This window comes from Lonchura striata, chromosome 7 (assembly GCF_046129695.1).
Source record: "Lonchura striata isolate bLonStr1 chromosome 7, bLonStr1.mat, whole genome shotgun sequence".
In the NCBI taxonomy this organism is placed as follows: Eukaryota; Metazoa; Chordata; class Aves; order Passeriformes; family Estrildidae; genus Lonchura; species Lonchura striata.
In genome coordinates this window covers 6,627,137-6,771,010 of record NC_134609.1, presented here as the reverse complement: position 1 = coordinate 6,771,010, position 143,874 = coordinate 6,627,137, and the positions used below count along the sequence as shown (strand labels likewise).

General features: G+C 41.7%; 5 protein-coding genes and 1 long non-coding RNA gene across 7 annotated transcripts in view; 4 read left to right on the top strand and 2 right to left on the bottom strand.

Moving 5' to 3' along the window:
- LOC144246566 (uncharacterized) overlaps positions 1-24,364 on the top strand; it is a 33,491-nt gene extending 9,127 nt beyond the window's left edge. Inside the window, exons 2-3 of the long non-coding RNA XR_013340224.1 lie at positions 22,276-22,531; positions 24,292-24,364. This is a non-coding gene — a long non-coding RNA (uncharacterized LOC144246566). The remainder of the gene's footprint in view (positions 1-22,275; positions 22,532-24,291) is intronic.
- A 1,201-nt stretch (positions 24,365-25,565) lies between these two features.
- GHITM (growth hormone inducible transmembrane protein) lies at positions 25,566-35,312 on the top strand. Its single transcript, XM_021536144.3, has 9 exons — positions 25,566-25,672; positions 27,027-27,186; positions 28,695-28,794; positions 29,035-29,146; positions 30,360-30,501; positions 31,509-31,617; positions 32,345-32,533; positions 33,096-33,267; positions 34,090-35,312. The coding sequence occupies exons 2-9, from the start codon at positions 27,058-27,060 to the stop codon at positions 34,175-34,177; spliced, it is 1,041 nt and encodes a 346-aa protein (XP_021391819.1). The 5' UTR covers positions 25,566-25,672; positions 27,027-27,057; the 3' UTR covers positions 34,178-35,312.
- A 27,173-nt stretch (positions 35,313-62,485) lies between these two features.
- Positions 62,486-105,019, top strand: CDHR1 (cadherin related family member 1). The gene is made up of 17 exons (XM_021536139.3): positions 62,486-62,748; positions 63,506-63,601; positions 71,491-71,636; positions 72,459-72,509; positions 73,337-73,426; positions 73,915-74,001; positions 75,708-75,824; positions 77,341-77,484; positions 79,768-79,846; positions 82,667-82,767; positions 84,395-84,598; positions 87,592-87,744; positions 91,783-91,947; positions 94,015-94,082; positions 96,517-96,745; positions 97,636-97,890; positions 104,392-105,019. Exons 1-17 carry the CDS (start codon positions 62,688-62,690, stop codon positions 104,941-104,943), a joined length of 2,598 nt encoding a protein of 865 aa, XP_021391814.2. The 5' UTR covers positions 62,486-62,687; the 3' UTR covers positions 104,944-105,019.
- Positions 105,020-109,121: 4,102 nt separating this feature from the next.
- LRIT2 (leucine rich repeat, Ig-like and transmembrane domains 2) lies at positions 109,122-112,314 on the bottom strand. The gene is given in 3 exon segments (XM_021536143.3): positions 109,122-109,927; positions 111,346-112,140; positions 112,143-112,314. Coding segments are annotated over 3 exon segments (1,773 nt in total).
- A 7,543-nt stretch (positions 112,315-119,857) lies between these two features.
- On the bottom strand, positions 119,858-129,674 carry LRIT1 (leucine rich repeat, Ig-like and transmembrane domains 1). The gene is made up of 4 exons (XM_021536147.3): positions 129,553-129,674; positions 126,628-127,094; positions 123,088-123,393; positions 119,858-120,843 (listed from the first exon to the last, which is right to left on the bottom strand). Exons 1-4 carry the CDS (start codon positions 129,672-129,674, stop codon positions 119,858-119,860), a joined length of 1,881 nt encoding a protein of 626 aa, XP_021391822.1.
- A 10,256-nt stretch (positions 129,675-139,930) lies between these two features.
- The window catches only part of RGR (retinal G protein coupled receptor), a 13,224-nt gene continuing 9,280 nt past the window's right edge, over positions 139,931-143,874 (top strand). The window contains exons 1-3 of one of the 2 annotated variants that reach the window (XM_021536148.3): positions 139,931-140,087; positions 142,916-143,072; positions 143,776-143,874. The exon at positions 143,776-143,874 is cut by the window's right edge and continues 23 nt beyond it. In XM_021536148.3, the coding sequence (XP_021391823.1) occupies positions 140,009-140,087; positions 142,916-143,072; positions 143,776-143,874 (335 nt within the window). In that variant the 5' untranslated portion in view covers positions 139,931-140,008. The remainder of the gene's footprint in view (positions 140,088-142,915; positions 143,073-143,775) is intronic. The other variant, XM_021536149.3, reaches the window with a different exon arrangement.

Below are 143,874 nucleotides of genomic sequence, written 5' to 3'. Positions count from 1 at the left end.
TTAGGATATTCAATTACTGAATCACATATACTAAAAAGTAGAACCATAGTGTGGCCGGGTTATTGGTCATGGGTATGAAACTGTAAAAACCTATTTTAGAAAGGGATTTTAGAAAGTGTTTGTGCCACAACATAAAATTAAGTTCCTCAGTATATTGATATTTGTGCCTATGTAATTCTATGAATAATTTTATAGAAAACTATGTGATAGGGTGAGTGCTATTTAGGAAATTGATACAAAGAGATACAATAACATTTTGTTAAAAGTAATACAATAATTGAAGCCTGTTCTTCCTACAATTCTCATGGCTTTGTTTCTGAAAGCCAACCAAAGTTAGAAGTTTCTGAGGCATGAAATGCTGGCAGTTAAAATGTATTTTTTTCTTCTATTATAGAGAAATACATGTGAAGGAGAAACTTCAGAAGGATGAGGGTGTTTTTTAGTAAATCTTACTTCAGAATGAACATTCTTCCTTATTTTGAGGTTTGGGAAGGGTTTTTTCCCAGTTAGATTGTTTTTTATTGTTTGTGACACTGACTGTGTGCTAACATGCACTGATGATATGCCAAATGGCATTCTTTTATTTATAAAGCATTGGTAAATTACTTCCATTTTAAGATAATTTTTTTCTTTGTTCTGTGGCAAAACAGCTTTAGTTTTCATAAGATAGAATTGCCAAAAATTTTCAGTATTTTTTTCATAAAGAGATATAAGCTGCATCACAGAGCTGCATCAGCTTTCCACTGAAAATTTAGAAAAAGTGGTGAAAAAAGTGCAATGTTTCAACTTCAGATTAAAACCCAGCATTTTTATCATTAGGAAGATAACAGTAAAAATGTATGACCACCATCAATTCCCAGAATCAGCAATCACTGTAGGTAGTTTTTTGATTTTCTGCTCCCTTACTCTATCAAATTGTTGCATTTGAATATTTAGCTCAGCTCCTTTGATCTTCTTCCTCTATTCAGCTCACGTTTCTGTCTGTACTTCCTCACATTGACACATAATGAGGAATTATTTATAGATAATCGAATCTCTCTCAGTTTTGTAGCCACTGTGAGCCTGCCATATTGCATACATTTGTCGATAAACTACAATGTGATTTATTTCAATGCACCTAAAGCCATCTTCACACATGCAATTAATTTACAAAAAGATGTTCTCCTGCACTGCAGAATTGTTTCTTTCAGGTATTGTTCTCATTTTGACAAGCTTGAATAACAAAACCAAAGCTAAAAAGTAGCTGTAGCAGCCCCTCCATTGTGACTATACCAGTGGTATAGTCAAATATTGTGAAATACCAGTGGTTCATGTTTTTAGAGTTGTGTTTTAGCTCCTCCACAGACATGCTCTTGTTGCATGCCGTCCTCAAAACTCTTTCATTTCTCCATTTTGTCACCATATTTTTGGATGGCATTTACAATATACTTGGTGCATTCTCAGTTGCAAGACTGTGTCTATGATCTGTGGGCAATATAATGGGAAAAGCTTATGCTTATGCACATTTGTGGGGCAAGATGGTATGGCTGGAAGAGGTACAAAGCACACGTGGAAGAATGAGACAAGTGTATGGGAAACCAAATGCAGCAAAAATTAATTTTGATCTCCTGCTTATTTTCCTAAGCACACTAGCATCTATCTATCTTTACAATAATGATGGCCCCACTGGCAGAGAATTCTCCTGTTACTATACTGCAGCACAGTGAGTTTCCTGCTTATCCCAGCTGTCACATTGCTGAAGTGTCCTGGGATATGAAGCTGTCAGCTTGCTGTGTGGAGCCAGACCCACGTCAAGCAGCTGCCACCCCATATTCATAACCTATCCTGAATCAGTCTGAAGGCTGCATGCCTAAAGGGACACTCAGAAAGTCCTTAAATACCCAGCTTTCTTATCTAAAAAGGAGTTCTTGTAACTTATAGGTATCACCCCAGTAGGTGTGTATTTAAGGGCCTTTTTCTTCCCTTCTTCTAGCATATCTCAAGTTTGCAGCAAAATCTGTATTTCACCAGGCATGCATATACCCAGTGCACATCCAATCTTTGACCGTCTGGGTGGATGCTGTTAGCATTATTTATACATTACCAGACATGGGCTGGAAGCAGCTAGATAAAAGCTGTATTTTATGAGTGCTCCCAGAAGCACAACCCTCAGTTGCATAATTACCTGTGGCATCTGCTGGGAGACGTGTGTTATGAAGCAGTGGGAGCTATTAATTTGCACACAACTACTACTCTGGTTTTCCCTCATTTGTCAACTGACCACAGCATGCTCAACAGCCTCTTCCTCGTCTAGAGGAGGACATTATCCCTGCTTTCTTCTGCAGCCAGGCACACAATAAGCAGCACCTGCTGGGAAGGCAGAGGAGGGGGTGGAGGTGTCCCACACCACGTGTCTGTGACTGCCTGAGGATAACAGGGGTAAGAGACACTGCACAGCAACACTTGGTATGTGCCTGTGTGAGCAAGAGAGAGGTAGAAACAGGTTGAATGTATGCTGCAGGCTTCCTCTTGGCCTCCTGCAGTACTAGGAAGAATTGTACCTCTTTAATCAAGCACATAACTCTAATTAATAATGAGGAAGGCCATCCTGCCGAATTAGGGTTTCCCTGCTGACCCTGCAGGATGTTACTTCTGAATCTCATCAAATCTGCATTCATTCACCCAACAAAACATCGTTCATGAATAACTTTCATTTTTGCCTGATGCTTCAGCTGTCTGCCTTTTCTTCCCAATACCATATTTTCTTGCCTATCTCCATAAATGTAATGCTAGACAACACCTATTTCTTTCACTCTTCTAAAGAAAGTATTAGTCCAAACTAATGCACTTAGTACATGCATTTGCATTTTTACAGTGGACAGGAGAACAAGATATGCATTTGAGAAGAAGAAATGCTTTCTGACAGTGAGGATAATGAAGTAGACTTATTTAGGTAGGTGGTCTCACCAGGACTAAAAGGCTTTAAGAATAGTTTAGACTATTTTTCACCAAAAGTGCTGTAAGGTGTAGTTGAGTCTGTCTGAGGGCAGGAACTTAAATGTGGTGATCATTCAAGATCCCTTGCATCATCATTATTCTTCAATTAATATAGCACAATATATTCTACAAGTTCAACTCATTGCCTGCCACTGTTTCCAGTTATGAGTTTTTGGCGTTGGGGGGACATAAATATAAAAGTAATTAATAAAGATGGTGACATTTTTAGTGACACTTTTAGGTACCTCCAGACATGAGATGAGGTACTAAGCTGTACCTTAGCTTGAAAACATAGTTGTGCATCTCTGAGAGCCCTTCAGCCACCATGGTATTCCATGTCGGAGCTTCCATGGCTCCTGGGAAGGAGCTGTTTCTGTGGGGCTTTGCAATGGCAGTGCTGAGAAGCAGACAGGGCACACAGCTCTCAGCCATCCCACTGCCCTGCAGGTAAAGAATTGAGGCCCCCAGTGTTCCTCCCATAGCCCTTAGATAATTAAGGATTTCAAGCATGCTAAGTTGTGTTAATTACCAACCAATCTTCCTGCTGCATGAGTCTCTCCAGGAGAGGCAGTGATTTCGGACTGCTTGCTGTAGATGCTGTATGCAAGCAGCACTTAGAGCAGATGAATGTTATATCACTGGAAAGTGTGATGTACTCCCCCTGTCAAATTTCAGCTTTGGTAATTAAATTCTTTCCACCTACATTCCCCTTCCCATTTCAATGGAGAGAGGTATACTTCAATTATTTTTCTAAATATTTATGTAGAATTAAGGGGGGGAAACTAAATGTTTCTTGCTGTCCATTCCTCATCTGGTTACAGCTGAGCAGTGAGAGTGTGAGCCATCTCTATCACTACATTTGAATGCTAAAGTGCTTTGAGAACTTTGGGACATAAAAAGCATTTCATACCAAATCTCATCCCCAGAAATGATTCAATAGCTTCTTAGAAAATAATATCTGCTCATGGACTAACATGGAGTCTCTAACATATGCTATAGGTCTGAAACAAGACAAGATGCAGGTGATAAAAGGTGAGCCTGGGCAATCAAGCCCAGCAACTGATCAAAACTTGCATAATGCCAGTGCCTCTCCAGGTCCACAATTTTGGTTTTTTGTTGTTTCTGGGTAATTTCTAATTGAATTGAAGGCTTTTCCTGAGCTTCTTCCAAGCTATTTCTAAAGTCAATGATCTTGTGAATGAACAGAACCTGCTTTCAGTACTTACTTTCCTATATATTTTGGTTTTGGTTTTTGTTTTTTTTTTCATGAGCCCAAGTATCTACAAAAGGAGAAACAGTCAAAGCCCCACATCCAAAGGAATTACAAGAGAAGAAATCCATAGTATTCTTGTATAGAATAAGACCTAGTATAAGCCTATTCTAGCACAGAATTGTGGTGTCTCATTTTTAAAGCTCTGTTTTTTTATAAAGAGCTAAAGCATGCAGTTAAGGAAAGTATATAAGCAGATTTGATTTGCTGCAGAGCAGTTAGCTGGGATGCCAGCAGCTTTGCCCTGCAGGCTGCATCAGCTGGCCCAGCAAGGGACACTGTGGTGACTGCAGGGACATGATGTTGACCCGTCCATGACTGCAGCCCCTCTGTGCCACTGGCTGTGGCTCTGTGCTTTGGTGTCTGCTTAAAACTCTGCTTAATGCCTCAATGTTTCCCCAGCTGGTAGGACTCAGTGTAAGTGCTGGAGAGTTTCTAGAGTTGAATCAATCGTTGCTATTGCTGCTTTCTGCCAAGACTTTAACCTTTTTTTGAAGCAGTTGTGCACAACGTTAATGAGTCTCTGCAAATAGAAGCCTGTATTAAATTGGCAGTGGAGTTTGTGCCCTGGAGTTTGTTCAGACACTAAACGCAGCTGAAGGGAAAGTCTGAGTATTATTCTAAAATGTTAAGTACCCAGAATTTCCTCTCTTCTTCAGCTGATGCACAGCAAGTCATCCCTTCTAAATGACCCTGTTAGCTTGAGTTAGAGGCATTTAGTGTTATGACTCAGCCATTACAAGCTGTATCTTTCTATTTCTCATCTTTCCTTCCACTCTGAGGCCAGCTGATGGATGCAGAGATGGGTGAAATGCCTAAAGCAGGTCTCAGCATGCTATGAGCCCCACAGAACTAGCCTTTATCTACCAGGATTGTGGGCTAAACTGTGCATGGGCCATGTGTGTGCTCTCTGAAGTGTGCACACACCTCTACACATAAACTTCTGCTCAGGATGTCAATCTCTATGGTATTTCTGAAAATTTGCTCAGGTTACTGAGCAAGATGCCTGAAATGATGCTTTGAGCAATCTTCATAAAAAAGGTTTGTTTAATAATCATGATATCTGAAGTCTTGAACAGCATTTCAAACCTTTCTTGCCATATCTGATTTTAGCTCTATTTGCTTCACAGAGAGAATATGCAAATCCCCACAACATGTCTCTACTATGAAATGAGAAATTACCAGAATTTTATTGCTGGTTTTCTTCTCTGCTACCTCCTGGACAAAAGCCACCCTCAAATTGTTTCTCTCATCTGGTTGGTATCAGCTAGGCTGACAAAGTAAAACCATCAAGATCAGAAATAATTACAAAAGCTTAAGGGAAATCTGAAATATGCACATTCTCTGGAAAATAGACAAAGCACATTTTCCAGATCACTGAAACAAGTGAGTATATTCCATATAGGTTTTGTTAAATTATATACTTAAGAAAAAGACACCCTCGTCAATTGGATGGAAGGAATCAAAAGGATTTAAGTCTGAAAGTGGGGCATGGTTTGTGGATTATTAAATGCAGAGAAATATAAAAGACTTTGCAGGATGGAAAAACAAAATGTGACAGGTCTGATCCTCTGTGGCACTCAGGCTTCTGAAGGCACTCATGGTTGATTGGGAAGTGCCACAACAGGGTAGTGGGAGGACCAAGCTCTGCTGGGCAAAGGGGACTGGGGTGAATGTTTCCTGGGGTAAGTGTTTCCAAGGGTAAAGCAGAGGGAGGAATGGATTTTCCAGCATCGAGGTGGGCATGGAAGGATCTATTTCTGCTTCCATGGACCTATAAAATTTCTGCAATATCACCTCCATGAACACTAGGGACTTTCTGGTGGGATGCTGCCAGCTTTTGGTTTCTCCCATCTTCCCCAGTAAGATGAAAGGGAGGGAACCTGATAATCCTGAGTAGAGGTGCTGGGAGAACAGAGATTCCATGGCTCTGTGCTGGCAGAGATTAGAGCTGTTGAAGATGGAGCCATCAACCTTGGGGCTTCTGGACTCTCTTTGGGGCTCATCTAGGAGATGGCTTTCCTCAGTGCTTGTAAGATTAGGCACACTTTGTAGGGAAGGTACCAGGCAGGGAGAGAGGACTGGAGAGCCAGAGAGGCCTTCATATGCCTGGTTCCTGACTGCTGAGGGGAGTGCCTGAATGAGTCAGAGGTGTGGGGGCAGCTCTGCCTTCTCCTGCTTGCCAGGCTGGGGCTGAGCTGACAGCAGCTCTGTCCTGAGAGGCTGCTGAGTGTCTGCACTGTACCCACATGGAGAGGGCAGCAGCCTGGCAGGGCCACACAAACAGGTGTGAGTGCTTGCTGAGTGTGTCCACATCACTGGCTGAGTGAAGAGCAAGTGTTATCTCTTCCAAGGACACAGGAGACTTTTGAGTTCATGGAAACACAGGATTATAAAGCCATCAGTGTAAAATAGTACAGTTTCATTTTCTGAAATGCAACCAGGTAGGTGGAGAGATCAAATTTTGGTCAATCCCTGTATTTTAAAAATAATCACTTGAGTGACATTCAAATAGGTCTAGACATCCAGTAAAATATTGATACAGTTTTTTCATTTCATGATGTTTCAAGATTTTCACATGAGGTTGGGTTGTTTTTTTATAGCGTATGTAGCCTGAAGGTTGGATTTGTTACCTAAAACTTATTCCAAGCGAAGAGGATTTGGCAGCGGAACTTACTTGTTTTTCAGAGATTTCTTTACTTTGCACTTCCTCTGAGGTTAAGCTGCCAAATAGCACAGCTTGGGCTCTTTTACTGGTTTAGGAAACACAGGGAAAAGTTTCCCCTGAAGACCATTAGAGGTTAGATCTCTTCCTCTAGATTTAATTTGCTGAATTCCACTCATACAGAAGGAAGGAGCTTTAGTACTCTTGGCAGACAACTCTATTGTCATTAACAGCTCAAAATAAGCAGTTATGTGGTAACACTGATAAATGACTGCCCTGGAGGGAGTGTGTACTTAAGAGGCATTACCTCAACCGAATTATAAGGTTGGTAAGTATGCCCCTCCTTCTGTGCCAGTGGAACAGGAGGGCACACTGCATCTCAACTTTGATGCATAGGATTTATGCTTCTTCACTATAGCATGTTAGAACAATCATACAGATATTTCCATGCTGCTTTCAAACTGTTGGAAGGGGTATACTAGGGAAGGGGAAAAGCATGCACATTAGTAATGTTTTTATCTTGTGTTTATTATTTTGTATATTTAGAGGTATGGGTTTTTAGAAGCTTAATAAAACTAGCTGTTGCCAAACAAATTGCAAGTAGACCTCCACGTTGATAAACCCAGCAGTTTAGTAAAACAGTCTCAAGGAAGGTGGGGTTATTGAATTTTATTGTGGCATGTTACATAGTTTTCTGCCTCTGAGGTCACTGGGTATGATGTATAAAATTGGGGTCTCTCAGGACATCAGGCACTCTTTCTTCCATTCTTATGCCTCATTTGTATAATGCAGGCTTTTCTAGCTTTGCTAAAGCATTAGTAATCCAGTTGAGTTCACTTAAAAGCTCAGACTTTCCCAGAAGAATATTCATCTTCTCAGATGCAGAAAATCCTGCATATCTTGTGTAATTATCTAGGAGTACTTTCAGACAGAGTAGGATGATGGTCCTTTTGGTTTGGACAAAACATGGGTGTGACATCCAAATTTTTTCAAATAATTCAAGGAGTTAACAGGGTTTCTTTTTGTATTTCCCCTAATAGAGTCTTGTTATCAGCAGAGATGAACATAATTCTTGTTCAGTGCTAGTCCCTGATTCTGAGAGGGCTTACACATATGATTAGATTTCAGTGGAGCAGCTTGTGTATAGATTTAAACAAGAATTTGTTGCAGGGCTGGAGCTATTGTGAATAAAATCCATATTACCCCTGGGATCATTTGATGAAAGGTGTTGTTATCTGTATCACTTAGATAAGATATGTTGCTTTTACATGAGTGCTGTGGTAGTAGTCAATCCATTTTCTAACATTTAGAATAAAAGATACGAACCCTGGATGACCTGAAAAGAGAATCAACATATCACAGGCACTGCATGTAGATTCCTCCCTGGCACAGCTGGCTGACAGGTATTTAATGGAGTTAAAGGTCATACATTTTTGTGTGTGTCAGGCTACAGTTTGCACACAGATCAGGTATCTTTGATTTTTGTATTCACATACACCACTTAAAAGTTCTTCCTGCTGACTGTTACAGAGCTCAGAATTAGCTGGCTAGCTAAATTCACATAACCTAATTTTTCTTTTGTGCTGTCCACTGCCACTGGCTATTACTAGATGTAGCAGAATTGTCAAAATGCTCAATAGCAGCCACTGATTTGTGGCCAGAGCAGGAACACTATGGATAGGCTTGAAAAATGTCATCTGAATAAAAAAGCATCTGCTGCTTTCCTTGGGAGGTAGTGCAAAAATATTGATTTATTTTTCTCTCCATGCATTACAGAGATGGAAGGGAGAGCTTCTTGCAGCTCTTTTCTTACTGGAGGATTCAAACTCATCAGCCTTCTGAGAGCCCAAGATTGAGGCTCTCATTTGCCAGTCTGTGATCCCCGTTATACTCTGTGGTATGAACATCACAATCAGTGAAGCTACCAAGATGGGCTTAAGGTTCTTGACATTCCTTGGAAAAGCAGCCCAGAGTTTCCTTTCTGGTAGTTTTATTAGGAATGTGCCATTTCTTCAGAAAAAGGCTGAAGTCCTGAGTTTATTCAAGATTGCATGGTTTGCATTTGGTTTCAGTAGAATCAGGATTTCACCCAAACTGGTATAGACGTGGTCTCCTCGTAAAGTGCCCACCACCTGAGTGATGTAAGGTGTGTGTTCTTACAGGAGCATGTGCCACATTTTGTACAGACTTGCCTGGTTTCCTCCTCATTCCTACTGAGATACTGCTGTTTGCCTTCATACCCAGCCATTCTATATAGAGCTAAAGAGAAGCTGTATTTAACATGCCTTACAAAGAGCACCACCAGCAGGTTCCACCCTTTTCAGTGATACAGAACTCAGCCAGAGGCTGGGGGTTGGATGTGTCTCAGGGCTAGTGTGTGCACACTCCCAGAGTCAAGGGATAAGAGTGGCTGTGGCTACAGTATAACCCATGTGTGCTGGTTCAATTTCTACTTTAGGAGCAGATAAAACTGGAAATGGCTATTTCTCCCCATGGCTGAAATGAGAACATAGCCAGAGAGTTCAGATACAGATACCTGCTTTGTAGAGACCTGTAATTTGCATACACAATCCTTACTCATGTGTGCTGGGCAGGAATAAAGCCCTAGTGGGATAAGCAGTGCAAAGTCTCATAACCCTAGACTCGAACAATTTTGTGGACAGAACACCTGTCTGTGAGGCACATCAGCACATAACTGTATTCAAAAGTCACCACTACACATGTTAATGACCCAGTTTTTCTTCATTTACCTTCTAGTACAACCGTGTATATAAAAACAGTAAACTCTAGCAACTTTATCTGTAGATTTAATATAGCATATATCAGTTTTGTGCTATGAACTTGGAGCACTTGCCATACATCTCAATGAAGACAAATAAAGTATCTTTTGTATCTAAGGTAGGAAAAAAGTATCTATCTCTAGTGCACTAGGCTCTGCCAGCTAAAGAATGTTGGGATATTTTGACTACAATATTAAGATTATAAAAAAGATTATAAAGTAAGAACTTCTTACTGCCACGTACTGCATGTTAATGGCCAGGAGTGAACTCTGCAGGCTGCAGAGTTCTGTCTTTGTACTGCACTGCCATTGATATTCTCATTAGAGGGAAAGTGATTCACCCAAAGCAGGATGTCGACAACTTTGCTCTTGCCCACACACCTTCTTTAAACTAAGGGGTTTTTTACTGTCAAGGTCCCTCAGGATCTCAGTCAAGGTCCCTCAGTTTATGAGAAACTTCATGCAAGTTTAAAACCTACTCGAGTCTTTTCTTGGTGCAAGTACTTAAGGCTGGTTTCTTCAATTATTTAATTTCCACTTTCTACTAGCAATGACTGGCTTCATTTTTTCTTCAGCTGTTTGGCTTTGTTGCACCTCTGAAACCCTGGTATTGCAGGGTTTTCGTTTGGGGTTTGTTGCTTGGGGATTTTTTTCTGAGGGTCACATCAAGGATAGCTCAGCATATTGAAAAGCAACATACTTAGCAGCTTATCTTCCCCCTCAGACACTGAATGAATAAAAAACAAATCTAGAAAGACATTTAATTCTGACACCTAATAGCATGCCAGGACCAGACACACACTACATACCTGATAAAGCAACAGCCACAATCAGGTGAAGGGCATGGTTTCAAAATGAAGGTTCTTGTAATGTTCTTGTTGTTGTAGAGCATCACAAAATATTAATAGGGACCAGTAAAGAAACAGTATCACTTCCATCAGGAAAATGAAAATCAAGTTCATTGCACAGTCACATGACTCCCGTCAAGAGCTTAATAGATTCCCTTTACTGATGGATCATGCTATATATAAGCAGATGGTCATGATTTTGGGTCCAAACTGTTGGATTTACATACAAAATGTATTTGGATAGCAGGAAGAAGGTTGAATAGCTTTAAATTAAACAATAAAAGCATACTGTATTAAAAAAAAAAAAAAAGAAAAAATATGGAAGCAAGAGTAACAATATTATCTATATGAAAAGCTTAAAGCCTGCAGTTCTGGCAATGTTTTAAAGCTGAGTGAGATAATACATAGTTAAGATTACTCAAATAGAGTAAATTGAAAAATCAGTGGAGTCTTGCTGATTTATAGCAATAGAGCTTTGCTCTTATGCTCTTATGATTTTATTTTCGAGTAAAGATTTCAAATACATTCATTCAAAAATATTTAATAAGCTCTATCCATAAGCCTGTTTTGGATGGTTCTGGTTACACAGCTTGCATCTGAAATTTTCTGTAAGTAATACTTGGTTTTAACCTACTTTTCAGTCAAGCTGATGGAAACCTGCCTGCCTTGATTTACACCCTCAGAAGGACTTGTGTCATAAGATAACTCCTACCTACTGTTGTAACATGATCCTGATCTTACAGCTCCTAAAAGCACACACAAATGGAAAAGCTCATGACAGTGTTGCCTACCTGATTGACTTCAGTCCTGAGCAGCAGTAGACACTGCTGTAGATACATACAGAGAGCTTTATGCCAATGAAAAACCATGTTATATTGATGCCTTTTGCTTCTCGGGATTAATGTGGTCCAGTGTGGATGTCTCCTGGATGCTTTTGCATCTAGATACTGATCCAGTTTTTGGTAGAAGCATTCAGAATGCAGTGTTTGAGAGCAGCATGGGCAATAGCACATGGAGTACTTGCCCTGGAGCTCATGGACCCGTTCAGTTGCCCTTGAATGACAAACTGATCCCCCAAGAGGGATGAATGGGAAGGCAGCCACACAACTGAGACAGAATAACCCTGCCCAGCATCCCTCTGCAGCTCATGGCTAAATACTACATGTTGTTGCAGAGAAAGGTTGCTTGTAGCATCTTATGTTCTCATACAGAGGATAAAACTATTTGCCTGCTGAAAATGTCCTCCCAAGCCTGAGCCTTGTGCCCTCATGAGAAGGGACAGTGCTCCCTACAGCTGCTGTTTTCATTTGGGTGGTTAAATTCCAAATGAATGTAAACTACTGGAGGGGAGCAGAGAAGCTGGAGTTTGTCCAGGTAAATATTGGCATGTAATAATTGCAAGTGAGCTTGTGTTTGCTTCTCTGGGAACGGTTCACGGAATTCATGTACAGGCTTTGCCTTAGCCACAGCTTAAATGTAGCTGTCTCAGGGGAAATATGGAGGTTATTTAATAGTGCCCAGCAATGACACAAAACAACTTAGGGCAGGAGGAGAAGGCACCATATTAAATTAAAACTGCACAAAGCAAAATTTAGGGAGACAGAATGTAATTATCCAGCTTGGACCCTAACCAAGGCACTGATGCTAACACCTTTATTATTAAAAAAAAAAAAAAAGCCACAAGAGCCAGGAAAATCAAAAACAGACAAGACCTTGCTTTCAGTCTCTTTTCTGAAAGATGGCACCTCAAGTAGCACAGTGCCCATTAGCACTGTGCCAGGGTATTGATTCAGTACCTACTAAGAAAGAAGAAGGCCACCCACTGAAGAACATGCATAATTAAAGCTAAAAAAATGAGCTGCTTTCTCTGTGAAATACAGTGCTCTCATAGCAGTGTTTCCCCAGGAATACACCATCAGGGAAAAAAAATAGTTTGCACTTCACCTCCAAGGAATTTTGCAAAGGTCAAGCACTAGAGCCAGCTAGATGCATTATTTAGTGACTTGACCATTTTATTACTGAATATTTAATTAGGTTTTGTTTTACAATCAACTATTTCTATTCATGTTAAAAGAAGTTATCACTAAATCCCATTTTTACTGTGGTAGACAGTGAGACAGAGGCAGCCAAAGGAAACAAATATAACCAGCTGTCCTTGATGTTCAGCAGCTTCTAGTTCCTTTGGTAACTCCCACCTTCCAGTGATTTTCTCAGTGTTATTCTAGGAGATTGCAACAGAAATCTGTATCCTTATTGCTTCCCAGCAGTGTTCTGCAGAAGTACTCCAAATTACACTGTGAGTTCCTGAAGATACATCACCAAGTACTTGCAAGGTTCCCTGGGCATATGGGAATAGAGAAAGGAGAAAATGAGTTGAAGGCAGATGTGGTGGGAGTTTTGTATAGTTTACAACTGGGAGGAGTTTACAACTTCTGTATAGTTTACAACTGTATAGGAATACAGTTTTGTATTCTCTGTGCAAATTAGAGACACACAGACTGGAAGTGACCCATACATTTACCAGAGTTATGATTTCAGCCATGGACTCAGATTCAGTCTGGATGTAGCAATTTGCCCTTTACAGACTGGGTGTCTTCCTGAAGGAAAATCCAGAGATTTCCCCTTGATCAGAAGTGCCACAGTTGATTGTGAAGTCATTTGGTCTGTGTTGAACAGAAGTCCTTTTCAGGCTGAAATTCAGTAAATCTGTATAAGATGGTTACTCAAATACATTTTTTACCTTTATTGGTCCATTGTGCTGTTTTGCTTAATGGGTAGACCTTGAGTTTTAGGAAAACAGACACAGAAGGTATAGATAGCCTTTGCAAAATCTGCACATTGCCATTTATTTCATGTTTTAAAATATGGGCCCTATCCTTGAATGTTTGTGTGGTTTGGTTTGGGTTTTTTTGCTACTAGGATATTTCAACTTTCCTAGGTGCATGTTAAATTATTTGTAAGATTGAAACTGCAGAGCAGAGCCTGCCTTTTATGAATAAATATTATTAAGCACATTATCTAGTTATACTAAGTCCTCACAGGCAGCAGCTTCTACTGTATACATTTTCTATATAATATGCCCTTCAGAGCCTGTGCATTTGCCAATATGATTTTATGGGTATCTGTAGTAAGCTGGAACATTTGAGATTAATAAATTACATAGCAGCATTATTATGTGCAGGTTGTGTTTGCTCCACAGTTACAGCTGAGAATTACTTTCCACTGTAAACCCAAAAAACACAGCTGCCTTTTATAATCAGAAAAGCTCTATCCACTTCAAGTAAAAAGTCATAGCACACAGGACAGGAGAATAAGAGGCTCTGTCCTTGGGCCTCATCTTAAATGCAGAAGTCTATACTGAGTTGAAAGAATTTCAGAAAATAATAAATACAGCCATATCTGAGGACAAAATTCTGAAATTGAAAGTGTTTTTTGCAAACATAGATTTGCATGGGTCCTGCATGAGCAGGTCCTTAATACCATTAAGAACTCGTTTGAAAAACTACTGCAGTTTTCAACATTTATGATTTATCATGGATGAAAGGTTTCTCTCCACAGGATGATTTCTCAACTTTTGGTAGCTCTTATGATCAGTGCTGAGCACTATTCAGATTCCTTACCTGTGGTGTCTGCATGAAAAGAAACATAAACTTTTAATCAATCTTCTTTATATACAGTCTTCCTTTGTTAATGAGCAGAAAAGGCTAGAATGCTTTTCTCTTAATCATATAGTAATTTCACTAATTCCAGCCTCCTTAGTGATCATACTACAAAGCACAAAAAATGTATTTTAAATTTCTTATGAGACAAAAAGAATACTGGTCTTCATTAAGACCCCAGGCTCTACCCATTCTGATGAAGGATCATTAAAATGTGAGTGAATATGTCTGTAACCTTCTTGGCCAGTAGCACACAATTACTGCAGGTGTATAAAAAGAAAAAATAATGATCTGATGCTGCAGCATCACTAGTGCCAAAGATATGGATGTACACAGTGAGTCAAGATCCATTTTACAAGTTGTCAGCGCTGTGTTTGGAGCTTGGATGTGCAGGGGTTTCTGACAGCCAGGGACAAAAAGCAAGCATTGGTTCATAGCTGTGAATTGGGATAACTTAGCTGGAGTTTCATCCACAGTGGAGACTCTCTTGAGTCCTCCACAATGCCTCTGCTGTGGAGCTGTTCTGCCACACCCAAAGACAGTGTGCAGGAAGCTCCCCAGCTATCAGTACTTTTCATCCCATGTTAGCACATGAAGGGTTGATAGTCTCAAAACTATGCTCTTCCTCATCTTAGCACCAAGCTATGCTCCAGCAGGTTCTAGCAAAGCCATCCACAGGGGACTGGGCTTTGAACCATAGCCAGCCACTCCTGCTGCTACATGGGATAGCCACAAAATGGCCCCTGAACTACAGGAGCAATGCTTTTATAAAAATCCTATGTAAGAAGATAGTAACAAAAATATACCCTACATTCATGTACTGGCATTGCTGTAAAGGCTTCTTCATGATTTTTTTAAATTAAGTTCCTTTGCAAAAGTACTTGATGCAAAAAGGTCATATTTTGTTGAAGAGGTACCATCTCGGAAAAGGAGATAGATGAGGGTAAAGCCACATTGACCCTTCTGAATGATTGGCTTGGCATCATGTTCAGTATTTAAAGTAGGGGGAAGAAGGAGGAATGGAGGGATATTTAGAATTATGATCTTCGTCTTCCCAAGCAGCTGCTGGGTGTGATGGAGCCCTGCTTCCCTGGGGATAGCTGATTACCTGCTTGCCCATGGGAAGTGTTACACTAATTCCATGGTTTTTCTTTCCTTGTTTGTGTGGCTTTTACTTTCCCTCTTAAATTGCTTATTTCTCAATCCATGGGTTTTCCAGCTTTTACCTATTCAATTGTTTCCCAATCCTGCTATTGCAAAGTGAGCAAGTGGCTGTTTGGGGCTTGGCTGCTGGCTGGGGTTAAACCAGGACAAGGTTTGTCTACCCTACCCAAAGAATAGCCCTGATTCAGCTAAAATTGCCACTCCCATAAAGAGGAAAATACTTTTTTCTGAGTCTTGGGATTTTGTTATTACTATTGATTTAATAATCACCTTTTTAGATACCGTGGCGACAAGAAAAAAAATTACAAAGGGGGTAGATAATAGGTAGTATCCAGTCCAGGATTTTATCTGATTTCTTTCAGTCTGTTGTAGAGTGATGCAGCAAGATAATAGTACTGACTTCAGTGCAACTCACTGTAATAGGGTGGAGAGTCAGAGTCAGTAACCTTCCCATGGTAGCTCTAGTGAACTCCAGTGTTCACTAAAAGAGAAGATCCATCCTTCTCTTCTTCCTGGTATTTTGTATCTTTTAGTTATGAGCAAAAGTGTAAAGGGCTTTGGTTGTCTTATTTTCCCAAAAGGAATGATTCTATAGAAGACATCCATTACTGCTTACTCTTTAACTAGATTTTATTCCCAAGTGCTGTGTAATCATTAAGTGAGGTTTAATTTAACAAGTGTGCTGCTCTTAGCACATTTTCACTTATGTAGTAGTAAATTAAGTATAACAGATTGTAACTGTTCTCTGTCATTTAGCAGTAAGTAAATCTTCCCATAAATATCTTTAAAACTAAACCAAGGTATTTTTATGGCACTTGCTCACCACTCGTTCTTATTTCTCATCACAGCTTAAACAATTTCCATTTCAAAGAAAAGATTATTTTTAATGCTAAGGTTCAAAATTTCAGTTCATTTGCTTTCTGGTTACTGGGAAGGAAACTGCACCACCTGAGGTATGTCTCACTTGGCCACCTCTGGCAGATGAGCAATGCTTTGATAACAAGGATGGAAACACTTCAGTGGCCTAAGTGAATTCGCTGGATCAATGAGGCATCCCTGCATTTCCACAGTGATTTCTTTCAGCATCTCACAGTTTCACACATTTATATCACAGATTTTGCTTTGGTAGTAATCAGCAGCAAAGTCTCTCAATGCTAAGGGCCAAATCCCAAAAACACAGTAACCAAACAAGAGCCTGATATTTAGAGAAGCACTCACCTTTTTATCTGCCTTCTGAGTTTGGATTGTTAAGTCAAGCCTCTATGCTCATGTCTAAAGGGGGAAAACTTCTGAAAGACTGTCCTTATGTGACACTTCTCTCTGTCCCTATACAGACAGGGAATGACCATGATTAATTAGAATAGCTACTAAAATAATTTCTTGAGAACAATGATGATATTTAACTTCAATATTGTTTTCTCCAGGGCTTTGCCCTGATCCATTAGGATTGTGCACTTCAAAGGGAAAAAAATGGATCTGGCACTTACATTTATACTAGGCTGACATTATTGGTTTGCTGCCAAAGAGGCATATCACAGAGGCACCAGCTGAGGGATCTCAGCCACTGAACCTTGGTGCTAGCCTTACAAGAAATCACTTCAATGGTGACATGGACTATCTCTGTCCTACTTGTCCTTAAAGTTACAGAAATGCCATCTCAAGTTAAGTAAAATCACAGCTTTCTCATATAGGTACATGACCCTTCAGAATCAAACTGATGCCATCAGCTTGTTTCACATTTCACAGCCTCAAGCAAAGTCTTAGAGGATGAAAATTTTGCTTATAAAAATTGTTCTCTATCCTTACTCTCTTATTACCCCCTGCATATCACAGACCTCTTCATAGGACATTATCCTTTCTCTGGAGTTTTCTATATTCTAGCTTCAGGTTTTTTGGTAGTTTGAATTTTTTTTAAGGGCAAAAACAAATATGACATTAAAAATAATTTTTATTCTTCTGACCTCAGGAAAATAATGGTATGCATTTTAAAATAGTTGAATTTTCATTTGAAGTCTGTTTAACCATTGTGGCCTCTGTCACTCAGAAATGTTCTTCCTGTTCTTCTTTGGCACCTCATTTTCTCTCAATTCATGGGGATTTTGGTCTCTAGCAGAAACCAGCAGAGAGCAAAATAGTTAAAAGAGGCTAGTGGAATTTGAGTTGCACAGGGGTGTTACATTAATTATTTTTCCAGTGAGTACATATGTTCTTCTAAATATACAGAGTGATGGCATTAGATGGGCAATAATCAGTGATTTCTCTCAGTAGTTTTAGCTGAATTGTGAAATAGAATTGTTCCCTGGAAGCTTATTTTCACTTGGCAAAAGGAAATACATTCATTAGTCATGCAACTGCAAAAGCAAAACAGAACAGGAATTCATCCAGCATTTTCAACACTACCATTTTTTAACATGTAGAAACTTTTATTTTCCTTTATATGCATCATCAAAACAAAGTCTTTCTTTTGGAACTTGGGAATTTTTTTGAGGGAGGATGTTTTGGAAGTGGCCCACTGTCACAAGAAAATTCAATAAATATTGCTGCATTTAGAACCTGGATTTCTGTCTGGGTGACTTGTATGTAGAACAGTTATGTGTCCACTCTTCTTAAGGATTTTATTTTGTCGATCCATGTTATTTAGATATTTATTATTTCAGTTCTTATGCTATTCTGAAAATGGAGAGAAATATTTATAGAGCATGGTATTTTTACAAATGTAAATATTTTTCATTTGTAAACAGTACTCCTTAGAGCCTGTAGAGAAAGGCATGTGTGAGCAAGTCTAACACAAGTTGTTTTACTCCTGCATCTCCATAACATAACCTTGTTCCCAGTTCATGTGAGGCCTCTGTTTGTCTTGTACCAGTGTATTAAACTTTGCCAGCAGAGATTTGATCTTTATTATGTTTATGTGGCTCTACTTAAAGTTATAAAAGGGCAACTTCTTTAGGACAAACTTCTCTCAGTAGTGGTGCTTGTCTTACAGTATTTTGAGAGCATGTGTTTCCCTCTCAGTCTTTCATTGACAGCCATATGTCAGGGAGTGCTGCAAGCAGACAGCCCAGAGTCACTACAGGTGTCCTGGTGATAAGAGACTGTTATGACTCTGATTGTAAGAATATTTGAAATTTTCATCAGATATGTAGTATTAAAAGCATGCTGCATAAATTATGAAAAGAAAAATGGAAAGTAGCAGAGTTGTTTAACACCTTAAATAAAAGGACAAAAAATAGATGGATCAAAGAAGCCTAAAAAGCAGGTCTGTTTGCTCTTTTTTCATCAGATGTTACTTGGATCCCAGGGGGTTTCATTATCCAGATGGAAAGTGCGGGGCTTGTTTATCAGAGAGCCAAGGCTTGCACTGAAATGACAGCCTGGTCTGCAATCCCCTGGGATGGTGTGGGCAGAGCCATGGGCACAGCTGAGCTCACTGACACCTCACCTTTGACTGGGATCCTTGGAAACCCTGGTAGCACAAGTTCAAGACTTCACACTGAGTTTCCTCAGCCCTTCACTGAGAACAGGGCCTTTGACTGCAAACCCCTTTTGCCAGCCTTTGATTTCCTGTCTGCACCATGTGGCTGCTATCAGTTTACAAATACAGAAAAATTAAAATTGGTTTATGAACTGTTATTATTGTAACTGAGTCCTGCTATTAGCTAGGTCTAAATGCTTTTATATATTCCACACCTCTGTTGCCCTTTGAGATTTTTAACTGTTGTTTTCTTGTACATTAATAATTTCCTTGTATAATTGTTCCCAAGAGAATGAGCTGAAAGAATTATGAATTAATTTGCATCTTTTAATGTACTAATAAACTTTGCAAGTAGAAAATTCACTCCATCCAGGTGGAAACCAATCACTTTAAATCAAAGCTTACTGAATTTCAAACAGGTTTTTTTTTTTGAGAAGTTGGAGAAGAACAGTGCTCTGCATGTTAAAAGTAATTAGAAAGCACAACAGCAATTTCAGACAAAGCCCCGGGTCATTTTTTTGCTGCAACATAGAGTTCACAGGCACTTAGGAAAATGAGTATTTGTTGTATTTAAACAAAATGAATAGCAATTTCTTGGAGGTTGAGAGGTCTCAGGCTGTAAATGTAGATTTCACACTTTCATTGAAAAATATTTTTAAACTGTTTTAGTGTTTTTTATTGTCTGATGTAAATAAATAATTCATGGTATAGCCTCTAAAACAGGGTTCAAGAAAAAGAAATGTTCTTTTATGTACAATTTATTCAAATAGAATTTTGAGTGAACAAAACATTCTATCTCGTATATTTATTTATAGACAAACAATGTCAGGTCCTTGTTCACCAAAGCACTCACCTTCATTTATCTCTGAGCACTTGAGGAACTAAAGCTCTTCTCCCAAGTAACTAAAGAAACAAGTTCTGAGCATCTACTCTGAGTTTAATACATGGGAGTGTTACTCACATAGTTACTGTCAAGCTTAAGCTATTTATTGAACTGGTGATTTGACATCCATGTTTATTTACCTTCATGTATTGTAGCCTTGGTAAATCTGGGAACAGAAATGCATTCTCTAGCCTCCATTCTCCAAGTGAGACACAAAATATATAATTATATGATATATAATTTATATATAATATATAAATAAATATATAATGGAGAAGACAGGTCTTGATATCCAGCTTCTGATTTTGGAAGTTTATTTTAGTAGTTGATAACGTTAAGCATAAACATTTGACAGGGCAAAAGCCATTTGTTTAAATGGTTATAAATTGTAGAGGCCAGAATGAATCCCAGCTGGTTTGGGACACAAGGGACAGTGCAGAAGGGGGAAGGGACTGAGGAAGGACAGAGCGAAAGCAAGGATAAATCACGGCAGGTTTGGCAGCGGGCAGAAGAGCTCTGGAACTGTGGCCAAGGGGAGGCCAAGGGAACGTCACAAGAGGTGAGAAAAGGCCAGGTGGGCACGTGCTGGGAAAGGAACAGGAGTTCGAGGAAATGGGGGTGCCAGGCCAAACAAGGGGTACTGCTAATAAGGCAGAGGGAGCTGTGCCTCTTCCCTGAGGCAGCAGATGCAGATTAGAGGCACAACTTCATCAGGATTACTGATACGGCAATAGAGAAACAAACCTACAAAAAAATGTTCAATACAACCTGGATGATGATTCCTCTCAGAAAATAGAAAAACAGCATAGTTTCTAAAACCATGGCCTAAATATGAATGATCAAGAAACTGAATGCAGGAATTTTTCAGCAGATATGGATGTTTAGACTGTTTATCCCCCTTAGGGCTTTGAAGAACATAAGCTTCTTTACCAGCATAGCCTGATACAACATTCCTTTCTTTAGCATGTCCAAGAAGGAAAACATTGTATTGACTGAAGAAACCTCCCAACAGAACCGTGTCTCCCACAATGCTCCCAGGCACGCAAGTTTCCACACGCTCTACCTGAAAGAGTTTTTCTGTTGTAAGTTTGAAGTTTGCAGAGTGCTTGCAAAGCAACCTTGTGTGTGCTCAGAGCACTGTTTGTCATGAAAAGTACTGACAAGAGCAGAACACCCTAGCAGTATGAAAATACAGATTTTAAACAGTTGCTATTTTTATTATTTGAGATGTATTGTTTGACTTTTCAATCTGATGCAGAGACTGCAAACAGATCATTTGTTTTCCATTCTTACATGATTTTTATACAAATGGATATATATATATATATTTTTTTTTTATGTCTGTAGTAATTAAAGGATATTTTTCCTGTGCTCAAAACAGCATTTTTACACACAAAAACATCCAGCTATCCTTTGAACAGCCCAGAAGACACTATTTGATGCCAGAAGGGTCTGCCATGATGGATAAATTTTATTTTAGCAACAGATAAAACATGTAAAATTCTTTATAGCAGGCAAACTTACTCCAATTCCAGACTGGAATTACTTTTGCTTAATGTAAATATATATGAAAGTCTTCAAAATATACAAGCTGCAGTACAAATTTCAGTGCAATGCTTCTTGAAATTAGCAAGGTGAAAATTTCACACCAGAAAGGAGGGAAGACACCTCAGAGCCAGCACAGTTCAGTACCACTGAAATGAGGCTGCTGTCTATTTGAGATGTTTTGAGATCTAGCCAAATAATCTAAGACCCTGACAATTATCACACCTGTAGAAAATAGGGACACTGCTTCATTCCTGGCACTAGATCTTGGTGTGCACAAATTCCTGCATGGAAGGATTTTTTCTTCCATGGTAAAGTAATACTCTATTTAATGACATTTTTTTCTTGCCAGGATTTAAGAAAGTCATCAGTACTGTCTCCCCAGACTTTCCTCCCCACTGCAGTGTTTTATGATATCTAAAGTAAGAACATGGTGCCTAATGAATATTCATTTGTCACATGAATACCAGCAACAGATTAAGTCCAAAAGTCCCCTGTAATCTGCTGGGAGAGATATGTGGAGTGCTGGAGTCAGCACAGCCAGAAAACCTTCTAAATATTTTTCTTCAGAGCTAATTTGAAAACTTCAATAGCAAAGTTTACCCTAAGGAGAAATGGTGCTAAGCACAGATTTATTTCTTCCCTGCTGATGAACACAGACATGTGAATGACTGAGATGTTTTTTTCTTGCAGGAGGGTGCCAGAGCTGCCAAGTTAAAAGTGTAAGCTTCAAAACTGGCATTGACCCTATTTATTAGCACAATAATGGGCTTGTTGTGGCTCCCGTGGCTTTCCAGCATTGCAGAGGGCTAAATGTAAGTGTGCTTTTGCTGTCAATGCAGGCAGCTGGCAAGGCAGGGTGTGTGGTTGAAAATACACCCCGTGGTGTCTCCTGGAAGATGCCAGCACTACTTGGGATCCTCACTTTCAGGGCAAGGCAACACAATCTCTTCAGCAACTATTTCCCTCTGAAACTTTATTTGTTGAAAACACATGATGTTTCTTTTACAGGACTTGTGGGGCAGAGACTGGACGAGTCCCTTTTGGAGTCAGCAGTCAGACCAGCTTTCCCCTTGGGCAAAGCTCCATTGGAGTTGGAGACCACCATCCCTTAAGCCCTGGCATCAGCCATTTATGGGAATGTCACTGCTGGGAAGTAGCAGGGCTGGGAAGCAGGGGAAGAAGGGCTGTTTCTCACCTGGTTCCTGCCTGGAAGAGAGGCAGGGTTTGGAGCCTGACATCAGGAAACTCAAGTCCCCTCATAATGGTATTTTCTGATTTTGCAGAATTTCTAATTAGAAGTTAACCCTCTAATATCAAACTCTATTTGACCTTCCCTAGAGAATAAGATTTCTAACACATGTAAAACATGTTGTTAAAAACATGGCCTATTGAAAAGAAAAACAAGTTTTCCTGTTTATACTTTTGATTACTGAGGAATTGTTCACCTATTTTCAAAAAACAGTATCTTCATGAGGTTTCTTTTTTATTACTGTTATTTTTGTTGCTTTGAAAATAACTTTTTTCACAACTGTTTACTGTTTTCCAAATACCTCTTATTGGTGCACATCAGTCCTAAAAAAAGCCAAAAATGCTTCAGATCCTTCAGGATTCATCAATACTTTATAGACTCATAGAATAGCTGAGTTTGGCAAAGACCTCTAGAGATGATCTAGGCCAACCCTCCTGCATAAGCAGCTTGCTTAGGACTATGTACAGTCAGCTTTTGAAAATCTCCATAGAAGGATTCCACAATGCTCTGAGCAACCCGTCCCACTGTTCAACCACCCTTACAGCAAAAAAAGAAAAAAATCTCTAAAAAAATTTTACTTAAAAAAAAAAGTCTTGTATTTCATTTTATGTCCATTGCCCATTGTCCTGTCACCAGAAATCACTGACAAGAGTATGGCTCCTTTGCTCCTTCCATCAGCTATTTACACACACCGATAAAGTGCCCTAAGCCTTTTCTTCTGGTGGAGCAGCCCCACCTTCCTCAGCCAGTCCTTGGCAGCCAATCGCCCCTGGGGACTCTCTCCGGTGTGCCTGCATCTTTCTGCCTCCAGCTGGACAGCCCCAGCCCGTGCCGGTGGATGTGCTCCTGCCCAAGTGCAGGCATTGCACTCCTTTTGCTGAGGTGCATGACATTCCTGTTTGCCCGGTTCTCCGGGCAGTCTTACCCCGGGATGGCAGCAGAACCACCTGGTGCAGCACCCATACCTGTGCATTCTGTGCCACTGCAAGCCAGCCAGGCCGAACAGAGGCACTGAACAGCACCAGAGCAGGGGGTCCTGCACGGAGCATTTGGCCACGGCCCCATGGAGGAGCAGCGCTCTGGAGCTCAAAAGCCAGCTTCCATGGGGGCATTTGGCTGCCATCTCCCTACCAGGCCTCTCTGTCCTGCTGTTATCCCTGCTCGTGTCAGCAGGAGCTCCAAGCACAGCTCGGCAGCTCTGCAGCATGACCGGGTGGCACAGGGACCGAAGTGCTGCCCCAGAGAGAGGTGCAGGGACACCCCCAGGCAGGATCCAAGCTGCTGCTTCCAACCAAGAAACCCCTCGGCATTCAGAGGCTGCTGCTGCCCCACTCACACAGATTTGGCCAGCTGGAGCTTTTACAGGTGTTCACCATCGAGGAGGAAATGATATCTCTTAGCAGGCAAATTTCTGTGAGAAGGCTTCTACAGCTGAGTTTGCTGCAGGGTGGGCCATGGGTAGGTTTGGGTTGCTTCTGACAAAATTATCTATTTAAGAAACAGCTTGGGGAAAAGCTGAGATGAGTATCTTATTTGTAAGTCTCAGGAGAGTTCTTTACATGATTATATGTTGTAGTAAAAGAGGAAAGTTTGATTCCTTGCATAAATTATTACTATTAATAACTTAATTATAAATTCAAATATTAATTATTATAATGAATCTTTTAGTACCTAACAATTATAGAGTGTTACAAACTCTGAAATAAGCACTACAAGTCTCTAAATAAACAAAGTACTCATGTCCTGAAACTGACTTTTTTTTTCTTGTGTTGTAGGAGACCTCACTACAATAGACACCAAAGCTCTGGATTTTCACTTACACCAACAGAAAGCAAACAAGTGTCAGAGTAAGTAAGAATCACATCTCAAACGCCAGTAAGTCTGGCCTCTTCTGATGGAATTTCCACCCTTCTGTCACATATTCTTCTGCTTCATTCTTCTAAATTCAAATTCTTCCTCATGATCTTACATGCTGGTGCACTTTCAGATCTCCTCCGTATCTGATCTCTCTTATGTTGACTTTCATTTTGTGAACTAGCAGGTCATTGTATTCCCTTTCTTACAGTTTAAACAATGAGGCTCTGAGATACAAAAAGGCTCATCACACAATTCTCAAAAGTGTACCTGTAACTCTCATTCTGTTTCTGGACTTAATTCTGTATTCAAGACATCATTTTTATTATATTTGTCTTTGATCCTGCTCAAGACCCTTCACAGTCTGTTTTACTTGGCAGTGCAGAACCATGGCCATACGCAGTGTTAAGGTTGAAAGAAACAACACAGCTGTGGTGGAGTGGAGCTGGAAAGGGGCTCCCAAACCAAAATTTGGTATCAATTTGAGGATTCGATAGTCCAGGAAAGTGCTGCTCTGTCCTTACTAAGGTTTAGTTTAGGATTAAACTTAGGAAAAATTTCAGCGTTCCATTTGGAGTGAGGCTGGAAGGAAGGTGCCAGTAGAGAAATAGTTCAGCCCAAAATGTAAAGTTTACCCGGGAAGGGCTGTGGAGCGCCCCTGCAAGGCCAGGATTAGAGCCGGCAGCATCCACTTCTGTAATTTACATACGCAACCCTGCTTTTTGTGCTCACCCAGCACTTGAGCAGCTGCCTTAAAACACGTACTACACCCACAGGGAAGAGAGATTAACTCCAGAGGTGACAAAGGGGGAGCGCTGTGCGGTAGGGGGAGGAAACGCAAAGCTCCTGAGCTGTCTGACACGCTGGGAAGGACGAGCCTGAAATGCACAGGCGGCAGAGGCCGTGCGCTGTGGGCAGGCACTGTCAGCGGGCCGGCAGTGTAACTTTGCACTCCCAGCACCTCACGGCTGCCGCAGCACCGCGCCACTGCCGCACCCCCCATCACGACGCCGCGGCCATTGCCGCAGCCCCGCCCGGGCACACCCGGCACTGCGCCTGCGCCAAGCGCGCCCCCTGCCGGCGCGCCGCCCGCGCGCTTCCAGAACCATCCGCGCGCGCGTCACCGCCCCGCCGGCCAATGGCGCCCGCGGGCCCGCGTCACGTGGCGGGAGCGAGCCAGTCGCGAGGGGTGCGCGGGGCCGCTGGCGTCACTTCCGCTTCCGGGGGCAAGGCCGGGCGCGGTGCGGCGGCGGAGCGGGACCGAGCGCGCGGGAGCGGCGGGGACCGCGCCGGGCCGGGCAGGTGCGGGGCCGGGGCCGGGGCCGGGGCCGGGGCCGGGGCGGCGGCCGAAAGCGGGAGAGGGCCCGAGCCGGCCCGGCTGAGTCAGGCGCCGCCCTGCCGGGGCTGGGAGGGGTTTGTGCGCGCTGTGGTGCGGCAGTGACTCCCCAGCGTTACGTTACGCTGCTGCCAGTTAATATGTGGGAATTTCAGCTCTAGGCTCTCCGCCCTCCTTGCTTTTCATAAAACACTTGAGGTTGCCTTGCTGTAAATGCCGGTTTGTAAAAAGAAAAGTTCAGATTTCCGAGTTGGCCCTGTCAGTTCTGCAGGCCGTGCCATCCCGGTGGGAGAGCTCCGTGTGCTGGCACGGTCGGGATGTGCCCCGCCAAGCGCTCCCCGTTACAAATGCGGCATTTCAGAACTGCGCTGCAAAGTGGCTGTTGAGCTGTGGGATTGTTATATCGTCTGTCATTCCTCTGTGATTAATGCCAGCTGTCCGGTGCTGTGCGTGCTTGTTTCTCACCCGTGTTTAAACCTGCTTTTCTTTAGAATTCTCTCAGCTTCTGCTAGTCACTGCCCACATAAGGTATGACCGGTCATTTGGGAAAAGACACTGGTAGTTGGGGTGTTCGCGATATCAGAGGTTGTGTGTAATTGTAATTAAAGGACATTAAAGTGACTCCAAGGCCTTGGGGTTTCTTATATGATGTGCACCATTTGTGGCAGTTTTTATGCTTCCAGTGCAACACGCAGGCTTGTTTTGCTGGTGCTGTGGGTTTACCCGTGAGTGGTGTCACTGTTTTCTGATCAGAATTGCTTAGGGTGGTCTGAACCAGTGTTCTGGGCTGTGACCTTGACTGAATGCTGTGCCCACTGAGGTAACTGATTCTTTAAAGGATGGCTTAAAACCTCTCTCTGTTTTCCACCATACATATTGTGCTGTTTGTTCATTTGCGTTTACTTAAAACATGGAATTTTAAATAAATTTGTGCAACAGAGTAGTCATGCAGTGTTGTGTCTCAAAACGAAGTTTAGTTGCCAAAGTAATTCAAACATAAGTACATAAAGGGTCTTGATTTAATTTATACATGTGAATAGTGGAATGTGCTCCTGTTTTTGAGTAAATTATGCAAGAGAAGTCTCTGATGGAACTGAGGGACAGATACAGGTAAAGCAAAGTTAAACTGTGTATTTAAGAAGGTTTAATTTCCTATTACAGTACTTCAGTGATAATACTGTTTTTACTATGGATTTTCAGGTTTTTTTACAGGTTGCTTGATTTTTATTATTTCTGTTATAGTTGAGAGTAAGTAGTAAATGTACCTTGTCTGACAACCATGTAACAAAACAGCAAATACATTTTCTTGTACATTTGCAGGAATACGGTGTGTTAAGTTTTCTCAGCAACCATGTTGGCTGCCAGGCTGGTGTGCCTGAGGGCACTGCCATGCCAGACCATCCGCCCCACCATCACTCAGGCTTCTCCAGCCTTGAGGAGCTCCAGCATAAAAGCATACAGGCTGTGGCAGCCTAGCCAGGTGAGGTAATTCTCTTTCTGATAGCCCTGACTGCACATATTTAAAGGGTTGAGTGTATTGCTAAAATAACAACTTGATGTGAATGAGCTTGAGCCTTCTGCTTGTTTGAGGTGCCTGCTCTAATTTACTGAAGGAAAAATATTCTTTTGTCACAACACAGGGGTTTTGGAGCAGATGAAGTGAAATTTTCTCTTTCAATGACTGACATGGGTCTTGAAATTAATGGGCAAAAGAGGTAGTTGTGGATGGACAGGCCTTACTGGGTAAGGTGGGAGGAACAGAAATTCTTACCCTGTCCCTCTGTTCCCAGTTAGAGTCTTAAATATAACATTAAAATAAACACTTTATTTTCAGTTCTTTTAGTCCCCGTATGTGTTTAGAGCTGTAGTGTAGGTTAGAGCAATTTCTGAGCTATGGCAAGACAGTCACAGGTGTAAGCAGCATTTTTAAAAAGCACACTGTCATTATCCTGAGACATTGTTTATCCTTCATTGAGAGAGGGTATCACAGACCTGCAGTTCACAACTGTTAGGGGCTGTTGTTGCTCTTCTGCCATCTTGGTGAAGCTGCTAGTGGCAAAGTCTTAATTTATTTTGTATTTTCCTCTTAAGCATTCAATGTTTGTAGGTGCATAGTGGGCTTTTTTGTGTCTGTGAGTTTTCTAGCATTGGGCTGGATTTCATTAGCTGCCAAACAGAGGCAAACTGAAGGGCTCTGGTAAACCCCTTGAATTGTAGTGTTCTAATGGTTCATGAGTAATGTTTGTAGGTTTTGTATTTTAGTGTTGAAACAAGCTCACAGCTTGATGTGAGTCCTTGACTGCTCAGATGCAATTTTAATTTAAAAATTCCTGTAAAACATGGTAAGAAAACATAAAGTTGTTTCTGAACTTAAGTATGAGTGTATTCTCTGTTGCTCTTGCAACTTACCAAGACTTTGAGCAACATACTGTAATTACTTGGAGCTTGTTGACCTTAAAAGTCTCGAGTTTCTAGGCCTTCATTCAAGGTTTCTTGAAGTCTAACCTTGATTTATAGAACAAATTTGTGCTGCTTTTCCAGCTTTAGTGTCTCTAAAATAGCAAAAACTATTGTGCAAAAGTTTTTTTTACATTGAAGTGTTTGCATGGAAGAGTGTTTTAGCGTAGAAATCAAAAGGCTTTTGTACAAAACAAAAAAGCAATGATTATGTTTTTCTATTTAACAGAGAGGCTTGTGGCAGTGTTTAGTACAGTGGGACTAAAGTAGAAGAAATGCAGTCTGAAATTTCCAGCTTCTGGAGTTCACTGCATTGGTTCCGTACTCCTAGAATATGTGAATATTTTTCACAAGGTTCCTAAATTTTAATGCTCATTTGTTTTCCTTGGGCACTGTTGCTTGGAATGTATGAAGGTAATTACAGATTAAGAAGAGATTAATTAACAATTTTAAGTGTAGCAAGTAAGTTGGTAAGACTGTCTTCTATTTTATTTCATTAAATATGTGTTGTGTTATTTCTGAATTTAACAGAGTTATGCCACCAGAGCGAGAATGGGTGCAAGGCGTGGAAAACTTGGCCAGGAAGTGAAAGAAGCAGCATTTGAGCCATCTGCAGAAACTGCACTTAAAGGTAGAGGAGCTCTGCTTTAAATACTGAGAATCTTTTAACCTGAACTAAAAACTTCCTTGAAAGGAATATGATTTTCACAGCTGCAACTGGTAGTGAACCGACTTGAAATTAAGTGAAGCTCTTAGAAGGAAGGTTAAAGTGGAGCAGCTATTGCAGATACATCAAAATTCACATGAGGATGTTGTTAACTACCCAAGAAAAAGCATTAATGAGCATGTGTGGTTTTATTTCTTCACACAGTTGATCGCCTGGGGAAATTCATTGTTGCTGGAGGTGCTGCTGTTGGCCTGGGAGCCCTGTGCTACTATGGAATGGGCATGTCCAGCGAGATTGGGGCTATTGAAAGGGCTGCGTAAGTAAGACACTTTACCTCTTCAGTGAAGCAAATCTCCTCTTTACCCTCAGCTTAGGTTTTTCTAAGATCTGAAGAGTAAACCCCCAGCTATGTCTCTGCAGGTTTTTTAAAGCAAAATTAGAATCATTCAGCCTTAAATGGATAGCAGTAACCTGAATGAGTTTGTTTTGCTAAATCTAATGTGAAGAGTATATAAACTTGTCTTATAAGTTAGGAAGTGTGGTCTTCCAAAAAGCATTGCTAAGACCAGTTTCCCTGGTGTTCTTGTGACACTGTTCACTAAACTTTAATTCAGCTGTTAAGAAAGTCTTCATTAAACACGGTGTCTTGGCATAAGCTTTGATCTAATAAATGCGCTCTTAAAACTTTGTTGGTCAAAAAAAAAAAGAAACCTGGCTAATGGCAAAACTCTAGTTAGACTTGAAAGATGGGTAGTAATTAGCATGGGTTTGGGAGAAATGTGTTGGGGACATTTTGCTTTATTTTGCATTTGTAATTGGAAGTGGCAGTCTGTATTTATGATGAATGTCTGCCATTTTTGTCTATGAGAAGCTTGTCATAGAGCTGTGTCTATTTTTTTCCTTCACAAGTCTTGAATAACAGGTCAAAAGAGTGAAGTGAGAAAAAAATATGTGCAGTGTTCAAATTTAGCGTTAGCAGGGAAAGTTTTTTCTATAGTGTGAACAAATGATACTGCAGAAACTTGCTTATGTCTAGGTCCGTTGCTATTGTTAGAGCTCTCAAAATGACATTTGCGCCCTGTGGTGTCAGATAACCATGTGCACTATGACTCAGCAATTTGTGAGCTGCTCAGCAGGTTGCCTTGTGCCAGTATACATTCTGTAGACCTTTTACCTGAAACCAGTTTCTTATATGCATACGCCATTCTTTTATTTTTTTCTGTAGTTCAAAGCATTCATAACTCTGTTTTCCATGCATGTTTCCTGCTTAGAATTGGAATTGTAGCTAGCATTATTTGTAATTTTCAGTGTTTCTACTGAGTTAACATTAGATTAAATCAGCAAGATAGACAAGTTCAGTCACCATTGTAAAGTAAACTCATGGCAGAAGTTGCTAGAGCACATCATTATAATGAAGCCTCCCTTATGTCCATGGCTATAAATGCACTTAACAGCTTGATTGTGTTTTTAGCTGCTGTCTGTTCTGAACCTGGTAACTGCACAGTTCTGTATGACTGTTTATTTTTCAGTATTTGGCCACAGTATGTGAAGGACAGAATTCAATCCACGTACATGTACTTTGCGGGCAGCATTGGCATGACAGCTCTGTCTGCTGCAGCAGTGAGCAGATCTCCTGCACTCATGAACCTCATGACAAAGAGCTCCTGGCTGGTAAGCTTTGTTATAAAAATAAAAGTATTTGCTGAGGTATGTCACCATATGATGGTTGATATTAAAAAATCTGAGAAATATAACTACTTGGTTACATTTCCTTGAAAAGTAAGATAAAACCCAGATTACCATAAAGACTATTCAGGTATCCTGATGATATTTTCTGATGTAAGAGTTGGTGATTCTAGTCACATTCTGACATGTGTTTTCTATACTGTTTTGGTGGTTTGTCAAAGGTAAACTACATGAGCAAAAACTGCTATGCTACCCTTACCAGCTGTATATGTGCAAATAGGAACCTCTCAGAAATAGCTTCCTAAAGCTAATGGCACAGTTTCTATTGCTGTCTGTAAATACAAATTGGGGTGATCCCTGTGCATCCTTACTCTGCCCTGTGCTCTGACATGCAGCACTTTCTGCCAAGGCTGAAACAATACTGATACGCTTAGTATGTATTCAGTGTATTAAGTGGAGTGAAACAGTAACAAATGCCAACACCTACGTGACTTAGGGAGATTAATTTGATAAAACATAATTGGTGGTAAAAGTTGAACACTTCTGACCAGATTGGTAGATGTTCAATGATTCTGCTTGGAATCATGAGTAAAAAGAGGCACTGAGGTTAAAATATCATTGGTAGCAAAAGCTGATGAGCTAGGTGTTGGCTTTGGGTGGAGAAATGTACAAGAAGGAAGGCTAACACATTTCAGGTGCCTTCATGAGTGTGAGGGGCAGAACCATGGTTTTCCTTTTCTTACTTTACACAGCCAAGAGAGTTTACCAACTTCATAATTAAATTTGGATTTCTAGAAAACAGTAAAAATAAATGAAAATTACTGTAAGCTAAGATCTGCAAAGATTTGACTGTAGCAGAATTGATGAATACTCCTTCCAGTTGTGAGTTAGGTTGCTGTTTTCAGAATCAGTGTTGACTTTTGGGCTAGGAGATTGGAATAGAGAACGTATGTCCATATGCTAACTTGAGCTCTATAATGCTGTTTCTTCAGGCAATTGGTGCAACTTTTGCAGCCATGATTGGTGCTGGAATGTTGGTCAGGACCATATCTTATGAACATAATCCCATAGCTAAACATGCAGCATGGATGATGCATTCAGGTATGTGGCTTTAGTGTTTCTTGTAGAGATGTCTGTGTTTCTGTGACTAGATGCTTACTTTAACAAAACTCCAGCTTTAAAGTTAATTTTTATATACTGCTCAAGGGAAGTTGAGATTTTTCAGAGATCAGAGAGAATTTCTGAATGTCAGGGAAAGACATGTGGCTGTTGGGCACTGGAAACATATTTGCCTCTCCAGAGCTAACATGTCTGCCAAGAAGAAATGTTTATTGCAGTGATTATTGTTAAGTGAAACAACCTAATGAGATATTAATGGGCTAGATACACATTTCCTACAAGCCTCCAGCAAAAAAAAATCTGACTTACTTGCCTAACTAATTGTTGTATTAGAAATCTGTCCTGCTTTTCAGTGTTGCATGCTCCTAATGCTATTATGTAGTTGATAAGTCCACGTTAAATCTCTTCTTACCAGCTCTGTTACGAACCAGTCAGTATGTTGGCTTTTGTTAGTTTTTTTTTTTTTTTCCCAAGATAAACTCCCTGATGTATTCTAGTGCTAAATAAAAGTACAAAATGATATATTTATATATATAATAAGGTCGATAATTTATTGTGCTTCCTTCTAGATAAAAGCACAATCAAGTGCATTGGTGTTTTGTTGTGCATGGATTAGTTTGAGCCATGCCGTCTGGCTGGAGACGAAAACCAAGTGGGTTTGGCATGTGGTGTTCCAAGTCTTACCTGTGTTCTGTTTTGTTTTGCCTAGGTGTCATGGGTGCAGTGGTGGCTCCTCTGGCCTTCCTTGGTGGTCCTCTGCTGATCAGAGCTGCCTGGTACACTGCTGGAATCGTTGGGGGGCTCTCAACTGTGGCCATGTGTGCTCCGAGTGAAAAATTCCTGAACATGGGAGGACCACTTGGCATAGGCTTAGGCTTTGTTATTGCTTCTTCAATTGGTAAGATACTGCTTCAGGACTGTCATAGAAAGTAGATTGTGAACTTAAGCTACTAAGGTGCAGCTCACAGTTGCAGGCTGGTCTTCCCAGTGAAGATTTGCCTTAAATATAGCCCTTGCAACTCCTGCACAGCAGAAAATATCCCATCACATTTGTTCTTTGAAAGGAACATGAAATTATGGTTCTGGAAGATACTAGTCTGACAAACAGCTGATAGGGGTACCTTATATTTAGATACTGTAATGAGTAGGGAAGGCAGTAAATGTGATCTTAATTCTTGATCCAGTTGTTTTCCTTCATCTGTTTTAGTCATTGTTGTAGTCATAGGTACTTTCAGCTGAAATAAAATGCACAGTTCCCCAGGGTGCTCAAAATTAACAGATCAGGTTGTATATGTGACATCTTCAGTGTGCATGCTAAAGGTCTTAGTATCAAACACACAGCACAAACAGAGAATTGAGTGCCTACTGGAAAATGTGTGCTCCAGTGACTGGAGTTTGACCTAACTTGCAGTGGCAGATACACGGAGTTACTTTTAACACCCTTGTACGTTCCTCTCCAGGATCCATGTTCTTGCCTCCCACCTCTGCTTTTGGTGCCGGCCTGTACTCGGTGGCGGTCTATGGTGGCCTGGTGCTCTTTGGCATGTTCCTGCTCTATGATACACAGCTGGTGGTCAAACGGGCTGAAACCCTGCCTGTCTACGGAGTGGCTAAATATGACCCCATCAACGCGTGAGTGTTCTGTGTTACCACAGCTGATCTCAGTGTCTGCCTACAAATTTGCCCCACGTTAGATTGAAGTATGCTTTGAAAATAGCCTTTTGTTTGTTGTTCAAAAGCGTATTGCTGTTAAATGTGAAGAATCACAGGGTTTGAAAACAGCAGTGAGAAAATAGCTACAGAAGTTAAAACTGAAATCATTGTGAGAAACAGAATTGAGCATCTGATGTCACATACCTCCAGCAATACATTCTAAAATGTATTTTTGTTTTCTAAAGTGTTGCTGGGAGAATTTATACCTGCTTTCTGAAAAAAACTGTCAGTATCAGTTGAGACAAAAAAAGTTAATCTTCCATAGTCATTTAATATTTATTATTCTTTGTCACTAAATAAAAAAGCTGAAATGGTGTGATAGGGAATGAAGGATTGACTTTTCAGTAAAGATCTAAATTTTGACTAACAAGTAACTTTCTTGTAAATATCTGTCTGGTGCTAGGTGAATTCTTATCTGTGGTTCTGTTTTATTCTAATTAAAGTAGAATAATACTGATCTTGAAAATTCTTGAAGATAAACAGATCAAAGTTCAATATAAAAGCAGAGGCTCCTGTATGAGAGCAGTATACTGTCTGTTAGGATTTCTGTAAATAGTTCTCGCTGGCAGAGGTGGTAGAACAAAACACTGGTGTTCTTTGACATACAAAGCACTGAGGGCAGTTAGACTGGGTTTTGTAAAGATGGTTCATGCAGGCTCTTAAAATGAAGTATAATGGTGTGAAACGCCAAATAATTCTGTGTCTGTTCAACAGTAATAACTGTGATTTCTTGTTTCCTAGATGCCTGGGTATCTACAGTGACACACTGAACATCTTCATTCGGGTTGTCACCATGCTTGCAGGTGGTGGAGGTGGCAGGAAAAAGTAAACAGAGACTCACCTTTGCAACAGTCTGACAGCCTACCTAGTGCACATATTAAATAAACATTCATAATTAAAGCAGTAATGCTCCAAGTGAGAGTTTTAAAGCATTTCAGCATACTGGTTCAGTGCAATGTGATTCAGTCTTAGTTTTTCTTCAAACACTTCCCAGCTCTGTGTTTAAAATAGTCTGAACTGCTTCTTGTAATTGTACATTATTTTGGGAAAGTAAATTATTTTTAATATATGAATAAAATAGTCCTACCTGATTTTTAGGGGGGTTGATGGCAGTTCAACTCTTACTTTTTTTTTTTTTTTTAAACTATTGTTACATAGTAAAGGAAGTAATTTTTGAACTGGTATCCCATAGGCAGATAGGGATACAAGCGACTTCATGAGATGCTGCTTAGATGCATCAATTTTCTGTTAAGTTTCATAAATTTTATTTTAGTGGCATCTTCTGAAGAACTGAATAAATTGCATATGGCCCTGAATGCAATCATGACTTTGACCTGGGCAGAAATTTCAGAAAAGTTTAAGCAGGTTTTGACAGGTTAGATGACCAAAAAGTGTAAAGGAGGCAAGTTATGGAAACTATGCACTATTTGTCCCATATGAACTTCAGTCTCCTTCTGGAATACACATGAGAATTCCTTGCTTTAATGTTGACTGGCTATAATAGCTAGCTTATTTTGCTACTAGATTTATAAAACTGTTGAATGGCAGTATAGCTCTGTCTTTCTTCTGGTGGCTAAATTTCTGCACTGCAGATGAAGGTCTGTCCAGAAGAACTCCTACTGATCATCTCTTGGAAGCTTGTACGATTGGCACAGAAACTGGGAATTCAGGATGGCATGCTGTAAACCCCAGGATCATAAATTTGCCATACTGTTGTGCAGTTTAGTCTGTTTAACTCTTCTCCAAATTGATATGTTAACTGTGGTCTAAAAGAAATGTTTCCTAACAGTGAAATTGATTTAACAGTAAGAAATTTATCCTTTCCAGACTCTATGTTGGAATAAAAGGGGAGTTCTTGGGCCATGAACATTCTGACCTCATGTCAGCACCTCATATTTTCAGTTTCTGGCAAATATGCTATGTTTATGTATTGACCTATGAACAATAAAATTCTGGCCTCACAACTTGACTACTCTCACTTTTCCCCATGTTAATAGAAATATTTTAGTACCCCTGCACTAACAGCTTGGTGAAGAGTACTATAAACATTTTTTTGGTTATGGTTACCATTTCCTTTGTAAGAGAGTACATACTCCTCTGTAAAAAAAAGTCTGCAAAGATGATTTTCAGTTTCACTGGCTAGCACCTTTTTGAGGGTGTTTCCCAGCTGGAAGATACTGGCTACACTTGAAGTGATTCTGTTGGTGTAAACTTTTGGCCACTTACTGCAGCCAGTGCTGCTTTTATGTCTGTCACACACTGTAGTATTTTTTGACTCTTCAAACAGAGGGAAGAAAGAGTGGATTGTGAAGAACCTTGTTGCAGCTCCTTTGTACCAAAGATTGTAAGGCACAATCTAGTTCTTGGCACTATTACAGCTGGAGAGACATCTGTAGTTCTGAGAAGGAAGAAATCTTTGGATCAAATCAGTTGTAAGTAGCCTGTTCAGAGAGTTTTATCTTTTTAAGCAATATGATAGCCTTACTTTCTTCTACTGTAGCAAAAAACAGCACTGTGATTGTTCTCAAAATCTGAAATGTACAGGGAGATGTCTTAAAATCCTGACATTTGTGCTTGTTACAAAAGAAAATTAAGGCAAGAGTCCTTTTGTCTAGATTGTGAGGCTGAAGTTTTAGAGCTTGACTATAACCCAAGGGAGCGATTCTGGACTGTTTGGAATAGTGAGATGTAGAAACCAGCACACTGCTTACGGGAGGTATTTGTATGGAAAGTGAGGTCAAGAGGAAATGTAATAACCTTTTCAGAAATAGTGCCTGAAGAAACTTGAGTATCACTTGTGCTCAGTCTTGTGGAAAGCTGTGACTTGGCTTCTGTGGATGACATCACAGCACTAGCAGTATTTTCCTAGTGTTGTCTCCAAAAGAAGAAAAAAATTTACTTGTTCCTTTACATTTAAAGTCTTAAGTCAAAAAGTAAGATGTATCTTAATTAAGACAGCTCTGATTTGCTGGGAGATGGAAATCTAAAGCCAGCACTACCATTGGTGACTCCTGGCAGACTGACTTCTGATGGTGAAACTCTGGGATTTTTTGTAGATCCAGGTGTGATTCATCAATACATAAATTGAATTTGCCTAAAAATTCCCCACCTTCTACAGTAATTAGTTATTACGTGTGCCTGAGGACATTAAGGACATAAATACTGTTGTGTAGTCCACAATTTAATTAAATTCTGATCTTTGCTACTGATTATAATTGGTTTCTATGGGTTTTTATGATGTTTCGAGTAATTATTTTAAATTATGATCTAAATGAACAGCTACATAATATTTAATCATTTACTTCTATTTTATCAAGAATATAAAAACAATTATTTTCCTAAGAAAGTTCTTCACTGTCACCTAATATAATTAAGAAAGCCAAGTTCAACTGATACGCATATTTTAAGTTTGTGTAGCAGAATGCAACATAAAATTTAGATCTCATCTAGTGAAATTATTGAATGTAATTAACTGTGCAATTATCATCCAGATTTCCTCACCTCTAATGCTGCTAAAAGCTGTCAGGTAATACACACTTACCCTCATGACCTTTACAACTGACCTTTATAATAGTTTGCCTGTAACACAGTAACGAGGTGTGCCTCCTGTCCTGATGTAACTTGAATTGCTTCCAAGACTAAGATTATTCTGTCATATTCCTGCTGTCATTTAAGAATAGAACATTTATTTTTAAACTTTTCAATACTTGAAAATAACTTAGGAATACAGCATAATTATGATTGAACTTCAGTTTATAGCAGTCTTGGAATTTAGAAATTGTTGCCATAACTTCACTTCAAATATTGAAACAGACCCTCTGGAAATAAAAAAGGGCATTTAAATAACCCCTCAACAGAGTATTTAAGTAAGAACTGGATTTTTATTTCAATATTCAACCATCTTGGTGACCTTTAGACATCATAAGAAGGAGAAGTGGGGAAAGCAGGACAGGCTCTTGCAACACAGGAACCCATCCATCAGTCTGTGGCAGCCGGGGTGGGGGCGGCTGTTCATGCTTGGCACAGGGGCAGCTGCTACAAAGGCATGTGACTTGTGGCACAAGGTGTGATATCAGGCTCTAGCCCAGCCTTCCCCCATCTGGTTTTTCCAAATACCACAGAACTGGCAAACACAAACCCAACATGTCTGAGTGATGGCTTTTAGATCTAACCACCTATCCTCTGCCAGTGATGAATAGGAGTATGTCCAGAAAATAGTCTTTGCTAATTCCTTCACTCAGTTTTGACACTTTGGTGTGTGCCTGCAGACATCATTAAGCTTCTGAGCAAATCCTTAGTACTGCTGTAAGGCATTTCTTTTATGAGCTTGGGCACAGGAGCTAAACCTTTATTGCAGTATAGTGATGCTTGTTTTTCCTTTTATGAATGATCATTATGTACTACATTATGTAGTACATAATTACCTTTTGTATTCTTGCTAGTGAAGAACACCAAAGAGAACTACTGAAACTGTTTTTAAATTATAACCATTTCCTTTAAAGAAAAAGCATGACATCACATTCTTGTAATGTTGGTCAACAAAAATTAAAGTGGGATAGGGAAGGTAATGAAAAGCTTCTAACCACTATCAGAGAAAAAATTTAATCTAAATTTTTACTGGAAAAGCCAAGATTAAATATAGCTCCCATGAAAAACTTTACATGTTTATAACTTGCATAGTGATCTGCATATCTATGGAAGTACCAGACTTCTTCCTGGACACTGACTCAGCACCACTGCAGTGGTGAGCTAGCAGAGGCATGGTAATGTACATATATCAGGGTAATGGCCTTGGAGTTACAGGTCTTTACTGTCTGCAAGTGTGAAATTACTGCATCATCCCACCTAGATTGGCCATGAGATGTTGCACATCTACTGAGCCTACCAACTCAACTTATTCCTGACTGTTGAGAAGTCCATTCACAGATAAAGATCTCTTTTTTCCTTCCTAAGCAGTACAGTACATCCTCATGCATCATCATATTTTTTAAGAAAAACAATGCTACAAGTTTAAAAGCCCCAACAATCTGGAAAACCAAACACAAATTGCATGTCTTGTAGCACTACATTTCTTAAGGACTTCTGAAGAACTTGTAGGCACAAGAGCCACTGATCAGATTCCTCTTCCTGCCCAAGCCAATCTAAGAAAACAAAACTCCATGTGTTTACAAATTATATTTGAGTCTCAAGGTGATGAGAACTACTAAGCTGAAGAGCAAAAATCTTATGTCTCATATACAGATGGATTCATTCTTGGGTTCTTAAAAGTTGCAGCAGAGTTCTCCTGTCCCATCAAACTTTAACCTGAAAGTAAAGCCATTCCTGCAGAAGCCTTTTTTCTTTTACTGCTTCCTAGTCACATAAATGCTTTGGTGGACAGACTGTGTTCAATGCATTGAAATGGTGCCCAGTAAAGTGGATTATGGGATTTTAGCAAGCTGACAGTGAATCAACAATTGAATGTTCTCAAATGTCTCTTTGTCGGATGTGGCTGGAAGAAAAGTTGAAATTCATACCATTATAGAAATGGAAGGATCTTTAACCTCTAAATTCCTTAGTTCAAGTTCGGGAGTTTATTACCAGCTAATTTTGTTTGTATAAAATTATTATCATATCTACAATGTACAGAATAACCAGAAAGAAGTGATAGTGGCCAAATAACTTCATCAGGACGAAACACTGTTATCTCTGCAATCACCTCCTATCAGATAGCAGAGACAGGGCTTATTCATGTCTTTAAGAAAGAGATTAATATGCAGAACAATCTCAAAATCTTTCCAAAAGCCTAAGGGCTGACATCTGCACAGTATTTTCTATTTTGGAGGCTTGCCAGCTGAAGTAAACACCTTATCTATTCAGGAGAAAGAAGATTGAGATGCCTGCCCAGACATCTGTCATTGTACCACTTCACTTGCTCTTACCAAGTTTTCTGGAACTAAGCACTGGGCAGCCAGACTAGTTACTTTGTACAGAAGACCAGATCGACTTCATATTCTTCTATCATCTTTCTGAAAAACAAGTGCTGAAAAACAAGGACTAATCCTTTAGAGCCATGGTAAGTGGCAAGAGAGATAATCTTCCCTGCTTAGGTGCCTGTTTTTTCCCTACTTTGGGGGAAGTAACATGCAGTGGGAACAGATCTGCCTCCATAATGAGAAGGTTACACTCCATAATGAGAAGGTTACAAAGCTCTTCTCACCACCCTGTCATGGAAGTGCGAGCTCTGGCAGATCACCTGTCAAAAACAGTCTCTTAAATCACATCTTGCCTGAACTAGAAGACTGGGCTACCACAAAGAAATGTTTCCATCACACCTAGCACACTGAACACTGCACCCAATGTAAATTTTTCTGGCCTGAACCCTTGTTGAATTTCCTTATGCTGTTTAGAAGCCTACAGCAATCAGATAAACCACATCTAAGGCTTGAAAAAGAAGAGAGAACTCATTAACTAAGCAGGGGGAAGGGGAAAACATCCGTTTTTTCAAGTTTCCCAGCAGGAGGAAAGTTAAAATCAAGCAAAATAGAAACAGCTGTAAGTTCCATTTTAGTAGAACTAGGACAGTGACCTGTGAAGAGAATGGAGTGAACACACAGAGCCTGGACACCCTGAACAGCACACAGATTCACAGACACTCAGCTGGCAGATCTGCAGAGGCTTTACTTGCAGGCACAATGAGTGGCAGGACACTCATTGAAAAAGCTGTGTCAAAGATGCTTTAAACCCTGTTCCAGGACAGTCTTCAAAGTGTTTATCAGCTCACTATAAACTGCTAGGAGAAATTATAACTTCAGTCTTGCTCTACATTCTGATCTTTGTTAGTATAGTTAGTCTACCCCACATGTTGTCATTACTGCTTCTCATACAGTGACTGCTACTGCAGCCTTCAGTTTCTACACTGTGTTCCCTTCTTCAAAAACAGAGCAGCACATGCTCCTGGATAACTGTGTTGGTTCACATAAGTGGTCTACCTTGAATTAAATTAACTTTGTATTCTTAAAGTTCTTAATGTTTCCTGCCTTCTCACAGCTCAAAAGTTAGTTTCTTTTAGCTCTAAATTTAAGACTATTTGCTCTGTGTTATTCTCCTCATGTCACAAACAGCTGTTTCAACCTGACTAGAAGAAATTTTCATATACAAAATGCAGATTCTTCTAAGAATGGCATGACCTTTAAAAAATATCAGTGAAATCTTATTAACATACCACTTCCAGAAATAATGACTCGGTGAAGATTGGAAATCCAAGAGTTTTGGCAAGCATAAAAGGAGACTCTGGATCATGCCTTAATTTAATGTTAAGAAATCAAACTACTTTCTTTAAGATTTTGAGAGACATCCTATATGGATTTTGAACACCAGGTATTAATGCAAACATAATGCAAATCTCAGGATGCATCTCTTATTTCCCTGGATGATTCAAAAATACCTCTGCATTCAATTTTAAACTTTTTTCAACTGGAAAGGTGTACATCAGCTGCTGCTCATTTCATAAAATTGATGTCCTACAGAAGACTAGCATACAGATGCCTCAAACTTCCAGCTGACAGATCCTAAGGACACAGGTTATCAGGCTATTTAGCAATCTGTGTTTTTATTCTATCTTCTGTCTCCAGCCACTCCCTTGATACAATTCTGTCTCATTATTTTATATAGTCTGCAACCTTATTTGGTAAAGATTTTTATCTCAGGGCAAGTCTAAAGATTATGCCAAGTCATTGCTTCTAGTCTTCCCTTTTCAGTTTGCTTCACATTTCCTGTAACATTAGCATTTATAGAAGCATATGAAACAGGGCATTAAGAATTACAGGGTTTAACCACAGCAATGATCAGATTTTACAGCCTGAAATTTAAGATATAAAGCACAGAAATTTCTTCTGAAAGTATTCAGTCTAGGAGGAAAAAATGTCTTAGCTATATTTCTTCTCAAAACTGCTAAGTAAGATATAGTGCATGGACCCCAATACCTACTCAAAAGAATCTCTCAAGGTTTTCAACTAGACTTCTCAATTGCTGAAAATAAATAAATTGCTTACGATATTCCCACCACAGTAAGTTAGATCAATAAATTTCATGCAGTATTTTAGTTTTAGAAAGTTTTCGGGTTTTCTATTAGCATTCCTAGAGCAGCCTGACAGTAAGACAGCACAAACTCCTCAAACTGATGCTGTCCTTGAAAAAATGGGCGCTTGCTCTTGTTCCTACCAAACCCCTCTTTTGGGGCTTTTGGGTGTGCAGTGATGACTGTACAGGTTTGCCTCATTTCCCTCATAGTAGCTGGAAGGCTTGGATTGCTGTAATAGAGACCAAGTAGCAGCCTGCCTCTTCCACACAGAAAACAAGTGGGGCATTCAGGTAGCACATGCTGTTTTCTTGCTTGGGGTGATTGGTAAAGGTACAGTGCAGTGATGTATACTTTGAAAAACAAGTCTTTGTAAATACTTCTGTTGCCAATGTTATGTTGTAAATATTTCAGAAGAAAAGTTTTGAGGTAGGTGTTGGCAGAACTTTTTGTTTAAATGAACGCATTTGGAAATGTCAGTAGCCATCATGTGATGAGGTTCTGTTTTCAAAGTCATCTCCCATCTTACCTGGTTACTTTTTTGTATTCATTTTTTATTTCTTATCATGCACACAGAAAGTAATGCTTCTAGTTAAGGCTAAAAATACATAAACAATTATTTGAGTAGTAACCCCAGCTGGCAACGAAGCCCCACACAGCCATTCACTCACATTCCCCAGTACATGAGCTTGCATGGAACTTTTTCAGAAAGTGTAATGGAGATAAAATACTGTAGTTGCCAAGTGAAATCCTTGCTTCAGTGCTACCACTACTCACACAGCCTGATTGAATGTTGCAGAAAATATTACTCTCCTACCAACCCTTTCATGTGCCTTATTGACATTTTAGATCTTCTGCAAACTTTTATGAGTAGGCTGATGAGCTCCATTTTACATGCTCAGTTTCTGTTGGGACTTATGCTATTTGATTCAGTCTTAACCAGCAAAAGTGTTGACTTTAAAAGTACAAAATGAGGACTCACACCCATATGTTTCAATATTCAAAAGAAGCCTGAGATCATAACAACATTGTTGCTCTGTTGTCATTCATCTTTCTCTGCATCCACTGAACTGTAGAAGTCCCTCCTGACATGTTCAGCAGGGATGAACATGGGACTAGCAGCCTTACTGCAGGCCGAGCAAGGTGTGCCAGTGTGAGGCAGGGCTTTCATAAAGCACTTTGAAGGTTAATACTATCTTGTGGCAAGATTTGTTAGTGATTGATTCCTGAACCTTGGTAATGCTGGCCTTGGCAAACAAAACAGGCTGTCAGACATTCACAATCTTCACCATATATGGATATTGCTAGGTAGGGCTGCAGAAATAAGCTTTTGGGGCTAAATTTGATAGATTAAGAGGTGACCCAATTTGGAAGCCTGATGATGAATTGAAGAAACAAGCCAAATCCCAAAGCTGTAATAGGAAACCTTTAAAACTGGGGCTGGGAGCAATATTTGTGTACCAGAGTGAAGCCTTCATCCTGCTGTGATTCCAATTCTGGGTGGCTTGCAGATACTGCTCCCACCTTTTAAGGAATCATTTTAACATATTCTGTTGTTAGAGACCCAAATCTTACCAAATTAAGCTGGGAGAATTGAATGTTCTCAAACCTGAACTTTTTGCCTTTTTTAACAGACACAGCTCTATAGTTGATCCCTCCTTGAAGGACTTTTTTTTAAGTACACTCTGTGAATCTTGATACTATGTTGAATTTGATGACTTCTAAATCTTAACTGTTAGCTGGAATCTTCACAACTTAATTATTCAGATATAACAGAAACTGAGATGTTAACAATAAACTCAGAAATCTGCTGCTTAACCAGCTGTCTTGTTAATTATGGTAACAACACACTGGCAATTGCTTTGATTAAAACACACTGGGTTTGGTTTGCCTTTTCAAGCCCTGATCACTGTCCATACAGATTCAGTTCCGCTGTGCTCTCTCCCTTTCCAAGTGTGCAGAGGAACACACCAGGTCCTCTGGAGAGGCTGCTGTGAAGCACAGGACAAGGATTCTGCCTCAGGACATCCCTGTGTACTTTAATGCTACAAGCTCCTGTGTAACTGGTAAGGAGCTCTCTATGCTGCCTCATTCTGAGTAAATTGCTTCTTGAAATAGGAAGTGTTGTTTCTTTTCATCAGTTGATGCAATACAAAGGCCAAATCTCCACCCATTCTGAAGGCTCTATCTTATAAAAAGCTGAGGTTGTGCTGGAGGAGACTGAGACACTCCTTCAGTCTCCTCTGGTGACTAGAGGAGACTAGCTGGAAGGATGAAGCTCCTGACCCTTTGTGGCTTTTTGTTGGTCTGTCTTCTGTGCCTCAGTGTTGTTGCTGTAGAAGGTAGAGTATTATAGTCTTCTAACACAGCTTTCTCTTTTCCGTTCTTTCCTTTTTTGATATAAAATGCTTAATTACTGTGTTGGTTTTAATTAAAGGAAACAAACAGAGCTTGACAATGAAGAGGATTGAACTTAGAAAAAGCCTTAGACTTAGACTATCAGTGCTTTGGTTTGTACAGTAGTGTTTCTTCTGTTATTGCCTGTTGCACAGCATGATTAACTTTTACCTTAATCTGTGTTCTGAAAAATCTGCTCTTCTGAAAATACTTCCTGTTATATTTTCCCAGTAGATAACCAAACATCCACCAAAGTAAAAAGTATAATTTTCTCAATAGTGGGGAATGTATTAATGGAAAAAGCTTCTACCCTTATGAAATAAGGGAACATGAATCAGGTTAACAGAGTATATGATAAGTTCTTTATAGAGGAGTGAAACAAATGACAGTAACTCTTCTGACCTTCGGTCAGTCTAAACCTTTTTTCCTTTTTGTTTTGTTGATTGGGTTTTTTTACCACCGATAAACCACACTTCATCTGCAGTACCTTGAGAGACTTAGTTACCATTTTGCAGTATTAACAAATTCACAAAGCAGTTAAAATCTTGAAAATAGAGGATTTTTCATCTGTCTGTAGCCACATCTCTGCAGATGTCATTGTGCATTTGCAGGACAGTTCAGTAGCATTTTTTAATTGAGAGGTGCAATCTAGAGTTACCTGTACAGATTTGAGGTTTGAAGTTGTAAATCTCTGAGACTCACCATGATTTTTAACAATGTGTATTTAGAAAGTAAACGTGAGATAAAAAAAACAACTAAGCTAAGTGTCCAAAGGTCAGGAACAGCAGATTTGCAATGCTTGATATTTTCTAGGAACCTTCTAAGAATTGTTTTATGTGTAAATATGAGCAAGGAGAAACGTGTAGAAGCTGTTTTTCTAATTGGTTAAGTCAGCTGCCCAGTTTTCTCATTTAATGGTGTCTGTGCTGGTAGAGCTATTTGCCAGAGCAGTGGTACCTGAAGCCCTTCTGCTCCCTTTGCCTTTTTTACTTCTTTTTATTCAGTTTTTTCCATGACCCTTGAAGAAAACTTTAGGAACAGTGCACGGGGAGTTGGAGAATTTCTAGGTGTGGCCACATCAATAAAACACAAATTAATACCTGCCAGTTCCCCTAATAGTGTTTTCTTTTTGTTGATGTGCATGGTACTTCCACGAGTCAGAGGTTGGGGAGGAAACGTGCAAAGAACACTTCCTTATATGTAAGCACTGATGTCAAAGTCTCAGTGTCCTGGTGTCCAAGATAAATGTACTTTGTATGTTAAACCTGTTATATCAGAACTAAATTGTGGTGATAAGATAGCTCATCACCAGCCTTGGCTGTATACTGTGCCTTAGTGGTTTCTAGAAATATTGACCATATGTTAGGTTTTGTTGATGAGAAATCATCTGTCTCTGTCCTTTCTGCTCCATCCCAGCTCCAGAGTAAACCTTTTTTTTCCCCCTTTATTGTGACCAGCACTGTGGTCAACTGCAGTCAACAGCTCACTTATTTAGGTGCGGTGGGAGGGAATATTTCAGTGGCTTTGTCCACCAAAACAATTTATTCTACACTCCTATGCATCTGGACACAGAGATGCTCTTTTTCCTGTTGGTAATTTTCTATATTTTCTCAAGGTGGTGTAACTATAATTGTTACACCTGCCAGTGTGACATTTTGAGGGATAAAGAAATCTTTACAATGTGTATCTGATGTATGTATGAGTAATGATGGAAAAGAGCAAGTAAGTTCCTGTTCAAGCTGTGCAGAGATCTAAAAATCAGTCATGATAATACTTTGTTTTAGAGATCTCTCCATACAAGAATGTCAGTTGTAAATACAATAAGCAAAATGTCTGTGGACTCTGACACATTTGCTGTATGTGTACAGTTATTTGCCTTACCTGTCTCCACTGATAATGTATTCTTTTTCACCCTTAGGTCAGGTTAGAAGACGCTGCTGCTCAAAAGTACCCAAACGCAACAAAAATTCACGTGAAGGTAAAAAAGTTTACAGTTTCATTAGATGAATTAGGTGATCATTAGAGAGAAATCACAGCACTCTGGGTTTCTTCCATGGGGTGCAAACTTCACAGAATTTTCCATGCAGGTAAATATTAGCTTCATTGAATCACTGAGAACTTGTTCTCTTTTTCTTAGGAAACTTGCTGAGTGTTTGGATTGGGAAAAAAAAAAAACAAGATTAGAAAATATTAGAATCCATTTAATGCCCACAGGATAAAACAATCAAGAGAAATATGATCAAGTCTGATTAAAGGAGTATCAGTGTTCCTCATTGATAAGAACAGTTGCAGAAGTGAAATATTATCCTGCCTTTTCCCTGCTGTATTCTATCACCATTCATCTGTGGCTGCATTCATTTTATGTTTTGAGAGATCAACCGAAGTGTGGTTCTGTAAATTCCCAGAAATCCAATTTTTGAACCCACAGCTCTACCATGAAAAAGAATTAGCTGAGATTGAATTTGTTCTAAATATTGCATCTAAACACTGTGTAAGTAAAAGTACATAATATCCCTGGTTTCAGTGAGACTCCAGTGGACAAAAAAGCTAAACCATGAAGAAGTCTAGGAAAAAAGCATTAGTATTCTTTTTAGAATCTTAGCATCTTAAATCTTAATGTTTCTAAATTCAATAAAATGTCTAGCTGATAACTTCTGTCAAACTCTAAAGATAAAGAATTTGATCTAAAATAGTTTATTTCCTGTTTCTAATCTTTTAGTAATAAAATTACTAATTTGTAGTTCCAAACAAATCAGTTCTAGCTGATAAAAATATCTTAAATGCTTTATTACTTTTTATATTTATATAACTTAGATGGAAATCTTTGTGTTACTCTACAATTTTCCTTTAACTGCAGCCTTTCCTTCCTGTCCAGTCTCCCAGTGCTGAATCATGGGCTCTGTTTTATAGGCAGAGTCCCACTGGTACCAGGAGCAGTGAACAAATTGCAAAGTTATTATGGGTCAGGGGTTTACAGCTGTCTGGGGCTCCTCATTTAATCAGCAGGTGCAGTAACAACTGAGGGCTTGAGCAATAGCAGGTTCCCAGCTGGTCCACAAGGCCTGGGGGAATGTGCAATGCCAGAGGCACAGAGGCAGCTTCTGTCACTCCTGGCCTGAGCTGGATTCACCTGCTGCTGCCTGCCTGATCCTGTGCCTTTTCCACATTACTGAGACTTCATGTGACCAGCACAGCTGTGACTACTCAGTCTGAGTACTTTCTGCTACCTGACAAAATAGGGGATGTTTCGGGTTTTTTTACATGCAACAGGCATGAAAACTCTCTGCTAAAAGTGCTTGCAAAGAGAATGTTCCTTTGAAAGCAGACTGCTGTGTCCTGGGGATGAAGTCCAGTGGTGTTGGTCTCTCAAAGCAATAGAAGGTATTGTGCTGGGGGAGAAAAAGGAGTACAAAGGAAACACTCCATTAAAACCTGTAAATTCACCACAAAGATCTGCTACAGAGGGAATCTGAAATGCTTTTCTCTGCTGCAAACACAGTAATACTTTATGATCTTTGCTTGTCACATTACACTGTGGCCTGATTCTCAGAGCATTCCAATATGCCTGCTGTAATCAGCTCCTGTCCTTACCCACAGCCAAACCTTTTGTACATCAGGGATTGTTGGTTGTTTGCTTCCTCATAGGGTGCATCTTTCTACTGCAAATGACTTCCTCAGATCTGCTTGTATCAAAATGCTTGATCTGAATTGGTTTCTACTCTCACTGAGAGGCAGTTGGAAAAGCTTGGGCCTAATGCAGCAACTGCCCAAAGCTGAATTCTTCTGTTTAATGTGCAGTTCTTGACTGGAATTGTACAATGTTGGCTTTGTTTTTATTGTTGCTATGAGATTTCTGGATGACTTGTGCTGTCTTTTTTTGGGGGGGATATTCCTTGCCTTATAGTCTGCAAGCAAAGCACAAGGACTGTTTTTCAGCATTGCTCTGCACTGTTCATTGTGCTGGGCAATTGCCATGGGCAAGCTGCAAATCCACTTGGAGACCAGCTCAGTGTGGCTTGAGGAGAGGGTTATGTATAACCACATATAAGCACACTGGCTACTTCTTTTGAAGCAAAACCACTGATTTCCTAGGATGTTGTCATTCCATCAGAAACAATTGCTTTCCCAGAAAGCAAATGCTTCAAGCCAATGTCAGTCTATGGCTTCTGACCAGGAAATAGGGAGAATGTGATGATAGTAAGGGGAATATACTGTTTAATGTGTCAATTGCAGAATTCAAGCTCTGGAGAGGCAGTAGCACCATCCTGTGTCTATGAAGACCTTCACCTGACTATGGAAGGTTCCAGCAGCAGCAAACTTTCAGTGATTGAGTACCCTCACTAAAGGGAAAATAGGGTGCTGGGCATCAGTGACCACCAGCAACCTAATGAAAAATAAATTGCCATCATGTCCCTATTTATTTTCAGATCACTGCTAATCTAAGTCTTCCCACACAAACATAGCTGAAATTCAGATATTAAAGTTTTGTGCCATTCTCCACACTCCCAGTTAAACAAATCTCTCAATTTTCTCTCTTTTTCGTGTTTGTTTTACAGGTATAAGTTCTAAAATAATTCCAGTGCCAACAAGGAGATACTGCAAGCCTTGTCGTTGGCGAGACCCTATGTTTCCTGGACCACTTCCACAACTAAAATAAGCAGACTGAGAGGAGGGTGAAAAGCATCTGCCTACATGCACAACCAACAGTGCTTCACTATCTTGAGGATCTTCCTTTCACAGAGAGGACATGAGTGTACATTGCTTTGTGTTTGGGGAAAGGCTTCATTACTGTTTATTCATGCCTTCACTCAGGCACCTTTGATAGTCTTAACCTGGCAGAAAGAGCCAGGCAAAGTTGTCTGGCTGCCACCAGACTTTGTGGAATATTCGTCTGCACCAAGTAAGAGAATGAAGAGGTAGCTGAATTGCACTGGTTTGCATTTCTAAATGCATTTTAGGCATTCCATTGCCTAAAAGGGGGTGAAGGGCTGATGCTTTTGTTTCTAATTATCAGTATACATGCATATTTAACCTTTTCTTGAATCATTTATTTTATATTAATATAAGGTGTTTGTTTTTATGATTATCAATCATTGATGATTTTTTCTGCAGCCCTTGTGCTCGGTGCTTGCAATCCACTTGGAAGTAGAATTCTACAAATTATAAAAATCTCATCATTTACAAAGACCTGAGAAACCAGATAAGCAGATTATTAAAATAGTGGTGATGGGCCAGATTCAAGTAAGCTTTTCAATATTTCCTCTGAGGGGGCTAAATCTGACTTTAAAAATCAAAGTGGCCTGGTTTTAACTTCCTTAAGAGTGTCATCAGGTAGTTATTGAAGAGCGTACTGAAAAGATGCTGAACCTAATCAGATTTCATCTGTTCCTCTGAAGCCAGAAGGCAGCTGTTCTTTCAAGGCAATGGAATTGTGTGATCACCTCAATAAAAAAAGCTTACTGGAGCATGAAATAAATGCTAATAATACCAAAGGGCTGAATAACAGAGAAACTGAAGCACCCACAGATACTTCGGCCATGTATCTTCTGTCCTTTCCTAACTGTCCTCTGCATTGCTGCTGTTTCTCTGCCTGGGGGAGAGTCCTTAAAACTGAATTACTTGGTTGTTCATAAATTCAGTTCTCCTTTTAGTGAATTTGAGGAGGAGTAGAAACCTTTTCTGCTGCTGGGTAAATTGCAGATTGCAAATAGTAATTTTTCTGTCAATACTCATAGTACTACTCTTTATCTTAACATAATTGTCAGTATGATAGAAATGGTTTCAGTGCCCTTCACAATTTGGGGGAGTTGAATGCGAACAGTCAGAGGTCTGTTGTAATTCACACAAACAAATGCAATTCCAAAAGGTCAGGTTTATGGGCACTTACTCAGGGTCCTGCTCTTATTGAGAATGTTTCTATTGTACTGAGCAATTGAACCTATTTCTGGGTCTTCTGTGTGCTTGCTATTACTTTATTTTCATATTGGTTTTGAGAGTAGGTAGATCTGACACTCAGCTTCCCATTTTTGAAGACCTGACCATGGATAGCATTTTTTTAATCAAGGATAAAGGATCTGCCAGTCCTCCTTACAAGACCTCCAAGTCAGGAGGTTGGTGAAGGAACTTGTGTTTCATTCTTCAGTTCTGATCAGAAAGCCAACATATTTTATTTCTGTTGTTTTGTGGAGCTCACGGAAAGAATCTGTAGGATATAAATGACAAGTAAATGTAAAAAGCATTTTTGGTATTGTTTGCAATAGGGTTTTTCTCTGTAAAATATGGCCATGTGTTTACAGCTCTGTATAAAGCTTCACTAACAGGTTTGAAGATTATGTTCTCTAATTTGAGTTTAAGGCCTTTTCTTATATATCTGAAAAATGCTCTAAGATTTTCCTCTTTGCCTTACATCCTCCAAACAGCATGCTCCAAACTCTCCAACCCTCCTTCATGCAAGATATTCTCTCTGATAAAAAAAGCATAAACCCCAGAGACCACTAACACAATTCTTACAGAAATACTCTGTGTAGGTAGATCATCTGTGGTGATTGGGGTGGGGCTGGCCCAGCTTCATCCCCATGGCACAGCTGTGAGCAGCAGTGACAGCAATGAGCCAGGGAGTGCCCAGGGCACTGACCAAAAAGGGAGCAGAGGCTCACAGGTGCACTGCATGAACAATCAGGGGTATAAAAGGCTGGGCTAAAGAAACAGAAGGGCAGATGCTTGCAGCCTTCTGAAATGATATGGTGCTACTCTGTATGGGCAGATGTCTGAAGCCTTCTGATGTGGTGAGGTGTTACTCTGTATGGGCAAATGCCTAAAGCCTTCTGAAACGTATGGGGATGCTCTGTGTACTGTGGCTGTCTCGACTGCAGGATGTGCTGTGGCATATGCTGAGACAACTCTGGATCTCTGGAGAGATCCCAGGACATAACTTAATGCACTCACCAAGTTTCCCAGGCTGGCCTCAATCCCAGGTTGGGGGCTATTCCACTTAAAGATGTTAATTGTCTGAAGTCCCAGACTTGGCTGAGCAGACTACAGCAAGATCCTCCAAATAATTTCAGCGTGGATTGTGACTGCTGCCCAAATGCTTTGTTGAGGTATCAGAATGTTGTGTGTCCTTTTGTGTGTGTGTCCTTTTGAGAGTAATTCCTCAGCAGAGTTTGACTTTTATGTAAGAGGCCATTTCTCCATGTGGTACAACAGAGCTACCATCTGATCATGGTTTCACTTACAGGCATCTGTTCTTCCTTTTTATTTTCCTTTCACTTCTACATGTATTTGTCTGGCATTACTGGAAGAGAAACACATTTGCTCAGTGGCTTTTCAAAATACACAAACTGTATGCTTATATAAAGTAAATTTATCTTGTCCAAGCTGACAAATGCATTTTTTGTGTCTTGTGTTTTTGTGTGCAGTCGGCTGTCAAGCTAGAAAATTGCACAGCCCTTAAGTTGCAATAAAGATGTTTCTGAAATGTCTCTATGCCTGACAGGACAGATGTTGAATCCTGGTCTGACCCTGTCAATTAAGTGAGCCAGGTGCCTCCTCACTTTGTTTACAGCTTAATACCACTAGCTAACATGAAATCAGTCTGTTTTGTTTGGCACTATGACTGTGAATTGTCAGGAGCATGGGAGAAATGATCCCTGCTGACAGGGACTGTTGGTTTAGAGGCAAGTGTTTGGATCTCTTCTTCTAAGTGGGCAGTAGGAAAAAGAAAAATATGTGTTCTTTATACAAAATATTATCCCAAAAGGTGTAATGGAGGCTCTTGATGTTGGCTTTTCAGCTCTAGACTGGCTCACAACTGATGCAAGGGCCCAGGTGTCCTCAAGGAGTTCAGAGTTTTGGCTCTGGTGAAGTTCTGTTTATCCGAAGTGTGGACTAAAGGGGCAACTTCTTGTGTTCCCATTTGCCAAGGAAAGCTACACTCCTCCATGAACTCAGCTGGAATATAAAAGCAGAAGGATATTTCTTGTGTAGGTACATGGCTAACTCTTGCCAAAGCAGAATAGAAGACTCGTGGCTTCAGTGTTCTTTGGATCAAGTCTGAGGACCTGTTGCCTGACTATTATGTCCAAAGTTATTGCTAACTAGGTTTAGTAAAATATTGTCAGATTGTGCAGGCAGGTCAGATGTGTGTGCACTTTTTACCAAAGTTTTTTCTGAGGAGAATTTATCCAAAGCTTGTCTCTTTTGTCCCTCTTGTCAACTGAGGGGAAAACCCACTTATACAGTCTTTTTTACTTCAGTTGTCATTAGATATAGGCAGTTATCTTTACCATAGCTAATTGCTCTGCAGGAATAATTTTTTTAATTGCTGTTGGGGAGCAAAGAGAGCCCTCTAATGGCAGGAGCAAAGATGTTGGTTCCAATCCACATATGCCTGTGGTTCCCAGTAGCCTTCAGTATTATAAGATTTACAGCAGCCATTGGAAAATCTACCTTGCTTTTGAACACATAACTGTTACATTATGCTTTGTCTTCTGATCTTAGAGCAGGGCTCTTGGTACAGAAGGAATTCCCAGGAACTACTTCTGTTTTCAGTGTCTCAGTAGTAGATCTCTGCTAGAAAAGTTCAGTATCTGGATATAGATTTGTTCACATTATCATTCAACCTTTGTGCCAACATCTATTAGTGTGTTTAAGATGCACTGACTGTGAATATCTTGAAGTGTGAGGGATTTAGGCCCACATTTCCAGGCTGATGCTCCACAAGGGAGCTAAGGACAGATTTCCTATAGGATAAGCACCTTACACTCACAATGCCATCTGGTCAGGCTCTGAACACGTTATCAGAGAAATCGGGTCGCTCTGTGTCTGTGAGCAATCCTCAGGTGAACGTGACTGGTCTGGCTTCTGCAGCCTCACAGCCACAACAACCTCAGCTGACTTGCAGAATAAGGGCTTTGCAATTAAAAATTGTAAAGCAGGCATATTTTATTCCAGCTGGAATAATGTTGCAGGTATGTTTTATTCCAGCTGGGCTGTATGGGGGATATTTCCACAGAAGACATGCGTACCTGGTGAGACAGATTCCAGGTTTAAATACACATTGATCCCCCAAGCCCATACCTCCTTGCCTGCCCATTCCCTTCCCAGAGTCTTTGGTGGTGCCACACCTCCAGGTGGTCCTGGGTGGGTGTCTTTGATGAGGTAACATCATCCTCCTTGATGTTCACTGCCTTCTTCTAGGCAGGTGCAGTAGAGGTTTGGCCAAAACCAAAGGGAGCAGAGGCACACAGGTGCAATGTATGAAAAATCAGGGGTATAAAAGGTTGGGCTAAGGAATAAGAAAGGCAATGCTCGAAGCCTTCTGATGTGGTAAGGTGTTACCCTGTATGGGCTGAAGCTTTCTGAAATTGTGAGGTGATGCTCTGTGTGTTGGGGCCATCTCAAGTGCAACGTGTGCTGCAACACGCAGGATCGTTTAACTGCATTGCTGCGTGCTCCATTTGTGATGCATGGTGCAGACACAGCAATGGTTGCATCCTGGCTGAAGGAACTCTGCGTGCAAAAGCCAAACAGCAACAGGGTTTCTCCTCAAATACCTGACAAGCAGGATGCTGCTTAGGTCGGTGAAGAAGAGTGCTTTTCTGCTGGGTTTTGTCATGTTGTTTGGACTTCAGCACTGATGCCAGCCTTAAGGGGCAAAATATTCCTGAGACATCCTTTGGTGCTTACCTGATCTCTGAAAAGTAAATCTCTTCAAAAGTGCTTCAAATTGTCTCCCAAAACTGAAGTGCACTGGAAAATGCTGTCTGCTAGGTGGGTCCTCCACACAAAGCTTCCTGTTTGCATTATCCCAGAACCCTGTGTCCCAGTCAGTGCCAGTTGTGTGGTCTGTTCACTGAGCAATGCTAAAACCTATTTGCATCACAGATTTCTCCCCAAGGAATCAATATGCCTGTATAGGAAGGTGTTTTCATCAGGAAAAAAAAAGTGTGAAGAAGTCCATCTGTTTATGAATGCTATCAGGGAAGCAGTGAGGTAGTTAAAAACAAGATTCTGTATGAGCTGAGATAATGCACTAGTGTCTCCAAGTCCCTCTTTAAAGCATCCTTTTTGACTCAGTGGCTTTCCTGTTGTTAGCTTTCATTACTTGGGAAACCATAAATGATGGCAATTGTCACTGAGCTCTTATCTTGATGTTGTTTGAGTGTACCAAGGTTAAACAATTCAGCATTTTCTTTTTACTTAGTTAAATATATACCAATACTGCTGCTTTATTCTGCACACATCTTCAGGAGTGTGGTTGATGAAAAGAGAGAAAGCACTCTGTGTCTTGACCTTAACCTCATAAGCTCCACCTTTGATAGTCTTTGAAAGGATCTCCTCTTAAATTTCCATTTAAGTCAGGACTCAGCAGTTTTTAAAACAGATCCTTGATTCTGAGCAGTAAAGTCAATCTACTCTTCATAATTTTATTATGAAATATTAGTGCTTTGCACTTTTTCCTGGCTTTTGAACAGAAGTTTCTATTTCCTTCCTCAACATTTTTTTCCATACTTTCTTTTGTTCCTAAACATGTCAAGTCCTCCTTTTCCTTGTCAGTTTTCATTGAATAGAAAATTAATATTTTGCCTCTTGGTAAAATGATCTCTCACCCCTTCTTTGTGTATGTGGGATCTCAAATAAACTCTGTAGTCTGAATTTCCTCAAGTGCTGAACTACATTAATTTGTCTTCATGAAATTCTGTCCATGAGACTGACTGGAGTGTATATTTTCAAAAAATATGTTGTGAAATGGGGCTGCATTGCTTTTTTTGCTTTGACACTAATTTTGTACCAAGGACACTTACAGGATTTGAACATCTCTGTTTCAAGGCACCATATAATAATCTTAAAGCAACAGTATGATAAGGGATTTTTCTGTCATTTAATTTGTATTTCAGCATTCACTGCAGTAACTTTGGATTGTGTAATCTTAGCAGATGAGAAAGTCTTTTCTCAGATATTTTATTAATTCCTCAGTATCTATTGTTGAGATTCTTACTATATAGTTCTCTTGATTTACCTTATTGATAGATTGATTAAAAAAAAAAGCCAAGTACAGCATTTTGAGATAAAGTTCTAGAAATTGTGGGAGGAGATGGTGAGAGCACAGTGCTCATAGGTAGAGCTAGTAGGAATGAAGAGACAATCTTTGGTCTCTTACCAGTTTAAACTATTTGATTTGATTTGAGAACCATATACACACACTGTAGAAATCTCTCCAGGCAGAGTGGATAGTTGATGGAAAATGCACGTGGGACTAGAGCAGTAGTCCCACATGTTTTGAAGGTAAATTATTCAAAGCTGAGTATTTAATATTCTTGTAGTAGAAAATCTGTTGACATGTAGCTTGTTTTTTAGGTTAAGGACAAGCACTGCTTTGGTATAAGGCTGCCTGGATATTCAGGTTTCCTCTGGCCACAGCAATCCAAGGCAAAGGCTGCTGTGTGCCCTGGCCAGTGGGATCTCCATACCCTAACAAGGTAAGTACCTTGTCACTTAGTCCTGTGTGAGAGGTGCTGACTTGTGGGATTCCCTTTGGAGAATGGTTTAAAGCACACCCCTGCATTCCCAAGAGAGATCATAGGAAGAGCTACCTGCAGTCAGTGTCATACATTTATTTTTATTTACCTGAGTAAAATCCAGGGGCTGCATCAGCCCCTGTGGCCAAAGTGCTGGTGTGGTTCAGAGCTGATCTCTAGCGAGAGCTTTGGGTTACCTGTAGTCTTTGCATTCATGCCCTTCCTGCACTGAACAGCTGAGTTTGGACAGATATGGCAGTGAAAGGAGCATGTTTCATCTTCATACATCATGTTCAACAAGTCATGTTCCAGTCTTGTAAGCAGGTCATCCACACAGGGGTGCCCAGGCATGCACACCAGCCAGGAGATTTATGGGGAGAACACACGTGTTTCTTTCCTTTGCCTAAGCAAGTCTCATTATTTTTCTCAGCCACACTGAGTAAACTATAAAATCTTGATTTATTCATTATTCACACCTCAACTCTGAGTTATATGTATAATTTTTACAGGCAAAACAATGAACAATACTAGTTCTTTCATAAATAACTTGGACTACCTGTCTGCTGCTAAATGGCATCCTTCACATAGATCTGTGTCGTGCTCCACAGCACCACATCCATCACAGATCATGCTGCTGAAGTGAATGTAGGCTAGCTAAATATACCTGGATATTCTAGGGACTATTTGTTCATTTTCCATCCCTGTCAAAAGAAAACTAGGAGAGTGATTCGTAGCTCCAAAGAAGGAAAGTTACTGAATTGTAAATGGATTTTGCAGTGGTCTTTAAAAGCCTCTAAGCTATCAAAATGGATAGCAGGAACTTTAATTACTTAGCAGCTGCAGAAAATGTTCCCCTTTTCTCAGTTACCTGCAGCACCTTTTTTGCAAGTGCTATAAAACACTTTTGGCAGACTAAAACCAGGAGAAGCTGTATCTGAGATGAAGTTACTTCTTTTTCCCAGGAGTTCCCCAAACCTCTGCTGCCACCCACAGTGAATGACAATAACTCATGATAAATCATGCTGGCAAATGCTCTGAGATTTTTGGTGTGTAGACTAGGATTTTTTTCTGATGGGATGAAAGTACCATCTCTTTACCTGTGTGCAAAAAATGCCCATCACATTTTGTTGGGAAAGCACTTTGTTGTCTGTTTTAAAGCAATTGTGGAAATGGTAAAACTGGTAGATATTTGTTCTCCTGACATTGTAATATTTAAATTCCTTTGGAGATAATAACATCATAGCTGAGTGTTCCTGTTCTTGTTATCTAAAATAGGGGGGTTGAAACCCAAGGGGCTCAAGTTGATATAATGCTGGTAGTTACCTCTCTAAATCTTGGTTTTTCTTTCCATAAATTGGGAATGTTTTCCTTCTTCTGCTCTTTGGGTGTATCTTCCCGAATCAGATGAGTTACAAAGTCTTTTTCATGCTGTGTAAACACATATCAGACTAAATATTTTCTGATGAGGGTGCTGAAATACTGGCACAGGCTGCCCTGAGAAGCTGTAGATGCCCTGTTCCTGGAAACATTCGGGAGCAACCTGATCTAGTTGAAGATGTCCTTGCTCATTGCAGGGCTTTGGACTAGATGAGCTTTAAAGGTCCCTTCCAACACAAACATTCTGTGTGGTGCAACCCAGGTTTCACCATTCTCCTGCACACTGCTGAGGTTCAGCATAGCTGCTTAGTGGAGCTGCAATATAAAAAAGGATGTGTAGACAGCTGAGTTAGAACTCATGTTGTTCATTAAATTCCATAAACCAAACAGTACAGTGTCACTTTCAGCCTGGAATTACTGAAGTAAGAGAGGTTTATAATTTTAATCAAGATCATGCATGGTCACATCAGTATCTTTTGATTACTTTTATGAGAATTTAATGATCTTTGGCTGCTTATTTATAGACTGACTGTACTAGATATGAAAACCCCCATGAGTCAGAACTGTAACAATGAGCTCATTTTCCTTTTAGAATGTTAAATTCATTCCATTAATAGCAAGAAAATAAGAGAGGAAGAAAAAGGTGTTTATTTGTTTGCATTTTAATGTGTCATGACTACTAAAACTTCCATGTCATTTTAACAAATTTGCCTATCCTAAGTGATGAGAGTGGACTGTGGAGAGATGTGGAAGCTGTCATTTAGGAGGTGACATATTTGTTCTGGCAACTGGAAGGAACAGAGTTTAGTGATAATGGCCAAGGACTCAAGAACACATCTCTGATTAGATTTAACCACCAAAACATGGGACTAATTCTCTTTTGTAGTTCCTACTGAGCAAGGTTTGACCTATTGCAAGTCTGTTTCTCTCTCACAGTCGGTAGTTCAAAATGTAGAGGTGGACCTTGAAGACTTCTGAGGGACTTTATTCTTTTCTCTCCTACCAAAAAACTGGCCCAGGTTCTTGCAGATGCCCCAGTTCCTGTAGTTTCTCCCAGCAACCAGACAGAAGGTATAGTGCTCTACTATGAAAATGTAAAATTCTTCACCACCAAAACCAGTCATCTGAAATGTCATCTACAGCTGTTCCTGGATTTCCAGCATCATCTGTATTCTGTATTAATGGAAATTGGTGGAGAGTGATGATATGCCCCCGTAGAAATCATCTCTCAGTCCTTTGCAGGGAGATGTTTAGGAGGAGGAATGATGTTGTTTGGGCAGGCAGAGTGTTTGGTTTGGTTTGTGGTGGGAGCTGTGTGCTTAACTGTGTCTCAGCTCTGGTGAAACAAGAGTGCTCTGATCCCACCCAGGTGCCAGCCAGGCAGCAAACACCCAGCAACAAGTGTGATCATTCCATTTACCTAACCTCAGCGTGTCCTGCTGCTCCTAAGGTGTTTGGAAATCAGCTGAGACAATTCTTGCTCACACCATGCTGTGGGACTTGCTACTGAGCTGAGCCTTTGGTGTTCAAGGGACAGCCCAGCTGGGGCCAGGGTTGTTAGGGTGTTTGTCTTACCTATGGTTTTTGTCATAGCCCCTTCCTTTGTTTTCAAGCTAAAAAAGAACTTCCCAATCACTTTCAAAGATGTGAGAATAGAGAGAGTTTTGAGAAAATTTGACTGATGCTCCACTTCTCTCCTTTGCAGAATTGCATGAGGAATTCTGAGTAAACTGTGCTGTGCACAGTGCCTCCAGGTACCAGTGCTAAGTTCCACAGCCCCTTTTAGCATGTGATTTACAAAGAGAAGGCCACAATGTGATTTGGTGTCTTTCTGCCCATGCTGAGGTTTATATAAAGTGTGCAGCACTTTCTATGTTGAATTTATTGACACACCCAAATGTGCACACAGAAAATGCTGCATACTCCTCTCATTAGGATAATGCCTAATGTCATATACACCTTGAATTCAAGGACAAGCGTGTAAAAAAATAGCTTTAACTATTGTTATATGAGTGTGAACTTTATTACTCATTAATACTTGTCCAGAGCATAGAACAGAGGGAAATGGAAATACAAAATCTGAAGACAGTATATAGTAGTTAAAAAGCAAAGCAGGACAGTGGAAAATAATATCTGTTATTTCTTTCATTTTATTTTTCTCACTATTTTTAAATTGCAAATGCATGTAAGCATCCAAAAACTGATCAAAATGCAACTCATGAAAACCTCCCATTTATATGCCAAGCAGGCATTCCCCAGGTGAGCAGCTCCAATGTGATCACCCTGAGGTGGAAGGGCCACTCAGGATGTGGAATGAGTAATTTCCCTCTGTGCCAGCTCAGTCGTGCCCTCTGCTCAGCCTGCCAGCACAGGTGGCAGCTGGGATTCCAGTGGCACAGCTGGGATTCCAGTGGCACAGCTGGGATTCCAGTGGCACAGCAGGGCTCTCCCTCCCTCAGCTGTGAGCAGGCTTCCTACTGCCCCCACCCCAAGCTCCTGGTGGCATTGCTGTGCTCCTGGGGAGGTTTAGGTGCCATTTTATGTTGGCATCTGCTGCCCCTTCTAGTCTAGCCAATATTTTAGGCTGTGCTTTGGGACTGGGCTCAAGAGCAGCTGTCTTTGTGGGACCCACAATTCCCCCATTCAGGGTTGTATAAACAGAAAAAGTGAAGCTCTTGGTAGTGGTGAAAGCCCTTTCTTGATTAAGGAGGATTACTAGTCTTAGGTTTAAAGTTTTGGGCTAAAAAAAAGTTAACATGGTGGGGTCCATGATTCTCCAAGATTCTCAAAGAGATGAGAGTTAACAGGGCAGGAGCTGGCTTTGTGTGTGGCTGGTTTTGTGTCTGGCCCTGTGCCCAGCAATGATCTAGTTTCATGTTGGGAAGTAGCTTTGTCTTGGAGGAAGAAAAGCATCCACAGCTCAGGGCATCCCAGGGGGCTTCTCAGTGCTCAATCCAGCAGTTTTACAGCCATGCAGTTGCACACCCCAGCTGCACTCGGAGGTGGGGAAGTCTGAAAAATATTCACTGCATTATTGCAGCACCCTTCAACATTTAAACTTAAATGGTATAAAAATTCAGGTTGTCTAACAAGCTCCTGTAGATATTGCTAATCAGTCACCCAAACTTCTGTTCTGAAGATATTGGAATCTTTCCTGGATGTTTTTCATACTGAATAGAAAACAAAACCCTGGGTAAACCAGTTGGTCCAAACCAGGTGGGTATATTTGAGATCAGATGGGTGAATTTAATTTTTCTTTTATGTTTCTTGCTATTTGATCTGCTAAAGATGTACAAAATAGCAAGTTTCTTCTACATAGAGAGAGACATCCTATCATTCCCAAAAATGCTGGGACAGAAGGTACTGCTTTCCTGAAACCCCCTCCTACCCCTTTTCTTCCAAAGGAGAAAGATCATCAAAATAAGCCTGGATCCATGACCTCTGTTGGTTTTGATCAAAGTGTATTTTCTGACAGAAAAAACAACTCTGTCAAATGTTGCTGGGTTAGGTATGGATCTGACTGTGCATAGACACATATTAGCTATGTAAGGGGATTAAGAGCTCAAACTCATTGAAATTCAGGAGGGAGGCATTTTGCTTCCGTGGAGATGCAGGCCCTAGAGATTCAGATCCCCAGGGGAACAGACAGCTATTAACTTTGACAAGAGCTCTCCATCACTTGTTCTAGGAAAATTCTCAGTAGAAAAAAATCATGTTGTTAGTCCTGGATTGAGGAGGCAGATGAGAAGACATTTAGGTGCTATTTATATTTTCTTTTGGGCACCATGCAGATCTATTTCTGTGATTTTTATCAGTGGTTTAATACTATTTTTGACAGAGTTGGGTGATAGTCCCTATAACAGGGACTAAATTTATATCCATCTTCTATATGTGTATTTGCTCCCACACAGTTTTCAGCTTTGAATCCCCATATCATGAATTTAAATGCACTAAAAATACATTTGTTTTTCAGAGTTGCCTGCTGCAGGTTTTCCTGAGCTTTACAGGCCACTGCTGCAGTCACAGATTGGTTCAACATGGAGCTTTTGTAAATAGTGCTCTACAAATATAATCATAGAGTCAGAACAAAGGTTTGATCCCATAGGAGATGGTCAGAAAGAGATAAAGATGTTAAAGAGCCATCCCCTGGTTTAATTTCCGAGCTTCTGGCAGGTGATCATGTAGTGCTGTACCGAACCAGGGTTTGCACCTGTGCCATCACGTTTGTTAGTCATCAGTGAACCCAGTCTTCATTAATTTGGCTCATCCATTTGCAGCCTTCTTTTGCTCTCTGTACCATTCTCTGGTAAATCCCATTATGCACGATGAGTTTTGTTAATATTGGCCCAAGAGTTTTGTTTTTCTCCCTCAGAGAGCCTCGCAGTTGATCTGTTCTGCAGGCAGAGGTGTCCTGCCAGCAGCGCTGTGGATCGCAGTGGATCTGCAGGTGCCCACCAGCCCTGTCCCCATCCCACGGCATGGGAGCAGCACAGCAAAGGCCTCTGCCACGGCCCCCTCCAGCATTGGTAAGGTGCACTATTCACACTATAAATGTGTGACAGGATCTGTCAGCTCCTTCTGCAGGACAATTATACTGGAGCTGCCCAGCCTGTCCCTCCCCTCCATAAGTGATGAAAGCGCTGCCCAACTTCAGCTCTGCAGCCTGGGGCTGGGAGAGGGGGGAGCCTGTCTGTGGAGGTATGGCTGGACAACAGCCACCTGTCCCTTCTGCAGCTTCAGCAAACAGTGGTAGAACACATGGGTGACTGAGGGAAACAAAGCTCCCACTGCTGCCCTGTGTGAAGCTGCTTCCTGGCTCTGCCCCTGCTTTCAGTGTTCCCACCTCACCTGTGCCACTGCAGCACCCAGCACATGCAGCTTCTGCCATGTTCTAAAGCACTGTGATGGGCAGCTCTTTGATTAATTCCTTGGACATGTCTTTCGCTCTGGCTCTTCATTAACCCAGAAAACTCCATTAACACATCCTTAAAGAGCAAGTGCTTTGCTGCAGGTCAGGTTTAGCCAGCTCAGCTCCAATGTAAACATCTCTGCTTGGCAGCCAGGTGCTGCAGGATCACTGTCACAGAATCATCTGAGCTGGGAGGGACCACAAGGGTCATTGAGCCACCACTGTCACTGATGGAGTTCCTTTCAAGCACATTTATCTGTGCTTTATCCTTAGTGTGGCTGATTTTTAACCATATAGTGTATTGCAATATATGTATTTTTAGTTAGTGAAAACATCTTTTATATGTCAAACCAAGCAATTTTAAAAAGCTATTCTGTTAGCTTTTTCAGTGTGTTGATAGTTAAACACACTTCTTAGTATGTTGAAAATTTCCTGCTGAAAGTAAAAGATGCTTTCAGCAATTCATGCAGTGTAAGAATTAAATGATCAGGCCAATTCATAAAAATAACATTTTGACTTCTGCATTTTTAATATGCAATGTATTTTGCTATCATAAGTGCTTTCTTTTAAATTGTAACAATCATTTCTGTTGGTTTTGCTAATACTAGATTTTCTTCTTTTGTAGTTTCTCAAGATTACCAGAGCTAAAATAAAACTAAACTTCTTTTAGCACTTTAAAACACAGAACAGTCTTAGAGAATTAGAGTTCAGAAAGAAAACTAATTTCTGCTTTACCTTCTCCCTGACTTGTGTGTTTGGACAGCACAAATACTGACAGCAAAACATGGGAGTTACACTGATTCCTCCAAATGTTGTCTCAGAGATGAGTCCCACAGCTCCCTGCAAAGTAATTGGTCTAATTAGGTGGTAGGAAGGAGCTTCTTTAAATTCCTCAGAAATTAAGACGTGTCATCCGCTTAACATCTTAGCATCTGCTACTGCCTCTTCCACATTTCTCTGCTACGTCAGTCTGAAGGGCACTTTCCTGGACATTTCAGAGAGACAAAAAAATAAAAATAAATAAAACCAACAAAAACCAAGCCCTTATAACACAGAAGTTGGCTCTTTCTTCAGTGGGATGAAGCATGTAAGGCATTTCACCCCCTCCTTATTTCTCAGTTTGGTGCATGTTTGCCTGGGTGAGTACAATAATCACTTTGTTAAGTAAAAATATAAAATAAAAGCATAACCTTAAATCCTGTAGTTATCCTAACTGATGTAATGTTGTTCTGAAATATTTTCCATGGCAACTGGTCCTTGTGCAAATGTTACCCTCTGTGTTTATATACTTGCAGTTTTGTTTCAAATGGGCTATTTTGAATCTCTAACAGTCAGTCAGTAGAATGACAACTAATTTGTTGTTTTTTGTTTTGTTTTTTTTAACTTTGCTGTTGTCTGGCAGCAAGTAAGTATTTAATTATGGCTAATTGCTCATGTAGTAGGCATAATTTTAAGGCAGGATGTGTTTAGAACACTGGGTAAGAATACTGGGTAAGGCACCAAGGCACTGGGAAAGTTTCAGGCTTGTATGTGTAGGGGAGAGGTGTTCCATCACTGCAAACTGAAAAAGTTAATTTTTCATTGAAGCTGTCTGGACTGGTTGAGTTTTTTTAAGGGAGATCCTGCTATTTGTTTTATTTCTGTTGGTTGGGAGGTTTTTCATATACTCTATTTCCTACCGTGTAAATACTGGCACAGTGGTATGTAGAAGTAATTTTATTAAAAAATATCTATACAGATACAGTTCTGAAAGCTCATTGCAGCAACTGGGTGTGTTATACACTTCTAGTATTCCCTAAACAGCTCCTGTTTACTGGGAGTCAGGTAACTGAGACAGCCAAATAACTGTCACCTACAAAATGCTTCTGTTTGGCTTCTGTTTTGTTTTAATTGCAGTTCAGGCAAATTATGCCCCCTATTTCTTTGATAATGGAGCCAGAAGCACAAATGGGAACATGGCACTTCTCAGCCTTTCAGAGGACACGCCTGTTGGTCAGTATTAAAATGTTGTTTAATATATGTTTAAATGTATGTTCAAACTGTGAAACTGGAATTGCTTGCTTGTATGATTAACATATATATTTTCTTGTAGGTTGTTGTTATATGTTGTTACATATTTTTCTCTCAAGCTTTTAATTGGCTTCAATTTAAAATGACATGTTTGAATTGTAGCTGCAATTTAAAACATGAATTCTAGCTCCCTCTTTTCTTTTTTTTTTTTTGTTTTTTGTCTACCAATCTATTCACAGCTTCAGAGAACAGACCTTTGGGGTTAGAAATAAACTTGTGGTGAGAGACTTCTTACCAATTCTGTAAATGCTTATGAGAAGAAAGTCTAGTTTCTAGTAATTTTATCAGCCTTGATAAAAGCAAGCTGTACATTGAAAATTAAGGGGCATGATTTTTTTCTAAACACATTTTGAATATTTATGTACAAATGGTAGAAAACGTTTCCACTTGCAGTGAAAATTGCTTTGTCTAAATAACTCATGTTTTTTTTTAATGGTTTTGTTTTGTTGTATTGAAAATTCAAAAATTGATAGTTTTCAGATTTCAGCACTTCGAGGCAAGTCTATTTATGCTTCTTTTAACAGTAGTTGCACTAAGAAAAGTTAAATAAGAACAAAAGGTGATTTATAATCAATATTTTCTGTAGGGGAAAAATAACCTCCTCAAACCTAAACAATTACTTAAAAATATATTAAGTGATGAACATCGTCTTTACTTCAATCTTTGCACTGAGATTTTATTTAAGATTTTCTTCTGTAGCTTTCACAGGCTAAATCAGAAAAATATTTAGTTAATGCAAACTGGGTACTGAAGCACCCCCTTATTGTGCTCGTGTAGAGAGGAGCGATATGGCTGCACGGGGGGTGCAGCCAGCACCCCCTCCCAGGGCTCAGGCAGCTGGGGAAGGCCAGGCTGAGGGAGGGATCAGAGGGCACAGCCTGCTCTGCAAGCCTGGCATTGCCACCCACGCCTTCCTACAGCAGACCAAGGTCACTCTGCCCTGGCAAGCAGCTGCTGGGTTTGCTCAAAGTCTCCATTTCTGAGCCAGTGGTGTTCATGTCACCCAAGACCCACACTGGGCCTGCTAGAGGATGGGGAGAGGGGTATTTGGAAGTAGCAAATTCTCCTTTACCTGCTCAGCGTGAGAAGAGGAGGGGGAGAAGGCAGCACATAGTGTAGAAGTGACACAATGAACTTAAAAGGAGCTTGGTTATGATGCAGCAGGAATTTGCTATAAGCTTGCTCAAGCTTAAGTGGAAAGCTCAGCCTGAAGGCCAATAGTAATGTAGTAATGTAGTGGCACTTGCAAAAGCCAGAGACAGACCAAGGAGCTGCAATTTTTGCTGTACTTCTGCCTGGATTCTCATGGAAACCACACTTAGTTCAGCCTTGGCACTCCCTACAGTTCTGCTGATAGCTGGATTAGATTAGCCAGTGGAATCACTTGTCCAAGTGTGGATAAGGCTGTAATGCCAGACAGCCACAAAATGGGACCCCAGCTCAGTTTGTTTGGGGTGGTTCTTGCCAATTCCACCACTGAAACCACAGGCAGTACAATTGCTTGCCATCCAAGTCCCAGTCCCTGGTGTGGTGCCAGCCTGCTGACATTCACAGAGCACCAGCCTCTTCCTGCCACCACTGGGAGCCTGCAGGCACCTGCGTGGGGATGAGGAGATAAAGATGGCACAGAGCCACAACACGGGGAAAATGTCCCTCCTGTCAGGACTGCAGCACCACATCGTCTCTCAGATGACAGCACTCCCTGCAGCAGTGAAGTACAGCAGTAATTCCAACTGCATCTGATCTGCTGCTCCAGCAGCCAAAAACAGGACAGTGTGCCTCAATAGCAAAACAGCAGTGTGAGGGATCAGAGCCTGTGATAGTGCTCTCCTAATTAGCCCGAGTAAGAATAATGAGATGTATGTGATAGGCTTCTGTATGTGCTTTTGTAACATTAGCAACCAGACTAGGAACACAGAGGTCTCAGGAGAGTTTGTGCTTTGCTTCCAGCAGTGATGAAGCTCAGGCTGCTCTGTCTTGAGAGCTGCTGTTCTTCCTGCTGACTAGCTTCATCCAGAATGTGCTTACATGTATTTAAATTGGCTGGCTTGTACTTCTAATTTGATGTGTAAATGTGCTTTAAAAGACAAGAGAGAAACAGCTTCTCTCTGGAAGTTCCAAAAGACCTGTGGAAACCCTTGGGAAAGAGAGATAATACCTTACTTTTGAGAAGACCAAACGTGGTTGCTGTGTCACACAGCTTCTAGTGCTTCTTTGGGCTAATTCCCAGAATACTTTGACAAACAGCTCTAAGTACTGCAAGGTCCTCTCTTCTGAAAGCACTTTTGGAAGTTCCATTGGAACATGGTTGCTTGGGATTTGCTTAATGCAAACTGCTGCTGCCCATGTCAGCGTAGCCACTCCCCGGGGAAGCTTTGGCAGAGACAGTCCCAGAGAAGGGCACAAACAGCACTGACACGTCAGTGCTGGGTGTTCTTTCACTCTGTACAGGGCAAGAGGACCAGAGTTCACATCAGAGCACAGCCAGACCTTAGTGCTAAATGGCTCCCAGGCTGGCCCTTTTCTGTGGCACTGCAGAGGAGAATATTTTTCTTCATCTCTTGCTCTGATCTCCTCCAGAAGCAGGAGAAGGAATCTGGTCTCCCATGTTTGTGTGCAGTCCCAAGCATCCACACTCCCACAGTCATCTCTCAGGTTGAGCAGGATGATCAGTGACAAAACAGGGGAACTAAAAAAATGTTTGATTCTGGATGGCTTCACTCATGTTTAGGTGCTGCAAAAATGGACAGGTTGCTATTGGATCTTCTCTGTCCTTATATAAAGCTTGGAGTCATGGGTAGGATGCTTTTCTTGGCAGCAGCAGTGGTCTGATCTGTGCAATGCCACAGAAGGCAGCTTTAATAAACCTTCAGAAATCTTAGTCTTTGACCCTGCTGAGATTGCAAGTGGTTGGCAAAGTAGTATGTGTTGGTTTTATTCCCAGACATCTGTAGGAAAGGGACATGGAACATTTGGGAACACAGAAAGGACACAATGGAATCTGTGTGGCTGTAGAGATTTTGCAGTTCTGGAGCTGTGAGAACACATCAAATTCATTATCATTCTCGTATCATCCCTAACTTGACCATTTTTCCCCTTGTCTAGTCTTGCTTATTTACAGATAGTTGTAACTTTTGTACCAAGTTATCATAAAAACAGCAAGTATGATTTCTGCAAGAATGCTTCAAAGTACCTGCAGATTCTCAGATCCTATTTATTGCTGCAGGGCTTGAGACCCCTCAGGGTAAGTGGGGCCAGGACAGCAGCCCCTTTCAGTGCCACATTTAAGAAGAATGGGAGAAGTTATATTTCAGGTATATTTACTGAAATAGCAGTTGATGCTTGTGGTTTGGCAGGACAGGTGGGTAATTAGCTCTTTGCATGTGTACATACAAAATGTGCGTGTGCTCCTAATCAAGGTCTTAAGGCAGGAGTGGGATACTATTTCAGGTTGTTTGTTTCATCTTACCTCATAATCCACTGTAAGCCTCATGGTGGGGACAGAGTGGGGCTGGGAGCAGCTGCAGAGCAGGGGATTGAAGCATATGCAGAAGGCCTAAGTTCATTACTCTCTCAAAGCCCAAATATCATCGGTGCTCTGCAGATCTCTGCATGATCTGTTTTTTCCATTCATTCCCTTAAAAGCCAGTTTGCAGCAGCAGTTCTGTGATCAAAGCTACAGCTGCCACCTACTCACCACTGGGTGACTGATCCCTCCAGATCCCTCCATCCTTCAAGCTTGCCCTGTTCCTACGTGCTCCTGGTCTCCTTTCTTCCCATCATTCACAGCTGACTGAGGAAAGCCTTCTTGTTCCCTGTGGTACCTATCATTCTTTCCTTGTTTCTGTCACCCTGGTCCACCTCTAGGAAAGCTGGGAGCTGCCAGAACAGAAGTGTTAAGCACAGCCTGCCTTCTGCACCCCTGCAGCAGTGCCAGCGTGCACAGAGCAAAGCAGAGCACTGCAGAGATGCTCTGAGGACTCACAGGTGTTACAGCCTTCAAATCTCTTTAGATTCTTCTGACAGAAACTGCAGATACATCAGAAAATTGCACTCAGATTGGTTCTCCTTGGAGCTGGCTGCCATGGGTGCTGCAGGACATATTGCTGCTGCCCATGGTCTGGGCCCCGTGCTGAGCCCTTGCTGCCATATCCCATCTCTCCAGGACAGGCACTGGCAGCTACAGGACGTGTTTTGGCTGCTGCTGTAGCTTTTTGGGCTGCTGATGCTGCCATGTCTCTGCTTTGCCAGCTGGCTGGTGCACCAGGGTGCAGGGAAGGAGCAAGGAGTCACCTGGGCATGGTCTGGAAGGAGCAGTAGCAGGCAGGGAATGGGGAAGGGACTTTGGGGTTGTCATGGTGTGTGTCCATAACCTCCAGGAGCCTGAGCTCCCCTCTGCCTGGGGTGAATTTGGTGTGAAAACAGCCATCTGTGCATTAAACTGTCCATCTCCTTTTCTGCTGGGGAAATGGGCCCTCAGTTGAGACAGGTGGAGAGCAGGCATGGGACCCCAGGCAAGGTGGCATTTGTTGTGACATTAGGAACAGAGGTCTCTTGTCCTGGGAGCATGGCCACACATGTCCCTCTCAGCATCTTGTTAACAGTTGTCAGCTGTGGGGGCTAAAATTTGAGTCACAAATAAAGTAAAATGGAGCAATGGCATCATGAGACAGCCATCAGCCCAAGTGGCAGAGCAGAGAGCAAATGACTTTTAAGATGGAATAGAAAAAACAGAGTGAAAAAGCCTGGCATGGCTCCTGTGAGAAGCCACAGCAGGAAGCAGCAAGCAGCTCCCCAGGACTCCCCTGTCCCAAACTGATGCATCATCCTCTGGGAACTCAAAATATCCAGCTCTCCTTACTGTGGCATTTGCCCTATCCTCAAGTAAAGACCATTTTATTCCCATGTTTTTATGACAGAGAGAGGGTGTTTACTTCATATCCTCTGGTAAGATTTCATCTGTCTTTTTCATTTATTTCATTTTCAGCAAGTAGAGGCAGCACACTGAGAACAGATTTTTAATTGGCATTAACACTGTGGTGAGAAGTGTTCCTGGGGGTGTTAATGATATGGAGAGTACTGTGCAGTGAAATTACAATTTGGAAAAAATAAGGAATTATAATGAGTTAGAAAATAAATTTTGATCCACAATGTAATTTAAAAGGCATGCAAGTATTTTGTATTATGAAAAATAAAGTATCAGCTTTAGCTAAAATGCAGAGTCCACTGTAAAGATCAATGAAGTCCATCGGTACTTACTCAGAAAGCTCAGTAATTTCAGTCTGTACCAACATCAATGTTACTACTCAAATTTAGCAGCAAGAAAATTCCTGTCTTCCTTATAAGAAAAATCTAAGACATGTAGGAAGGGAAACTGAGATTTAAAGAACCAGCCCAGGTTCAAATGGGTTCACATAAACTTTGAGCCTGTTATTCTCCAGGCCTGTGCCCCCCGAGGAGTGGTTTGCATTTGTGTGCTGCTGGTATTGGTACTTCAGGGCAGCCACAGCAGAGACCTTGGTGGTGTCCAAGGGAGCCCAGGGGTGGTGTCCAGCCTGTTTCTCCTCAGCACAGAGAGCAAAGCTCAGCAGCTGCTGCAGGCATCCACACGAGCTAGAAACAGGCAGGACAAGCCAGCATTGTGTCAAGTGCAAGGGACAGAAGGTGCAGAAAACAGCTAAGTAGAGACAGCTAATGACCAAAAAAAGGCTGCAAAAAGCATATTTTTATAAGCATATATTTATTCATTGAAAGTATATATTTATAAGGATATCAGTGAGATGATGACAAATGACACCTTAAATCTCCAATTGGACTCAGCTGTGATAGGAAGATAAAGCTTTTGAGAAACAAGAATAAATAAGTCAGTGCTGGTGCTCCAGAACCTTCAGTTTTCAAATTTCTTATATAGTTGTATCAGGAAGCAGGTGTCCTTTCAGGGTACTATTTTATATCAGTCCCAGTTAATTCCTCTCCTTTCATTTCCTTGTATTTAGAGAGTTGTTACAGTCAGAAGTGTCTCATCATACTGCTCATTGTCTTTCCCTAATATTTTTCAGGGATCACAGTTACAGATGTGTTATTTTCCATTCTGCTTTGTAGGAAAAGTACAAGAAAAGTATGGGAAAATGTTTTGTAGTTTTGTGAACTGTTTTGTAAGTCTTGATTATTTGTTGGCTGGCTGAACCAGCTCATCACATGGTTTCTTGTAAGTGTTCTTGTGGGTGCATTGGTTTTTGCAATGTAACATTTTTCTGAACAAAGGTGCCCAAATATTGCCCTGGTAATTATCATAAAAGAGCTACTCCTAAGTGAGCACAGATTCCACATGGTTTGGTATAATCTCTTGCTGTGACAAGGAGACAGCCATGCTTTGCAAATATCACCACTGGATGTCCCACGGCCACTAAGGCCCCTGAGCAGCTTCAGTTTGCATGCCAAGGAAGAAGCAAATGACATCCAAAGGTTGCCTTGCAAAACTGAGGAAACCTTTGAGAAGCTGACCTGTCTGTGGTGTGGGCCAATGCTCTAGAATTAAACACAAGCTTACAGATCTGGTCAGTGATCTATGCTACTGAAGAGGGGAAATAAGAAAAAAAAAATCTCACTTTTGTATACTAAATTAAACATCTGCCAAACTTAGGGACAGAATAATTCAAAACTGAGAGTTTAGTGTTCTTCCTGAACACTAAAAGGTAGCAACCTTTCTTAGCAGGGATGCTTCCATCCTATATTTGGGTTGCATGCACTAGCAAAGCTCACTAATGACTAGTGAGTCACTTGTCACAGTATTTCCATTGCAGAGGGCTTTGTTAGATGAAAAGCAGTTTCCATAAAGCTTAACCTCTACAACCTGAATGTCTCGGGTAATTTACCCAAGGCACAGCAGATAGGAAGGAAACAACAATGGTTTATATTTCAGGCTCAGTTAACTGGTGTTTGTAAACTGCTTGAAGTTATTTAGATAAAGCCGTTAAAGCATAGTAGAATGACAGACATGTAAGTTTAAAAAATAATACTAATAAACACTCTCACCTTGCTTTGAAAATATGGGTGTTATAACTCCCCCAGAAATTATCATTTATAATACACAAAGTCAGTTTAGTGGAAAAACTGGCACCAGCTTCTCAATGCTTAAAAACAGAAATAACAATCTTTCTCCAGCTTCTGAAGGAAATACATTGATGAGTTTGAAAAATTTAATAATTGGTATGAGCATGACTGGGTGTGTCAAGTAAAGAGTTTAATGAGAGAGAGCTAATGAGTGGAGTGAAATAGGAGAGAAGACTTTTGCATCTATTAATTCTGGAAGTGGGAAAGTATGAAATATCCTTGCATCTCCCAAGTTCCATATCTCAGTTCCAGTCCTGAGGGAGCTCTCCCTGAAGGGAGATTGCCAGATTCTCTGCATGCTAGTTTGCAGTTCTGTTGTTCCTACAAAGAAGAGGTCTGTGAGGACCTTTTGCTGCTGCTGAGATTGTCACCCAGCTGAACAACAGCATCACTTCTGGCTCACCTGGGCTGAGAGCTGGTGAAGAGCTTGTCACCCATGTAAACCCTTGGATATGAACAGCCTTGACCTGGGTGCAGCTCCACAGGAAAGGGCCTAAAGTGACAGAAACCAGCACTGATGAGCTCAATTTAACCAGCTGGCTAAAAAGTTGCCATCAGGACTATTGACCTGTCTGCTTATCCGTATTTCCCAGTAAGGGGGTTTGATTGACAAAGCCAGGTTCCTAAGAAGCAGACCAGTGAAAGCTTCACTGATGGAAATAACCACAGGGAAATGCTGTTGAATATCAATTTTTCAGGTACCCACGTGTACACTCTGAATGGAACTGACCCAGAAGGAGATCCTGTGACATATGGCCTGACCTATGAAGCTGGATCAAGGCGCTACTTTTCTGTTGACGAGAATCGTGGAAATGTTACTTTGATCGAGGAGCTTGACAGAGAGGTACAATCAAATGGCACCACTCCAGGTGTTTGTGGAATTTCTTTCAGTTTAATTTGATCTGAGGCTTTGAGGGACAAGGCTAGTTTATTAGCCTCTGAAGCATGTAATATACTTTGCAATTCTAAGACATTATACTTCACCCATCATATTGCATTCCAGTTGACTTGTGCCACTAACATTGCTGTCAAATTTTTCAGCTGCTGTCTGTCCAGCTTTTCTCAAAAGAGAAGTATAGTCTTTATTTATCTTCCCCCCTCCACACCCCATCAAGAGCTTAGGGGCAGCTGCAGTCATCAAATCCTCAGACAGGGAACTCTCCTATCATGAGGAGGAGATAGAGATTTGTGTAAGCAGTGCTCCAGGACACTCCTCTAGTACATCACAGCCCTTTAGCCAATGTAGCTATGCTGGTTAAGATGCCTAAAGCCAGCCTTATTCTGGGAAGAAGGCATTGAACCCTTCATATCTCCTCACTGAGAAGCTTACACAATGTTTGGTAAACACTTTAAAATTCTGTACCTTAAGACAGAAGAATTTGGAACCAAAGTGCCATTTTAGGGAACATTCCTTGAAAAGGGTGACTGATTTTTAGGAGCACTTTAGGAAGCCACAGGGATTTCGAGAGCAACCATCTCCTGACAGTAGCCACAGAAGGTTCAAGGAGCTGGAACTTCCAAGGGGTCATCCTGGCCTCTGCTGGGATTGCTTGGTGGTATTAGTTGTTACTTTCATCTGCCTGCCTAGACAGGTTTAAATCTGCAGTCCCTTTTCCAATCAGGACAAACAACATCTCTCTAACAAAAGAATTTTCTTCATTTACAGAAGGAAGATGAGATTGAAGTTATTGTCAGTATTTCAGATGGCCTGAGTACAGTAAGTATTTAATTATGCTGTAGCTTGTCAAACTGTCTGTCCTCACATACCTACTTCTATGAAATTACCTTAAAGGGAGCATCTCATTTGATCAGAAAACATAATCTCATTAGAGCCTTACCTCCTGTTCCAAGAGCCACTGAACTCACAGTTACTCAAGTCTCATTTCATCTCCTTGCTCAGCTATTTGAGGATAATTACAATGAAGTGTGAGCTGAAATAGTGACTGAGCAGCCTGCAGAATTACAGCAGCTTCCCATGGAGTTTCACTGCCAGCACAGTCAGATTCATGCCTAAGATCTGGAGGCTTTTTTGGAGAAATGTGTGACATTATAGGAACCAGTGTTGTGTGCCCAAGAGCTGCCTGTCCCCACCCCCACAGTGTTTCTCTGGCATGATGTTAAGAAGATTTGCTTGGGCTAAGGTGGTGGGGGTTTCTTGTCTGCTGCTAGATAAAGCTTTGCTCATGACTAATCATTAAGAACTTATCTGAGGCACTGAGCATCCAGTCCTACTTTCACAGATTTTCTTGGTATTTTCAATTTATGAACTGATGCTGTCACAGCCAGGATGGCAGTCTGCCAGTAGGAGGATGTGGGCTTCATCACTAGAGGTACCACAGAAGTGGGGCCCTCTTCACATTCACAAGGCTGGATAAATCTAGAGCTCTTCCTCATCTCAAATAAATTAGTTGAGATTATTACAATAAATTTTTTGAATGTCCCAGCCTCCTACAGGCACAACTGCCCTGGAAACTTCTGTAAAAAGTAAATAATGGGATTCATAAATAATGGGAGTCATAATATACCCTTCATATTCTACTCCAGGTTTCTGAAAAAGTCAGGATCCTTGTAATGGATGCCAATGATGAGAGCCCAGAGTTCATCAATACACCTTACATAGTCCAAGTCCCAGAGGTTGGTGAAGTTCCTTTGCATACTGGAAATATACTTCTATAGGATGTAAACAGGGGAAAATATGTTTTCAGTAAAATAACAAGTTGTGCAGGACAGACTTGCATTCTTTTCATTTAGGGTTTGGATAGATATTTAATATTCACTGCAAACTTGGGGAATAAGTCTGTGAGTACTTAAGGTGTGCTATTTTTGGGGTAAGTTTCAAGATGTGAGTCAATGTGAGGTTTTGGAATTTACTACAGTGGGAATAGGATACATCCAGTTTCAGCTAAAATATCCTGCTATTTTTATTTCACAAAGTGTTTCTTCTTGTTTTCCAGTTTTAATCTCTTCCCTCTTTCCTTTCTGCTCTTTGGTTCCCTCAGTGCTTTTACATTCTTTCTACCATCACTCTCTTTTTCTGCCTCCCTGCATGCTCATTATTCATTTCTTTTACCTCACCTGGTTTTCTGTTTCTGTGTGACTCTGCTAACTCTTTCTGGTCACAGAACACTCCCTCCAGCAGCAGTATCTTTAAGGTCGAGGCAATAGACAAAGACACAGGTTCTGGAGGAAGTATCACCTACTTCTTGCAGGTAAAGTATTGTCCGTACTTTCACAAGTCATCTCTCATTTAGTGAGGTTTCAGAAAGCAGATTTTAAAATTATTTTGGGGGTTGAGTACACTGCTAGACCAATTTTATACCACACACAAGAAAATAAGCATTGGCAGGAGGGATGTTGTCTGACTGCAAGCAGCCAAGGGGGATCCAGCAGGCAGAAAGGGGAGCTGGAGTTGCCACTGACACTCCTGTGCTTGCCAGCAGGACCTCTCATGGCTGGGCCTTCCTTTGGAGTGACAGAGATTAGCTGGTAATCTTGTATGCTTATGGGATTTCTAAAGCATGAAATAGTTTTCTTTAGGGAGTAAAACACACTGGAAACACAAATGTGCTCTTTAGTGTAGCAGGCTGGTGCATAATTGATACCTGGATCACAGTGTGAAATGAGAAGTACTAAATCTTCTCCCTGACAAAACAGTGGCTGCCTGAAACCACCCTCAGTTCCTAGCCACTGGTGAAGAACTGAACAGGCTCCAGATTTAAAGCAGAACCTCTGTATTACAGATTGTCTGTATGTCACAAGGGCAATTTTTTGCATCATGCCCTTCAAATTCCTTCTTTCTACAGGTAGTTTCATCCAGGTTATCTGCAGTTCCCTTGCAAACAAACAAGAAAAAAAAAAAAAAAAAGCAAATTTGTTTTGGATAAGGATATTATTTAGATTTATTTTATCCAAATTTAATTTTGGATAAGAATGTGGAGACAAGTTAGAAGATATTTACATAGCACTAAAGCTAATCCTGTTAAGAGCTTGGGCATACTGTGAAAGAACACCTTGAGTGTCTCGTTGAAATTTAGCTTTGATTTCACAAATTATGGTCCATGCACAGGATTCAATTTTGCACAGGACTTTTATCAGAGAGCTGATAGTCTATGAACCAAGAGACGGCAATTTGAAAATTCTATGTCTTGTTTATAATATACTATGTGGCAGAAAGGATCATAAATATGTGTATTTGTTGAAAAAGTCTTGCCATGTCTTTGGGCACAGTTTCTGAGAATTCTCAAGTTGCACAGAAAAAAACCTCTCCACAAGTATGATAAAGGCAGGTGCTGATGTCTGCTCAAACAGCCAAGATTACCTGACAGTGGCCATTGTGTCTGGATACAAGAACAGAGGTGTTTGTACAGATATCTCCAGTTCAGAAGAATGGAGGGAGGCACTTTTTAGGCCTCTTTTAAAGTCAGATGTCCTTTAGATTTTTTTTGTACATCACAAAAATCACCAGACCACCACTGTGTTTGACAATAATCTATACATGCAACCTTTCAGCTTTTTTTTTTTTTTTTTAACTACTAGAACTTCAAAACACTAAGGGATAACACCATTTCTTTTTATTTCCTTTTTCCCTTCATTTTTTTGCTATTAAGTCTCCCCACCTCCTTCCATGCAATTAACTGAGTTAACCAAAGTGTAAGTTTTTGCAATGAATTACTGAAAGATTAAAAAAATCTACATTAGAAGTAACTGATTTATTCTGAATAATGAGAGTCTTGTGGTCGGCTCATGAATAGTTCATAAACACACAGAGGTGAAATTTATCAAATACAGTATTCACCCAAAACGTGTCATTATTCTAGTTTGCTCCCTTAGCACATGAAATAAAAGATGAATCCCTATGGCAATCCTATCTCCATATTTGTAATCCCTGGCTGTTTCTTCTTTTCTTTTCTTCTAGAGCATCCATGCTAACAAGTTTACAATAGACCGTCACAGCGGCGTCCTGCGCATCAAGCCAGGGGTCACCCTGGACTATGAGAAATCAAGAACACATTTTGTTGTTGTCGTAGCCAAGGTAAAAGGCTTTTATGTGAGACTAGAGGAGCTGGGCTGCTGTGTTTGAGTGGGACCAATTAGTTTGAATACGAGTGCTGCTGAAGCATGAAGGTAGCAGAGTTACTTCTGCTGTAACATCTGGAGGTGGGGGGGGTAACATGGAAAGGTGAGGGAGGAAAGGTAGCAGGTGTCTGATGCTGAACAACATCTGGAGGATTTGGGAGGGAGTTTCCCACATTTCATTCATGTCACCTGAGTGCCATGAGACTCACCTAAAAGTGAAGGGTTGGTGTGTCCAGCCCTGACTTCAATGGCAGCCCACAAGGACAAACCCCTGACAGGCAGATGGGCCACAGTCACTACCCACAGTAAGACAGGACACAGCACAGGTGATGGATTTCTTTTCTGGAAATATCTGTGAATGTTTCTTTTTTTCCCTTCTCTGCTGCCTCATGGCAGGAGCTTATTTAAATAAAGCCTGCAAATATTGCTGCGCATCCCTTCTTGCCACTGTCTTTCCCTTTCTTACAGTGCCTGTGCCTGCACATGCTAACAGGCATTAAAAGTTTATAGATTCTGAAGTCTCTCACAATCCTGTGGGGACCTGTCACACAGACAGACTCACATGGGTGGAAAGAGGGCAGTTTTGCTGTAACTTATGGGGACTTGGAGTTGCTCATATTTTATAAAAAATGTATGGACCTTTTCATGTATTTTTTAGCCAAGGTTCATTTGAGAAGAAGTAACAAAATTTGGCTTAAATTCTGCCTTTGGGGCAGTAAGGAAGAAAAAAAATCAGTGTTTTTTTTTTTTTTTAATTGTAATTTTTAGTATTGGTACTGCAGATATGTTGAACAATTCACACTTACACACCAGCATGACTACTGACCTACAGCTGGTGCTCTGAGACTGAGGGTGTTAAAAGCTTCTGAAGTAGCAAGTTGTCTTCCTAATTGGCTCAGGTGTATCAGTCGAGCAGAGCTGGTTGTAGCCAGGTCCCCAGAGACTGCTTACACAGTGTGGCTGTCTCGCAGGTTTTGGCTGCACAGCTCCTCTGTGCTTGCACTTTATCACATTGGAGCTCCTAGGAGACTTTGAGCATGTACACTGTTTATTTCCCTCTAGAGATGCACTACCTTGCTGCCATGCCCTGCCTTGTGTTCATATGTGGGATGAAAAGTTGTAGACCTTGGTCACTAACTTTTGCATCCATTTCTAGTGTTCATTTTTCCTGAAAAAAATTTTGAATTCCCTGTCCCTTCTCTAAAGATCATTTATGACTGCATATATTGGCTCAATCACTTTTAATATAAGAAATTACTTATGAGGCACTGCAAGCTGTCTTCCTAATCAGAGAGAGAGCAGGACAAATGGAAAAGAGAAAGGACTTGGGCAGCACAGATTAAATCAGTATGTTCAGAGAGAGAAAGGATTCCTGGAACTGTGCTTCTGAAGGCTCATGAGGTCCATGAAATGCCTCAACTGATTTGCAGGCATGCTTCAGCAGAGACATCTAACAATGACTTCTTTTCTAGGATGGTGGTGGGAAGCTCAGGGGAGACAACAAAGTCTTTTCAGCCACAACAACAGTTACCATCAATGTGGAGGACGTTCAGGACACTCCTCCTATGTTCATTGGGACTCCCTACTATGGATATGTCTATGAGGACACGCTCGCAGTAAGTTCTGGTTTTCATCTGTGGGAGAACAAGTACAGCCTTTCCCATCTTACTCAAGATGGCCCTAAGGTTTCTAGCATGGGCTTTGCTGGAAATAGGACCTAAACTCTGCTTTGACTCCTGGGTGAACTGAGCTGACCAAATCTCACATTTGCTCTTTCTTATGTCTACTGCAAATTTGCCATGCAAGGCTTCCTGTTTTTTCCATTGAAGTAAAAAAAGATTCTGCCTATTTACATTGGTCTAAACCCAGACAGTGGCTAAGAGCTCTTCTGTAGCTCAGACCTCCAGAGGCACTTGGCTGAAGGCTTAAGGAGGCTGCCAGTTACCTCACCTGAACACATCATGCTTAAAAGCCTTTGTGTGTCTGTTTGCTCTGTGGTCTCACAGTGCTTTTATTTTCTAGCTCAGATCAATCTGCTACCAACAGTTAGTTGTACAAGATGCAGGCAGAATTTATGCCCAAATACTCCAGACTCTCTGTTGTCCCATGGACATCACGTGGGGAGAAGCAACCCTGACATCCCCAAAATGCAGGATGCTTTCTGCTCAGTGATGTCTGGTTAAGCAGGATGGACGAGGAAGGCCTCCAAGGCCTAAACTCAACCAGATTATCAGTGAAGCAGAGACATAATTAGGAGAACCAGTCATTTTCAGAGACATATTCTTGAAGCTGCAAACTAATGATTTTTCTCTATATCTAAGCAGTGACATGATTGTGTATGGATCAGCTTTCACCCTGATACATAAGATTTAGTTAAAATTTTCTTCATATATAGGACAAGAAATGGTAGCTACCCATGAAATTACCCAATATCAGGCTATTGATCAGTTTAGCAGTGTGACTGCACTCTGTTCATTTGACCTTCCTTTGAGTTTCAGGAAAGATTGTGTCTTACCTTTCTATCCAGAAAGGAACACTGCAGCCCATGCATGACTGCAGAGGCTGTTACATTTCAGCAGGGCGGATAAGTAATGCCTGTGTACTTTGCAAGCATTTAAAATGAATGATATTATGTATATTGATTTATTCCGCGTAGTTACATATAGATCTTGAAGTATAAGGGTGCACACAGGAATTAGTGTCTACTATGGAGATGAGAATCAATAAATGTTAATTACATCCATCTTGAGCTCATAACTTACATTATGATATAATGATGGAAGCACGAATCAGTCCTTCCCTGTGTGGGTTTTACCATTAGAATGAACTCCACAGAGAAAGAGGCAATAGCTGATTTTAGTGGTTTGTGCATTTGGTGTTAATTTTGTAAACTTGCTTCTTTTCTCCTTTGGTGGAGTTGTCAGGATTTACAAGTACTCTGTCACCTTCAAAGGGATTGCACTGCATTTTGCCCAATAGGCAGATTTTATTGCTGCTACCAGCATAAACAATAATAAACACAGTTCTGTATTTCCAGTTGCTTTAACAGAGCCTTGCTCTTGTTTGAAAAATTCACTCAAGGGTTGTCATGAAAATATTCTTTGTTGCCATTTGTGATTCACTGACAGTTACTTCAGTGTTCCTCGGTTCTGCAGCCTCAAACAGAAACACTTTAGTTCAGAGGCCTGAATTGTGCAGCTCATTGCCACTTGTGAGAGCATTTTAATGTGACACTCATCATCCCTCTGAGCTGATAGGAGCAGTCACATGAGCCAATAGGTCCTCAGTACACAAATTCTGTATGTATGGCCCATGGCCACATTACTTGTGCAGAAAGACAGCGAAGGTTTAAGGGCAGTTAAATCACCATCATTTTCATTACAACTTTATATCCTAGATCTTCTGTGGACCAAGTTGTTCTGTGATCTCTGTTTCTATTGCCTGTCTGAACTTAATTGGAAGAACCAAAGTGCCCCAATGACTTGTTGGCAGCTGCCTGTGTCTCAGCACACGGTGTGGCCGTGGGACACAGGAGCCTACACAGAGGCAGCCTGAGGGAATCTTGGTAGTGCCCCAAACTCAGCTTTGGGTTTCAGATTGGCTGCTCCAAATTTTGTGGCTCCAGGCAGGGGACCTTGGCTGCAACTTCCAACCATTCCTGTGACCAGCCAGCCCCAGGGCTGAGGCACCCATGGCCTGACAGGGGATTCAGCCATTTCTCCCAGAGCAGTGGGCACTGGCCCTTTTTGTGCTCCCCATGTGGCACAAGCGCAAGTGTGAACTCTGCCCCCAGCCCTTCACTGCTGAAATACTTGCAGGAGTTCAGTTTATTAATGTGCAGCTGCAATTTCACTGCTCTGATCTTGGCACAAAGACTGTGATTTCCCATTTCTCCCCAGGGCTCCGAGGTCCTTACTGTTGTTGCCCTTGATGGAGACAGAGGAAAGCCTAACAGTATTCATTATTGTATCATGAATGGTGAGTAGGCTCGTCTTGTATGAAATTTGAAGGGCACTCAAAACTCCATCTGGCATTAAATTAGAACAGAATATGCTAGAGTTTAATAAACCTGAGACGAAATCTCAGGAAATAATATCAGGTACTTCAAGCAACTTCAGGGCCCTGTCCAGCAGAGAGTAGCGAGGATTCAATTCAGTGTGTTTCAGTATCTTCACCGAACTGTGCTTGGAGCTGTTAATGTTGCTGATTTGTTAGGCATCAGTAGCCTGCTTGTCATTTCAGAAAGTGTAAAGGGAGATTCACTCTTCTGAGCATCTCTACCACTTAATCTGGGAGGTGAGATAATTCATTGGGAGACCCAGATATGCCATTTGGAGGGATATTTTTATTAATACAGTGATGAAAGTGGCTAAACAGTCAAACCTCAGATTTCTTGGAAGAATTTATATTTACCAGTGAAGAGACATTGGCGGTACACTGAAGTGGAAGAAAACAGATGTTATCAGAAGATTGATGCTTTCCATGAGCTATTCTGAGAGTGTCTGTCACACATCTTTTAATAGCATGAATGTGAAACTTAGTGGAATTGGTGATTCATTAGGTGGTGAAGACAACAGCTTAGAGCAACTAAACTCCAGGCTACAGCTTTGGGAATTTTGGGTTTTATACACTCTCCCTTCCACAACAAGGCTTCTGTAGCAACTGGGCACAACAGCTCACAGGTGTGAAAGATCCCAAAACTTCCTAAGAGAAATCTGAGGTGTAGTTGAAGAGCTATGGAGTAAGTGCTTCATTGTGTTGAATGATCTAAACAGCCAGAAGAGAGAGATAGAGATGAGTTTTTGTGTTGGTGTGGGATGAGACCCATGCTGAGGTTCCTTTTTAATGTGAGGAAACAGGTAAAAGAAAGGCAGAAACATTGAGGCAGAAGACAATGGATATAAAATTACAAAAAGTATAAAGAAAGGTGCAAAATGAGGAGGAAGAACAAGTAAGTGGGATGAAAATATGCTAAACAAGGGAGAAATTAAGTAAGGAGAACAAGTGAAGGCAGAAGAACCAGGGAAAACGTCAAAGGGAAATAAGATTAATAAGGAAAGATACTGGATTGCCAAAGAAAATAGAGAAGGATCAAAAGAATTCTCTGGGATAAAAAAAAAAGGTAAGTGTTTAGGAAAGAGTGAGAAAGGAAGATGGAAGAGGATAACAGATGAGTAGAACAAAATATGACTTAATGGGGAGCAGCTTTTCTCTTGCCCATTAACAAAGGGCTTTGTTTGTGTGAAATGGAAAAGAGGGGAAGGGAATATGCTTTTAGTGCATAGAAAGTTGAAAAACAGAGAATAGAAGATTGCAACAGGTTTCTGCCCCTGCACCTCAGGCACTGGCATTATTTTTGACAAGCCATTATTCCAATAACTGCAGGCTGGGATGTTAAAGGACAAGAAAACACTAACAGCAAACAGGAAATTGTTTGTTCTTAATAAGCATTTCTTATCCCAGGAGTATGAGATAATGATAGAAAATGCTCCAATCTTCTAAGCATGCTGTTTGGAGGAACACACATACACACATGTACTTCAGGTTACCAATTTCCCTGGGATAACTAGACAATAACAAGAAGTATGGTGGTTTGAAACCACTATTGACTTAAGCTTCCTCTCAGTCAGAATGTATTTTGCAGGCCAATGTATCTTAATAATTGGGTATTGTGAGTCAATATCTGTTCAATGTTGTATCTAGAGTGCTTTAATGAAATTGCAGTTATTGTGGGTATCAGCTAAAGAGGATACTATCAGATTGTTTACAAATCAGCGTTGGGAATGCATTTGAGGAAAAGAAGAATGACTGGGCTTTCAGGTCATCATCCGTTGTTTCTGGAGGCTTGATCTCCTACATTTAAAGGAATTTCCTCTTTTCCTTTCAATGGTAGACTGCCACAAAGCACAGATGTGTGTACATGAGGCATACTGTACATGAGGCAGCCCTTCCTGCCCTTGGCTGTGATGTGAGCTGGTTCCTGACATCCTGGTGGGACACTGCTGCCTCTCTGCAAGCTGGCATTTGCTTCACATCAAATATACCAATCTCAATAAACTGCTGCCTGGAACTGGTATTCTCCAGATCAATGGAAGTTGGGTAGCAATAGCAAAGTCAGCTGCAGCCCTGTCCTGCCTCTGTCAGACTCTGCCTCAGTTCAGAAACCTTGGGGTTACCCCAGATACTCCAAAAAACTCTTATTGTTCAGGAAAGCCTTGCAACAGGCTGAAAGTTTTTTTTCTGACAACTTAATATTTAAGACCAGAAGACAGTTCTCCAGAGATGCTGTCTGAAGGAAGAGATTGTGTTTATTTTTAGCAGATTGTCAGATTTCTCACCTTAACTGATATTAGTGAGAGAAATGTTCTTGCTTCTCAGAGACTTAATTAAGCATTTGCTCATTACAATGACAAATTTCTATTTTTTTCTAAAGTAGCATATGAAGAAGACAACATAATAAAAACTAATACCAAATTTGCATTGGTAATGCCTGGATGCTGAGGCTTGAGGGGAGCCCAAGCAGGATGGGAAGAGAAAAATACTCACAGTTGCCCATAAAGGAAGAACTCCACTGAGCCATTCCTAGGGGAGGAAACCCTTTTAGGCCCCCATCTGTGTTTTTATCTCACTGTGACCAGTCATAGAAATGCTTCATTTTTGAAGAGAGGCTTCAGATCTACTGATACTTATGAATACACATATGGACAAAGATGTGCTTAATGAAGTGTACAGTTGATTTTCCCATGTTTGTTCAAAGAAAGTGTGGCATGTAACTAGAGCATCTTGGTTTCATTGCAGGAAGTGAAGGTTCATTTGAAATCAGCAACACAACTGGAGCCATTTCTGTGATAAAAAGCCCAAATCAGCTCAAGAAAGAAGTGTATGAACTAAAAGTTAAGGTAGGTACTGTGCCCACTTTAAGACTATTGGTCTAAAATGCCATGAGTAGGCATGATTATCCAAAATTGTGCAATTTACCTGTTTCAGAAACTACCTCCTATATCTGAGCAGAGTGCCACATAGTATAAAGCAGTACTAATTGCTTCTGTTGGGATGTTGGGATATTTTTGTTGGGATATTTAGTATCTCAAATTACTTCTTTCAGATGAAATCATCTTGTCCTAATTTCATCTCTGAGGCTAGAGAATCAATGTTCTTTACAGTCCATGGATGCCTGTTCTCTGTGTTTCCAGATTTTATTGCTAAACTGGGAGCTAATGTCTGGAAACCTCCATGTAACAGAAATAACAGACAGGTAACAGTCAAGTCTATGATGAGCAATAGGACTGGGCCAGTTCATGCAGTGTCATGTCCACTCCTGAGTCACTCATCAGCCACATACCAGTACATGCTCACTCCTTGATGAGCTAACACCTCGATGAGCCAGTACTCATGTGACAGGCTGTGTTATTTGAAGCAGTTTCTAAAGAAAAAGTGTTAAAAAATGTAGAATTAAATTGTGAAGACTGTATATCAGTCTTCTCCAGCACATTGGAACTGCACATTATTGTTATGATAAAGACAATACTGGCTTAAAGGCAGCTTTGAGGAATTGCACACTGCCAGAACCAGTGTGCAGCACCCCAAAGGGCACTTGCTTGCTGCTGGGCTCAAGCAGTGAGCTGTACCTGGGAGAACACAGTTCTCATGGGCTCAGTTAAACTCAGGCACCATTTCTTCCTCTATCAGCTCTGCTTCACTGAGTCTCCTACCACTCCCCAGATGCAGAATGAGTTAAAGCCTTGCACGCTTTTCTGATCTCCTATGTGGTGACCCAGAGCCCATGCAGGCTGCAAAAGCTGCTAGAGGAACAAAAAAGCATGTTAGATATAGTTGTTGGGACAAAAAACACCAGCCAGTTTCTGTCCTGGCAGAAGAAATGTCTCAGGTTCAATCCAGTGAATCAGGCTGCATGTTGCAGTTGTTGAAACCCAGACAGATTTGATTTTGTGCTTCAGAAAAATACTAGCTGGGTTTGCCTGTCTGTCTAAATTATATCCACTTTAAATTAACCTCATCTAAATGTCACAGAAGAATTTTGAATCAGACTCAATCTCAAAAAAAAAAAAATGCACTTCTTCAAATATTTACCTAAATGCCACAAGTAGAGTTTTTCTCACAGTATTAAAGGCTGCAGTCCTTGCAGCAATGAGACAATGAACTGCCTGTGGTACCTCAGCAAATTTAAACATTGTCTTCCTTTTCTATTCTATCAACACTTTAGGCAAGCAATTACCTTACCTCTATTGGATTGTTTTTAGAGAACTGTTTTCACCTAGAGTGAGTTACTGAGATGACAAAATTAGAGAGAGATTCAACTGGTGCTCTACTGGGGGTGGCTTATTACCATAATCTTCTAATCATCATAAACTTCAGTGTGAAATGGACTGAGGTTTTAAAGAAATATAAGTCTATCAATCTTCCTACAAGTTAGAGTGCTTTGTACATGTGGAATAATACCTGAACATGAATCTCAAGAAGGAGAAAACTGCTTCATCATTCTTTTCTTCCTCTTGCCTGCTGTAGGCATCAGAAGTCAGTCAGGAAGGTGACATCTCCGAGCACACGTTTGCCACGGTGACCATACGGGTGGTGGACCTCAACAACCATCCACCAACATTCTATGGAGAAAATGGTCCCCAGAACAGGTTTGAACTGACCATGTACGAGCATCCCCCAGAAGGTGAAATCTTAAGGGGATTGAAGATTACAGTCAGTGACTCAGATCAGGTAAATGGAAACTATGTAGATTTTCCTATGTTCCTAAAGTCTAGAAAGAGCTCTCAGATGGAGAAATGTCATTTTAGAAACGCAACTGTTTCACCTGTATTTCCTAAAAGCCTAGAATAGACAAAGTAGTTGTGGGGTCCAGTACCACAGAGAGACTGGACCCAGGAGTTCAGTTAGTCTGTCACATATGGTTATGCCAATGGGAAGGGTGGTCCTAAACCTGCAGCCCAGGTCTTGTGGCAGCTGAAGTTGAACAATCTTTATGAATTTCCCTAACCACTGCTTGTGTTCATTTGTTGCCAGTGCATTCTCTGAGAACATATTCCCTTTGAAGATTTTCTTGAAGGTTCCAAGCCGTTTAGTAACTTCAGGTGCAATAACTGTTTGCATCTTCTTCTGGTCTTTATGCTATGGTCAGGGTCTGCAGTGCATGTTTTGATTAGTCATTCCCACTGGAATTATATTTTTAGGTATTCTTAAAAAATATGCCCAAGCCAAACTAACTCTTACCAGATCCAGGAAAAGGAAAGAAGTCTCCATCCATCTCAGCCTGCTGTCTAACTGACCTGTGATGCCTGTAGGTACTATGGCTATGGTTGCTATAGGGACCCCTAAGCTAAATACTGTATGAACGACATCCATCTGACTTAGCCTCAGGTTAGGTAGTGACAAGAAAAAAGCTTAATGCATCTGAGAATTGTATTACTATTGGAAAGAACTCTCTTCTCTAACTGTGCTCAGTATTGTGCTGGTTTGATGGTATTGTACTTTATCAAACCCACTGGCTTCTTCCTCCTCCCTCCTGCTGCTCTGCAGCGAGCAGATAAATGACTGCTTTCAAAGCAGTGCTATGTCTATCCTGCTATTGTCATGGGGGATGGTGCTGCAGAAGGGGAGAAACAAAACCCATCTCTTCTCTTTAGAGACAAAATATATATCTAGGCTGACAAAATATTCAGGCTGCAAGTTAGGCTATAAAATAAGCAGAAAACACTGATAAATACACTATAGATTTCTCAAGAATCTTCCTATTACAACATAAGGCATCATGCTAAGGGGGGATGGGTTGCTTTCCTTCTAAGGCAGAGACTGCAATATTTTCCCTTCCATACAAGATAATTCCATAGAGAAGAAAATTAAACATGTGTCTGTCTCTGTCACAGCTGCTAGAGGCTCTTTGTTTTGGGGGAATGGATGATACAAGTGAGGAGGAGGAAGAAGCTGTGGTTAAGGTCTGGTTTAGGCCTACAGGTTGATGGAAATGCCATGCTTACTTGTAAGAAAACTATACAGGAATTTCCCTCCCAGACCTCTTCAACATGACTTAGAACTCAGTGCTGCTGTTCCCTCAGTCATTCCTGCCCCCTCCAGTCCCGTGGCTGTCTGCCTGGAGACATGCAGCATCATGGCTGGCTCTGAGCAGATCTGGGTTCTGTGGACATCAGTGGCAGAAATCACTCAGTTGTTGGAGGGAGGCAGTTCTCTCCCTATCCCATGCCACCCTTCTAGTCGTGTGCAGTCCCATGTGCCACACACTTTGTATGACTTTGTCTGACTTTGTGTTGTCAGACTGTCCACTCTTCCTATTAGCACTATTTTCCACAGTCCAGCAGCTCTGGCTTTGTGTGTTTGGCTTTGTCACCCAGCAAAAGAGAGCCTGTTATCATCTCTGTAGTTGGGGAGTGGGTTTTGGGTTTGTGTGACCAAACAACACAGACCACTGAGTTTGGATGCAGGGTCATTCCCTTAAGGGACTATTGCTGAATACTTTTTCTCTTGACATGAGCTAGGGCTGCTCAAGAATGGCTCATAACAAGCTCTCCAGGGATACAGCTGAAACTAAAGTTGTCCTGTTTGAAAGCTATTGTTAGAAAATCATCATCTCAGGCAGAATGTGGCACCAGGCAGGCAGTGAATCTGTCTGTTTGTCACAGTGTAAACATGACACTGAGAAATTGGTGGACCCAGAGAGTTTGGTGTGGTAGGCTTAGTTCATTTTTACATCTTCCCTGTAAGGCAGAAACATCTTTTCTTTTACATGCTCCAGTTTGGTTTGAAAGAACTAAGCTGGCTCACTCTTCCCAACTTGCACACACACAAGTGGTGATAACCCTTTAGATACTGCTGCTTCCTATGTTCTCTCTGGCTAGAATGTTTATCTGTGTAATGAGATTTGCTTTCTCACTTTACATGGAGCTGTCAAGTGTGTGTCAGATTTTGTCCTGCACAAGTGGAGCTCCTCTCTACCCACAAGTGCATCAACTTCCAAAAACTTTAGTGTTTGCATCCCTGGGCTAGCTTAATCCAATCAGTGTAAAATGTGGAGTACCACTTCTGTCTGGAAATTGGCTGTCACACATCATGCAGAATGCATGAAGAACTCCCATAGCATGTGAGTTATTAGGACACAGGCTGGACATGGGAAATGTTCAAGGCCAGGCTGGATGGGGCTCTGAGTAACCTGGTCTAGTGGAAGTCATCCCTGCCTGTGGCAAGGGGGTTGAAATGTGGTGATTTCAAATGTCCCTTCCAACCCAAACCATTCTATGAGACTGGGTTTGTGAGGGTTGTGTTGTCCTCCCTCGAGCAGTTCAGTCTTTCCTTGGTAGGAAGAGGAAGAGGCAGGACTTCCCTGCCAATATGCACATGGTGTCATCTCTGCCTGTCATCCCAGTGTGTGCCACGAAACCCAAGGCTGCTTGCCACAGATTCCTCTCTTAGCCAGGCTGCTGCAGGCTTTTTCCATTATGACCAAAAGAATAACCAAGCTTGTCAATCTATTTTAAGAAAAGCTGTGTCTGTCTTGTGACTAGGGCTAGAGGGATTATACAACTAAGCTTCTTAGTGATCTCCTGCCCAGGGGATGGAGCAGAGGGCTCTCAGCAGTAAGGCTCGTTCTCATTTTATATAGTTTGAAGAAACAGAGCAATCTAGGCTGTAAGAAATGTGACATTACTGAAAACAATCAATGTCATATTTGCTTTTCTTAACAGGGAGCCAATGCTAAATTCAACCTCCGTCTTGTTGGACCTGGTGGCATCTTCCGAGTGGTTCCTCAAACTGTCCTGAATGAGGCTCAGGTTACAATAATAGTGGAAAATTCTGCTGCTATTGACTATGAAAGCTTCAAGGTGTTAACCTTCAAGGTATTTCAGCTTTCCAGGTCCTCTTTTTAAGTATATACAGTATGAATATGGTGGCTTTTGTATCAGATGTGATTTAGCTTCTTAATCCACCCAGAGCTGTCTGATGCATTATCAGAGATACAATAGTTCATGTAAGGGAAACTCATTTCTGCCCCTGGTTCACCATCTTCACAAGGTTTAATGGATGCATCTATGGACTGGTTTAGTCCAGTCGGTGCAAAATGTTGATTTTTGTGTCTCTCTGGAAACTGTACATGTTGGTGGCTCTGAATCATTCTAGACTGAACCCTCAGGGTGTTATTTTGCACTCACAATGATACATTCACAGGATAAAATCCTAATTTCTCTGCAGCGAGAACTTTACCTACTTAGTGCTAAGTAATTTGATTCATGATCATGCTTTTGGATGTTGGCAGCCTGAAGACCCCAGCTGACTGGAAGATAATTCCCCAAAATTGCTCACTGCCTTTGTCAGCGTCTATTGCAGGCTGACCTGAGGCTCACCCATGCTCTAAACCAGCCCTGCAAGAACCAGTCTCATCCAAAAGCTGGAACCTTGCATTACCACCTTCCCTGATGGATTTTTTGGCTCATCAACAAGATAATTAAGTAGTCTGGTTTTCTGTCAGCTACCTCTGGACATGAGTGTAGATGTTTCAGTTCAGACTGCAAAGAGCTGCATAGACAATCCCTGTAATCATTAAAAAAAAAAAAAAAACCTGCCAAAAAAATCTAGGTGAGCATTAACATATGCTAGTTTTGTAACATACAGAGAGAGGCATTTCTTGCACAGTCCAAAAGCCAAAATTCCACATTTTTGTTCTCTCCCTTGCTGTGCAGTTTTCTTTGTGTCCTTAGCAAGTTTCACTTCAATACATTTCAGGCCTCTTCTTGTAATGCTCCTAAGCCATTTTGAGCTTTATAATTATAGATGCTACAAAAATATAAGGCATCATTACTGTATTAAAGTGGAAGATTCTGAAAGGGCCATAAAGTGCTACTGAAACTAATTATAACAAGCACACATTTATTCAGGTTAAACAACCAAAAGACCGGTAAAGGAGTTACACATGGTTTCCTCATGAATGCCAATAGAAATCAAAGTAGTTAATGTGATTGCCATGAACACCAAAAGAATTAATTATCAGGAAAAAGGGTATGTATTTTTACAGCTTAAGCAGTTATTCACCTTTTTTATTTTTTTTTAATTATTTCCACTGAAGAAAGACTTTCCAAAATTATTTCCACTTGAGACTATAAAACTTGGCTTAAAAAGTGCAGCCTTTTTCTGGATTCCAAATGGAGAAGGTGCAGATGGATGATATGGTAGCAATATATGGCAGCAAATACTTCATAAAGATCTCATTGCTGGCTTCATTTTCCTGCAAAGTTCAAATCACTTCCTAACCAATTTTAGCTGTCAGTGTAGTCATTCTGGTTAGAATTTTGGATAAAATATATTTCTATTTAATGTGTATCTCACAACAGCTTTGAGAGGTTATCTTCAGGCTTTTGGATTTTTTTCTGTAAGCAATGATCCCTTTCCTCTAGTTCATTTTTGAAGAGTAAAATGCCAGATAGTAATTAAAGCTAATTTATCTGGGAGATGCACTGAAAAACTTTCTGAAGCAAAGGTGACTAGAGAAACCTATCTTCCATTTAGTGCTGGCTCTTAAATGTAGGTGATAGTCAGGAGTTCCTCCATTTTCAGCTGTCTAAGAGCTCAAATGTGTTTCCCAGAGTATGGCAGTGATGGTAATTCACACAGTCCCTTTGCCACAGGAGCACATATTGCTGTCCCACCTTCTTGTGGGCTGCCATGCTTTGGGGGCAAACCTCCTGCCTCCATCTCCTTCAACTTAGAGCACATCCTGCCTTGGCAGGAGCCTGGACATGCTGCAGACACATCTACAGACTGGGACCAGCTGAGGCTGCAATTATCTTCAGCTGCCAAAATCAAGCTCTATTTTAGAAATTTACCTACCACTTTTAGGATTGCATGTCAGTTTGCTCTTCTGGCAGTTAAGTATGAATTGTTGATATGTAGTCCTGTGAGGTAATATTTTAAGTTACATTTTTTTTCTCTCTGCATGAAACAAGCAATACAGGTCTGCATAAGGTACTGCAGGCAAGTAAGATGATAAAATTTCCTCCCTGAAGGAAGATGTTGTCAGCATGTTGACATAGCACGACCGTGCTGCTTAAAGAAGAGGGAATAAAAAATGAGTGTAGAAAAGAAAGAAAAAATACTGAGCTTTCATAAGGTGTACTAAGATGGGCTGATTGCAGCAGCAAAGATGATTTAACAGCAGATGTTATAATTTAGTAATAGCTCCATGTGCACAATCAGCACTAAGATTTTACCTCTGTACTGCTTTAGGAGCTGAGATTTTTCATGAGGAGGTTTTTGCTGATGTCTGCATGGCTGTCCCTTCAAAAATTTCTTTTGCTGTAGCACCACTTCAGAAATTAGCACAGCAATGGAGTGACCAGGCTCCCCTTTTAGAGCAGAAGTGTCCTGCAGTAATGGCAAGCAAACCTTTGAGATTCATTTCTTCTCTGTATTTACAAACATTATTAATGTCCACACAGCATGCACAGCTCTAGGAGATGACACTGAGATAGCCTTTTCCCTGTCTACTTGAACAGCTCCCCACTCTCTGCTTTCACCTCGAGGTGGTACAAATGTGTCCAAATCTGGCAGAGCAGAGGCTTGAGCCCAGCGTGTCCCCGGGCACTCGTGGTGCCACTGCTGGGGAGCATCGCTCGCCCACCCCGCGGGCCTGGGCACGGGAAGGAGGAGCTGCCACGGCACCTATGGCAGCCCTGCTGCTCCTGCCAAAGCTCACCTGGGCACTCCCTCTTCGTGGGAGCTCCTGGGACACGTCTCCTAGGAATTAAAACCCCTGCAGGCTGAATTCCAGCTGAGTCTCTTAGATCTCAGTTGACTGCTCACTAGTCTATTAGTGGTGTGCTGTCTTCTCAGAGCCCTCCTGCTTTGTGTTAACTGTGTTCTGCCCAAGCATGAAAACCAAGCATTAGACCATCGTTTTTGGTGTTAGCCATTTGGGCTCAGCCCCCACAGAGCCCAAGACTGATGGCCTAGTGCTGATCCTGTGTGATGCAGCCACCCATGGGACAGACGCTGTGAAGGTCCCAGTGTCTCTCAGTACCCATGGTTGAAACTGCTCTTTCTTGCTCAAACAGACTACCTGAGCTTGCTGCTGTACCAGTTGAGGCATCCTACTGATGCTCCCCAAATCCAGTAGATTTTGCTCAGTAAGGAGCAGACAGATACAGTAAATACCCAATTTACTCTATGTGATTGCCTGTTCTTTCAGATGACCAATTATAAGGATGTGTAATGTCAGAGAGCTCTGTTCTCCTCAGAGACAGTGAGGAAATTCAAAAGTCCCCATGAGTATCTGATAAAGTCCTAATCAGCATGAGGCAATGAAGATAGAAGTGCCATGAAGTTGGTAGTAGAAGTCCTCACAATCTTTGGGAAATGGGATGGCCAACCATCTAGCATTTGGGGTGGGAATAATGTTGCTTCAAAACAAAAGGTTCCCTCATCTTTTTACCCTGTTTGGTGCAGTTTATTGTTCCTGACTTCTTTTCCTGATGAAGAACTTCCTTTACAAAGATTGCAATTAAATGTATGTGGTTATTGAAAATAATTCAGTGCTTATCTTTCCTGAAGTTCCAGAAACTGCCCAGGGATGATTGTTTGACAGCTTCTGTTATGGCTTTTAGATGTGTGTTGGTTAGGTGTGTTAGTTATGACTAGTCACATCTGTCACATGAAGTCAAACATGAATACACAGGTCTGAAGGCCTCTCCCCACAGCTTGATTGCCCATTGCAAGCAGGCACCACAAGCTGAGGCTGCACGCAGACCTGGCTCATCATCCCCCTGGTTCTGAGCTGTCTGGTCCAACCAGGCTAAAATGCACTGATGTGCCATGGGTGGTGGAGGAAGCTCCTTTAAGAGAACTAACAGCTGCTTTGTAGTGATTTCTGGTTTTTCTCTTCCTAGCTTCTTGCAATAGAGGTGAACACACCGGAGAAGTTCAGCTCGACGGCTGACATAGTGATTCGCCTGCTGGATACCAATGACAATGTCCCAAAGTTCTCCTCTGACTACTACATTGCCAGGATCCCCGAGAACTCCCCAGGGGGCTCCAATGTAGTTGCTGTTACAGTAAGTTCCATTCACTTCTTAAGAATTGTTCTCTTTTCTGGGTGTCTCTGGAGACAGTTCAAGCACATTAAAAATAGGGGATAGAGCAAACAGCAAATCTTACTCAGCATTTGACTTCTGGACCAAACTCCAATTCCTTTCCAGAATCAACCAAAAAAATAATCACTTTGGGAAAAAATAAAGTTTTACACAAATATTATTTAGAACAACAAGGGCCATCTGCTTTTAAGACAAATCACATGGCCTTTTGGTATTAAGAAAGCCTCAGCCAAATCAGTGTCCAGTGGGAAGATTCACTGCCTAAGTGGAATTGGATTTACTGGATTTGCTTGGTTAAGATGAGTAAAAAGAAAACAAGATGGCTGTTTAGTCAGTATTAGTGTCCTCCTCTTGGGAGGAACCTGGCTGCTAAAGGAATAATTAAACAGTTAATGAGGGCAAGAATATAAAATTGATGTGCTTAGGACTGGGGAAAAAAGATCCCTATGTATGTATATTTTCACAGTAGGAAAAATATGCCTATAGATTTTCCAGTATCTTGGATTTTCATACAAAGAAAGACAGGGTATTACATGGGCCCTGAGTGCTGGAGGAGCATTTCCAGCTGCCTCTCTCTAATGCAACTCCTGAGACTGGAGACAGCCCTCATGTCACAAAGCCAAGAAAGCTCCTGGCCACCTGGGCCTTGGTGGGGGATGCAAGTCACCTTGCAGAGGCCACATAGGTAAGGAGGGTGGAGGCAGATTGCCAGAGATCTCCAGCAGAAGCTAGCAACACATAAGAAAGACAATTAAATAATCAGAATACTAAAGTACCGAAGGCAAATTTTAGCAATGAAAGAATCAAAGAACTGAAGCATAAACAATAGAGAAAAGGTTATTGCTTTAAACTAATAGGAAATCCATTAGAGACTCTTAAACATTGCTATCTTTGAGGTAAGAGGAATAAAAAATTTCAAGGATGGGGACTGCAAAATAAAAAGGTATTTAGGTATTTAAAAAATATTTACAGAAGCAACAAAACTTCTGAGCCAAAGTGTGCACAGGAAGGCATAGCTGAGGAGCCCCTGAAAAATTTAGTTATATCCTGTCAACTCAGTACCTGACCCAGATTCACACCTATATGTGAAAAACTAATATGTTTCAAGTACTCAGAACAGCAATTCTGGAAGAAGTCCCAGGTATGCAGATGTTTTAAGTAAAGTTAGACAGTACTAAACTAGGCTGTGGTCAAAATTATGGGGTGAGAGCATCTGACAAGCTCACGCCAAAGAACAAAACTACATCTACCAGTAGGGCTGCAGGTGTGTTATGTTAATCATGCAGGAATCAAAGACAATGTCCCAGTTCTCAAATATTGAAATAGGAAGATGAAGTAATCAACCAGCACCACCATGAATTTTGATGGCCAGATACAATGGTATAACACCTCAGAGCTATGAGAGAAGCAGGAGCTTATGGAAATAGCTGCTACCAAATAAATAGCTCTCCTAAGCCTGAGCTAAGAAAGGAAGCCAACAAGAGTATGAAACAAAGATATCATCTGGTAGTAGTATTTGCATTATTAAAAGTCACACAGGCACAAGAGTGATTAAAAAATAAAGCTGAAATACAATGTATAGATTGAAACATTTGTTATTCATCACTATAAATTGACTCAATTAAACAAGCAGAAGCTTAAAAATACAATATATAAAGTAAATCATTTTGTCTAGGGAATATTCATTAATGTTTAACTGATAATTAGGAAGGTTTGAGAGCTGGCAGCGTGTTCATGTCATTGAGATTATCTCCATCAAGGAGGATGAGGTAACTGTGGATGGATGGGGCCATCTAGCGTTGCTCTCCCTGCCAGAGCCCCAGAACAGGAGGCACAGCGCTCCTGGGACTGGCAGGGACATTTCCTGCTGCTAGGTTGTGCACTTTCTGGGGGCATATTTGCTCATATCTGCGGTTTCCTACTAAAAATGTGAGGGCAAAGAGATTGAAAAGCATTTGGGTCTGTTGTTAAAAATGAAACAGTTCTTTTTCCATTTTACTAAAGCTCTCTTTTTTTTCTTTTCTTAAGGCTACAGATCCCGATTCAGGGCTCTGGGGAGAAATCAAGTATTCTATCTATGGAACAGGAGCAGATCTGTAAGTAACAAGCAAATACAGAAAACTACATAACCTCTAAGCAGAGTTCTAAAATAATTATAAAAGAGAGCTAACAGGCTCATTCTTGGTCTGCCCGTTTCCAAGGAAATTTATGCCATTCTCTTTTTGAGCTCTGTGAACACAACAACTGTAAAGCTACTGTGATTGTTCAACATCTGCTTCATGAACCCAAGGAATCCTACCCACAAACCCCCAAAGAGAAGTATCAATACACAGGATTTGTTAAATCACCGTTTGAAAAACACTTGTAAAAGAAAGAGAGGTTTTGGTCTAGTTGTGCAAAAGTCAGTTCTATAAAAAATAATTTCTTGGTTTTTTTCCCCTTCCCTTCCTATATGGCTTTGCAAATAGCTCTTGTCAAGATAAATCAAGGAAGACAAGATATCCAAGGATACACACTTCAGCTTTGGAGGTCAGCTGCACTGGGTGTTAAAAGCTTTTCATATATTTAAAAATAATAGTCCTGCACCAGGAAAAAGGGAACCTGATGCTTACTTGATTTGGTAATAATGCCTCCCTCCCTCTCCCTGTCTCTGGAGACAGTGCAGTGGGTAGAAGATCTTGAAACACTGGTTCCTTCACACCATGTCCATCCCAGCTCTGAACATGGCTGAGATCTGTGGCATGGCTGTCACAGATATTCCTGCTGGAACCTGCATTCTGCAGGGCAGAATGCTGGAAATGAATGAGCTTTTCAGGCACTCATCTCAAGAATCATTTTTCCTCTGTACATTATCCACCTGGAGCTAAAGCTGAACTCTTGTTGTTAAGGTGAAAGCCGTTTAGGAGGCACAATCAAAGTCCAAAATCCAAGATGTTAAGGGTGAGCCTCTTCTGTATCCAGAAGGATACACATATGGGAGCATTTCCACGATGGATTATTTTGAGCTCTTCACTAAGTCTTTAAGCTAGCTGCTAACTGCACAGAGAGAAGCAAGAAAAGGTCATGTCATGCAGGCAGACCTCTTAGGTTTAGAATGTAGCAGCTGGTGGAAAGAAGCTTGAGAAGGTTGTTGACAAAGGATTTACAGGGAAAAAAATCTAAGTGCAACTTTATTCTGATTGGCATTATGGGGATGCTCAGATTCACTGTTCTTCTGCTGTTGAATGAAGAAATTATGATGTGAACTTTTCTTTTCCTTCTTAAGTATTTTTGATTGTTTTCTTCATGCCAGAATGGCATAGCTCTGCGAGGCTGGATTGATTTTCTAGCCCTGGCACCTCTAGATGTGCTGAACACACAGTTTGATGCAGATAGGAGAATTTCAAGTAGAGGCACGATGTTTCTGTCTTGGATATTACATCAGTGGGTGTGCAGTTGTGTGGGAAGAAAGATGAGTTATACTGGAGTAAGAGAAATAGTGTTAAGTGTTAAAGATGAAACCCATCTGATGGTAATCCTACTATGGCAATCCAAGCTGGCAGTGGGAGCACTTCTTTTCTTCCACTAAAATGGGAATGATAGGGTGCTGTCTTCATGGTTAGGCTGGGCTGGGTGCTGAGGAGATAGCACAGGCACTGTCTCCTACACACATTTCCACTTCCAGATCTTGGATTTCATCAAAACTTGTATTTGTATTTAACAGGGTTATGAGAACAATTGAAGACTCTGGATTGTTAAATGCAATCACTCTCAATTGTATTCAGAGTTGGAATACAGAAAATATTTTGCTACCCTGTGCATCGATCAAAGGAAATATAAAAACTTTCATCTGTTAAAATCACTACTGCTTGGAGCCTACAGTGGCAGTCCATTTTAAAAGGACACTGTGTTGTATCCTCTCTATAAATCCAAACTTTGGACTGACACTTTTGACAGTGTCTCTGTAATTACAAATGTGTAAAACTGAACTTGCAACAGATAAATCTGAACACCCACACCATCCCAGTGTCAGTCTATGGAAAAAATTATTATTTATGGAGAAGATAATTTGCCCTGCAGTTTGGGAGATTTAAGAGCAGTTTTTTTTTCCTACCCATTCTGAGAAGTGAAGAGCTTAAATATGACATTCATCACACTTATTTTAGATATTTAGATGATAAGTCAATCTTCATTTATGCAGGACATAATCTATTACACTGAAAAAAAAGTAAAATTAGGTTTAATGTTTTTCCTTTTAATGCGAGAAAATCACTCTGGGAAAAGGCCATCACACTGAGCATTTAATGAGGACAAAGACTTTTAATGGAAAATGCAGCTAAAATGGCACAAGAGAGAGAAAACTATGAAACACTGATAGTTCTCTGGTTTTCAAGCCTAAAGGAACTAGACAAAAACTAGGTAGAGTGAAGGATTTGGAGACATCACCCAGAGAGAAATTAGGTGAAGAGTACCAGTGTCTGGGCACAGCATTTTAGTGTTTACAGCCTAGACCATTAAGTGACCAAAAGTCTTTTCTTGCTTCTTTTCCAGGTTCCTAATCCACCCATCAACAGGTATAATTTACACCCAGCCCTGGGCTGTACTAGATGCTGAAGTGAACTCGAAGTATAATTTCTATGTGAAAGCAGAGGACACAGATGGGAAATACAGCTTGGCTGAAGTGTTTATCACCGTGCTAGATGTCAATGACCACTCTCCAGAGTTCAATGAAAACATCCAGGAAAAGACGATGATCATTGGGTCACCAGTGAAGATAGAGGTGAGCGATGGCACTGTGTGTCACAAAGCAGAGTGCTTTGGAAAAGCCCTGGCTCTGCTGTTTGCTCTCAGGGGTCATGATGAATGTCTGAAAGTTGCCTTTTCTTGCAGCTTTATTTTGCACATCCATTTGGATGTAACAAATGGATTAAAGTGTAGAATTATAGTATTTACTGACTGCTGAGAAGGAGAAATAATTCTACAGGCAGAATACAAGGTTTTGTTACAGTATTTGAACAATCAGCTGGGAGACAGTCCTGGATTATACAGTGATCACAAGAAGCCCAAATAAGATAAGTGAATGAAAGTACAGGGTTTTGAACACATAACCTTCTTGACACCCCTTTGTGTTCAACCACACAATGTAGTTCCCTTCATTTTGAAGAACCATATCCAATAATCCAGTGTGGAACAGAAGGTGAAAAAATGCAATAGGAATTCCCAGGCAGAACATCCTGTATTACACACATTTAAATGCATATCATGAAGCCTGATCACACAACACCTAATGTTAGTAGAATAAATACTACAGCACAAAAATTAAGGCAGCTATAGTTTATGGCATGGAGCTAGTCCCATTGTTCTGCATCACTCCACATTTGTTCCCCACACTGTGTGAGAAGCTCCCAGCTGAGGACCAATTACATTCCACAGATAGGTTACGGTTCAGTTTTTCCTCTGATTTTATTTCATCTCAAATAGAAATAATTTACAAAGAAAGGAGCCTAGTCCTGCTGGTTTTTACTAGAAAATGGAGCCTAGCTTCCAAGATGAAATGAAAGCAGCCCAGTCATGGCATAGATACTATCAAAAGTGAATGCTCAGAATGTGTTTGTCCTCAGGCAAAGATACAAACAATAAAACCTTTGTTTTTCACACTTCCCCTACCAGGCTATAGACCAAGATGCAGAAGAACCCAACAACATTGTGGATTATTCCATCATGCAAGCAGATCCAGCCAATGTGTTTGACATAGACCAAAGCACTGGGGAAATCAAGCTGAAATCCTATATCCGATCTCTGGACATCATCCACAACATCACAAACAATAAAGACTGCATATGGTCATTGGTGGTCCAGGCCAAAGACCGAGGCTCCCCATCCTTCAGCACCACAGCAGTTCTGAAGATTGACATCACAGAAGAGGTAAGCAAATGTTTTAGAAAAATCCTTATGGGAGACAATCCCTGAAAGGCACCAAAGAGTAGACATTGCTTACTCCATTTCTGGGACTTCTTTGCCAGCTCTGTTTTGCAAAGTATTTTTATAGCCTTGTGGTGAAGTTGGATTTTACAACCACAAATGTGAAAGATATTTTGATCAGAAATATTGCAAAGGTACAAAGGTAGGAGTATAATGTAATTGGAAGATGAGTTTTTTTGTTAGAGATTCTTAGATATGAATTAAGGTACAGACTTCTGAGTGTGAAGCTAAATCCCAACTGCTAAATTTCTGTTGTTTTATCATTCAGAAGAAAAAAAAACTCTTTTTTCCTTAGAAAAAGTGAGTGGAAAACAGCTGGTGTCAGAGTGAAATAAATCAGAGAAATCAACCCAAGTGACATAGAAAAAGTGAGAAAAATACAGAAATACTTTAAAGTACATAGAACTTTGGATGAGAGTTTAATAATTGCAGTATTATTAGCAGATGAAACAAGAAGACTCTTTTAGAGTCTTGCACATGTAGGTTGAGATTTTCCTTAGTCCAGCTTTTATGTCAGCTGAAGAACAAGCAGCGATTTATGGTGTGCAGCACACGCTTGCACGATTCTTATTTATTGTAACTGCCTTGCCATTCCTTTAACTAGGTACCAGCAGGGAGGAAATGGGCTTTAAAGTAAAAGAGAAACACATCATTAGCCTAACAGTCTCTGGCCACACACATAAACTGGGCAAAGATGTAAATCTCATCCTACAGACAGCAGCTGGCCTTCTCTTTGTTTGGTCGCAATACTCCCACTGCTCTTAGGTCTGTTATAATATTTTTCTGTTTTCTCCATCTTCTCTTATTCAATTGATACTCCGTGTGAGGCACATTCATATGATAGGTTTTGTACATAGTTCAGAGCCTGCTGGACTGCCAGGGCAGTGCCTGGCATGGGGCTGCCTTTTGTGGCTGGCCAGCCCTGTGGGCATGGGCTGAGCTTGCTGCTGCAGGCTCTGCCATGCGGAGCTGGGGGGCTCTGCATGCGGGGTGTCGGTGGTGAGTCCACAGATTTAGCTGCTCGTACAGATACAAAGGATTAACACTTAACACTTGGATTTCTCATGGAAATGAAGTTTTGGTGGGTTTTATACTACAAACAAGAGTTCCTGCCCACAGCCAAGAGTGGGAGTACTTGCCCTCCCTGCCTTGCTTCCAGGCTTCTCACAGGCTGCACGTTTCAGGAGTGCATGGCAGCAGGTGCACCCAGGCACAGTCCTCAGGCATGTCCCTGCTGGTGGCCACCAGCCTTCCCTTCCCTCCTGGGTGAGCTGGAAACCTCTCTGTCAGCATGTGGGGCTGATGGGTGTGAGTGGAGGGAGGGTGTCCCACACTTCCCCTGCTGGGGGACAATGTCCCTGAACCAGCTGATGAAGGACAACTGTAAGGAAAACAAACATAGCTGATACTTTGGGAAAAGGAGTTTCCTGAATTTCCTTCTAATGCTGAAGCAGTAGCAGTACCTGGTGAAAGATGGTGTCTTGTATGAAGTCCCCTGTCTGCTCCCTTTTCTCCCCCTCCAGGGGCACATATTTAGCACAAAGTGAGGGAGAGTCCTCCTCATAAAGTCTAAAGGGGAAGCAGAGAGCATGTGATGACATGGATTTTCTCACACACACGTTTTTTCCTTTTTCCCATGCTCTTCTTGATGCCAAGTCCCAACAGAGAGTCTGAGATAGCAACAGCATCTTCTCTCTTTGAATAGGTTTCTTCAGCATGATCTGGGCTACTAATCTACTGTCACATCCTCCATAACCTTTTGTATATGTGTCTATTACTTCTTTCATGGCTTGTAATGATTTGGGTTGTTTGGGTTGGGGGAGCTTTTTATCCCATAGCATGCCATCTTTTTTGCAGAAACAGATTGCAGTTTGCAGGTATGTGAGCTGCAAAACCCTTGGTCATTGCCTTTGTCCCAGGGACAGCACAGTCACTGCTAACACTTTGAAGAAAACAATCTCTTGGTGTAGGCATATTGCATACACACTCTCTCTCTCTCTCTGAGGCTGTTACAAATATGCATTTCATCCCTCTGTGCTCCTGCTGTACAAAGGCTCTTATTTCACTGTTTGGTGGGCATTTATGTATTACTGATTTTGGATAAGGAGGATATTTTTGAATGCATCCTCTAGAGGTTTCCTGCAGTGTTAATCACAGTAAGTAATTAAACAGGCATATTTTCTGATTAACGTTTACCATTGCAATTAGCACAAGTCTGTGCCCTTCGAGATGGATGCCTTGTGGCTAAGTTCAACAGTATTGCACATCAAAAGAACCTTCTCTTGGAATAATACAGTGCTAAAAGTATCCAAAGGCCTTTTAATTTAACTAAGTCTGATTTTATGGAAATTGGTATTGAGGGGCATCTGTTAATATCCTATCTTTTCACAATAAATAAAATATACCCTTTCACAGAATAAAAAACATGTGCTGGAAAAGCCAGTCTTTTTCCATCCATATGTCTCACTCAGAAATCTATTCCTGCTGCCTGATATTTTCAGAGAAGGCTGATTCCCATTCCTGTTCCTGAAAGTTGGCCTGATGGGGGCATCCCTCAGCCTCTTGATAATTCCACTGAGGTTCTGGAAATGTAGAGGGGGGGGTTTATTTACACCCCCTCACAGACTGAGGCTTAAATCTATTTTTAGACAGCATAATCTGTAGTTCTTAATAGCTTTGACCACTCATTTAGACTTCTAAATAGAACTGGTGAGTCTCAGTTTTAGATTCTCTTAACTGAAATGTTCAACAAAAATCTTTGAAGTAACATGGAGATGTTTTCCTCTCTCATATTAATGGCAACCATGGGAGCACTGAACAGCCCTTGCCACATTTGCAGAGCAGTTATCCTCTTCTTTCCACAGTTTCATGGACCTGAAAAAAATATTGGTTTGATTTGAGAAGCCTTGCTTCATGCTGGTGTTTGTATTGCAAAGTGATGCAAACACAGCCTTCATAAACAATGATAGCACTGAGCTTTGGGATGAGCACTGCAGGGCACTGGCGTTCTACCTTGGATCAGGAGTCACTTCTGCAGCAAATCCCCTGATCATCCCCATGTACTGTGGGATGGCCTGTTCCTCACATAGCTCAAAGGGTGGACTTCCTTCAGAGGAAAATGTGTCTTGGGAGCACACCTAGTGTGCCTGGGTACCAATAGGCAGTCCCTCCCTGCAACTAGGCCAGAACAAAACCCCAGAAACCCTGAATGTGTGAAGTGGGCTCCTCAGAACCAGCTGGTTCATTGCACAGATTGTACAGATCCACTTGCTCAAGTTAACACAGCCCAAGTTGTCTTTAACACGATTATTGAAACAAACATTTAAGATTGAGTCCAACTGTTAACCCAGCACTGCCAAGTCCATCACAAAACCATGTCTCTTAAGTGCCACATCTAAAAATAATCTGCAATAGCTTGGGCTCTTAACAGGTTTGCCTACTTAGACTCCTAAATATATCTGGTGAGCCTTAGCTGCTCTTGTGATGAAGAGCTCAACTGCATTCCTTTTGGGTCCAGCTTTTGGATATTTGGCCCACGTGCTCTGTTCACTGCAACCTATGCATTAGGAAAGTCTCTTGAGAAGCTACCACAGCCAAAAAAAACAAAAAACAAAACAAAACAAAAAAACAGCAAAGCATAGTCTTCTGTGAGCAGTGGCATTTTAACTCCTTCATGTCTGTTAAGAAGGAGTGTTTCTTCTAGGTCCTGGGCCAAGAGATATGACAGCTTTCATTTAGTCATATATCTGCTTTTATTTTATGTGTACCATGCCTTTTAGGAAAAAACAACAGCTTCAGCAATTGCTAAGTGGCACTGTTTGTTGAGCTGACTACATGGCACTGCTGGTAATCAACACAAGGATTTGATGTTTTAAATGTGCACTTCCCATAAGTCTCTCTACAGCCTGGCTAAGATGATGGCATTCCTGGCCTGTATTGCAAGTTATTCCTTCTATTTATCCTGCCAGTGTCATGGCCATGACAAACAGAAACTCTCTCACTGTGTGCTTACAGAGTGCCTGATGTTTTTATGCAGAACAGTTGTTGTCCAAGGCTAATTCCAGGCAAAGCTTTGTATAGTAGAGGTCAAGTAACTAAAATAGAGGCTGAACCAACTAGCTGTTAATGGGTTTAGTTTTGGTATTAATCATCCCTTCATCATTGGAAGCTCTGAATAGATGCCAGATTTTCTGAGACCAGGCTGAACAAAGCCAAATGTCAAAACTCTCCATACAATTTTTATCTGTCCTTACCTCTGCAGCTGTAGAGCACAGGCAACATGTACTTCTGTCTAATCTCATTTATTCAAGGTTTTCAAATAGCTAGTCAGATACTCTTCAGCCATCAGTGCCTTCCTATAAAACAGATCTTGACAAAACTCATAACAGGTGGACTCAGGTCGTGTACTACTTAGCAGGGTTTATCTGACACTTAATTCATTTGACTTTTGCATGAAGTTAAGTAAGACAGGGTAGAATTTCTGTCATCTGATGGGATTTAAGTACAAAGAAAATCCATGGAATGCAGAACAGCAAAGCTAATGTAAGTCTAAGCTCCACCAAAGCCACGGGCTGCTTTGCTTTTGGTTTTAGGTCCACTCCTAATTAAATACTGGAAGAACTCTCTGTACAGGAATATGATGAAAATTTGTCCCCAGCTGCCCAGTGACATTGTCTGTCAATTCACTAGCATTTCCTTGCCCCTTTCTTGTTGGCAATGGGATACATTCAGGGTAGGAGAAGAGTGGGCTTGATAATGTGTTTGAGATAGGTTGTGAAAAACAAAAATTAAGACAAGGAGGTGTTTATTAGCTAATATACATGCCCCAAGTTTATTGATGTGACACTAATGATGAGAGGTACTCTGAAGCACACTCTGGGATACCCCACAGACTGGGGAGGAAAAAGAGATAGGCATCCTAGATTAGAGTCATACAGGGAAATCCATCTGATCCACAAGTCAGAGGTTCAAGTCCAAGCTGCTGACAAGGTTCTACTTACACACACTGTCTTTGATACCTATTTTGGCATATGGTGACTACTGCTCCAGAGGGGTCCTTTTCTCCCCAGTGACCAAAAGCTGGGAGTTTAGATCTCTAATTAAAATACAGATCACTAGACAGGCAAAGTTTGGGTGAGGATTCCCTCTTGTAGTCAAAGACAGGGGACTAGAGCACAGTGGACAGCCCTGTCTTTCTGCAGCCACACATCACTTTATGACCAACTCTCAGTAACCAAACCTGCACGTGACTGTGCCATTTCTGAATGATCTCCTGGCCTTACGTAGCACTACTGCCTGTTCAGACACCACCTGTATTCACAGTGAACTTCTCCTGGGAATGCAGTCCAGGGATAGGCTACCACGCCCTGAGTAAGGGTGATCTATGTGCCATGCCTCTAGCCTTTACTCCCCAATCAGCCAGCTGTTTATATGTGCTTCCTAACTTCTTTTACTGTTTCTGGATTCAGTTCAACATCATTGCAACTGCCTCCTCTCCTGTGCCTAGTTCAACACTTAGCTCCCTTTATTTTATAGGCTCTCTATCCTGTACACATTTCAGCCTAGTTCCCCAGCTGTATTTATAATATATACTGGCCTCTTTCAAATGTAAGCATGTGAGGGTTGACCATTTCTCTTATTTTTGATATTTCCAGATCAAGTCCAGGGTAAAATCCTATATTTTAGGCCTCAAGAAGCGTCCATGGACAATATATGGAATATGCATGAGTGGCGTCCTTTCCACCATTTCTGTTACAATGGTGATCTCCACCATCATGTACTGGAAAAGTGTGAAAAGATCCAAGCTCCACCCGCAGGGCAAAATCCGCAAAATTATACGGGGACCTCCAAGACGTACAGTGTGCTAAGCTGGAAAGTGAACTGGCCATTCATTTGTCCTTAATATGCCATATGTAGCTTATGTCATTGCTGATTTCTTTTCTTTCTATAAACAAAGCTCTTTAGCTCTACTTACCTCCCCTACCTCAAAGAGTTTTGTTATGTCTGTAAAAGAGTACTTGAAAACAGAATGCAGCACATATCTGCTAACTACTCGTTTGTACACTGACATTTTATAAGCAGAAGCTTTCTCCTAATCCTTTTCAATGCCATGCTCAGTAATTGAGCCAATTATTTTCTTGTTCCATTCTTGCAAGTTAAACACTATGGTGACATGCAGGAATCTGCCCTAATTTGGTGGCAATGCTTCTGTAGGCTTTGTGTTCAAGTCATCTACCTCACAATACTATAATGTTTACCCAGTCTCCAGCCCTATCTAAATTCTCCACCACTTGACTGGACTGGCTGTGTGACTCTCATATTGTTTTTTTAGAGACAACTTCCATCAATCAGCTCTACTTGTAACATATTTTGGACAAATGAAATTTCTGGGTCACTGTCTGTCCCCTAGAGTAAGTCACGTGTTTTCTTTGTACTCCTTTACAGACTCTTCACAAAGGGCCTATGGCCGCCTTTTTGATGCAAACTAAAGATAACCCCATGAAAGCCTTAGGAGTGCTAGCTGGTGTCATGGGCATAATGGTGCTGATAACTATCATGATCTCTACTGCCATGTTCTGGCGCAACAAGCGGTCCAACAAAGTCATGCCGGTGAGAAGGATCATAAAAAAGAGACAGATGCCGCCATCCCGGGCAGTCAGGATGGAGTGGCTGAAGTTCAAGAGGCCCAGCAACGCTGCAGAGAAGTTTGTCGTTGAGGAGGACGTGAAGAGCCTACACAATGAGAACAGCAACAATAACATCCAGGTTGTCCCCGTGCCGCCAGCAGCGCCCCTGCCCCCGCCACCCCCTGCCCTGGCTCCCCGGGGTGATGCCCCAGGGTGGCGGGTGCCAACCGTGTCCGGGTCCCTCACCCCCAAGCATATAATCAAGCCACCAAAGAAGAAAGGTCACAGCAGCACCCACAACGCCCTCGTGTCAGAGCTCAAAATGAGGTTTGAGAAGAGGAATGCAGCTTTTGGGGAGCCCCACATCTAGGTGCTCTCAGCAGCCCCCAGAGATGGCAGACTGTGGCTGGGCATGGATGTTTTTACTTGCTGTCTCTTCCCTGTGTCTGTCAGCACCCTGTGAACCAGAGCAGCTGCTCGCTGTGATAGCCACCCCTCACCTTCTGCAAGTACCATCGTGACTGCGGCTCCCTCGGCCGTGTCCCGTGGGCCCTCCCTGCAGCCGTGTCTGACCACGGTGCTGAGCGCACCAGCCACAGCTTCCCCAGGTGAACAGGGACTCAGGCTGCCCCTGGTTTGAAGGTCTTGACCCAGAACTTGGGTTTTCAAACAAGATGCTCTGCAGCCAAGGCCCTGGTGGATGCTTCTTCTGACCTGGTCTGGCACGTGGGTTTGAGGTGTCTGAAAATCCATCACTTCAAATCCCAGATCCATTTTTGAAGATGTTGGCCTGGCTGTGGCAGCAGCACTGAGTCAAGGTGCAGGTCTCCTACAGCAGTGACACTGCCCTGTCCTGTGCACAATGTGCTTTGCAACAGCTGGCAGAGCGATGTGCTCATGGCCCGAGTACCTTCATTCCCAAAGGGTAAGTGGGCAGGCTTGGAGAAGTTCTTTGTTTTCCTGCAGCTTATGCTGGGCTTTGCCAGAGCACATTGCCATGATGCTGTGCTTTGCTTCTGCCCTGGACTTGCCTGCCGGGAAGGGATGGGATGGGCACCTCAGCCTTCCCTGGACCAGCAGGGACAGGATTTGAGCACAGAAGTTCAATAGCAACACTCAGCATTGCCTCCTGAGACTGCGCCCCAAAAGAGCGGGAGCCCAGCAGGAGAAGGACATGAATAAAAACACTGGGAAGACAAGGTAAAACTGAGAGGCAAACGATAAGCAGAAGACAGAGACAAGTACTGGAAAGTTGCATATGTTGGTCAGGGAAGTGTCTGGAAAGGTCATGTGGTGTTGTACACTGCTAACAGAAAGTGTCAAGGAATATATTTCATCACCTCCTCTGGCTTGTTGCAGGGACTGGTGTGTGCAAAAGGAGTTTTCCATAAAAAGTTCAGGTATTTCATATCAGTATTTTTGAGTGAATTACACAACAGTTGATGGGGGAGGACTGGCAGGGCAGCTGACAGGTTTTTTTTCCTGTTACATGACAGTAAAAAGGACCCAAGAGCAGAGCACATTTCTCACTGGACCTACCCCACGGACTCCCCCTCAGGTTGGTTTCTGAGGAGATGTTTTTTAGCTGTTTCCCATCCCCTGGGGAGAAGGCAGCACCAACCAAGCTGGCTGGGGAGCAGCACCCTGCACCCTCTTTCTGAGACCCAGCCCTACAGAAAAGCTGTGCTGTCATGGTGCCAGGAATATCAAGGTGGGGAGCACACCTCGTTAATTCAAGGCTTCATGAGAGTTCTCCAGCTGTCATTTCAGCTGAACCAGCAGACCTGGCCCTCAGGATCTCATCTCACTCCAGTAGCTGAAATAATTCCCCTTTTTGCACCAGGACTTCCTCAGTTTAGAGGATGGCTGGTTGAATATGAAATTATGCACTTACAAGGAAAATCTTGTATTTTTTAACTTCAGCTCAATCTACCTAGAAGCCAATAGTGCTCGTTGCTCATACCAGCAGAAGCTGAGCCAGCAGCTGTAGCCAAGAGGTGCAGGAGAGTCCCAGCTGGAAGCCATGGCAGGAGCGCTGCTCCCAGCACCTCTCCTGTCACATCTCTCATTTTCTCTACTGTTTTCTTGCTTATCCCTCCTCCTGGGGCACTGTGATGTGAGGCCAAGTTCTCACCTGTCCAGTCCCCTCGTCCTTGTCCCCTGGCCATAAGCTGGCCGGAGGGAGGGGACATGCAGCTCCTGACCCCAGTCCTGTTGCCCTGCCTTCCGCTGGCTGAGTTTCCACAGGTTCTGCAATGTTCCCCCAAGTCCCTGATTTATTCCCCATTCCACCATCTTCCCAGTGTTCTGTTATTGCCAGTATTCAGTGTTCATTCTCTAATGAGGAAAGCCTATAAAGACCATTCAATTAAGTCAGATTTAACAGGAATTACAGGCTTATAGTCTTAGAGATTATATTTAAGAGGCAATAAAGATGTTTTATTAATATGTTGTGAGACTCCCAGTTACTCTGTATTTCAACTTCAAGGGTTTTTTTAATAAATAAATTTTTTTTAAATCTGAAAAAGGTGCTTCTGTGTACTTCTGCTGGCAACAACGCCCTGTGCACACCTATTACATCACCAGACAGCCACAGGCAGCCAGGCCACTTTTTAGGATGGCCAAATGAACCCTTCTGTGGGCTGTGAGTCGGGAGAGGGGCTCTGTGGTTTTTGGACAACGCCAGGCTGGAAGGAGGGGAGGTGAGGAGCTGGATGCCATTGGCACAGGCCATGGGCAGGGTCACAGAGAGCCCCTGGCCGAGGTTCCGTGGTACAGCTCACTGCAGCATGGTCCCGGGGCAGGGAGGTTCAGTCTGATGCCAGTGGCCAGTGTCTGCAATTTGTTATGAACTTCCTCCACATGGTCAGGGGATGTTTTGTCTTGCCCTGGCTGTTTCCTCACTGTGGTGCAGCAGCTCTCTCCAGTCTCTGCAGTGTGTTGTTGTCCCTCCCTGCTCACTGGGGTGGAAGAAGGCCAGTCACTGCTGCCAGTGCTTTGTTATTTACTCCTCACCACAGCCCCACATTGGTCTTCAACCAGCATCAGCTCATGCCTCACTCTGTACTAGCTGTGTCTGCGGGTGGCTTTCTCAGGACAAGGTTTTTCTGCTTGGCCAGCTGCTGCTGCCCCTTCCTCACCACTTCAGACCCTTGTGATTTGTACTGAAGCTGCCTGGCCTCCTCCATCCCTGCAGCCAAACCCTAGAACTACTTGGAATCCAGGTTTCTTCTCAGTTTGTAACTGTAAAAGGCCAGAGATGAAGCAGAGGACCTCTGTGTATTCTGAAAACCTGTCGTGTTTATTCCTTTGACACTAAAAAGACTGACAAGACTGGGAAGTCCTGTGAAGTATTAACAGCGAGAGTCAGCAGTGACGAAACAGAGCTCTGTTCAAAAGCTGTGCAGTACGGTACAGCAGAAGGAGATGCTGGGAGAGGAATCATAGGCCCTGAGGAGAGACAGCATGGAAAACACACACCAAAAACCAAAATACAATTAGAAAGCCAAGCTACCACAGCATGAAGTTCACAACAGCTGGGGTGTCTACTCTAGGTTTTTCTTTTCAAGATGATCTATAACACATATAACAAGGGCTGTGGGTCTGTGGGCCACATGCTTTGGTTGTGCTGGAAAGCATGAGGTCAAAAAAGAAAAACAGTAAGTCACATGTCCTCAGACCTCTGAGAATCACAGCACTGAGCTGCTTCACAAGCAGGAGGCAGTTGCTTTTACATGCATCTTTGGGGTTTTTTTGCCTCTAGCAAAGAGGTGAGCTTTGGTTTCAAAGCAGCAGGATAGGCAGGCACCTGTTTGCACTTAGGGAATGTGCCTGGCTTACATCTTCAGCTCCCAACCCTCTCTGCTCCACTGTGTTCTCTGCCCCTGTCCACGTATCCCACTAGCCTGGTTCAAGCACTTGCACTTTTCCTGTTTGTGGTACAACCAAAGCTGTGAATCTCTTAGGGCTGCGTAAACCTTAAGGAGGAGTAAGAAATGAAGAAAAAAAAAAAAAAGGAAAAAAGGAAAAATCAAAACAAACAAAAAAACCCACCCCCTAACCAACAGCTATGGTCAAAAAAAAATTCTCTCCAACTAAAACAAAATCTCTTCACCGTGTTGACCCAATCCTCCCCACCATTTGTTGTTGCTGGGCTGTGATGCAGGCGTGCTCAGCTTCCCGGTCGGCTCCCAGCAGCTGGCACACAGGAGAGCCCGGCACCGAGCCTGGACAGAGCTGCGGACACAAATACTTAAAGACGCAGCTGTGAGGGTGAGTGAGGGGACGCTTCTGCCCTTGGCCACAGGCACTGCTATTGGTTCGGGGGTTGCTTTTTGCTCGTGCTGGTTTTCTCGGCGTGTCGGTGCGCGCTGTCCCGTGGCAGTGCAGCAGGGCAGCGCGGGCTATGGAGGCGCACTGACCCCCGCTGGGCCGGGCAGCCCGGGCCCTCCACTGCAGGGCTCCCCGGGCCCGCAGGGCGGAGCCGCCCCGGCGCCGTCCCTCGGGACAGCCGGGCGGGCCCGAGCCGCCGGGGAAGGCGCCGCCGGCCTAGTAGAGGTCGGCGCTGTTCCTGTGGGGCGGCCGCGCCTTGCCGGGCTCGGGGCGGTCCGGGGGCCGCCGTGCGCCGCCGTCCGAGCGGCAGAGCCCGTCCTCGCTGCCGGCGGGCAGGCTGTCCAGCGTGCTCTCCTTGCTGCCCGCCGCCTGCGCCGGGCCCCCGCGGCGGCGGCGCGGGCAGGCGCCGGGGCAGCGCGCCAGGCAGCCGGGCAGCGCCTCGGCCGTGCAGGCGTACATGCCGGCCGGCACGGCCAGCACCATGGCGCACACGATGACCACGATGTGGATGAGCTTCTCGCGCTGCTCCATCTGGCTGACGTCGCTGCCCGTGACGAAGACGACGCACTGGCCCTTGCGGGGAGCCTGGTTGCGCACGGCCACGCACACCTCGTACTTGGTGGCGGGCAGCAGGTCGGTCACCGAGTAGGTGTTGACGCCGGGCCCGATGTAGATGGTGTCCTTGTGGGCGGCGTCGTAGCGGCCCACGAGGAGGGTGTACCAGGTCTCGCCCGGCTCGGCCGCCGCCGCCGCGGCCGCGAACCACTCCAGGGTGATGCCGTAGACCGTCTGCTTGGCGATGCGCACCTCCACGTGCGCGCCCGGCTCCGCCGCGGCCGCGGGCGCCCAGCCCCGGGCCGTGGTGGACGCCCACGGGGCCACCACGCGGAGGCTGACGGCCACCGAGGCGTTGCCCAAGAAGTTGGCGGCCGTGCAGGTGTAGTTGCCGGCGTCCGCTGGCCGTGCCGCCGGGATCAGCAGCTCCGAGCGGACGGTGTCCTCGCTGATGGGCTCCGTGGACACTGCGGGCAGAGGTGAGTGGGTCAGCGGGGAGCCACCGTGCCCGTGGCCGGTCTGGGACGGGACCCGCCCTGCCCAGGCACAAAGGAAGAGGGGCACAGGAGTGTGCCAAACCCCACAGAGCTGACAGAAAGCGTTGTCTGTCCGAAAGGCAATAAACGCATTGGGACACAGGCATGGGAGACATGCGGTGTGTCCGCCCCTGACCCAGCAGGAGATGCTGCGGGCAGAGGCCGAGCTCCCCATTGCCGTCAGCATTCTTAGGTCAGGGCAGACCGGGAGAGGCACTGAGCAGGCACACCTACATTTTGGACACATGCTTCATCCTGTGTTAGGATTAAAAATGTCAGTCTCAAGAGGCTCAGAACGAAATAGGTGTAGAAAGGTAGAAAGTGTTGGGCTGGAAGTTAAATGCAGTTTTAAGAGCAGTGTGAAACCCTGTCATCTACCCAAACAGAGGTGTGTGGCTGTGGTTGGGAAGAAACTGCATGTAATTAATCAGCATGTGCTTGTGGAAAGACACACAAGTGCTGCTACAGCACTGCAATCGAAGTAAATTATCAGTCCAGGATTAAGGGCTAATACTATCCTATTTAGTCGGCTGGTTTATTAGGGACACTGAACCTGTGCGCTGGCTGCCTGTATGTCTTACCTCACCTGATGAAAATAGCAACTTGTCCTATTGAAGGCTCTTAGTAAAAATAAACATGAGGGAGGATGGATTGGGAGGAAGAGGAAAAGATCTCATATTACAACACCTTTGCTAAAGAATGTAAATAAGCAAGACTTCAGATAAACAACGACCTCCGTTTCAGTTCATTCTGAACGTGAATGGACACAGACAGAAACAGGGCTGAACAGTTTTGTGGCTTGTGTTCTATTTCTTGAGGGAATGCGTGGGAATAGTGTAGGAACATACAAGTCTGTGTATAAGGGTGTACATATAATTATACAAAATGTGTGTATATATATAGTATATGACATGTATATAGTATATGACATAGTAAATTGTGTAGTGTATAATATATATAAATATACATGCATATTTCGATAACTACATTTTTATTAAATATGTACAACTAATATAGGATTAGTAGCTCCTACAATCATGTATCATGAGGAAAGAGCTGCTTCTTAAAATCCGCAAGTACGATAATTGTATAAAAGTGAGGCCATGCTCCTTTTATCTTTGACTGATGTCCTGCATGAAGCAGCTCTTCTTATGCTGGTCAGATGTGCTTAGATGGACAGGATGATTGAGATCATTTGGATTACTGCCACCACAATAACTGTGGTGTTCTAAAGGGGCTGGGTTGCTGTGGTGACTGTGATGGCCTGCAGACCTATGTAAGTAGAATAGCACAGCATAAATTTTTAATTAAAAAAAAAAAAAAAAGAAAGAAGAAAAAGCTTTGCTTACCATTAAATGCCCTTAAAAGTTTGAGTGCATAGGTCCACCAGACAGCCGGGGAAGGGCTGGCTTGCACAAAGCAGGTCAGGGTGATGTTTAACCCTGCTGGGACTGTCAGGTTGGTGTCAAGGGCTGAGGTCAGGGGCTTCGTGCAGCTGTTAAGCTCCACTTCGTGAAAAAACTTCCCTGTCCTGAATTTTGGGCCTGAGCAAGTTAGATATGAATTCATCAGAATAATAGGTGGGCCCACAGACTTGATAAACTGGACAAATCCCCGCAGGCGACAGTCGCAAATCCAGGGGTTGTCATGGAGGGCCAGGACAGCATTGGAAATAGCTTCTAGCGGCCCCTCCGTCCTCTGGCTTCTCTGGTACACGGGCCAGTTGTAGAAGACATCCCTGGATATGATGGTAAGCTGATTTGAGGATAGATCTAAATAGGTCAGGTTGGGCAGATAGCGCAGCGCGTGTTCTGGAAGGACATCCAGCCGGTTGTGCTTCAGATCCAGGATTTTCAGAGTCGGGGTGTCTTGAAATGCTGTCCATGGCACCGAACTTAATTTGTTCCCTTGCAAGCGCAGCTCCTTCAGAGCTGGCAGGTATTCCAGGCTCTTGATGTGCATCACTGTGATGTTGTTAAAATTGAGCCACAGATACTCCAAGGCACTAACATTCTCAAAAGACCCACGAGGCAATTCTGTTAGGTGAGAATTTTCTATTCTGATTTTCCGGATGTCCTGAGGGATGTTTGCAGGGATCTGCCTCAGCAGTGCTGACATGCAGAGCAAACTCCTAAGGGGGAAAGCAGAAAATTTTCCAGGTCACAGACTACATTTGAGGCTAATAAACCAGTTCCCTATGCAGGTCTACAAGTACTTGAATAATTATAAGGTATTGTATACAGGGCATGCATAAGCCATCCATCCATCCATCCCTGGAGTTTACACCAATTTTGCCATAAAGAATGCAATTAAGTCATAAAAATGTCTATGTATGTAACTACATATTTCAGAAAAATAAGAGAAATCTCATTCTATGCTCACGACAGCACAATTCAAGTATTAGAGGTGGCACTCCATGCATCAAACTGTTTGATTTTGGTGCTCACATCACCAGCAAGTTCCTACTGGGGCTGTCTGAGCCACTTCACTGGTGCTACAGCAGGGGTAACAGTGTTCTTACCTTCCAAAGCTGTCCTGAGAACATGAGCATCCTGTGATGCAAGATGAAACAGATGGGTTTATCTCGTGGAAGGCCAGAAGAAGAAGAAAAATATGACAGAGAGGGTCCATATTCTCCTTTAAGAAAGCACTGTGCGGGGGTTTGCACCAAACACACCAACAGCCTCCAAGAAGCAAATCCTATTAGCTGTAATCTTCCTTGACGCAGAAATAAATCCTGCTGGGGACCCAACCCTATGGAAGACATGTAGTGTGGTTCTCAGTCTGTGTCTCAGTGCTAAAAATCACCCCCAGGATCACTCTTGGCATTTCTCCTCCAGCTGAGGGGATTCTGGCAGACATATTTATTTGGTTGGGAATATAAAGATGGAGCCAAAACCGCTTCTTTTGCCAAGTGCTTGCAAGTAATTAACCAGGCCTTTTTTTTTATTATTATTTCATAGGGTCTGTCTCTGTCTCCTATATTTTAATGACTTTTATCAAGGCAGAAAGCCAGGGTAAGGGCCAGACTTCAGCTGTAATTTCCATAATGCCCCATTGCACAGTCCATCCTCTCCCAAACCCTGCCTGCAGCGCTGTGCAAGGTGTGTTCTACTCATGGTGAGCATGGAGCCTGCTCCCCAAATGAGGAACCTAAAAGCATGGAAACATAAGCATGGCACCTTTTTCCTCTGAAATATAGCTGTGGCCAGCCAGTCCATGGGTCTCTCTGACAAGAGTCTCTAGGAAGTCAATCTCTTTTGTATAAATACAAAAGTATTTATATTTATAAATAAATATAAATTTATAAGTATTAATATTATATAAATACAAAAGTATTTTAAGTGCTATTCTCTGGCTTCCATCATAAGATACATGCTGACGGCCTTTCAGTCATCTTAAAAAACTGAGCCAATCTGAGAAGGGATTTTGAGTAACCAAATTCATTGATCTTTTCTAAGCCAAAATAGCAGGTTTAGTTAGGCTTTCCAGGGAGTTCTGCGTTCTCCTGGGGCCATCTAGTGTGGATGGGCTTCACTACAGCCTGCACAGGAGCCTGCCTGGGAGAAGGGCTGCACCTCACTGCCTGTGTGATGCTGGGTCACAAAGCAAGATTAGCCTGAACCTGCTTAACCTCTAACCTATGGGACCAGAATAGGAAAGTATTTAAAGTGTGGCAGCTTAGAGCTATATGTGGCTCTCATGGTTGTGCTGCTTTCAGCCTGCAGAAGACACAGGCTTGATTCTGCAGTGCTTAAATCAACAGGAGCTTTTATTTCGTGGCAAATCAGCAAAATGAACTGGTGGGGAGCTTTTGGGGATTGATAAGAGTGCTCTGTTTCTGTACCCCATGTACAGGGAACGAGCCACAAGGAATGGACCTGTGGGGATGTGGTTTCTGGCAGTGCCTGAAATCTAACCACAAGCATAGGGGATTTTTACGGTTTGGGTTTTTTAGCTGAAATCTTCCTTATTTGTCCATGGTGCAGTATTTGATTTTTCAACACCTGCCCTGTATTCAAACCCGTCAGTGAGCTGGGAAGGGGAAGGGCTGTGCTCTGTGGCACAGCAATGCAGCAGTTGTAAATCCCCAGCGGGGTGGTGGCTGCTGAGGAGGTTCTTGGTGAAGCTGCTGCTGCTGCTGCAGTGGGGGTGGCACCACCACAGCCCCTGTCACCCGAGGCACTCACTCATGGCACTTTCCACGTAGCCAAAGAGAGGAGACACCCATCAGCAGGGCTGGCTGGCCAAACTGAGGATGTTGCAGGAGTAACGGGCAGCTGCCAAGGGAGGGTGTGTCCTCCCCCATCATCCATCAGCCACTGAAGCTGAGGGACTCAGGGACCCCCACTCCCACCCAGCAAGTGCCACAGTCACTGGTGCCTTTAGTCTCTGTGGTCTGCCATGAAAATACTCCCTAATAAATACAGTTATATTTTTTATTTTAATAATTTTCTATTTTTACACTTTACCTTAATAATAATTTTATAGTAATAAAATAATAACATATAAGTAAAATTATAAATAAAATAATTATATTATAAACTATTATATAGAAAATAGAACCATAAAATAATTCTACATATTAATTATATATTATATTATATTATATTATATTATATTATATTATATTATATTATATTATATTATATTATATTATATTATATTATATTATATTATATTATATTATATTATATTATATTATATTATATTATATTATGTTATATTATATTATATCATATTATATCGTATTATATCGTATTACATTATATTGTATTATATTGTATTATATTGTATTATATTGTATTATATGGTATTATATTGTATTGTATTGTATTGTATTGTATTATATAGTATTATATTATATTATATTATATTATATTATATTATATTATATTATATTATATTATATTATATTATATTATATTATATTATAATTATTAGCTTTTTATATACTCAAGGTACTTAGTTTAAGTTTTTACTAGAAGCTAATATCTATATTCTATACCTATATTTCTGTTTCACTTTGTGGATTCATATACTTCCATTTCTCTGGGCCTTTCAGTTCAATTCCGGTGCCTGGATATCCCTCTGGGTTTGTGCCATGAGGGTCTTGCATTCCAACATCTCCCTCTCCTGTTGTAGTATATTGAAATGATAATAAAATAATTATATTATATTATATTATATTATATTTTATTATATTATTATCTTGTATTATAATAGGATTATATTATATATATAATATATATAAAATATAATATATTTCTATTATAGAAAATATTTTATATAGTATTTTATATAATATTAAAATATAATATAATATAATATAATATAATATAATATAATATAATATAATATAATATAATATAATATAATATAATATAATATAATATAATATAATATAATATAATATAATATAATATAATATATAATGTATTTTACCCTTTACTACAAGCAATAACAGTAACAAACTGTATGGTGCAGTTAGAAAACGTCTGGGTATCGGGGGAAATCCTGGGGTTGGCCATGTGTGTGTGGGCTGCAGGGCCTGGGACCAGAAAGCTTTCAGCAGAGTCAGATCAGTGCCGTGATATGTTCAGCTTTAGGGGGGATGGGGCTCCTCCCTCTGGGGGGATCCGTGGCCAAAGCCCCCCAGATCCCTGGCATGTTCATTCCGGCTGGGGAGGTGGCAGCACGAGGGATGGAGACACCCAGCAGGGATTCAGGGAGCTGGGATAGACAACAGCACACGTGGCACCAGGGTGGCTCTGGGATGGGATGCTTTGGCTGTGCCAATGGCACCAGGAGGGACAGCTGGTGGCATTCACCACTTTTAAGGCCCAAAATCTACTTTGCTTGAAAGGAAGAGCTCTTCCTTACCACCTTCCCACCCCTCCTCCATGGCCCATGGGGAGGGTCTTAAACTAAATCACGTCTTCAAATGTCTTTCATGAAAAGTGAAGTGTTTTTTATTTACAGGTTTATAAACTACTGGAGTTTCCCTCCATGTAGATCTTCAGGCACAATGCCAAATGTCCTGGGATACAGGAAGAAAAATTACATCCAGGGTTCTCTGTTAGAAATACTTTATTTTAAATAAATGAATTGCTTAAGAGAGAAAAAAAAAAAACAATAAAAAATAATTGCAGTTGTTTTCCTTTTCCCACATGACAATTCCTGCCAGTCTGACCTATCTTCTACAGGGCTAGAAAATGGCCTTTCAAAGAGTGGTGTTATTCAGTACCATGGGCCAATGCTCTGGCTGTTTTCAGGCTGGTATTTATTTGCTGCTTGAGAGGCCATTTATCTAAATATATCCAAACCCCAAGTGTACTCAGAAGGTTCATTATTAACCTGAGAGTCCAGTGGTGAACCAGTTACCTAAGTTAGATGAATTAGGGTAGAGAGAATGGGGAGGAGAAGGGGGGAGGGGGAAGTAAGGGAAATAAATCCCCCAGCGTTAGGCACAGTCATTAGGCTTATGTTCCCTACTGGACTGGGATTTTGCTGCCTTTTTAATTCCACCCGGTTTATGCCTGCTTGTAAATTTAATGGTCACTATTGTGACAGCAGATGTCCACTCAGTTCAGCTGCTCTTTTACATCATGTGGCATCCTGGCTGAAGCCAAAATGCAGAACAAGCTGTCTAAAACTCAAGATATCAGAATAAATCTCCACAGAGACAGTGTCTATGGGAAGTGGAGTTTAAGAGACTGCGCTGATTGCCAAAGCAAATGCCAAGAGATCACCCACTGTGTGCTGCCAGCTATGGCTGGGGAGTCAAACTCCATCTTGAAATGACATTTCTTCTTGTAAGAAATCAAGTCTGGGCTGATACTTTTCAGATAGTCCCTCTGCCACGGCTTTCAGTGTTAGAAATCACTGCTGGGCAGGACATAGGCATTGAAGGCTACAGTTGGGTATTTCAGATAGTGCATGTATCAAAGTGCTTAAAAATTGAGTTGACATAATATGGTTTAGTGGGCATGGTAATATCCTGTCCAAGCTTGTTAAGAGGGAGTGCAATAGCAGATGTTTGCTTTGGTTCTTACAGCACATCTTGAGAATTGACTTTAATCAAGAAAGAAATGGTTTCCTCCTTACCTGGAGGTAAGGATGAAACTAGGTGCCTAACAGCCCTTCAATGACAAACAGAAAATCCAGTGAGGTACATCTTTACATATCTGATACCTCTGAAAAGCTGACCCAGAGCATTGAAGTCACATCAGCTTCCTTCATGGTTTGAAATTTCCCTCATAATTTAGCAAGTACAGGGTTTCTTCTCTGACCAATGCCAGACAAGACAGAACTTGCGCAAGTTTGTTCTTGTTGCCTATTGTGTATGAACCATCAGTGCAGTAGAGAAAGGCTTGTCTTGAACAACAGCAATGAGATGATAAACTGCAATGCCTCAGCTATGAGACAGTGAGGGAAGGCACAGGAATGAGAAAAATCACATATTCTATTTGGGATCACTGTTTATTGAAAGTACAAAAAATATCCAGTAGAGTCTGTAAAATTGAGCACATGCACAGTGAATGTCCCAGGATGATCCCTCGATGGAGCACAAGAAAAGAGGGCCAGGGCTGGCCCAGCTGGTGGCTTCTCCACAGCCAGCCCACAGACCGAGGCTCGCAGCAGGTGAGGGCTGCTCCTCACCCGGGCTGGTGCAACAAATGGCCCAGCTCATGTCTCCAGTCAGCTGAAAAGTGAATAATTCTGGTTCCCAGTCAGCTCCTGCAGACCTGATTTACAGGAAAGTCCTTGGGCAGCAGGTGCACTCTGTTCACCACAGGAAAACTTCAGGACAGCCTTGGTTCTTTAGGAGCTTACCCATCCAGGGCAATGGTAGGGAGAGTTTTGCACAGCCCAGTGCTCCTGCTGCATATGTGGGCAGGACCCAGGCTTACATACAGCAATCCTTGCAACTCAGCACAAAAACTGCTTCTGGAAAGACAGTTTTTTTCTGACTCTAATAAGCAGGCTGGACAAAACTTTAAAACATTTTATTAAACTTTATAAATAAGGAATAGATCTATTACGCACCATCTTTCATCAGTCAATTTGTTGCATTAAAATATATAATTTTACAAAACTTTATTTGTAAACCTAAAAATCTACACAGTCCAGTGATAGAAATAGCATGAATTATTTTATACAGGGACTGACAAATTCTCCCAATAAAAGAGAATTTCCTTGTCATAAATGCAAGGAATACAAGAGTCCTTCAGAAACTCTTGTGATGTATCCCTGTTGCTGGTATTTTTGTTGAGATCAAATGACATGCTTTTTCCATCAGGCCAAGTAATCTGACATAAGTGAAACCCTTCTGTGTACAAGGAGGACTTGCAAAATCCATACAGGGTTCCATCCCAGCCAGTGAATCTTGTTAAGCCACACTGTACATACACATCCAGAATGTGAGTGGAGGTCCTTCCAATAAATTTACAAACACATTGCAGAACAATTCAGCAAGCTTTATCCATTAGCATTTCAACTTGACTGGATCTTTCCCATTCAGTATTTGGCAGAACATATATAATTTTCTTCATGAATAATATTTATTACAAAGAGAAAAATGTTATATACAGTATTGCTACATGAGGGACTTGAGTGGAAAATTACACATCTGGGAATTAGTTTGTGATAAGCACTCAGATTCAAATTCCAGTGAAGCTGCAGAACTTAAATGACTGGTCAGTTCACCCTGACTACATTTAGATTAATATTAGACAGGCTTTTTTCAGAGTCCTTGAATTTGTAAAATGTTTGAAACCCAAAAAGACTGCACTGAGACCATAGTCAGGAGTGGCTGATGTGTGCATGGCCAGTGGTCTGACACTACATCACTTTCTCCTACTCTTCACAAAGCAAGTTCTTTCCATGACCAAGTCACATCTACCTGGCTGATCATGTGGGCCTTCACCATGGGTTTTGCCAGGAGCTCAGGCAGCAGTGACAGAGCTGGTTTGGGAGATGTTTGCAAAACTCTCTAGTGTAGGTTTTCCAGTATGATTGCAAAGCATTACACCACCACACACAATGTGCAAAGTAGGCCATTTTATGATTGTAATGTAGCATAGCTGGTATAAAATATATTCTACTAATTACAATACAGATACAAAATCCCAGCTAGGACTGATACTGAAAGACCTTTACTATTGTTTCATATCTTTAGAACAGAGTTTAGGGACAAAATGCGATCAGCAAATGCTCTCTATTATGCATTCTTAGGAGTGGATTGTCTCTTCATTTTAATCTCCTTTGCACACTTCTCTGAATTCAGAGCATAGAGTTGTAATTATGTTGGACATATTAGAAAGGGTTGCTGGACATCTCTATTTGGTGATCTGTTAAGCATCAAGCTGCATGTTTCATGCAAACATGGAGGGTGTAAAAGGTAAGACTCTCAATTTTCACTTTCCTAAGTGTTTTTATTAAAATTACTAAATACTCCATCTTGTCAACCGAAAGAACATCAAGAGCTGAGAATGAAATACGTAGCATATTGTGGAGCGGGTCCTAAACAATACCAAGCAGAGTACACTCAGAAATGTTTCTTAATGTCCTTACACTTAGTGTGCATACTTCATTTGACAGGCAAAAAAAAAAAAAAAAAAAAAAAGTGGTCCAAGAGAATGAGGCCGTTATCAGAGAAGCTTTTGACTGGGTACAAAGCAACCAACCCCAGGTGGCATGAGCAACGTGTTTCTGTAAAGCTTGGGCACCGTCTATGCTCTTGCATCCTCTTCCAGAACATGTCAGAAGCATGGACAGGGTGGCCTGCAGTGCTGGCACAGAGTCACAGATTCAGCCACATGCTTCCCACTGGGGAGCTGACAGTCAGCCTAGGTGCTGTCAGCAGAAGTATTCATTAGGCTGTCCCTCTATCTTTGGTATGGCTTCCGAGTCCACGCTGGAGCGGGCAGACAGCAGCCTGTTGGACTCGTCAGGGGTGTGCCTGGTCAGGTACTCTCCTTCCACGCCTTTCGCCTTGGCCCCGGGGGACAGGCTTTCAAAGGTGACATAGGATTCCTGCACGTCCTTGGGCTTTCGCACAAAGCATTTTTTGCAGCGCCGTTTCAGTGCTCCACAGCAGACCACCAGAGTCAGAGGAACAGCAATGACACAGGCCACACTGATGACAACCACATTGATGAGCTTCTGCGTCCCTCCTGCACTGACAACTTCATCTGTGGAAAATATGATGCACTGCTCCTTCCTGGGGATCAGCCCTTTCACACAGACACACACGATGTACTTGGTCTTTGGCAGCAGCCCATAAAGAGTGACCTTGGTCTTCCCTGGCTCCACATTGATCCGCCGCATGTCCCTCTCCCCAAAGACAGCATAAAGCACACTGAACACCGTGGTGTTCTTTGCCATAGGTGCCTTCCAGGCCAGGGTGATGCTCTGGTCACTGTCCCCTATGACTCTGACAGACCTCACCATCCTCTCTGGCTCCTGCTGGCCCGTGGTGGGGCTCACCAGCAGGTTCTGGGAGTTGCTGTCTTGTGCCATGTCTGGGAGGAGGACGCTGTCTCCGGTGCCCACCCCAGCCCCCAGGGTGGGCACAGTGGAGGTGGTGATAACATACCTTGCCACCAATTTGTCATTGTAGGCAGCTGCCTCCATCCCGCTGGCCTTGCCATTCCATGTGCCTTTGGCACTGGAGTTAGGGTCATCCGTGCCTTCTGAGTCTGTGATGATGAGCGAGATGAACGCCTCTGTTGCCCCCAGGAAATTCTTTGCTTTACAGATGTACTCTCCTGAGTCAAGGTAAGAGACTACAGGCAGGCCCAGGATAGACCAGCTCATTCCATCACTGGAAATCTCTTGGTGAACTGCAAGGCAGGAGACATGTTAAATAAACAGGCAATAATAAATGGAATTAATTCCAAGTTTGTAAAATATTAAGACTCCATCACCAAACATCTGCTCAATAAAGTATATGATAAAGAATCATGGTTTCTGCTCACCACTAAGAACATTACAAAATCAAACTGAAGAAAAGGACTATAATTAGATTATGTCAGGATTTGAACTGCTTCAAAATTAATATACATTAAAAAGTTGATGCTGTTTCCTCCAAATTAATGTACAGATTGAAAACATAACAGGAAAGGTTCTTCCATTAAAAATAAAAGCTTAAAAATTGTTATATAAGTACAGTACTTGAAAGAGTGGATGGAGCAGGCAGCAACATGATCTATTAGAGCATTTGATGCAGACTGTGGAGGCAAAGAAAATGCAAACAATGGAGATGTTATTGTAATAAACACACACAGACTAGCCTAGAGTATATGGGAAAATAGTTGAAAGATAATATCCCTTCTACTACTTAATTATTGCAGGTGTTTATCTTTACACAGGTGTACATTTGGTTACCACCAAATGATACATACATAGCTGCCTGTTGATTTGCTCATGTGATTTACTTGCAGACTAAAACTAGCTTTTTTTGCCTTTTTCTACTGGTGCAGAAAAAAAAAAATAGTTGGGATCTTGTGGAAAGGTAAAGCATCCTCTTCATGATTTAACCAGCCTCCTTAGGATGGGCATGTGCTGTCTCAGCCCTTTCCTGCTGAAAGGTAAACCAGATATCTGAAAGGCAAAGGTGAGAGAATGCAAACTTCTCCCAAGCCCTCCTGGGGTCAGGATCCAGCCTTGGCAACTAGGGTCCCTTCCAATGACAGCAAAATACAAGGTAAAAGAAGTTACTTTTTCAGTTTAATTATTTACTGAGTATGTATTTTAAAAAACAAAGCTATGGGTCTACCTATGGCAATAACCTGTGGATACAGACTCTGTACTGTTTCTCACTCCTTTCTGCTAAGAACACCTCAAAATAGTCACATTGTAGCATTGGCACAGAAGCTTTTTATTGAAAGGTGCTAGCATCTGATTTAATGGGGCACAAAATACATCATTCTCAGTTGTAGCTCAAAGTAAACATAGGCTTTCAGGAAATCATCCCATTCTATTTTTTGTGGTGGCTCTCTTTCCAAGTGTAGGAGGGATGTTTGCATCATGATGGGTACACATTATCATCATGAGGAGCAGCTCTGCTACATCGTGCACAACAGAACAATGACATGTGAAGATCCAGGAAACAATACTTACTACAAATGGTTCTACTGCTGAGAAAGAAAATTGCTCTCTTCCCTGTTCTGTGCACGGAGGAGCCCTGTAACCCTTTGAAGATCAGACCCGATATCTAGCAATTTATCTGCTGGGTTTAGATTCTCTATGGAAGTCAGGGCAGGACTAGGATACAGAAGTATTCAGGGCAAGTTGGAGGCAAGAAGGTTCAGGTCCTGACTGAAAACTTCTAGGACAAAAACTAAGGACAGCTGTCTTCAGCAGAACAAAGGCTTCTTCTCTCAATTCCATCACAAAGTAAAAGACTAGTGTTGCAATTACAGCTCCAAACTTTCTTGTGAATGGAAATGAAATCGTGATCAGTCACAAAACCAGTGTTGGTTTGAAGGCTTCCCCCAGGAGAGGTGCTCAGACCAGGTGGTCAGGGTTTCTTCCATAAGCCTTTTTTCCCAGGACAGCTTGTCAGTCTGTCAGAGGGAATGATTCCTCGGGGACATTCCCACTGAAGTATTTTAGTGGGTTTTTTGTTGTTTAATATATCAGTGATGCTGTATGTTTGCAACCTTTTCTTTTTTCTACAGCTGATCTGAATCCCAGTTGAATTCACATCAGACATCTCTCTGCCGGAGATGTTTCCTAATGGATTAGCAATAGAATACATGAATAGAATATAGAGTAATTCAGTGGAAAGCCTTTTCAGTGACTGAATTATTAACTAACTGAAAACAGCTAATTGCTACTATTGGAAATACTTCATTTCTTTAGCTCCAGCAGATTCACAGAGAATCCTCATCTCACCACCAGAATTGCTATGAAAGAAAGCAAAACTTCCTGCACATGATAACAGACATTTATCTGATAATATTAAGATCAACATATAAGTAATTCTATAGTCTATAGAAAATCACAGTGCAAGAGTGGATTGCACCTAGTACAGGTCTGCCTCACTCATTCCACGTGTGCAGAAAAGCTTAAACCAGACCCACCTGTGCCATTCAGCGGAGCCCCATCAGCTCTCCTCCAGCTGAGCTCGGGGACGGGCACGCCCGTGGTGCCGCAGCGCAGCAGCACCGTGCTGCCCAGGATGGTCTTCACCTTGGCCACAGATGTGTGCACCACGGGGCTCTGACACTTCCTCAGCTCCACCTGGCTGAAGAAGACTCCTGCAAGGCTCCGGGGGGTGAAGCATTTCAGCCTGGGCTCAATGAAGGCTATGTTAGGAGACTGGAAATTTAGGAAATGCACCATTTCGTACAGACTGCAGTCACACACCCAAGGATTGTCTTGCAAGCCTGTCAAAAAGAAATTGGGGCACTAAGTCACTCCAACAGCACCTTTTGTTTCTGCCACTTTGGTTTCTATTTTTCAGCAGGACAGTGTGGTAGACTCCCAGTCTGCTCCACAAGAACTGCCTGTGCAGGACTATGTGGGATAGGAGGGGTGTGTACCCCCACTGCTGCTGCATCTGATGGATCCCACAGTTGCCAGAATGGAATAAATGTGACTTGCTAAAGTATCTCCAAACCTGATATGAAATCATATTCTTTAAGTTTAAAGCAGGATTATTCATATAATGAAAACATTGTGATTCATGCCTACAAAGAAGCAAAACAAGAATTTATTATAAATACATTTTGTTCCAGGATGAAAGAAACAATTACTCATGGGAGAAGGGCTGTGTATTCTTCTAGCATGAGGACACTATGAAGTCTCAGACAGGCCAGAAAATTCTCACTGGACATTCTTAAAATACTAGGCCAGATTATCATCCCACTTTTCACACCTGCAATAGCTGTGGCTGGTCCTACTTGCCTGCCATAGTTGTCTTCCAGCTCTGTTAGTCTAAGTTATTTTCATTATTTTGGTAATCAGTTGCTTTTCCTGAAATTCTAATTGATACTGGATAACAAGGAAAAACTGTTTTAGGGATTAAATTGGAGAATATGCCTGTTATGGTATATAAAAAATGTAGATAGACCATAACTATGTTCGGGCTATACACACAGAAAGAGATATATTGAAAAACACACTCCTGTTTCAGACTCTTGGAATGTTTATCTTCTTTATTCTGCTCTCCCAGTTTACACCTATTGAATTCCAATTCTGAAAAAAAAATATACATTATTAAAAATAGACCTGTGAAGATAGTACTGAAAAAGCAAATTTGGAACTGGAGCAATGCATATCCATGAACAGAAGTTGCTGCATTCTGATTAAATCTGTGTCATCCTACTTACAAATGTTCGCATCCAGCTGTGCTGTGGACAGGTATCTCTAATGATTTTAGCTAGCAGAATTGGCACCAGGGATATTAATGCCATCAAACCCCAGGCACACATTTGAAGCCTAAGCCAGGAGCATGGCTCCCAGGCATCCTGCCTGCCACAGGGGTGAGTTCTGCTCCCTCTGAGGGGGCTGCACCTCCTCTTTTCCTTGCACAGCCCAAGGACGTGCCTGGGGGCTGGCACCTGCCCAAAAGGGAAAAGTACTAATACTGCCTCAAACTGTTTTTAAGATGCTGTGGAAAAACTTCTGAGTGCGTTCCATATCTTCTTCCCAGGGCTTAGAAGAGGATCTAGAAGTGATGGGTTTTGGCAGGAGCTCAGTTCTTGTAAATTAATATGTTATAGTGAAGGGGACTAAGTAAATAGTGAACATTCAGCTTGGCTTTGTTTTATGGCATTTTTGCCAGCAGTTTCTAGTTCATGCACTATATAACAATTGATCCCAGGTGAAGCAGCAGCACCCACAAAGCCCAGTGAGGCCTTGGCTGCCCTGCACAGCACAGTTCCATGGGCTCACGTGGGCAGCCCTCATGTGGAAAAGCTTGCACCCTTGGCACAGACTAGCAGCCAGCAACTTAGCAGAGGAATTACTTCTTCTTGAAGGAGTCTGCAAGTGGTGGCTCTGGAGTCACAGTGATGCACTGCAGACAAGAAATGGATTGGGCTGACTCTTTTTATTATTCATGATTTTTTTATGCCTCCATGAGAAACAGTCATGAGCAGAGTGAAACAGAAACATGCAGCTGTGTTTTCTCAGCCTGCTCCTGTGAGGGACATGCATTTTATCTCCATGGTTCCTGTGGGTGTCCACAGGATAGGACCTAGAACCTGGAGTGTCTGTACATTACTGCATTAATTTTAGCATTGTACTCATATGGCTGCATGATTTTTTTAGGATCCTGGCACAATCAGCCTGTGCCTAGCTGGATACTATTCAATTTGGCCATGTGCATCAAGGCATGATTTGTTCTTGATAAAACACTCTCCTAATCTGTATTGAATGGAATAACATTTTTACACATAACTTGACTCTAAAAATAAAAAGGAAAAAGTATGATCTGGGCAGTCTTGCCACAAATGAAATGGGCAATCCCAAACTGCCAATTTTGGTTTAAAGAACTTGTTACTGCATCTGGCAAAACAGGATCGTGAAACACCTGCTCCTCTCCTGATACTACTGAAACCTTCATCAACATCTGCTAAGGACACTAAAAGCTTTGTAGGTGGTATTTTGTACATTTTTAAAGTCTTGTATCTCTTTCCACTGCAGTCTGGTTTTAAAAACTTCACCTCCCTAAATTTATCAAGGAAACAAAGAGCAGCAAGTACTTGCCAGAGTGAGAGGAAACTTGCAGTGCTTCTGCTGAGATTATCAGCAGGTGCCTGAGCTCACACCCCAGGCTGCAGAGGCTGTACATGCAGATGGCAACAACTGAGCCATCATCAACCTGTCATGGATTTGAACAGTGAACAATGGCTAAAGACCATGCAATAATCCCCTGAACGAAGAAACGGGCTCAGAACCTCACCTGGGCATCCTGCAACTGAGAGTCAGCTCTGAGAAACCCTGACACAAAAAATGGGTAATTGCCCCAAAGCTGTACCTCTGGGGAGCCTAGAGCTGCCACCAGAAAGGGTATTCTTGGCGCTTCCTAGGTGCCCTTCTTGGAGCTTCATAGCTGCCCTTCACCACAGCACTGTCTTGGTGTGCTCGGGTAGACTAGGGTTTAATTCTCTGAGAACAGATAAACAAGGCTCTGGGAAGAGACAAATTGGCAGCTCTGACCCAGATTTTATGCTCAGTCATGGCATTATTCCTCTTTAACTTAGGCATAATAAATAATCCATCCTTTTATTTAGTTCTGCTTAAAATGGGTCAATTCCAAACACAATGCTATTAGAAAAGAGCACACAAATGATGAAGAGCTGTAAATATATTTATATTTCTATCCAAAATGGCAGTGGCAATAACTAAAAAAGCCTTGAGCAAGAGTCACCAATTTTGTGCTGCAAAGATCCAAGCAAGTAATCAAATTTACAGCATAATAAGATGGGTGTGATGAGCCTGAGGCGAGTTTGTTAATATGCAGATGAATTTACACACATTATTTGGGCTATTAAATTGTATACGTATAATAGCAGTGTACTTGCTGTGGTAACCACAGTGGGTGAAAATGCTGTAAGGAGATGAGGAACCCTTGATATTTGTGTCCCCTGCAAAATGGCAGGCATTTCTCTTACCTAGGATGATCTTGGAGTTATCATTGGGGAAGTAGGGAACAGCTTGGAGGTTGGCCCAGGTGGCAATGAGAGCCTGAGGAAGAGTCATCAGCTTATTGCTAGACAGATCCAGGTATGTGATATTCTTGACATAACGAGCAGCATCTGAAGGGACTGAGGTGAGTTCGTTGTTGTGTAAATCCAGAAGCCTCAGCTGTGGCATCCCAGCCAGGCTCTCCCAGGGGAATGATATTAAGTTGTTCCCATCCAGCCTCAGCTCCTGCAGACGACGAAGGCCCTTGAAGGTGATGCTGCTGAGGCTGGCCAGGGAGTTGTAGGGCATCCAGAGGTACTCCAGGTTGTGAAGCAGGTGGAAAGCCTCTCCTGGCACCCTGCGGATGGCTGTCTTTTCTATCCGAAGCTTGGTTGTATCAACAGGGATGTTCACAGGAGGGAGGGTCATCTCTGGGTCATTACACAGCACTGTCCTGGAGGGGAAAGACAAGAACAAGCGAAGATGTGACTCTTATTTTGAAAATATTTGAAACCTTATTTTAATGCAAGATTTTGATCTGCCTTTCTATTTTCACAAGATTTCTTCTTGTCATTTCTTTCTTGCTGCTGATCACTGCATTATCACTGTAAATACAACAACTTGCAGTAATTCATATTACTGCCTTCTGACTGCAGAGAGTGCAGTGGTGTGAGTCCAAACCGGCCTATTCAGTCTTCCTGTTGGGTTTTGCTATCAGGTCTTTTAGAGTACTTATGATATCAGTGACAACATTCATGCACAACAGGATTCTAATGCAAGTTAAAACTAAAGGATCCATAAATTGAACTACAAAATCCCTACAAAAAGAAGCCTTATTGACATGTGGGAGGGCAAGAAGTTATATAGATTAAATATGACATGGGAACTCTGGTTTGAGAAATGAGAATAAGAAAGCCAGCTAACAACTCCTTGGAAGTACTCTGGAGTAAGCTCTGCTTTACTATGGAGGGTGTGTAAAGATGGCAGCAGTCACTGCACCGCAGGCACGTATAGTCATGAGAGTGAAAGCACAGAAAATTAACTCTTTGGAAAATGCTATACTGAAAGCAAGGCAGATTTATGTGTTTTAATCATTCCTCCCCATTTCTAATCTCTAAAGGTCAAAGCATGAAAAGCCTGTGCTGCATTTTTGCAGCTTTCATACAAAAAATGTGATTTGGGATTGTAGAGAGCCATAAGAAATGAAGGGAGATAAAACAGGTCTCTCAGACTGAATTTTAATTTGCCTATCAGCAAGTAGGGGAAGGCAAATTCTTAACAAAATACCAAGCCACCTGCAAAAGGTAAGAGTTTGGATGGGTGTGTTCCAGTTCACTTGCTGAACAAGACACCACAAGAAATGTAATGTCATCAGTCAAGTAACATTTTTCTATCACACTCTCTATAAACAGAATATTACAAAGCTGTCAAAACCAGGCTGGTTTTGGCTGAAAGCAATTATTCCTCTACAATCAACAAAAATATATAACGTTGAACTGCTCAGGCAAACTTCCCAGATTTAAATGCTATTTGAGCCTGCAGTTAAATTGTTAATTTATAATCAAAACACAGTACATTACTCTCACCCAACACTTTTATTGTGGCATTAAATCCTGCCCACCCTCTGCCGAAAGTTGAGATTTTGAGGAAGATAAAAATCTATCAAATAAGAAAAATTTAGAAATCCACTTTCAATAAAACATTTTTACTTTGTGTAGTCATGTCACAAAATGTTACTAACAGAAGGACCACGGCAGTAAAGCAGAATGCTTCTCATAGTGTCCCTAAATTATGTCAGTGAGCACTGAACATTTAATCTATGGGATAATCTCCTTCTAGTGAGAAATATGAATTCATAATACATAAAAAAGGCAGCATTATGCTCCTTAAGGGACTAAGGATATTTGCTTCATTATGTATCTTACTAAAATGTACAACAGCTTTTTCCAGTCACTGAGAGGAAATTCCCCTGGGAACTGTCACATTTATGGAGAAATAATTGGCTCTCACACTGTTACACTCCCTTTTAGCAATTGCAGGCTACTTGTGTCTCTACCATGCTTCTTCTTACTGGGAAAGTTTCTAGTATTAAATCTATAGTGCCATAAAAGAGATAAGAAAGTAGAGCTATTTCATGGGGTTCCAAAATATTTCAGTAATGAAAAAATATTTCAGCCTTGAGAAAGTTTATTACAAAGGATTTTGCAAATCCTGTATCTCTGTCACAAAACCTCCTCTTCTGTGAACCACACCTTATGAAAATATGGCCTCTATTTTCTTTAAGTCAGATACTTCGTGCTTACCCTTCAGAAGGACTCTTTTGTAACAGTCCTCCAGAGAAATATATGTTCAATGGCTTTGCATTCAAAGATGGATGTTCTTCTGGTCTTGCCTTCTTTTTTAATGGAAAGTTTCCACTCTGAGAATGAACTTCTTTTAATTTTTTTGTTACTGTCTGTTTTTTTAGTTCATTCTTGTCTAAAGTATATTGCTATGCCTAAAATCTCCAGCTGAAAGATTTTTTAAGTAAATTGTTGGGTTTTATACCACAACGTGAATCAAATCTAGTCACTCTTTAGTAACAAACCAGCAGATCAGAATAAAACCTTTTAGAACCAGAATTCCCAGCAGAAAAGTAAAAAAAAAAAAAAAAAAAAATTGTTTAAATTTTATTCCTTTTTTGCCATTACACCAGCAATAATTATGTCACTTCTGTTCTCACAGAAGAGATGCCCGAACGCTTTCTCTGAAATCAGCTTACTGTGTTTTCAGAAGCTAATCCTCTGCAAATATAGCCAGAGCTTGGAGCAGCCGGAAAAATAATGGCCACAAAGTCCAGACACGATATTGTCTCCCTTGAGCATCCTCGCGGAGGAGCAGAAGCACCCCCCGACCCCGCCGCGAGAGCGTACCTGGCCTTGGTCCCCTCGCCGAGGCTGTGGAAGGCGCAGCTGCACTGCGAGGGGCAGGAGCCCCGTGCCCGGGGCAGCGCTGCCAGCGCCCAGCAGCACAGCAGAGTCCCCGCCAGCCACATGGCACCTGGGCATGGGCACACCTGGCTCTCGGCAGCGTGGAGGGCTCCGGCGATTGTTTTATCCCTCGCCGCTCACATCTTGTTAACTCCCTTTTGTTTTCAGCCACGCTGGGATCTTGCAGCCCTCGCTGAGTGCATCAGATAAAAAAGGATAGGCAGGGATTAAGGATGGGGACTTGAGTTATTTTCATGAAGGTGCTTATTGGTTCCCGGAACCGTACTAACGGCATTTCTTCCTTCAGCAGCCCCTTCAAAACGCCTTCCTCTGCCAGTCTGGGGCTCTCAGGCAAGAAAAAAAGCAAATATATTTTTGGGGGACCTACATCACAGGCAAGATAACTGATCTGAACAGGAATTAGCAATAATTTACTTCCCCGCAGAGGTGTTGGTAAGATTTAAAACAGTTATTTGTGCTAATGGAATGTAAGCCTTCTATCTAACACTATACATATATATATATATATATATAGTGATGCTATTAAAAGGCTTTATTTTCTTTTAAAGACTCCTAGTGTGATAAAGCAATTACTGAACTGTTGGCAACAAGTCTGTTACTGCTAAACAGTTGATAACCCAGTAAATACGTACATATTTCAGTTTCTACCAGGGCTAGCATCCACCTGCAGGACTGACCACTGTGCTCGGACTCGCTGACACAGCTAAGCTCAGATAAATGACCCTTTTGGGAAATGCCACCTGGTGCAGGGCTGAGTGGCAGGAATTCAGGAATGCTAAGAAAAGCTCAGTTCTCTCTTAAGGTCAGCTGAAGACTCACCTCACTTTTCCAGCATTCCTCCCTGTTGTGGACCTGTTGATACTGCTTTTCCTTTTGGAATACATAATGAGAAGTTACCACTCAGAAATGCAGCAATAACACACCTATCTATGTACTACAAACTACTTGAAGGTTAAAGACTGTGCTTACATCAGTGTTGTTCCTAACAAAGATTGCTTGCCAGGATTTCTGGAGTGGAGCCCTTCTCTGCACAGTTCAGCCTGTGTTTTTCACAATGAAATTATGCTGGTGATATTTCAATAATTCTTGGTAATGAACTTTTGAAGTTTCAAGGTAATCCAGATGTGCTTTGGGGCTAACTATTAAACAGATATTTTATGATGCCATTTCACATAAGCTTGTTTCACAAGTTACTCTGATAATTAATTAAGGCTTGCAGAAATCATTTATTGAGAGGATGGCCCAAAGGATTACTTCCCCCCTGATATTTTCACATTCTACATTTACTGTTGTTCAAAGAGAAATTCAAGTATCTTATTATGTGTCTCCGAAGAGGTGAGAACATAATGCAGTGTTGCTCATGAACTATCTATAGTTGTTCTCTCATTGACTTCCATTAGGTCTCATTTCTAGATTTAATGATTTCTCAGTTCCCTTAATGATCTCCAAGCTAAGACCAAGCTTATTGGTTTTTTTAAGTGTACTCATTGGTCAGCTTGCCTTGCTGCCCAGACTCTGCTTCAGCTCAATACTTACAACATTGACTGAAACATCTGAAGTTAAATTCTATTTGAAAAGGCAGTGCAACATAATTAACCTGTTGCATCTGTTTTCTTTTCAACACATCTGATAAAGTAGTTTCCCTCCATTGGAGGTCTTGGATAATAAACTTGTAGAAAGCAGAACTGTATTGTAGGGATTGCTTTCATGCACCTCAATTTTGCCTCACTAATGAAACATTTAAGTTACCACTAAATGGCAGGAGCAGTAGAAGTAAATTTGTAAAAATCAACAGCAATCAATAAAGCATACCTTAGCAGCAGCTAATGCTCTGCACTTTGTCAAGAAAGCTGCTATTTACTTAACATGACAGAGTCACTTCTGAACAAGAAAGAGAAAGACCTGGAGGTAGGCTGAGAGATTAATAAAACCAGATAAATAAAAGAAGTAACATGAACAGGTTTCACATCTTGTAGTGTATTCACAAGTGTGTCTCTGGAAGGAGGAAAAGGAAGGGAAAAGGACCAGTTAACTATTAACCCAGCTATGTTTTATCAGCACTTACATGTTGGAGTTTTCCCTCCCTGTTGACTGGATTATTTTATAATCCTTCATCAACACACCACCAGATGATGCACATGATGGGTTAACCATCAAGACACAGACACCATGTTAGCCTTGATGTGAATGGTCAAGAGAGTGAGTCTGCCCTCACCCTGCAGATCTCAACAAGAGCTTCATCAGGAGAGTGGAAACCAGCTCAGGTAGGCTTTGGACATAAGGAACTGGAGGAGAAAGAAGTAGAGGAGCAAGGCCTTGGTGGGCAGGGAACAGATACATTCCCCTGGTTCACAGGCTACATAGATCATAGCATCACACAATGGTTTGGTTTGTTTGATTTGGTTTGGAAGGGACATTAAATATCACCTCATTCTGAACTTGCTGTAGTGGGCAGGACAACTTCCACTACAACCACTTGCTCAAAACCCCATCCAACCTGGTCTTGAACGCTTCCAGGGAGGGGCATCCACACCTTCTGTGGCCATTCTGTTCCAGGGCTTCACTGCTTCATAAACAGTAAATAATTTTTTTCTAATATATAATCTAAACCTGTCCTCTGCCAATTTAAAGTGATTCCCTCTTGTTACTACATGCCCTTGTGCAAAAAGTCTCTCCAGCTTTCTTCTAGGCTCCCTTTAGGTACTGGAAGACTGCTGCAAAGCCTCCCCAGAACCTTCTGTTCTCCTGGCTGAACAACACCCATTTTCTCAGCTTGTCTTCATAGGGGACATGCTCCAGGCTCTGATCATCTTCATGACTCTCCTTAGGATTTGTTCCAGCAGGTCCAGATCCTTCTTTCGTTGGGAGTCCCTGAACTGGATGCAGTACTAGAGGTGAAGTCTCAGAATGGAGCAAGCAGAAAAGAACAGAGAGAATCAATGAAACAGAGATGATGAAAAGAGATCCTTAAAGCTGTAAGAGGAGATGCCAGTACCTGCATGTCAAGGACTGCATGAGGCAGAATTGATGATGAGTGGGTTGCAAGAAGATTCTGCTTCTGCTTACATTCATGCTCCCTCCTTAATTCAGGGAGATGGGAGAAATAAAACTGGAAGCAAAATCTGATTGCTGTGTTCAACAAGACTATGAATTCGCTTCTACAAAACATCTGGTTTATCCTGAAGCACTGTTTGCAGTACAACAGCTTTCTAGATTTTCATTGTATTTTTAAGGCTTAAGTGTATTACCTCCTCCCAACTACTGAACAGTTATTCACACATTATGCTATCTAATGTAAAATGAACAGTCATTAGATAATTTCCTTGTAAGTGCAGGTGATATTTATTTGAGACTTTAAAATCAATACTATATTTTGCAGTGCAGAGTAAAAACATTTTTTTTCATGACAGACAATTCCATTCCATAATGAAACTAGTGGGAGTTAGGCTCTTTACTTACAGTTCTGCACTCCCAATCTTAATAATTGTGCTTCTTGCTGTTTACTTAGGAAGGGAAGTAAACAGTTTCTTCTCTGCATGAAACTAAAAATATCAGTTGTAGGAAAAAGCATACGAAGAAGCAGAATGTGTCATTCATCTGAAGTGTAAGAATTTGTTTTTCATTCGCTGAGAACCAGATCTCCCATTTATATTTTTGGTGTAAATAAATGCAAAGCAAATGGGGTCAAAGTCTACTGTTAGCAAAGTTCAGCTGTGTTCAGCCAAGGCAATCTTTCTTATCTTTCTTAGGTGGGGTTATAATTCAGAGAAAAAAAATTGCTTCGTATTTAATGAGATTAAGCTAATTACTTGACATCATAGTTCCATTTTTTTTTCCCCAGAAAAGCCAGAAATATTTTATCAGAAGATTCTCCTCACAAACTCTCCAGCTAAACCTGAGTGACAAACACAGCATGCTCCACTAAGTCTTTCATTTTTAATATGGCAATTAGACAGAATTTGTTTTTATTTCTGTTCTCCATATACTTAGAAAAATATGGCATAAAGCAAATCAAACAGCATATATTAGCATAAATGAAAGCCATAAAATACCTTATTATCATGATTTTGTATGAAAGATTTTATTAGCAGGCAACACAGGCCAGACACTAAATCAATTTCATTAGGTAAATGTACCTCCAAGAAGCTTCTGGCAGGGCACACGTAAAGTGGAAAATCCTTCCCACTGATGCAAGCCGTGCGCGTTAATGCACGACGTCATTCTAAATTGGATCTCACACTTAATGCTGATGAAGGCAGCTCCTCCAGACCTGTAGGACCAAAGTCATTACCAGAGCTCTGGACATGCTGAAGAAATAAAACAAACCCCCATAGCTTTTGGGCACATTACAAGCCTATCAGTGGTAGTTGTTTTGTGCATATCTAGCGTGGTTGTTGGAGCCAGTGCAGAAGAGCAGATGTGAGGGCAGACCTCTGGCCTGTGGGGGAGATGAGCTCACACACCTCTCCCATGAATGCTGCTCTGTGCCCATTTCTGTGCGTGCAGCAGAACCGCCCCGAGGCCGCACTGTGCTCAGCAGTGCTCAGCAGGCAGAGCCTGGCAGAGGATGCAGGGTGGCACCCAGCCAGGGGTTGGGTTGGGTGTCTCCCTGTCTGCTCCCTCTGCGCTCAGGCACCGCGACACCTCGCCCTGGCTGTGAAGGGCTGGGCAGAGCTTCCAGGTCCAATGGAGAATGAGCCCCTCAGCAACCAGAGAAATAAGCTGGACACAAGCTGTTGCCTCACCTTAGGGGAGGAGTGGGCCAGCCACCATAGCTCTTCTACTCTTCTTCTACAAAGGCCCCACAGCAACAGGCAAATTCCAGGATTGGACATTCAGGGCCCCAGAGCGAAATTCTCTGGGACAAACCCTTTGTGAACTCCTCTACAGAGGGAAGGCAGCAGAGGAACTGATTATCAGGGATTACCAAAAACACCTAGAACAGCATAAATGTCTGTCCAGCAGCATCATTCTCACTGAAAAATGCACTGTTCTCTAAGATGCCTCAGCCACATACACATCCCCAATATCCCAGTTTAATGACTGGACATACCATGGTCATATCTGATGTATTTTAAATGAGTGATGCTTTCTTGGGTTTATATTCCTCGTCCCATATCTCTTTTGTATATTTATGGCCTAAAATCCAGTGTAGTTCCCTCAGTTCAACAAAATCAGCTAATTTTGGGCTTAGCATCCTCAGCTGTATGACAGAGGGGGTCATGCAGTAATATTGCTGATTGCAACCACCTTTTCTGATTTGGACCTTAGTAGTATTTGTCTAAGCCCAGCAGAGTCACCTCTGCTTAGGAAACAGTGGCTGTTTTATTTTGCTTCTTCAGGCATGCAAGAACATCCAGCATTTTTTATCTGGTTCCTGAATGCAGATGGAGCAGAGTGTTTTACACAGCAACCCTCTGCCCTCTTGCCAGTCTGACAGTCACCAGCTTTCCTACTCTGATTTACCTGAATACAGCTCCAAGATTTTGCAGGCTGAGTACATACCTTTGTGGCAGTTCTTGTATACTTCTTGGAAGCTGCAAGTCTTACAAGGACCAAGAAAATGTTTGGGAAAACAAAACAACCAAAAAAAAGTACAAAGAACAAGAAAAGCTTTTCCCCTGTTTTTATTTTTTTATGTTATTCTTCTCTGCTCATTGCATCCAGTAACAGTAAACAAAAGCCTAGCTTAGACTAGATAATTAACACATTTGGGTTTTATATGAGAAAAAATTTAGATGTGATTAATCCCTCTAAAAGTAAATACAGATCTTACACTGAAGTTGAGGCTGAACTAATGCAGAATTCAGGCTGAAGTAATGTTTGTGAGGGAAATATCATTAGGAAATTTGGGGAAATTCTGACACAGACACTGATAGAAAACTGCTGAGACAAACAAAATATACAATAATACATTGACAGGAAAAAAGATGTGACTATGTCATATGTGGTATAGAAGTTCATCTACATACATGGTCAGTAGCATGGACTCATGAGAAATGGTTCAGGGAGAATCATGTTGCTTTTTTACAAGAGAAATAATAAACAGGAGAACTGGTGTGCAAATCCTCTCTTAATACAACTAAAGCCCCTCTTGAAAGCAGAGGGTTTTTTGATAACTGGGTACTGGTCTTTGAACTGTAATCCCTGGAGGAGTTATTCTTCTGCAGTGGGAAGGTCTCAATGCCAAGGGGGAAATGCACTACCAGTGTTAGGTACATCCTGCATTCTGTAGGACTGCCTTCTCCTTCAAAGTCACTATTCAGCACAGAGAGACAGCATATCACATTATACTGTGAATATGTATATGCCTCTAAAACTAGTAGGCTAATTGAAAGAAAAACACATTTATAGGTGTCTAGAATGCATTTTGAGGGATGGGTAACAGACCAGGGCAACAGCTATGCATATTTGATAATGATCATGTTTGGTACATCCAGCTAGACTAAGAAGTCTAGGATGCAATAAATGTTCTGGTAACTATTAATTTTCTACCCTGGGTGGATATACATATATTTATGAATTACATATTCAATTTATGGTGAATTAAGCTACCTGTCTCTGGAGAGGTAACTCAAACAGTAGTGGCAATGCTTCCCAGCTCTACAGGATGTTCTGACTCTCAAAAGACTGAAGTGCAGCAGCAGGCAGGGAAGCCAGTCTCAGGCATTGCATCCTCATAGAGCCAATTACAGGACTAAAGTGTGATATTTGGGGAGCAGGTGATAGATCTGTGTCCTTTTTTGAAGAGACTTTGACATAGCAATGCTCTGCCTCTGACACTGAAGTTGTCCCTCCTGGCTTTCTTACTTCCCACTAAGTTTACAGCTCCTTCATTTTTGCTCAGCATGGCCAAGGAGCTTTCCTCAGAATTATCCCTGATTTTGATGCTTTCTTTGTACTTGCAAGTGAGCCCTTTCCTCTACCTTCCTCTGCACAGACAGCACCTCCACCCCTGGACCCCATCCTGCCCTGGGCCCCTCACACCATCCCCACCACACCTGGGGCTGCCACGCTTGCTCCCCAAAGCACAGTCCCTGGCTCCTGCCTGCCCCAAGCTTCCTGGGCTCTCCCCAGGCCTTCACCACTACATCTTCCTCCAACAGCTCTGAGATGGCTGCAGAGAAAATCAGATTGAGCAGGGTGCCATACTGTGTTATGCAGACTGTTGAGGAGAAGGGTTATTATGTGGCTGCAGGCATTTCCAAAGGGCTGATGCCTGTCCACACACTGCTGTGATGACTTTTTCCCTGCATCATCCCTCCTATGGCCAACACCAGGTGCTTATTTACAATCTGGGTCATGTTCCCTATCACCCCTACCAAGCTGAAACACATTTACACAACTGCAACTAGAAGGTCTCCAGACAATACTCTTTCTGTTTCCTTTCTTTGGCAAGAAGCCTTTCCCATGAGGACCAAGATTACCACTCATTTCAGTGATACCAAACTGCAGTTCTGGGTGACTGCATTTGCAGCCTGCTTCTCCTGGGAAATGCTGCCGTGTTTCATTTAAAGGTGTATTTCAACATAAAAAGTCAAATTTGGCTAAACCTGAATTAGAAGAACGGATTAGGAAGGCAGAGGAATAATAACACATCAATTTAGCAAAGTTCTTGCTGTGAATATAAAACACTGTGTCAGTAATCTGCATTGATTGCTTGAAGAAAATTCAGAGTGCATGAGCACTCTGTTATCTTTGCACTGCACCTTTTTTTGTTGTGCTTGTACCAATGCATATTTTACAAAGATTAATGCGCTCCCACCAAATCTATACAGTTCTATGAAATCCATAGGAACATCTGGCAAGAACCTATCATACACTTTTTCTGTGCATTCCTTGCAAACTGATTAGTAACCAGTGAATTATTCTTAAGTGAGAGGATAAAAGGAAATGGATCTGTTATTGATGCAGAAAAGAGAACAGTGGAATTCAAATTATGTAGTTCTAGGATGACATCAGGTTGAGCAAAAGACCTTTCCCCCTCAATTTGGAAAGAGCAAGTAGTTATTGAAAGAGTGCATAAAATAGAAAGGCATCACTAAAAACTTCATCACTAAGGAGTTAATGAGTGTCTTTGGCAAACCTGTTATTATCTGGACGTTTTCCCTGACTTCACAGGAATACACAATGTCAGGTTGCATCTTACATAAAAAGGACAGAAAGGAAATAAATGCAGCTTTGTTTTATGAACTGGAAAAAGATCTTTATAAGATTCTATCAAAGTCAGTAATTTATTCCTTATTTGCACCTCCTCTTTGCTTGAAGAAAACCATTTACAACCTGAACTTGTAACTGAAGTTAGAAGCCACATTGGACCATATATCATTCCATACTATCTCAACACCCCCTTAGGAAGTCAGCTTAACACAGCATCAGCAAAGGACTTAAGAGACTGATGAAAGAAGTTTCTGTCAACATGAATTTCACTTGAGTCAGATGCTGAACTGCCACTAGAAAGTTTGCCTATGACTGACTTGCAATTAGACTCTGCACTGATAAATTAAATGAGACTTAGACATGGAAATTGTTAAGATACTTTAAGAAAAGCAGTCAACAAGTTAATAATAATCATTCTAATAAAGGTCTGTTAATTCCAAGGGGACTGGGGTAGTAGCCTACTTTCATGGAAGAAATAGTACTGGAATGAGCAAAGTTTGCCGCACAGACTTTAATTCAATCCACAAAAACTACCAGCAGTGTAACACATCTGGGAGTGAAGGTGAAGTACAATGGCAGGCAACCAAATTTACCAGACAGGCCTCAGGAGGGCAGTTCAAATATCTGTGTCCTTTATCCCCAGTCTAGAGGAGTTGTGCAGCTTTATGTTGACAAGCATTACAATGAGCCATCCATTTTCAGAACTATCACACTAGGAAGATTTACATCATATTTACAAGATCTAGCACTAATTTTTTTTTTTGCAGGAACACACAATGGATCACTATTAAAACACAGGTTTATATCATTAATTTGTCATGCTAGAAGGCAGGACTGTCACCTTCTTTGTCATCAAGACATGTAGGTGAGTGAAAGGCAAACATAACAATGGATTTATGAGGTGCAATGTAATTTTACTCTGCTTAAACCAAATATCTTCAGCCTAACAAATATCATACCCTCCTGAATTCTACTTCAAAATCGAAGAGCATATCCATCAAGGCAATTACCTACATCAAAAAGAGCTGTAAACTGAATACCAGGTATCAAAAAAACTCAGCAAGATGATTTCACCACAGCCTTGAAGCTCTAATCAGTTCTCCTGGGCATCACAGCCTTTAAGCACAGATTTTGGGAAAACTGCAAAAAATCCACGATCTTCAACCAACACCCCTGACTGTAAATACGTCCCTGAAATGTAAGCTTCACCATGTAGTCAGGAGAACTGAACAAGCTCTGGTGGCATCTGGAGCAAATTTACTCTGACACCTCAATCAACAGGGAGCCAGGTCAGCACAGCATGGGGCTTGAGCTGGGGAAGCTCATATCCCCTGTGCTCATATCCCTTTCTGCTCCCAGTTTGCAGTAGGATTATCAAATGAAGAAAGTTATGTATCAAAGAAACAACTATCATGCTAGTGGCACCTTGTTAAAGCAATGATCTGGAGGTTGGACAAGCTGCAGGCTGCACCTACTCCAGAGCCACTGTACACCCAGACTGCAGTCCACAAACATCTCCAAAAGGACAGTAAGGTGATTCCTGTGAGTGCTCACCACTGAGCAACTCACTCACATCCTTGTATGTTTAGGGCCCCAAATCAGTACTTTGTGTTTGTCTTTAATCAAGCTGTGCCAGTGTGCATATTAATTTAAGGCCAGTTACAAAAAAGAAATATGTTAATATAGAGAACAGTCATTACCAGAAAAATACACTGGCCAGTTTCTTAAAAAAATGGGTGAAGGGAAATCCACAAGCTGCAGAAATTATTGGTTCATACTTTTCCTCTAATTATCAACTCAATGAGTGCCCCTTTGTTTTTCAGGTCACTCCCCAATTACATGTTTCCTTTGTTCCACAACATTTAATTCTTTTCCAGTGTTGCAAAATTAACTGGACAGGTTTCTTAATCTTGTGTCTACAAAGAACTTGTTGTAATTGCCATGAATGCTTTCATTTTGCTGGTGTCTGAAATACGATTTGCAGGGGAAGGGGGAGTGCGGGTTGATGCTAGTCCCATCACTAATAACATTCCTGCAGGGATTGTAGTGGTGGGAGTAAAAACCCCAAAGCTTTTATATAATAACAGCATGTGTTTGCACGTGAGCTGCTCCTTTAAGAAGCCTTGGGCTACTGGAAGTAGAGAGATCCAGAGAAAAGACAGCCCCAGAGCTATAACAGAGGGCAGAGGTTAAATCTTTTGGCATATTTACCATAAGAATGGTCACTGCACACCCTCTCCCTGAAGGCTTCACTGAAATAGAAGTGTTTGCCATTGGCACTGCCCTGCTGGTTGAAGGTAAGTTTGGTGTGGGACCTCGGCAGCAATAAGATTTTTTTCTTCCTATTATTTCTGGTAAGAGGGGGGAAGGAAAATTGGAGTGAACGGCAGCATTTGTGGTGTGCAGACCCTGGCTACTGTGGCTACATCACCGAGCACTCATTACTTCTGGTGAGTAAATCAGGGTGAGCTGCAAGCTTTTTGCTGTGAAGATCTGCACTCTATGCGTAGCTGTGGCAGTGAAGTACTTGCTACTCAGCTCTCTTCTCAGGAACCTGGGATGTAATGTTTTGTTGTTGACTTTTAAAGGCAGTTTTATCTTCCTCTGGGGAAAGAAGTTGAAATGACTGATAATCTCTCAATAAAATGGGACTGTTTGTTTTGTGGGTTGTGATGGCTGTCTTACAATCAAACATGATAGCTCCAAAAAAACCTGCAAACTGTTAGCATACATCCAGACTGTATTGGTAGCACTGCAATTAATGGCTGCTGGGTAAAAGTAACAAACCATATCAATTTAATTTAGCCAATGTGATCTTTTCTTAAGGCATATTCCACTTATTGAGAGACTGCAACACAACTGTGAGTTTATATTACCTGGCAGCCAGCAAAGGCTCATAGCTAGGATAATGTTGGTGTCAGTCCCAGGGCCTGGGATCCCATTCCTGCATAGTGCCGATCAGACGGGGATGTTGGAATTGTGGGGCCCAAGAGCAGAGGAGGAGAAGCCCTCAGAGTGGGATAAATGCTCATTAGCTCACCCCATGAACGTGGAGCATGGTTGCTCACCTTTGCTTTGCACCTGAGCTCGTGTCTGGCTGCACAGGAAAGCTGGAAATGCTGTCAGACACTCTTCTTTGGAAGAGAGGGGAAAAAGCTTCTACTTCTTGCCCAGGGCAGGCTGCTGCCTAAACAGAACTAAGCCTGGCAGACAGTCCTGAGCCATGTGCACAGCCTGGCAGGACTGCACTCCGATCCCGAGGGTGGAAGCAGAGGAGGACAGGGACAGCACTGGGGGCTGGCAGAGCCCGAGAGCCAGGTCCTGCTGGGGACATGCTTGTGAGACCCTGGCTTTGCTAGTCCTGACCTGTGCTGGGGGCTGCAGCCTGCCAGGGTCCTGCAGCTGTGGAAGTTCCAGCAAAAAGCCCCGTGGTAACCTTCACTTAAAACTAGGTGTAGTCCAATACATTTATGATTTACTAAACATAAGTATATTCCATAGAGTTTTAGGCAGAATGTGCCCAGTAGATTGGCATTAAAACTTTATTATTGTCATCTGGGTTAGAAGACCAAGCTAAAAAATCAAATATTAATTCACTTTCTGAAACACTCTGAGACAAAGGCAATGAAGACCTCTCCTTTTCTTGTGGCAGCTTCTAAGTGCAGTTTGCAGAAAAACGTTGTGGTTAAGACTTGCATTCACTTTATTAAGTGAACATATTTGCTGATCTAGAAATGAAAATTAAACACTTTTTAAAAACATTTAGTAAGTTCTCTATTTTTACACTCATGCTGACCTTCAGGAAAGCAGAATCTGGTAAAGCCTGAGGCTTCCAAAAAGAGGAAAAAGATAGAAAAAAAATCTGATATAGTAATAACTCTTCAGCTGTACTCTAAATATGCTCAGAACACATCTCTCCTGAAGGCTTCTCTGCATTTGAGAGAGTTGCCATCAGTTTTACCCTGTGGGTGGGAGGTAATCTGGCAGGGAGGAACTAACAACAGCAGATCTCAAATGGCTCCAAATAGTTCTCCTGGAAATACTTTGTTGTATGTTGTGCAATGATAGACACACATCAGCTGTTACTATGGTTATGCCATCAGGCATTAATGCAATAAAGGTAGAAGCAGGATTTCTGACTAGAAAAAAATCATCCATCTTATGTAACTGCAAAATTAAGACAATAAGCATAACTACACTACTTTATAGAATTAGGAGATACGGATTTTTTCTGTGCTACAGCATTTCTTTTTCCAAGAAGAGCACAAAGGCATAGTGCCTCTCATCTAACTGAGACTTAGAGTCTGGATGTTGAGTCAGATCCTCATCAGAGCTAAAATAATTCAGGTCGCCTTGAAAAGGGCATTAAAGGACAATGCTTGAGTTTAAACCAGTGAAGGATGGGATTCAGAGTGGCACAGCTCTGTGCTGGGTGAATAGCTCAGGTTGCTTGGATCCCTCTCTGAGGAACAACATAAACCTATTTTTTTAAGTCTCTCAGTGACTGCTTTTCATAATTAGATTCTTCCTTTCCTTGTATAGTCTGTTGACGAGGGACAGTAATAAGATTGAGCTGGTGTAACCCAAGTACTGTGTAGGCTACCCTGAGAAGCCCAAAGGGAAGCAGGTTGACTGAAACATGGCTGAGGGATTTCTGGGCTTAAGCAAAAAGGAATGTTATGATGGATATTAAATACAAGCCATTTTTCTATCAAAGTCATGCCTGGACATGTGTACACCAGCAGCATGTGCTGGCTGTCAGCTCTCTTGAAACTCACTCACACTCCTCTGCATCTCACTTGCTCTGAACCCTGAACCATGTGTCCCTGCATGGAGCCTGAATATCCCGTTTCTCTTATTATAACAAAAGGCAGAATTACAAATAAGATCAAACTGCTTCTGCTCCACATGACTGAAGAAGTCTGAAGCAGTCTGGCTTGAACTGTCATCTAGGACTTCTCTTCTGAAAGCCTTTGTAACTTGCATGCAGACTGACCACTACAGATCTATTCCCTGTGCATAAGATTCCACTGTAATTATTGTTCTCTCATCAAAGAAAACAGCACTATCATTGTAGTTATTTTCAATTTCCAGTTGAATCACACCAAACAATTCTATCTTTCAGCCCTGCTTGGTTTCTGTCTGAATGGCTTGACAATTATTTCTTTCCGAAAAATCAAAGAGCTCCGAACACCCAGCAATCTGCTGGTTCTCAGCATCGCCCTGGCCGACTGCGGGATTTGCATCAACGCCTTCATCGCTGCCTTTTCCAGCTTCCTCAGGTATGGCACAAAGGTTTTCCCAGAGCATGCTCAGAAGAGCCACATGAAAATTAACTGCTTAAGTTCTAATTAAATGGTTCTCTTTCTACCATAAATCATAGCCAAAATTCTCATGCCCTCAATCTGAAACAACAAAACAAAACCCTACATGGTTCTGCCAGGCAAGTAGAAAAGCAGATTTTACTGCATAACATCACTGCCAGATTATAAGATTGACCAGAGAAGACATTTAGCCAGACAGATTTGCCAGTGGTTATAGAAGCTACTTGAATATCAAAATATCACTTCACTGAACCTCTAGATTGACCCTAAATTTGTCTGCAAGTCTTTATCTGTTTGTTGTGTTGCACTGACTAGCACACATTGACAAATTGGCTCCTCACAAAGGAGGCAAAGTCTTGAAGATCTGGATGAAATGTCAATTTCAAATCTTAAAACCCCAGCTTTTTAATACACAGATGCAGGGTTATATCTTCTTCTCAGTATTAAGAGTACAAATAGCTGTTGTATCATAAGAGACACCACAACAAGAAAATGCTGGCAAATACCTAAAAACAAGCAAAGTAACATTTTTCACAGTGTTTCTCAGACAGATTCTCAGAACGAGCATAGGCTATCATTTTACCCTCTCTGTTAATGCATTTCCAAACATGTCTTCACCTTTCTCTATCATTTTCATAACACATTCCTTGTTTGATAACAGATACTGGCCCTATGGCTCTGATGGCTGTCAAATCCATGGATTCCAAGGCTTCCTGACAGCCCTGGCCAGCATTGGCTCCAGCGCTGCCATTGCCTGGGA

Bases quoted from the DNA above. Each gene is read 5' to 3' on its own strand.
- GHITM (XM_021536144.3), top strand. From the start codon at position 27,058: ATGTTGGCTGCCAGGCTGGTGTGCCTGAGGGCACTGCCATGCCAGACC. The intron at 27,187-28,694 runs GTGAGGTAATTC...TGAATTTAACAG, and splicing joins GGCTGTGGCAGCCTAGCCAG to AGTTATGCCACCAGAGCGAG. The intron at 32,534-33,095 runs GTAAGATACTGC...GTTCCTCTCCAG, and splicing joins TGTTATTGCTTCTTCAATTG to GATCCATGTTCTTGCCTCCC.
- CDHR1 (XM_021536139.3), top strand. From the start codon at position 62,688: ATGAAGCATGTAAGGCATTTCACCCCCTCCTTATTTCTCAGTTTGGTG. The intron at 71,637-72,458 runs GTACAATCAAAT...CTTCATTTACAG, and splicing joins TCGAGGAGCTTGACAGAGAG to AAGGAAGATGAGATTGAAGT. The intron at 87,745-91,782 runs GTATTTCAGCTT...TTCTCTTCCTAG, and splicing joins TCAAGGTGTTAACCTTCAAG to CTTCTTGCAATAGAGGTGAA.
- LRIT1 (XM_021536147.3), bottom strand. From the start codon at position 129,674: ATGTGGCTGGCGGGGACTCTGCTGTGCTGCTGGGCGCTGGCAGCGCTG. The intron at 127,095-129,552 runs GTACGCTCTCGC...TTTCCCCTCCAG, and splicing joins GGCGAGGGGACCAAGGCCAG to GACAGTGCTGTGTAATGACC. The intron at 120,844-123,087 runs GTGGGTCTGGTT...CCTGCCTTGCAG, and splicing joins GGCTCCGCTGAATGGCACAG to TTCACCAAGAGATTTCCAGT.